The sequence below is a fragment of the Salarias fasciatus genome, chromosome 19 (assembly GCF_902148845.1).
Source record: "Salarias fasciatus chromosome 19, fSalaFa1.1, whole genome shotgun sequence".
NCBI classification, from domain to species: domain Eukaryota; kingdom Metazoa; phylum Chordata; class Actinopteri; order Blenniiformes; family Blenniidae; genus Salarias; species Salarias fasciatus.
This window is the reverse complement of record NC_043763.1, coordinates 18,438,328-18,577,974: the sequence shown is the minus strand read 5'-3', so window position 1 is coordinate 18,577,974 and position 139,647 is coordinate 18,438,328. Positions and strand designations below refer to the sequence as shown.

Below are 139,647 nucleotides of genomic sequence, written 5' to 3'. Positions count from 1 at the left end.
AGTGTAAAGTTCTGATCCTTCCAGCCTGCACTGCAAGCTTACAGCCCAGCGGAATGATAACCACGATTATCGTTTCATCTCGCTCAGACCTTCGTTGACCCCATGATATATAGCTCATGAAGAAGATCACCTGATCATCTAAACGCCAAAAGTTCTTCAACTGAAATCCTACATGCCTGTGATCGCGTCTCTAAATCAGCACTATTACATTGTGAGCAGAGAGACATTTTGTTCATGAGTTGTGATACGGTCGCCATGCAAGGATTTTCCCTTGTGTTTCCAAAAGACTGTATAATGAGACTTTCTTCCGATAGTTTTCTATCATACAATAACAATATGTAGACAGGGTAAGTGATGATACGACTACATGTGCTGGGGTGTGCTGTGGTAAGACTGAAGTGTGTGTGTGTGTGTGTGTGTGTGTGTGTGTGTGTGTGTGTGTGTGTGTGTGTGTGTGTGTGTGTGTTCTTGTATTTCTATCCTTGTCGGGGCCAAATGTCCCCACAAGGATAGCAAAACGTGGAACGACGTGCCTTGTGGGGACCTTTTTCCGGTCCTAAGTAGGAGAAACAGTGTTTTCTTGACCATGTTGTTGTTACTGAAAAAAGTAAAAGTGCAAAAACATTTCTTTAAGGTTAGGCTTTGTTGTGGTGTGGGTTAGGGTTAGGGTAAGGGTCAGGGTTAGGGGCTAGACATGAATGGGAGTCAATGGACGGTCCCCACAAGGATAGAAATACAAGACTGTGTGTGTGTGTGTGTGTGTGTGTGTGTGTGTGTGTGTGTGTGTGTGTGTGTGTGTGTGTGTGTGTGTGTGTGTGTGTTGGGGTGCTGGTGGGATCTTATTTGTTTTTTCGTTTGTTTAATTTCGTTTTGACATGTCAGCATTATTTTCATTTTTAAAATGTTCACATACAAAAAAGCCGGCAGAATCTTCCTCAAACGATTCATTTTAGGAAATCTTGCTTCTGTTTTGTTGGTTTTCAGATTTCTACTTTTCTTTTAATTTTCAGTTTCTTTTTTTTTTTTTTTTTTTTGCTGACTTTATTAGTTTTCATATTATTCACAGGTTGGGACGTGACCTTTCCCATGTTCCCAATAATCCTTCCACTTTTTTAAAGCAAATGTTCTATTGCTGATTTCTGCTTCTACTATGTCTCTCATCAGTTCACCTTCCAGTCCCACTTTCACGACCCCTATCAATTTCTTCTTTTATTTTCTTTGTTCAAAGCCACTGTGCCAATCAGTAATCAGTGTTAGATCATGTTCACTGTTGGCTGTGCCAAAACATGCCACAATCGATGCATTCACCGATGTTTTCCGATGTTGAGGCGCAGTTGTGTGCCTCAACCTTTTTCTCCGGCTATAATTGCAGAAGCGTTAGTGGAAGCTGCTCCATGGGTCGGGTCCGTCAAAGTAGCCTCGGTTCACATCAAGGTGAAGGACTGCCAGAAGCCGGTTTATGGTGCTAAAATGGTTCTGCGTGACTGCAGTGTTGACTTACCACTGATCCCAGTGCATAAGCTGGTTAATGTTTCAGTTTGTTTCCAGGATGAAGCTAAGGTGATTTGGGAATCAGCTGAGGATGCATGTTTTTCTGTGTTCAATGTCACATTGAAGGAGAAGGCGTTGCCGGAGGAGTTGTATTTGATCTGTGATGACCAAGCTTACAAGTGTGTGCCGGAGGATGTGGGAGCCAGGTTGTGCTACTTAGTCTATCTGATTCCGCTCATCAGGAAGGTAGATGCTGCTGAGATTGCTGGTCTGTATGCTCCGTTGCACAGAGAAAAGAGAACGATTTCGACTGCTGATGAGGTTTTCAGCGTCCTGTTGCCATGGTACGGTGTTTATGTGACTGAGGAGGAGACCAAGTCCTTATCCAATGTCGTGGAGAGACACATGAATCTGTCTACCAAAGCGGAGGCTGCGGTGAATGAGGAGTTGCAAGAGGTGAAAGGTGTAGCGTTGGGGAACAGGATGTCATTGGATTTGATTTTGGCTGCCCAAGGGGGTACCTGTAAGGTTATTGGTAGAGAATGCTGTACTTACATATCTGATGCTACTGCTCAGGTTTTGGATTTAGCTCATGACACCGAGCTTGGGGTTAAAGAACTTCACGTGAACCATGGGTTTGAACTACGCAACTCACGCCGTGAACCGCGGCCGCTACGCACACGGCGCTGCCCCGTGTCTCCTGTATGAACCGTCGGATAGGTTAACAGGGGCGCCGATCTGACAGTCGGTGCGCGGTGCTTCCCACTTCCGCGTCCTGTGTGAACCAGGCGTTTGTACCCTACTGTCGGCGGACCTGCCCAACTATGTGAAAGACCGCCCTATCTCTCAATGATAAAAAATCCTTGAAAAAATTCCTAGATCCAGACAGTGATCTGGCTCTTCACCAAGGGATACAGTCAGGTCGGCACCACTCCAAGTCGGCCCCGGCCAACTCGGCACCGCCCCGGGATACAGTCAACTCGGCAGCAAGCCAAGTCGGCCTCGCGGGCGGGGGGGCTCTCGAGTGGCCAAGTTGGACTTGACTGTAAGCTGCTTACCAACTCGGCCAAAAGCGTCTTTCTTTTTTTTTTAATCACGATGGTGGATAATGTACCTGGAGCTTCATGTTTGACGTCCGAGTAGCTTAGCTACGAGCGCGCAGCGCTTAGCGGCTGTCTGGTCATGTGACCGGTCCCAAGGCATTCTGGGAATCGTAGTGCAGCGATGCCGGCTGCGCAGCGACGATTTGCAGTTTTTTTCGTGCCGGCAGCGCCGCTTCTCCTCACGTAGCAGGCGGGGGACTGGAGGACAAACTGTGTGGTTATGGTGACTGACAGGTTAGAGGTGGAGAATGGACCTGCAGCTTCATGGTTGACGTCCTGTTTGAACCGAGTAGCTTAGCTACGAGCGCGCAGCGCGAGCGGCTGTCTGGTCATGTGACCAGATCATGTGACCGGCATGTGATCCGCCAACGCCGCATGATCAAACCAGTCGCCTGCATTATAATTTTATTGTAATGTTCTCCACCCCCGAAGTTTGGTCAGCCAGTACAATTAGATTTACACTTAGATCTCAAACATGTAGGGTCACCGACTTGGAGTGGTGCCGACCTGACTGTAAACCCTTCACCAAAATTTAATGGATTCTAAGTTAGCCCAAGACCCACCTTTCCACAAAGTTTCATTGCAATCCGTCTATTACTTTTTCCGGGATCTTGCTAACAAACCAACCAACCAACAAACGGATGTGATTCCATGACCCCCTGGCGGAGGTAATCAATTCTTGTCATGAAATTAGCTACACGCAGCTTGGCTGTCCTCTCTTGTTAGTGCCTGTGTGGCATGGTGGGGAGTTGCACTCCCCTCCACTAGAGGCAGTATGGCTTCTAATTACCGTACTGGGTGTCTAGAAATACCCCTGCTCCGCCCTTCCTCTTCCTCTTCCTCCCTCATGGGGCTGACAGACATGTGGCTGCTGTCCTGACAGCGTGTCAGTGCAGGATAGTGTTGAGTCGTCCACAAAGGTACGCATGTCCTGTTTCTCTTTAATCCACTTAGCAGCACCAGCATTGTATTAACCCCAGCCCTGCGCTTCACAGCAGTGTATATTGACTGGGAGCTGGACTGCCCTGGAGTCTGTGGGTGCGGTGTGTTTTTCTGCAGCCACCGCTGCTGAATTGGGCTGTGTGCACTCTCCTTCATGCTGCCAGGTGTGTCAATCCCTCCTCAGTAGGGAACGGTGATTTATTGTTTAGATTAAAGCTAGGGTTGGCGATTTGAATTAGATACATTTTTTTAAATACTGGTTAAAATGATCTTTATGACCCGATGGGAAGCGATTCATGGCGTGTTCTTAAAGTAGTTTGGAAAATATCCGCTATCTACCGCAGGAGTAAAACGGGAAAAACAGCAACCAATCGTCTTGACGGGACACCTTTTTTAAAACCAATCAAATCCCTTCGCCGTTGGACCTGCCCCCTGCGCGTACATGTCAATGGCGTGCACTGACCCTGGTTCAGTGCGCGCGTAGAAGGACGGAGCGTCGTTGTAGAATGGCGGAGAAGAATGTTTAGGGGTTTACTCACCGGTGAGTGCGCCATAACTTGGCATAGTGCAAGTAAAGAAAAACGAAGAAACGAAGCGCTGAGGACAGGTTATGCCAGGAACGCACTGAACGCGGAAGCGCCGCGCGCACCGCGCGTGCTGAACATCTCCGCGTCCCAACGGAGCTCCTCCAATGGGGTGGGAGCTGGGCGGAGCCTTGGGAGATGCTACATTCGTGCTACATGCTAGTTTTCCAAGATCGCCAACCCTAGCTTTAATTTCAATATTTTCAGGTATAATTTCATGATTTGTTTTACAGTTGTGCAGTCACCAGCTGTAGCTGCTCCTGGGCTGACTGCTGTTTTGGCTCCCCTTCTCTGGATGTGCTAGGCACCTAATCCTCATGCCTTGGGCTCCTCAGGAACCCTGCTGCCCTAGCGTCCTGATGGGCGGCCCAGGCTCTTGTGTTGCCCACCTGTATCAAGCCTAGGCGCTTGGTTATCTGCCGTGTCCTGGCATTTTTACCAAATGCAGACGCGCTGTTTCTTTTGAATTTCTTAACTTTTCCGTTTCTCCTGTGGGATTGAGTTTATTCGTGATTACTTTTGTTTCATTGTTTTCAATTCCTTTTTGAGTATTTCGTCATTATTTCTGTTTGTCATTTTGTATTAATTGCTTTGTTCTCATTTTTTTCCTGGAGTATTGTTTAGGTATTGGACTTTTTGGTGGGGTATGAGGGCTGCCATTATTGCCTGAGTTTAATTGTTGTTTTTCTTTTCTTTTGACAGGTGCTGGGGACTCCGGAGTGGCAGCGGTTCCCTGGTGGTGGTCCCTTTTTCACTTTTTGTTTGCGGTGTCACGGGTGCTGTGTGTTTTGGATTCCTCTCCCTTTCTGTTACCGCTGTCGTGGTAAGCCCCAGCCCTGTCTAGTTCAGTTTTCTTTGGCAGGCCTCAACCCTGCGCACCTCCGCTACGCTTCCGCATCCAGTGCTTTCCTGGAGTGAAGCGAAGCGGGCGCACTGCGGAGAGCGAGCTGCGGCACGCACGGTGCCCCCTGCACGTGGTGTGCGGGCATAGGTTAACATGGGAGGCGATGAGAAACTCCGTGCGCAGTGCTTCTGCGTCCAGTGCGTAGTTTCCCCCTCCTTTCCCCAGTGACTCGCACCACTGCTGGGATGCGTATACACCCCCCCAGGGGGGCGCCACACACACTTTGAGAAACACTGACTTAAAGCAACACTAAGGAACTTTCAGTTTTCGTTGATTTTGGTGGCGCCAGTGGACAAAAACGGTAGTGTTTTGCCTGAAGGAATACTACAGTTCCCATGAGGACTAGCGCGTGGCGTCGTAAATTGCTGCTCCCGGTGGCGTGCTGTCGGACTGAACTCGCCTTCATTTGTTTCCAGTGGCTGTGTGAAGGATGGATAGTGACGAGGTAATGAATCTAATTGAATCTAATGGTGGCTAAACAATGTTATATCGTGATGTGACGAATGCCGTAAAGCAGTCTGCACATCTGGAGTTTTTTAGTGTGCAGGGTTCCTACCACCCTCCTCACAGTTTCTTAGTCCAAGTGAAAGCAATACTGACGCCCTCAGCCCATGACAGAGGGGTCATTCAACTAGTTGAAAGTCGATGTATCATCACAAATGATAAAATGTTTTATTAAGGTTGAAAAGTTCCTTAGTGTAAGTTTAAGGCAACTTTACAAAATTTACCTCAGTGCTGCCGCAATTGGCGCTGTGGGTAAATGCAGCCACCAGCCAAGGCGGCACGGGAGCGCGCACAAACATTTTACAGAATGTCCGTCTTCACAGCACTGCACCAGGGATGCTCCTGCTGTTTACTACGTCGCGGTTTACTGCAAGACCACAGTGCACATTATGTGATTTTTGTCAGCATCCATTTTCACTCCCAAATGCAGCTGAACTTCCCTCCATGAATATCCAGTATTTATTCGGGTCCCTGCCCGGCTTCGGTTATTTATTTTTTGTTACTCACGAGATAACGTTGATAAAGTCCTTTTTTTCTTCGTGGTGTTTTTTTTTGGGCGAGCGGGGGTGGGCGGGGCTCATGCTTCGATTCACAGACCGGGAGCAAATATATAATATACCGGGAGAGCGGACAAATGAAACTACAAATAGAACTACAAATGAACTTTCTTCTGTTGATTCTTGGTTTGTCAGCAAGTGAGCAGCGGCGTATTTGCGCACGCGCGATTCATTTGAAGTGTGGACGCAGAGTGGTGTGGGTCTCCTCTCTGCTCTGACTGCAGCAGGGAGCGCTGCGTGAGACTGGCCGCCTGAGAGTGCTTTGGGACGGGGGAGGGGCTCACGCAGCACCCGTTGCTTGTTGAGGACAGCGGAGACATCTTGTCATGTCATTCTCCAGAGCACCAGAAAAAGTCGCTAAATTTGTCGCTAGTCATTTTTGACAAAAAAGTTGCCAAGAGGCTTTGGAAAGTCGCCAGATTTAGCGAGAAAGTCGCCAAGTTGGCAACACTGCCCGCCCCTGATCCCAGCAGTTTTTGAGTCCGTGTCCACGGCGGCCATGTTCTTCCTGTTCGGCAACGTGCATACAGCGTCAATTTACGTCACATCCCCACGACTGTGCGGGAAATTCGGACCCCGAACTGCAACAAATTCTGTGGCACACAGCCTGTATAAGGCAACAGACAGATTAGCGGATTGGCCTGTTATTTTACGTTTTTAATGCTTCACGGCCCATTAGCATTGAATAAACTGGAAATGCATGTGTAGTTTTTCACAAATCTTGCCTTAAGTCCCTTTAAAGTGATAGTTCGGGATTTTTGACATGAATCTGTATGGCCTCCCTGTCAGCAGTGTTGTTCATTGACACAGACTTACCCCTGACAGCATCCAGTGAGCGGAGATCCTGTCTGGTTTCCTTCCAGAGGAAAGTAGTCCGACAAGTTTGCTGGGCCTCGAAAATAAAGGGTTTTTCTTCTCAAACCAACCTGTGTTTGAAAGAGTGATATATTTGCATCACAAACCGTTTTCCACGAAAAAGTCAGACCTCGTTAACGCTTGGCACTATTTTCTCTCCATTCATATCACTCCACGCCGTCTCCAGCTGGCAGCCGCACTGGTTTCACTTTGTTTACCGCTGATAAAGTTACCGCCAGCTGGAGGCAGCTCGGAGTGATATGAACAGAGAGAAAATGGTGTCAAGCGTTTACGAGGTCTGACTTTTTTGTGGAAAATGACTATCATCAGCATAAAAATTGAATTTTTCATTCAGGACATTTCTGCCAAGTGTGTTTATTTAAAACACTGAACACGATTGGGCCCGAAACAGAGCCCTGGGGTGCACCAGAAAATACATTTAACAAAGTAGAAGTACAACCATCAACATACACATTACATTCTTTCTGACAAATGATTAGCAAACCAGCAAACTGCTTGATTTGACAGTAATGTGTGAAGCCTGTTTTGATTTCAGTTTAGTCTTCGTGTCAAATTGTCATTTTAGTTTTTAATATTTTTAGTCACGTTTATACCCTTTTTTGTCTCGTCAAGTTTTAGTCGGTTAAAAGTCTGAGCATTTTAGTCTTATTCTGACCCCTGGTCAGAATAACCAGGGCTATTTTCATCTAGCTTTAGTCAATTCAATCTGATGAAATTTTGGTCTACTTTTAGTCGGTTAAAATTGTCTTTTCCGCTCTTTTAGTAATGTAATTCTATTTAACCCAATCAATATAATTTCTTTGGGTTAGGGTTGGGGTTGGTATAATTTCCTAGTATAGACAAACCAAATTTTTTTCATTTATTGAAACCCATTTCACAAATCAAACATGGCTACTTTACTGTTGTGTCGTTGTTACCTTCAAAACTCCAGAATACACTTGTTTTAGACATGGAAGATTCTCTGGTCAACAATATCTATATTCTCTGGTTAACATTATTATTAGGTACACACAAAATAAAAACAACATCAAGGAATAAAGTATCATCACGACTGACAAGAAACAAAAGAATATATTCAAGTTCAACAGAGAAACCACGTGCATACATGCAATTCACAATATTAACGTAACTGTGTGTGTGTGTGTGTGTGTGTGTGTGTGTGTGTGTGTGTGTGTGTGTGTGTGTGTGTGTTTTAGGAGTGGGGTTTTGCTGTTTTGATTGTCAGCATTCTTTTCATTTTGAAAATGTTCACATGGAATAATGCTGACAGAATCTGCCTGAAACAGTCAGATTCATTTTTGGAAATCTTACTTCTGTTTTTGGATTTTCAGACTTCTACTTTTCTTGTCATTTGCAGTTTCAATTTATTTTGCTGGGCTGCACAATCCCTCTTCTTTTGACTATTTCAGTTTTTCATAGGAGTCACAGGTTGGGACGTGACCCTTCCCATGTTAACAATAATTCTTCTGCTTTTGTTTAACCAAATTTTCTGCTGCCGGTCCCTGCGTCTGCAATTTCAGTCGCCGGTTCACCATTCAGTCCCACTTTCACTACCCCTTTGGATACCATTATTTATTTTCCTTGTCCATAGCCGCTGTGTCAATCGAAAATAAGTAGATTGTGTTCTCTGATTTTATTTGTGGTAAAATTGGTGTATCTGGCTCTTTTGTGTCTTTCATGCCATTTTATTCCTCTTGGTTTGGTTTACCTCATTCATTTTAATGATTAAAGCAAATGGGTTCAACAATACAACGCCATTTTTGTTTGTTTGGATGAATGGGAGCAGAAGGAAGAATATAATTATCTCGTCTGCCCCTTTTTCCTGCATAGTCATATTTGCTAATGCAATCATTTGTTTGTAATCAACAAACAACAAACCGAAACATGCAAATAAAACATTTTGTTAAAGCTAGTCAACCTTTAACAAGATATTTATAAAATATGAGCTGCCTGCAGCCATTCTGTCTCTTAAAAGTTTTATTTCATATCGTGAGTCTCATTCTTTTGATTCATGATCTAGAATTTTCCATAATTGGACCCCTTGTATTCAAATGCAACGTTTCCTCACTTTGGTTCTAAATTCAGGTTTGATGAAGATTTCTGTTCATTTTAAGTTGTAGTTACTGTCTTTCTGTGAATCTGCTCTGAATATTGAAGGGTAAAGTTTTTTTAAGTGCTTCTTACATAATTTGTACTATATAATACTATATTCCACAGTTTCAACAATTTTAACTCGATAAAGAACAGCTTTGTTGGAACTCTGCATTTTTTCTAAGTAATTATTCTAATGGCTCTTTTTGTAGAACAAATACAGAGTGGATGTTGATCTTATCGGCTTTCCCCCCCAAACTGATTGACTGTTTTTTCTGAGTCAAGTTCATGTATATTGCAGTGAAAATTGTGATTGGCAGGTGATCACTTATATGTTTCATCAAGATTCCACTCTGTTCTTTCTGTCTATTGCATTTGTGAAGATATTGTCAACAACAGAAGCACTATGATGTGATTCTTGTTGGTCAGCAGCTGGGGGGCTGCTAGCCTGGGGCGGGTGGCCACCCGTGGGTGCCTGTTCTCCCGCGTGTGGTCATGGGTTAGGTTTATTGCAAGTCCATGGGCATGAAGTCCAGACACAGGAGACTGCAGGGCAACCAGGAGAACACAAGGAAGGGCACTGAGGGGCATGAAGATGGATGGATGGTGGCAAAAGTATCTTTGTCATGTAATAGAATTTGTGCCTGTTACTAATTATTTTAGGAGTAATAAGACTACATACAGAAACAAATGTGAAACAAAAACGTGAATTATCATTTCTTCACTTAATTATTGGACAAAAAGTCTTTTTGAAAGCTGAGGTATTCATGAACAACTGAAAGAAATCATCAAAATCTCAATGACTACTTCTGCAGAGCCTCAATGTGTCCACGTGAAAGCAGCAAATAATAATCTGTCTGAAGACGCAAGAAAAGAAATCACTGTCTCGTAAAACCATACTAATAACAGCAAAAGCAAAATCTAAATTGATTACATGACTGCTTACAAATTCCAGCTGGATAAAGACACAAAAGAAAAAGCAATAGTTGAAATCTGAATTTTATCTGGCTGTACGTTCTTAATATGATCACTAGAAATAAGTGAAGACTAATAATATACAAACATCATTATGACCAAATAATACAAATCAACCTCAGAAAAGACTCGAACAAAAGTAACATTTCAACAACAATTACAAGCGTAGATTGTCATTTATATTGTTTAAATCGATAATCCCTCCACATATCACATATAATAATAATCTGAAAATATCTGCTGATTATGCTGGTTCAGATCTTGAAATGATTGCCATCACATGCTTCAACATTAATTGCAAAAAGTACTGACATTTAACATACAAGAAAATTTAAAAAAAAAAAACATTGCTGTAATAAATGCATGACTCCATTGCATATATTGTGTATTTAACACATATTTAATCTGCTCAGAGGAACTTGAGTGCACCACTTTGAAATGTGTCACAGAATCACACCTCACTGGGTTTTTTTAACGGCCTTTTCAAACACTCTCTGAGCATCATCAGCGACGACGTTGAGGAAAAGTTTCAGAATCTTGTAAGTGGAAACACCAGAGAGGATCATTGATACTGGAATCCCAATAACAACAAAGAATCTGGATATTTCCTCTGCAGCTATTAATGCCAAAGCTATTGGACTTTGCTTCAGCAGCTTCTGGATGAGTTCATCGGTGATCGTTGTTGCTCCCAGTTGTGAAGTCATGACAGAAAGAAGCTCAGAGTACGGTACACCTGAGGAGTCAGAAAGCCTCTTCAGTGACTTCTCATCAAGCCCGAACCCGATCACATACTGCACAACAACTTTCTTCACTAAGGCCATATCAACATTAGAAAGCCCAGAGGTCAGTACAGCTGCTCCAAGTGAAGACACAGCAGAATAATACTTGATTTGTGCTTGGTAAGCATCCTTCTGCTTCTTGATGATCTCCTTGCTGATTTTAGGCAAAGCACACACAAAAGCGTGCCTCTTGTGTTCAGGAAGCTCTCTCTCTAATGTCTCCTCCAGCAAATGGAAATCAAACTGGTGGAGCTCTAAGCTGGACACCAGGAAGACCTGTGGAGCCTCAATGCCTTCATGACGAAGACCTGTGTGAAAGTCAAAAAAAAATTATCTTGTTAGAAAGGCTTTAACAGCAAAAACACTAAAACACAGAGAATTTTAAATGTTTTTATTCTCAGTTATATTGGCTCATGTCTGTATTTGAGAATCTTTTTTTTTCCATTCAAGTTACACCATCCATTGTCGATGCTGCTTCATCTAACTCAGGGTTGTTCAGCTCTAATCCCAGTTTACAGTGGACCAGTACACCAGTTCATCACTTCCAGGGCATTTCCCAGACAGTCTGGAGTCTCGGGTAAGAAACACCTTCTGGACTCACTCATAAAAGTGAAACTACATTCTTTGAACTGGTTCATGAACAGACAAAACTCCTGTGTGATAACATTAAATGAGTGAACTGAAAAAAAAACAACAAAAAAATGCTTGTGTGAATAATACTGACCACAATACACTACACTCAGTGTAAGAAGTGTATTTACCTTCAATGCAGTTTTCTCTGATGGCTTTGAGAGTCTCCTGTCTGTCAAAATTGATCTTACTTCTTTCCTCGTTGCTTATATCAAAGTCGATCTTGGAACGAAGAAAGTAGAATTTTTTCCCCATCCTCTTGATCTCCAGAGCGAGTCTCACATCATTTTCTTTGAATCGAGCAGCTGAGATGATGACGAAGAAGTCAAACTTCTCAAATCCAACCTTCTTCAAGTACCCATCAGCTGGGAAGTTGGGGGTTCCAACACCAGGAAGATCCCACAATGTGACATTGGGGAGGTTCGGATGAGGATACGCTTTGACCTCTGTGGTGGTTTCAACAACTCCAGTAGGGGCAGCTCCTTCATCGCTGTCATTAATGCCTCTGAAAGCATTAATGAAGGTGGATTTTCCAGAGCCACATTCTCCAGTGACGGCAATCTTTAGTGGAGTGTTGTTCTGCTCTTCTAAATACTCATTGATCTTTGCAACTCCTTCAGCAAGACTTTTCTCAATTGCTGTTTTAATGTGCATTTGCTGTTCACTTGTAATGAAGCTCCACTGATCTTCCATGGCCATCCTCGGAACTGAGAAAAGTAGAAATAACCATCATTTCCTTGATAAACAAAGATTTCAAGTTACAGGCTAGTCTTGGCATCAACAAGAAACAATTAGTGAACAGCTGAGCAGATTAATAGTTCATGTTTAGAGGTGCTGAGAAGTTCTGGGCAGAAATCTGCAGAAGATAATTATTTGCAACCAGCCACGACTCCACGGCGCTGCATGGTGCTGAGCTTTGTTTGATGTCAGCAGAGTAGACTGCTGACATATTGGAGTGACTTAAGTTCACCAGGGAGGCCAGATTTTTTTCTGTTCTTGTTTATTATGAAAGGTAACTGGGAGAAAAGTGTGGATGTTTGGTTTGTTCTGGAGCGCTCACTGTCACTTTAGATTTAAGTAGCTCTTGATTTGTTGTTCACTCACTGTTGTGAATGTTGTGAATGCTCTTTGAAAACATTTTGGTGTGACTGTTTTGCGTGGAGTGGAGGATGGCGTCACACACACACACACACACACACACACACACACACACACACACACACACACACACACACACACACACACACACACACACACACACACAGGGAAAGAAACTTTGATTCTTGAATGTAACTGCTTTTTTACCCATTTGTGCTTTTACATGGTTTTTTTTTTCTTTTCATTTGTATTTGATTTATTTTTTTTGCCAGTTGACATTGTGCTGTAGAGCCTGGTGGACAGTCGTCACATTTCACTGCAATACTGCATGTATCTGTATCTGACCAGTGAAAACCTTGTCTTCACACACTGACCTCAAAATTCAACCTCATTAGGAAGTGTTCTTCTATTTTTTAAAGAAATTTGTTCGATAAATTCAAAATGACATTAAATACTACTCACTTAGATCGTGTCTTCGACAGACCAGAAGCTGGAGACCCGGAGGACAGTGTGTTTGAGAGTGATTGGGTAAGAAGGGAAGCTGACCTTTATACCATAGAGTGAGGAGGAGGAGGCTTTACAGTAAAACCAAATTCTTAAAGATTGTCTCCCTTCAACAACCATTCTAAAACAGACTGTCCACTGGGTCTCAATCTTTAACGGTAACCTCAGTGATGTGCAGTCATGTGAGGAAAGAAAGGCAGAACCTCATGAAATGAATGAAACATATTAAAATAAATAAATAAATCTACACACATTAAATAGATACATTTATCTGAAATTCAAACCAATGGATATTTGTTCATAATCAGTCCATCCAGTCGGCACCATTTCTCAGATAATTCAAAGTTACCACAATCACTGAAAAGAAATGTAGTAGTTTTTAAATATTTAATACATAATTAAATATTAGATTTAATTATATTTTTCCTGTTCTTTGTACCTAGCTTGTGAGTCTTCTTAAAGCATTCTGGTCCAGGTGTCATTTGCCATTTTGTCCTAGTCTAAACTGTAGATATGCAAAACTGTTACCACACACACCAGTCTGATATTGACTGAAGTGGCAGCCAGCCTCCCAGGGAGTGCCGTAATGCAGAGGAGGTCAGAATCTCAAATCCAAGGGGTCAGTGAGCAAACCACAGTGAGGGAAGGTCAAGTGATGAGGGGCCTAAACCATTGAGAAAGCCCACCTTCTCCCAGAACGTCAATTAGGTCTCTGGATGTGGATGAGGCCTTGTCTCCTCCTCCTCTCTGTTTTCTCTCAATGTCCTCTGTTAGAGCAGTCTCAGACTCAGTGTGTTATAGCCAGTTGATTGATCCTATTGTTATTTCTCTGTCACCACCAGACAACAGAACTGTTCTCAAAATGTCAACGTGCAACATACCAGGTGTCCTTAGGACAATAATATCTCTTTGAATACAGGAACCTCCCCACAGTATATGAAAAACAACAAAATGTGTCTTTCCTATTCTTTCTTCCTCGTTTCATCAATCGGTAATTCATATTTCAGGGACCTATTTTTTTTTTTTATTGTTACGTATAATGAGTGTCTTTGTTACAAATAATTTCTAGTGTACTATGACCCCATACACACAAAGAAAAATGTGAATCAAAAATGTGTATTATTATTATTATTGCCTCAATTTATTTATTTATTTATTTATTTATTTATTTATTTATTTATTTATTTATTTATTCATTGATTTATTTATTCTTTATATAATACATTTTATTTAATACAACCTCTCATAGAGGACAGTAAACAAGAACAAAGCCTCAATTTATTAGTAGAGTGAAAATCCTTTTCGAAAGCTAAAGTATTCATTAACAACTGAGAGAAGTTATCAAAATCTGAATGATTACTGTTGTAGATCCTCAATGTTAGCCTTGTAAACCAGACCTGCCCACTCCTCATCCACATTTGGATTTAGAGTTGGGCTTGGAGTTGAACCCAACTCCAAAATCCAAATGCGGATGAGGAGTGGCCAAGGCTGGTTTACGTGGCAACCTCAATGCACCCACATGAAAGAAGCAAATAATATCAATCAATCTGAAGACCCAACAAAACACATCACTGTTTACTGAAACCAAACAACAAAAGAAAATTCTGAATTTGTTTCATGACTGCTTACAAATTTCAACTGGATACAGACAACAAAGAAAAAGGAATGATTGAAATCTGAATTGTATCTCGTTGTACATTCTCAATATGACCACTAGAGGTCAGTGAAGACTAATAATACAGTTTACACACATCATGAAGACCTGTTAATATCAATCAATTCCAGGAAAGAGTCAAACAAAACTAATAGAATCATAAGTGTAGATGTTTATTCATGTTGTTTTAATCTATAATCCCTCCACAGTACATCACACCATAACCTGAAAACATCTGTTGATTTTACTGGTTCAGGTGTTTGAATGATTATCATCAAGTGCTTCAACAGTCTTCGTAAAAAGTGCTGAAAAACAACATAACACTAATTCATAAATCATTGTTGTAATAAATGAGTATCCCTTATGATTGCATACAATCGATGTAGATAATCAGATAACACTCTTGTGTTACATTCATATATTGAGTGCACACTACTTTGAGATGTGTCACAGAATCACACTTCACTGGTTTTTTTAACAACCTTTTCAAAGAGTCTCTGAGCATCATCAGCGACCAGGTCGAGCAAAAAATTCAGAATTCTGTAAGTGGAATAACCAGAGAGGCACATTGATAATGGAATCCCAATAACAAGAAAGAATCTGGATATTTCCTCTGCAGCTATTACTGCTGATCCCATTGCAAGTTGGCTCAACAGATTCTGGATGAGTTGAGGGGTGATTGTTGTTGCTCCCAGCTGCGAAGTCATGACAGAAACAAGAATGGAGTACGGTACACCTGAGGAGTCAGCAAGCCTCTTCAGTGACTTCTCATCAAGCCCGAACCCGATCACATATTCCTTCAAAACTTTCTTCACCAAAACCAGATCAACAGCGACAGAAAGACCCGGGAGCGGTACAGCTGCTCCAAGAAAAGACACAACAGCATAATACTTGATTTGTGCTTGGTAAGCATCCTTCTTCTTCTTGATGATCTCCTTGCTGATATTGGGCAGAGCGTAGAGAAAAGCGTTCCTCTTGTGTGCAGGAAGCTCTCGCTCTAATATTTCTTCCAGCAGGTGGAAATCAAACTGGTGGAGTTCAAAGCTGGACACCAGGAAGACCTGTGGAGCCTCAATGCCTTGATGATGAAGACCTGGGTCAAAGAAACAGAAAACCATCTTGTTAGAAAGGCTTTAAAGCAAAACCACTAAGAGACTGACCACTACGAATTTAAAATGTATCTATTCGGTCTCCATATTTGCTCATGATCATATCTGTTTGGTAATTTTTACCTTTAAGTTCCACCATCCATCATTGATTCTGCTTCATCCAACTCAGGGTTGTTCAGCTCTAATCCCAGCTTACAGTGGTCAAAGTCATGGTGCAAAGTGGACAGGTCACCAGTTCATCACTGACGGGGGATTTTCTAGACACTCTTCAGTCTCACGTAAGAAACACCTTTTGTATCTTTGATTTTCAGGTGGTTATCAAAACTATACACGGCTAAAAATAATGCATTTGCTGATGACACAAGCCTATTTTGATCAGGTATATTTCAGATCTACTGAGAACAGTAACTGCTGAAAGGTGCAAATGAACAAAGTGGTGAACTGATTGTTGAAACGGTCTCACCTTACATGCAAAATAAAACGTAAGAAGACGCAGTTTGAAGTGTTTAAAAAGTAAGGCAATAAAGGAACTGTACACAACAGAGGTGAGAATGGCTCAGAAAGGAAGTTAACAAGCGTAAATGTGAGTAACTTATAGATGTATGTGGGTGTAAATAGTTTGTCTTTTCAAGCTCATACAATTATTCTGGATATATTGACATAACACGAGAGTCGATAAATTGCGCAGATTTTTAAAGAAATTCAGATTAAATAAATTTTGAAATTTAGAAGGCTTCAGAAATTTGTCAAAGTCAAGAACTATTTTGCATTGTAATTTAGTTTGAAGTAAGTTTATAGAAGGTGTGAGTTCTGAAAGGCAGTTCTCCAGTTGACATGTTTGAATTCTACTTTGCAATGATTGGAAGAGCCAACATCATTAGCAGTGAATTTAGCAATGAAATTAACAACTGAAATGTCAAAGACCAGTGACCCACAGTCCCTGAAAGGAATCATTCTTGTGATGATGTTGAAACTCATCGACAACAGTTGAGAGGCGGTAGAAGAGTCAGAACTCTCACAGAAAAGTGAAATGAACAGCAAGCTGAAAATGAAAAGGCTTCAGTGAAAGTTCAGTGGGGGACACAGATCAGGTCATTTGCGCTGAATCCCATTTCATCCCTTAGCCCTCCCCCTTGGCCCTACCCCTCCGTTTTGCGCGTTCACGTGGAGGGGTAGGAGTGTCCCGATTGTCATTATGATGTAGGGGTAGGGCCAAGGGGGAGGGCTATTCACCCCTCCAAACGGAGATTCTCCCGAGGCACACTTCAAATGGAGGGGTATGATCCAGTGGCGGCCGGTGGCGAGAGGCGGCGGCGGGAGCACCTGTTTTGTCCGCCTGCACCGCGATTGATGGGCGGGGTTAGTTCACTTCCGCATTGGCGGGAGCGCTCCTGCGTATTCCAGGCGCATTCCAAACACAACAGATAGACGATTATTTTCAATAAACTGGTTTCTTCAACACTGTCCGCCTGGAATGCGTGGGTGTGGAAAGGAGCCAATGCGGAAGTGAAGTAACCCCTTCCGTCACTCGCTGTGTAGGCGACCAAAACAAGCACTCCCGCCGCCGCCCCTCGCCACCGGCCGCCACTGGATGACAGATTTCCCAGAAAGCCTTGCAAGACCCAAGAAGTTCATAAATGTATTTTCCCAATGAGTAAAGTTTTAAAATGTCAGAAAAACATTCTTCTTCGGCAAACAATTGTCGCATCTGCCTACGTCATCAGCAGCGGCGACTACTGATGATGATTGTCGAAGGGGTGTCCCAATTCGGAGGGGTTTACTTTCGGCCCCACCCCTTAGCACTCCGTTTCAAAGGGGTAGGGGCAAGGGGTAGGGCTAAGGGGGAGGGCTAGAAAAAGAAATGGGATTGAGCCTTGATCTCTTTGTTACTTATTTTGGATTGTGGAATCCACCTCGTAGTTTGTGCATCGCCCTGAAATGTCATTCCGAGTTACCAGTTTTTCTCAAGCCACACTCCTATTAGGGATGAGATAAAAAAATAAATAAATGAATAAATCTCCTCCCATTCTGGACCGGTACAACAGGTGTTCAATTTAATTTTTTTTTCTTTAATTATTCCTGAAGCACTCAAATCATCCCGGGTTAACTGAATGACTGACAGCACCACACCGCACCCATAGCTTGTTTTACCTGTGCTGTTCCACACTGAGCCAAGAGTTTGAACACAATGACTCCAAAACGAAAATCCTATTGTGCAGAATACAAACTGCAGGTAGTAAATTGTGTAGCAGAAACAAAGTTTGGAGTGAGGGACAGGCAAAAAGCAGAGGCTAATCCAAGTTAAACCACAAACATAGAAGATTCTGTAGAACAAGAAGGGCCAAAAATCCTCCTGAACCAGGCTGCTGCAAAAAGAGCCGAGACGCGTTCGCTATTGGTGAACCATAGATTCTGAATATGGTAGTGAAATGCTTATCCATCTTCAGCTGTTAGCTTGATGTGACTCTGCAGAGTTGTTCAGAAGAATTTGATGGATTCAGTGGTGTGGAATGAGTTCGGGAGCTCAGTGAACTTGCTCTCTGGACTTTCCTGTTAGACTCGCTGGCGAACTACAATAATTTAGTCCAGTGAGAATCCCAGGAATGTTCTTTATGGAATTGTGTAGCTTAATAGTCATTATTGTTGCATTAACGTATCGGAAACCTGTCCAACCTGTTGCTCTCTGCGCTATTGTGCAGTTGTACAACTTGTCTTTCCAGACTGAATGTCTGTTCTTGGTCATTAATTTTGTGAAATAAAACTCTAAAATAAAATGCAATTTTTAGTGTGACTTATATATGTTTTTTTCCCCTCTTCAAAATGCAGTTTTTGACTAATTATTAGACTTGTGTTCTGGAGCAACTTAAATCACTTGTATCACTTTTTTGTTTTATTTTACTTTTTATATATTAAAAAAACAGTCATACAACTACTTTTTAATATAAGGAACCTTTCAAACCAACAAGGAAAGTTTTAAGTTCTGTTGTTGATATCAGTGTTATGGACCTCATGTGCCCCTTTCAGCCTCATGAGGAACTATAACTGCAAATTTACTGAACACCAGGTCAAAAACACTCCATGCAATGTTTATTGCACGTCTGTGCCTCAGCAGCAAAGTTTCATTGTGTTTTAATTTATTCACGTCATAGTCTGTTGATCCCTATTCACATAATGTTGATATTAAAGGCTTATTTGTCTGTGTTGAACGTACAATGGACCTGTAAAATATTATAGAATCAGCAGGTTTAGGAAATGGAAAAACACTAATTGAATGAGTTATAAACTCATTTTCTGGTGATTTGAATAGTGTATTTACCTTTAATGCAGTTTTCTTTGATGTCGTTGAGAGTCTTCTGTCTGTCAAAGTTTTTTTGGCTTCTTTCCTCGTTGTATAAATCACTGTCAATCTTCGAACGAAGAAAGTAGAACTTTTTCCCCATCCTCTTGATCTCCTGAGCGAGTTTCACATCGTTTTCTTTGAATCGAGCCGCTGCGATGATGATGAAGAAGTCAAATCTCTCAAATCCAACCTTCTCCAAGTACTCATCAGCTGGGAAGTTGGGGGTTCCAACACCAGGGAGATCCCATAATGTGACATTGGGGTGGTTCGGGTGAGGATACGGTTTGACCTCTGTGGTGGTTTCAACAGCTCCGGTTGGAGCGGCTCCTTCATCGCTGTTGTTTATGCCTCTGAAAGCATTAATGAAGGTGGATTTTCCAGAGCCAGATTCTCCAGTGATGGCGATGTTCAGTGGAGTGTTCTTCTGCTCTTCTAAATGCTCATTGATCTTTGCAACTCCTTCAGCAACACCTTTCTTCATTGCTTCTTGAATTTGGCTGTGAAATTCACTGGTCATTAAATCCTGTTGGTCTTCCATGGCTGTCCGAGAAACTGAGAAGTTAGGAAAAAAAACTTTATTTTCAGGTGAAACAAAGAAAAACTGAGTTTGTATTTCATCAGTTTGAAATCAAAAAGATTTTTGAAGAACATTAAAAGTATTTTCTCCAGATATAAATCATACCCTGCCTTCTATGAACTTCTGATTTGGTGTTGCAGTGAGCTACAACTGATCCCAGTTAAAAACAGACGAAATCCGTTGGATAAATTCAAAATGAGATTGAATATTACTCACTTTGATTTCCTGGAGCAGAAATGCTGTCCTGACTGACTGTTTATGCAGTTAGATGGAGACCTGGAGGACAGCTTTAGAATGATCAGGGATGAAAGAGAGATGATCTGTCTGTCACACAGATATGACTCTGCCCCTACCTGTAGTACCAGCTCCACCCAACCTCGTACTCACAGCTCCACCCCTACCTGCAGGCAATGAAGATAGAAGTATGCTCCCTAGTTTGGGTGTGAGACGAGAGAAGTAAGAGTTATATTATTCTATTTTAAACAACAAAGCTCCCCAAAATAAGCAGATATCTGTATTATTGATATAGAGGTTATTTCAGAGGTACTTTTTTTAAGTTGTCTTGACAGCTTCTGATTGAGTTTTGACTGCTGCAACCAGCTGTGAGGAAATAAAGCCAACAAAAACAGAATAGGATCCTTGATTTGGGCACAAGTGACCACAACAGCCACAAAGCTCACATCGCAAAAAATATTCTACTTTACTGAGACAAAAATCAATCAGAAAACTGATCCCAGGTTGTAGGACGGTGTAATGCAGCTGATTCCCATCGTCTGCATCCAGCAGCATGCTGACGATGTTTCAGCCTTGTAATGTGTGAGAGGAGTGTCATTTCATTGCGTTTCTCCGACAGTGTCCTTCAAGTATCAATAGCGGAAATTGAAGCGCAAACACTATTTCCTGAAATCAAACCCTGGATTTCTGGGACCTTTCAGACTCGACAAGGGAACCTGAGACATCCTGTAACAGTTATAGAGTCGAAGAAAACTTCAGGGTTTTCAAACCTGCAGCTCCCGTTTGTAAGTATTACATCAAACTTTAAATATTAGATGTTTTGGATCAACCCGTAGTTAGATGACAGTGTCTAGTTTTTCTTCACTTCACAGTTTTTCTTAACGTCATACACTAACTGCTCAGAACAGTGGCTGCTTCAAATGAACTTATTCCCCCTCTAATTTTCTTTCCCATCACAGTTCATGTTGTACTAAAATCTCTTTCCACCCCTGGATGACTGTGACAGAAAGACAGTATTTTTCCCTCTGAAGGCAAGATGGATGGAATCCAGAGGCAGTATGACTGGGCCACTCTTCCGTATGACTGAGTCGTTCTCCCTTTAGTCAGCTTGAGCAGCGTGAAGCAATGATGAGAAGTCATGAAGAGTTTGACATTTACAGTGAGAATCAATACATTAGTTCTGACTGCTCAGATGGTTTTTGGGCAAATTGAGGACAGATGTTTTGACATACGTAATTTGAGGCAGTGGCCGACACATTAAGACGCTGAAAAGTGTTTAGAGAAATAAATTTATAGTACTTAATTTAAAAAGTTATTTAAAAAACATTATAAGGCTAAAATAAATCTTTAATAAATTAATGCAGATGTCATGTAAGCTTAAAGATAAAAACTACTCATCACTACATACTGAAATAGGTCACGGAGTTCCACAAGGTTCAGTGTTAGGACCCATATTTTTTTTCCACTTTTTTTTTTTTTTTTTAAATCCCGTCGCTACACAAACAAACTGGAAATGCAGCCGAGCAGAAAGCGTTCATTTCAGCATGTTTATTTGATTACCAGAGCAGCGAGTTTATCAGACCAGTAGGTTCAGTGAAACAGCAGCGATTAGCGGAGCTATACGCCAAGAGAAACAACAGGTTTATCAGAACTGTGCACTCTGTGGAAGACGTTTAGCGGGGCAGCAATCGCAAAATGGCACATTTCAAATGTCTGCAGATAAAGGTCAGCAGAGAGACACATTTGGAAGATACGGTTCATGCATCAACATCTTCATTCTGGAAACCGGTTCAGGTTGGATCTGGACGTGACGCGCTTGTGCAGGAGGTCAGGAGGTCAGACAGAGTGGTGCCAGCAGTCCGGGGTTCCTGGATCAGCAGAGCGAACAGTTCTCAGAGAGGTCCGTAGCGAACAGGCTGCAGGTCAGCCTGAGGTCTGTTCAGCTTCACACCCAGAACGAAGGAATCGGCCTCATTTCAGCAGCAGTCACCAGGATTCCCTCATCCTCTTCGGTCCTCACAATCTGGATTCAACTGGGTCTTTTTCCACTTTTTTTATATTTTATTCTCACAGTTTTATTAGGAAGTGTTGCAATATTTGACATTACGGTATATATATAAACATTTCTTTTATTTTTTCTGTGAGGAACGTATATGGTGTATTTGAGCGGGGCATTTCTGTCAGGTTCTCTCAGATGTGTGACAATGAAATCAGGAGCACATTGGCTCAGGAAAATGATGAAAAGTTAGTCATTCTGTTTGACTTCAAGAATGAACTTTTGTAATTCCATATTATCAGGATTTCCCAATAAGTAATAAGTCTTTTAAAGGTCCCTGGTTGTTTCAAACTCTGGCAGAGTATAAGCATTAAAGAATCGACTCCTATATTGTTATCTTTTTCATTTAATGTCCAAAATAGGATTTAATTCAGTCTCAAAATGAACAATACTAGTATGTCTGACATAGATTAGTATCCTATATTATCCTAATTTGATCCATCAATTGAACATATACATTATTAGGAGCTACTGTGGCGCTGACAAATCCATATGTACGAGTAAGTGCCATTATTTTAGCTTATAAAGCTTAGGACACTACTGCTAACTGCAGTACCCCCATGAGCACAGAAAGCACCTCCATGTTCCTGCACAGGGAGTCTCCTGGCTGACCTTCACTACTAATGTGAACACAGGCATTGCTGATGGTGACTTTCAGTTGGATGGACAGAAGCAATGAACTAAATCCGAGTGCAACCCGGTGTGACTTTAAGCGTAAAGCAAAGACGAGCGAAGGAGGAAACGGAGCGGAAAAGGTGACCATGCCCCTCAGTGCTGATGTAAACATTTATTTAAGGGCTGAAGCCACAAGCTGCTTAGCAATTCCCTGACAGGTGCATTATAAATGTACAGCTGCCAGTGAGAATAATCTCACGATGGCTCACCACCAACCCAGCACAGTCCACGTATCCTTTGGCATCCTTTGGAGGGCAGCTCGGACATTTGGTTTTCATTGATCGGCACATTCTTATCTGTGGTAGGGAAAAAAATAGACACACCGCACGTACAAACTGTCAATGAAGGGGACTGCGGCAGTAAGTGGGGGGGTAAACGACAGCACGGTTCAGTGTATACATGTAAAACACAAACTGTTGTTAAAAATGATCAGTCAAATAAAGACCGTCCGTTAATTCCTCTGTTTAAAGACTTTCGATTCACGTCGTAGGATGAACTGTGCACTCAGCACCTGCTGAAGATTTTTATTGATTCTTGACCGAGTCACATTGATGCAGAAGTCATTACACTGATGACCCAGCACACAGCATTACCACTCGCGCCGGATTAAACATTTGAACGCACTTTGAAACTGAATACAACAGAGACATGACGATCGATAGCAGGACAGGACTCCAGCTGCAGCGTGGGAATGGACACCAAGGAAAGATTCAGAAATACATATCGCTGTGTCATCTCCGAGGTGGTTATGAACATAACAATGACTTGGTGCTTTAATAGACTCGCCGAATAAAGGAATAAAATGTTAGTTTAAACTCAAAGTAGTAGAATTCCTAGTCTGACAAGTCAATTTTAGATCCTGCGTGATTAAAAAAAACCCACCAAATTTCAGTAGAAACAAAGGTTTTGGTGGTGCGGTCTCGCTTTGTTTGGTACCACCAGCATGGTGGCTGATGTTTGCTGCCTTGACTACAGTGTCTCTCTCAGTGTTTAATCCAGTTGTCTTTGCAAATTTCTGCAGATCATGCACACATTCAACGATAAGATCTAAAGGTTGCTAAAGGTTGCTATCATCATCATTCATATCATCATCATATCATATCCATTTGATTCCATATCCTTGATATGAAACTACAGAAAGACTTGACAAAGCTCAAGAAGTGCAAAGTTTAAAAGGTTTAAAAGATGCTACTAGAGATTTTCATCTTGGAAATTGCTGTTCATAAGAAAGTTAAAGTATGTCAAACTTCCATTGCTGTTTATAATCGGAAATTGTCTGAAATTAGCAATTAAAATACAGTTACTGCCATGTAGACTGGCTTGTTAAAGCTATTTTGTCATACATGAAAAACCTTCCAAGCTGGTGTTTCTCTGTGTGATGAGCTAAAGGGCTGACTGTGAGAGACTGATGTTAAACATTAGTCCTGAAGCTGCACCATCAAAACAAAAACACCTGCATAACCAAGTAATTTCCGTGATGCTGTCAATCACAACGTCATATTTCATTGTATTAAGTACCTTATTAAAACTGACCACAAAAAAAGACACTAATGTCTAAAATGACATCTATCTTCCACAAAAAAAAAAAAAAAAAAAATCAGGCTACCACTTTGAAAATCTAATTTGGCTTGTGTCTAATGTGCAAACATGCCAGGGGCAGATCTTATGACCTATTTTAAAATCAGCCACCAGGGAGAGGGATAGTTTGAGTTCGCTGTGAAGAAGACGTTCATATCTATATAGTCCATGGAGCAAAACCGGTCCATCATAAACTTTACACTTCACAAAAAAAAAACAGTTATTCCTCAAGTATGAGGGAACACCAACATCAACAACAGTAATGTTGTAAATATGATTTATATTTCACAACAAGCTCCTTTTAAATCAGTTTGTTTGCAGTTTATTTGGCAGCTAATACAATTTCTGTGAACATTTTGTGTTGGAAGTCTTTATGTGTTCTGGTTTTGTTCTCGGACGAAGGTTTATTTTAAGGTTTGCTTGAGATCCAAGTGTCTTTGCTTCTGGTAAAACTTGGAGAACTTATTAAAGATGTTTGTGATGGGCAGCGCCACAATCAGCAACCCACAGATGATGCACACGGTTCCGATCAGCTTCCCGGCGAAAGTAACAGGAAAAGTGTCCCCGTAGCCCACCGTGGTCATGCTGATGGTGGCCCACCACCAGGCGATGGGGATAGTCTGCAGCTCCGACTCCTGAGATTCCTTCTCCACACAGTAAACCAGGGCGGAAAACATGGAGATGCCCACGGACAGGAACAGCACCAGGAGCCCCACCTCCCGGGTGCTGTGCCGCAGCGTGGCGCCGAGCGAGCGGAGACCCGCCGAGTGACGGGCCAGCTTGAAGATGCGAAACACTCGCATCAGCCTGAGGATCTGCACCACCTTGCCCACGTTCTCCAGCTCCGTGCTGTCGTCCTCCATCAACATATCACAGGTCATTGTGACGAAGAAGGGAACGATCGATAATAAGTCAATGATATTGAGGGGGCTGCACAAGAACCTTCGAGCTGACGGCGCTACAACCAAACGCAGAACAAATTCCACCGAGAAGAACAGGATGCAGAAGTACTCAAAGAAAGTCAGCACTGGATTCTCTATCTCCTTTTCATCGAGATCCACTTGATGGAAATCTGGCATGCTGTGAACACACATGGCCACGATAGAGGCGAGGACGACGCTCAGCGAGGCGACAGCCAGCACCTTGGCTGAGGTGGAGAAGCCCGGATTCTCCAGGCGAAGCCAAACGCTCCGGCGGGCGCTGGCGCACCAGGAGCCCTCAAACATTTCCTCGTCGTCCACCGAAGACGCCAGCTCCTCGAGAGAAGAGCCCAGGCTGTGAAGCTGCTGCCCGTCGTCGCTCCTCTGATCCCAGCGCTCGTCCTCAGCCATCTCCATCAGTTCGTGGAACCGGCCGCTGCAGCAGCAGTCCAGCTGGCCCTTCTTGATGCCCCAGTACTCGATCTCCTGGCAAAACGAGACCACGCACAGCCCGTCCACCAGGTGGATTTTTCCGGTGAGGTAGAAATTGAGGACGTAACAGAAAAAACGAGGGTTGCGGTCAAAGTAGTACTCCATTTCCGAGGGGCTGAAGTCGTCGCAGAGCTCCAGGATGGCCTCTTTGGAGCTGCAGCAGAGGAGGCGGCCGAGGCGGGTCTGCGGGAAGCGTTGCAGAACGGCGTGGCCCAGTCGTTGCTTGAAGCCTCCAACATTAACATTGATGAAGCAGTCGTGGGGTGGATGCAGTACCTGACCGTACACCATGATGAGGCCGTGGCGGGGCTGAGCGCTTACACCTGGTGGAAATCACAGAGGCGGCGCTGCCTGCACACAAACAGTGAAATTAGCACCCTTCACTGCTATCGCGTATCAGGTTGCATGTGGGTTTCTGTGACACCATGTAGGCTAATGAAAGGTGGAAGTGTCAACATTGCTTCCTGGTGATTACTTTAAATTAGGTGGAGGAGATGTCACCTTTGCAGCATGTGTGACATGAGCACATGTTTGGCTTGTATTTCTGCAACAAACTGCATGTGAACAGTACATACTTAATATATCTGCATACCATTATAAAGATTAACTTGGTAAATATCAGGCGCATGCACATGTAGTGCTCAAGCATGATGTAGTGAATGCTCTCCTGGGGAAAAAAGATCTTTCTGCATGTTTTTTTCCCAACTTATTCAAGAGTATTACATCAAATAATGATTAAATCAGAAAATAAAGAATGATTTTGTTAAAATAAAACACAGTGACCTCTTTTTCACATGTGAACCTGCTCCCAAAATGTCAGTCGACCTGATGATTATTTTGCACTGTTGCCCGTATTTTTATTAAATTCTGGATTTTAACTGTCAAAATCTGATGTCTGCTCTGTTTCTCATTCTAAAACGAGCAGCTGCGGCTTACTTTGGTTTCTGCTGCGCACTGTAATATAGCGTTTCAAACTACAGCCAGAGACGAGCCAAGGTCAGTTTTTAAACAATTTTGCAGCATTTTAACTGCTGTACACTCTCACAAAACAATTCCAAAGGAGAAATACTACTATTCATATAAATAAAGTAGCCGTTTACATAAAAGTGACAGAAAGGAGCGCCTGTCCCCGATATTTTGCAAACTAAACAATCACCCAGTAAAGTAAAACACGCCGTTGGCACCAAACGCAGGATGCGTGCAGCGGCTTACCTGGCCGTGCATGCGCTCCGCCGCTGTGTCCGGTCGCCTGCTGCTTGACTTTGCTCGGTCCGGAGCGCGCGCGCCCTGGCTGCAGCGCGCAGTCCCGCGCGGAGCTCCTGAAGGCGCGCGCGCGCCGGCCTGGGACCGTCCGTCAGGTGCGCAGGTTCATGCAAGTTGCGCTCGCGCTGTGTTTATCAGCGTAAATATTTCATCGCTCCCTGGGCTGAGAGCACACAGCAGTCTTTCCGGGTCTGATTGCGGTTTTAATTGGTTTTTTTCTTTAAAAAAAGAGAGCTGCAAAAGCAGTGAGCACAATACTAAAGCAGGTGGGAACATTGTGCAGGGATTGTATGAGGGAAGTTGATTAAATTTAGAGTGTCAAAGTACATTAAAAATATATTATTAATATTGTTATCATTTACTTATGCTGGGGAGATTTAATGAGGCAGAAAGGTCAAAACATGTTAATGTTTGAAAAGCTCTCACAAACTTCAACCAAATTTATTTATTTATTTATTTATTTATTTGTGATCCAAGACGTCTCTCACTTCATCAATAGTTGTTTCTTTTTTTAATGTCATGTTGGATGAAGGACAGACTAGAAAGTAGAGTTCCCATGTTTTGACATTTCCCAAGACAATTCCCAAAACTTTTCATTTGCAGTTTTCCCAGTAATGAAAGCAGAAAGTCCACATTACCACATCTGAGTCACAACAAACTATTTTTAGGAGAGGTTTTGGCAAATGTGTTGAATTTGCAACTTCTGTTATTTAGCATTGGAGACAGAGAAAAGCAGATCGATCAGTAGTGGATTGGACCATCTTCATCCTTGGTATCATTTAAGCAAATAATGGAAATATTCCTCAGGGAATTTGTTTTGCATTACGTTTTATAGGATCTAACCAAGCCCAGTTAAATATACAGTATATCAACCTTTGTTTTTATTGGCAAGCGCTGAGAAAAGTGCCTTTTAAAAACTAAATATATGCACTCATAAATTTTATAGTGTTATCTGGTGCTGCTGCGGGTGTTTTTATGCAAACCCTGAAACAATAAACGTCGTTCAGCAGGTTTGAGGTGAACTCCCAGCATCTCGCTCCCGGGTGAAGTGAGTTCTGTTTAAGTATTAAACCCACAATTAGAAAACAGTGACTCCGTTTTATCCACATCCTCATTAAGTACCAGACTGACCTCATGAGAGCTCTGAGTGAGGGATTTCATCCGAGCTGAGGGGCTTCGCCGCTCCTACAAATGGTCTACTTACTTGTTAGTCAATATTCCCAAGTAAAGTGATGCTCGCAGGAAACACTGCTGATGGTGCAGAGCATCGATCGCCACCTCCAAATGGACCCGTCGGTGAAAATGGGCTGAGAATCACACTGTCAGCTGTGTAGTAGTTGTTTTCTACATTAACTGGTCGATCTGAGACCCACAAAACAGCCACAAGTCAACACGCATTTAAAACCTTTTATTTTCTTTACAAAATTTAAAATAAGAGTCGTGTGTTTGATGAGTTGCTGCAGAAAATGTCTCGTGGAGGTGGAGGTTTCACCCCACAGGAGCGTGGCACAGCGGGCAGCAGTTGTACTTGCTGATCTCCTGCTCTGAGGCGCAGTGTTTGCACGTGCCGCACATCCAGAACTGGTACTCCTGGATCGGCAGGCCCGTCACGATGCACGTTGGTAGTTTTCCTTCAGGCCTAAAAGCAAAAATAAAAAAAAAAAATGGTTAAGGAGATTTTTTTTGAAGTAGAAAAGAAAAACAAAATCCAAATTTAAAGGTTAAAATCGCATCCAACTGGTCAAATATGCATTAAAAGTCCTTATGATTAAGTTTTCTGGTAAAAATGCATTAAAGAGCAGTGGAAACGATCCAGATTTCAGTTTTTACAGCAGAAGACTGCAAAAGCTGCATATGTGTCACAATGATGGAGAAAAGACACGCAAAGTTCTGTAAACATTTCTGCTGCAAAGGCAGAGCTGATCCAATTTTACTGAGAAAAAAAGAAGGGAATACCAAGAGACAACAGCAAAAATAATTTTTATAGCTTTAAAATGTTTGACGAACATATTTTTTCCATAATAATATACCCTGCCTACATTTTCTTTGCGATTCCGTGACAAATTTCCTCATAAAAAGTGATTCAATTTGCGGCACAATGAAGATAATATGCTTTTTATTTCTCTCTTTGTGATAGTTATCCAAAAAGATCATGTCACCACCTGCTGAATGAGAGGATGTCAGAGAGAGAATCCCTTCATTGTTCTTGAGTTCAAGTCAGACGATGTTTAGAATGTTTTGAGCCCTATGAAAGTATTCTGGTAAAACCGCTTCAAAGCGAGGGTGTGTTCCAGGTTTGACTGACACCTTCAGGAATCAATCCTCCACAAAGTGTGTCACACTCCTCATGAGTTTAAACACTGTCAGTACTTGAGGTGCGAGTCTGATTTCGGTGTCCTCACCCGTCCATGGAGCTCTCCAGCTGGAAGGCGCGGCTGTCCTTGGGGCTGTGTTTGGTGAAGATCTCCAGGGCCAGACCCTCGTAGAGCTGCCGCTGCTCCGGGCCCAGGCTCTCCAGGGACTCCAGCTTGATGAAGGCCTGGGAGCACGTGCCGAAGGCGCGGCTGGCCGTGGCGCAAACGGCCAGCAGGGAGTAGATCTCCACAGCCGGGATCACGTCCTCGTACTCCCGCAGGTGGAGCGCTTCGCCAAAACACAGATGGGAGAGAGCAGATTCAGGAGCAGCTATCCACAGGTCAAAGGGCAAAGAGAGACTCTGAGTGGGTGATGAAAGACAAACAGCCGTCCTTCTATAAAATAGGACAAAAGGAAGAGCAGCTTCTCGGATGTCAGCCAGCAGCAGCGCAGACTGAAGCCGAGGCGGCGGGTGTCGTATTCAGCGTGCAGCCATAACACGAGCGTGTTCGGAGCAGGATCTTGCTCAGGGAGATCAGGTGTGTCACAGAGGAAGGATACAGGGTAGACAACTTCACCACAATATGAAATAATGAGGAAGTTCTCAGCTGCTTCTTCTTTTGAGTCTTTACACTTAATAAAAAAAACTTTTGACACATATACTGAAACATCAAGAACCTTATACTAACATGAGAACCTCGAACTCCTGATGAATATCTGAGTTAGAAGATGAAAAGTGGTGAGGGCCTTGCATGCAGCGAGTGTTTCCTGTGCAGTAGCCTGCTCTGTCGTACCGGTGATGAACACTAGATGGCAGAAAAGTCCTGGAATGAAATTAACCTTTTCTTCTGTTCACACACTTGCATCAATAAGCTCTGGGTTTGGATCTCTTTAATACACAAAGATGCCACAAACTACTTAAACACAGACTGTCTGGATATGTGTCAAAATAAATCAGTGTGAAATAATCATGGGAAGAAATTAAATCTTGATTTTTTTTGTGTTTCATGAGCATCGCGTGGTAGAAAATATCTGAAAAGATCTGTTTGTAACACTAGATATCCAAAAGATCCATTAGTACAGCAGTTAATCAAATCTTTAAAGGCCCAATCAAAGAGTCATTTCCATTTTTCTAAAATAAAAACTAAATTACTTTGCTTATCATCTGACGGATTATTTGAAGCCGAGGTGTCCTGTGTGGGCAGGTACCTGTCCGCATGGCGTTCTCCGTGTAGCCGCCGTACAGCTGCCTCTGGGCCAGCAGGAAGAAGTGGTAGGCCTCCGCTCCACGCCAGGCGTTGTCCACGATCCGACTGTCTGCGGAGGACGCGTCTTCCTCCAGCAGCCCGGCGAGTGCAAATGTCGCCTATTTCAGCCAAAAGACACAAAAGACACGATTCATTTGATTTAAAGTGCAAGAAGAATACTCAACAATTTCATAAAGAGACAGAGTTTACAGCAAAATAGAGGAAATAGTGAGGAAACATCAGTTTCATTAACTATTTTTTTTTGTTGCAACATTTTGACAGTTAAGAAATATGCATTTATGGGATGTGCAGCAGGGCACAAACAACGACAGATTTGGGAAATATTTCATGGATGCAATATAAATACTCATCCTGCAAATGCATGTTTTTAACCAATATGGCCTCATTCTAAAGACAGAAACAGACTTTTCAACAGCATTACACATTATTCTCCATATACATAGCTACTTCCTGATTGTTCAGTGGTATATTTGCTTTTAGAGCACGGCCTGCATACGTATGTATGGAGTGAATGTGATACAATACATCACCTCAGACTTCTTTTCCTTGGCTTTGCTCTGCTGTGACATCTTCACCTGCTCGTGGTAATTTTCCACGAGGTGCGCCGCCAGCACGTAGAGCTTCTTCACCCTCAGGGGTCGGCTTCTTTTCTGCGCCTCCTCCTCTGCGATCTGCACACAGTAGTTAAAAGTTCACACTTCGCTGAACAGAGCAGTCACGCTCCCTCATTAATCGACACTCTGGAACCCATAATAACCACATCAGACCCGTGTTTGGAAACTATCGCAGAGTCGGTTAAATAAGGAGAAAGAAAAGAAATCTAATGATGCATTACTTTTTAACGCGGCAGAACACTTCGTTCTCACGGTTCGGGCTCGGTGGAGAGTTTGTGAAAGTACAATTTACTCCCATGTGGAAACTGCAGGTACCTCAAGACGAAAGTAAAAACATCCCACCTTAAACATGAGCTTGGCTGCGTCGAGGAAATGGTGAGCTTTCCGGTAAAGTTCAACCGCCTCCAAAATCTTGTTCTTCTCCAGAAGGTGTGACGCATATTTGGAAAGAAGAGATTTGATCTCCTTCATGTTGTGAGTCCTGGCAAGTTCCACCGCTTTATTCCACTGTAGAAAAAAAAATCAGTTAAGAACAAATAAATATAGCTGAAATCTGAAAACATTTTAGATTTTCTTGCAGCTTTGCTCATATCTCTGGTCTATTTGTCATGGGTGAAAATAAAATGTGCATTTAATATTTGTATTCTAATCAGTGCAGATCACCTCTATCTAGAAATATTTTAAACATGATAGCATATAAATAATGAAATTATGTAAAATACGCAAAAAGAAAAAAAGAAATTTAATCCATTTCTTTTTCAAGAGACGAATGTCGACATTCACGGCGGAGCAGCAGCAGCGTTCACACTGCAGAGCTAAATTTCTCTCAGGAAGAGGAAGACGGCGGGTGCCACGCTGGCTGCTGTGCATCTGGAGCAGCCAGGTCTGTGTGGAATCGGCAGATCGGTGAGGGCGATCGCCGTGCTTCATCACGGCGTCGCTCGGCGCCGCGGGGTCTTTCCCGTCTGCCTCTCACCTGGTTCAGGTGAACACACGTGTCCACGGCGGCTTTGGGCTGGTTGCACTTCAGATAGGCTTTCACTGCCTGTTCGCACATGCCGACTGTCGCAAACATCTGTCCGATATCCTAAAACATCCAAACAGACGACGACGTTAGTGAGGACACTGGAAGACTTCATTCAAGTTGCTGAACTGACATCTGAACTCTTTCCACGCAGGCTGAATGTGTTGCTCACCGGTAACAGTTTGTGGTTCTCCGGCAGCGTAGCGGTCAGCCTCTCCAGGCCGTCGTAGTCCTCTAACATGTAGTAGCTCTCTGCTAATCGCTCCTGGTTGCGACCCTGCAGGTAGTACTGCACTGCATTCACCCTGGAGGGAGAAGTGAGACGTTAGCTTGTAGCCGCCGTACCTGTGATGCGACAGTCGGGCACATAAAGACAGGAGAAACAGAGATTTGGTACCATTTCTGTCTATCAGCGAAGTAGTCTCCGATGGCGTTGTAAGCTTGTTCCAGCAGAGCATCGTCAGAGTCTCCAGAGCCGGTTTTCAGCAGGTGGAGCACCTTGAACCAGTCGCCCAGCTTGATCCTAAGGCTAATGGCGAGATCCCTGCGGAGAGATCAGGCCTGCTCGTCCATCGCGTTCCAAAAGAATCGACGCCCACACGCGACGGCGGCTCGTCATACCTGCGATCCATGTCCAAGTACATGCGGTCGGCTTCCTCAAACCTGCCGAAATAAGCCGCCACCTCCGCCTGCTTCATGGGCTCGCTCTGCAGGTTGCCCAGCCGCTTGACGAACTCGATGCCCTGGTAGTCGTTGCAGCGGACGAAGGCCTGCTCGGCCGTCTTCAGGTCCAGCTTCTCGAGGGCGGCCTCGGCCAGCAGACGCCTGCAGGAGAGGAAAACTGTCATCTCAGACTTACCAGTTTCCCCCAGATCATCTGGAGCAGGTTCACTCAACATCGAATCAGGCCTGAAGCACTTTTATGTTTACTGCATTGCTTCTATACATCTATGCTGTTGTTTTATCAGTGAAAAATTATACAGGTGAATAAACCTCCGTGAATGTTTGATATTTTAACTTTGTGAAGGTGGTGTAAAGATTGTCCTCGCGTCAAGCTCTCTGTAACCGACTGTTCGAATCAGAAGGACTGTTTTGTTGCTGTTGCCAGAGTTTGAAAGGATCTGCAAAAACTGACACATCCAGCCAGAGGACACACAAAAGCAACAGTGATCACGCTGCGGTTTTGAGACATAAATCTCAAGGACTCCTTCAGCATCCTCCCATATCGCCACTCTGTATGTCTGTACATACTCAGACAGAAAGCAAAGGCTTCCCGTTCATAAATGAACGTTTCTCTGGCTGCCGACAGCAAAACACAAACTCAGAGGACGAAACAGATCTGAGGAGGAGACTGAGGAGGTTTACCAGAGTCTTGGGTGAGGGTTGTCTTCGATGAACTGAGAAGCGTCTTCGATGCCCACTTTTTCGATCAGCGTGCGGCTGTCCCTCAGGGAGCGGATTTCAAAGTTGATGAGGTTGTCTTTGTTCGGCCTCTCGGGATCCTGAAAGGAAAACATGCAGCCGCTTCGTTTTATTCAGGCAGAGAGAAAAAAAAAAAAGGATGCATCTGAACTACAAGAGAAGAAAAAACGTACACGTTTCACTTCATTTTTACAACACATTAACGATGACCTAATCAAAGCACAAATATTCAATTTACTCTTCAATATTGAAAATGCAATTGTTCAACTTCAACAGCAACAACTTGGCAGAATTTGCAAAAACATACACTTTTTGCAAATGAACCTGTTGTAAAACAAAAGAAAAAAACAGAGGTGATATTTATTGATAATTGTAAAAAACAAAAATAGAAAGATTGTTAGAAAAATAAATATTTTAACTAGTAACCTGAAAACTCCATTAAAGCATAATGACACGAGAAAAACACTAAAGAGATAATAATCAATATGATCTGCTCTGACTGAAACTGATGAATGAGCATTTTACAAAAGTAACTGTAGACACTATGGTGTTAAAGATGTCTAAATTTAGACCTTCCAATCATGAAATGAAAATATTGAACCTTAAAGGTTTACCTTCATGATTTCATCCAGCAAGACAGATTTGATTTCCAGATCCTCGAAGTTGCAGATGTATCCAGATGTTTGGATGGGCTCCTGTTTAAAAGGAAAATAAACAATCTAAAATGAAGGTTGCATTTAAAATCTTCTATTTGGTCTGATTAAAACGAGCTTTGATGTGATCGCTGCATCAATGCGATCGATTTGTGGAAGTGGTAACATTCATAATCACTTACATAGTACTGTACGAAAATAAACAATACACCAGTGCAGCAAACTGTTGTTTTTAAAAATAATTCTGAGAACTATTTACAAATCCACTTAGAAATGTCCTGCATGCCATCCAGAGAAACCCTAAAGCTTTCTGTAACTGTATTCCACGCTCACCTCTGGATCCAGGTTTCTAAAGACGTACATCCTGGTCTTTTCCATCATAGCAAACAGATCCGGGTTGTCGTTCGCCCACTTCATGTCCCAGACGTCTTTGCGTTCGAACTTGGATGGATCTCCGGCAGAAGCCTGATTCCCCGAGCCGTCGTCCGAGGAGACGCTGACGTCCAAGTCCAGCAACGACAGGACGCCCGCGATGTTGATTATGGCCAGGCGGCTGGAAGGAGCAGAGATCACGTGAAGGGACACTGAAAAAATTGTGTTTAAATATCTGTTATTTCACTCTAACGATGAGCACCTGAGGTGCCGCTCACCTGGAGTTACAGTTCAAGGACAGATGATAAGCCCTGCTGTTCAGAGAGTACTTCTGGATGAGGACAACATTGGGAAGGCTGTATCTGTGGATTGTGCCCGACTCACGACCCTAAAGAAAAAAGAATTTATTCCAAACTGGATTCCACAATGTGTCTGGCCTCTCCTTTAAATGCCGGCGTGTACCTACCACTATCAGGGTCTTATCTGTTGCTGTGATGCTGCAGATGGGATCTCGAGTTGCCTGAAATAAATTAGAAAGAATTTTCTTTTTTTTTTGTAAAGAACGTTTTGAACAAAGAGGATGCAAATTGTGTTTTAAATGAATGTTTAATGATTATTAATTCTCACAGGGAAGGATTTTGCAAAGTCCGGACCGCTGTCGCTGGCTCCGGACGGGTTGCTGTCGATGTGGTAGACCCTGGAGGAGCAGGGAGCGGGAACACGTGAGACAGGAGCAGACAGACTCGCAGTAGCCAGCTTCCCTGAGATGACCTTGCGGTGCAGGTGCGAGGAAAGCCCTGGCAGAACATTAGGTCAGCCTGTCTGAAACCTCTCCGAGCTATTTGATTCAGATGAATAAATCCTTTTCACTGCGCCGTTAATACCAACACTTCACATTGTAGCAGTGAGGTAAGAAACCTGAGGTTCCGTCCACTGACTCACTGAATCCAGCGCTGTAGATTTAATCATCCGGTAACTTTCCACAAGCAGCTCGACGCCTCCTGGACGCTCTAACAGTGAAATACTGCTGTCAGACTCTCTTTAATGTGTAAAAACTCAAAGTAGAATCCTCACCTTTCCCTGCCCTCCTTTTTCGTTCTGGTCACTTGGTTGATCTCCAGCGCAGTCAGTTTCTTTGCCACTCTGTACTGCCACAGGTAGAAAGCTTCTTTGGATGCAGCGATCACGTGAGTCTTGGTCATGGTGACAAAGAGTGGATCTGCGCCAAAACACATGCAACACATTTCATTACACGGACAAGATCAACACCCGCAAAAATACACAATTCTGTGTCATTTGGGTCAAAATTATGGGTCAGGATGGATGGATGGACTCTACTCTGAACTGATTGTCACACAAGCACAAATATTGTTGCAACTATAATAGCCTCTTTATCAAGAGTGTAAACCACTACACCACCTCGTGGTCACTTTGGTGTGGTAAACTGTAAAAAATAGATATATTAATAAATAAACACATGCGTTATTTGTAGGAATAGGAAAGTGTCCATAGAGTTATGGTGTTTTATGATCTGAAGTTAAAATTCGGGTAAAAAATGGTCCCGAGAGTGAAAGACCTGGTCAGCATCCTGACATATAAATGCTTATTCATGAGATTTGCATCAGCCAAACCCTCAGTTAGATAAAGCAAGATATGGAAACATCTTGACCCGACTGACTCTGAAAAGTCTCATCTCTCTCAAGCAGAAGGCTGAATATCGGTGAGATATCAAAATGCCCACCGCTCGCAGGAACGGGAGGCAGCATGCCAGCTTCCATGTCTGTGTGATCTCTCACACGGGGCTGAAGGAATCCACCAACCCGACGCTCCTCCACAATCTGATCACTCCTGTTAGCACCAGGGTTAGCCCAGCCTGAAAATCCCATTTGGTAATAATGTTGTGATATTTAACTCACCAATGTCAATGTGTTTTGTGTCCAGTGGAGTCCCAATGGAGTTGCAGAGGATCAGGACGTACTGGAAAACACACACAGCAGAGGCGCGTTACTCCACAGGTTGACGCTTAGCTTTGTTTCAAGCAAGACAAATACTCGTAGTCCTCTTTTAGAATGAGTTTTTGAGTTGTACGTTACCCTCGAATGACTCCCAGACTCTACCTCAGCATCCTCCTTCGTTGCAACAAATTAAGAGAAACAGGCAAGACAGCAGAGAAACAATTGTGACGCTGTTCCTTTCATGCTACGTGGCAGAGTCAGATTCAGCACAGAGCTCCTCAGAGAACCACAAAAGACTTTTCCTTCTCTCACGCGGCAGAGCGTTTCAGCAGGAGGTGTTTGTACCTGGGGTTGTGTGTCGTCTGCCTTGCTGGCCAGAATACAGAAATCCCCAGAGGTCGTGATGGACATCAGGCTCTTGACATATTTGACGAACTTCTCGTTGTTCTTGGTGTCCCAGAACACCACGCAGTGCTCCTGGCGCTCCGGCTTTGTGTAGGCATAGACCACTGTGCTGCAGCAGTAGCCCCACTGTGAAGAGGCAGGTGAGACTGTTCAGGATGACCTTTTGACCTGATCTTAGCTTCAGCAACAGTGCTCCAGCAGTTGTTACTGGAGGAGCAGCAGCATCTGATAAACTGGAAATTTAACTTAGGAAGTATCCGGTTTTTTATTGGTAGACCTTAGCTTACATTTGCAGAAGCTCAAAGAGCAATTTCCCACATGTGTCTAACTATTTACCTGATAAAGATGTTGTTTAATCATGTTCAAGAGTTTGTCAGTGGAAAACAGTCTGCACTTCATGAGTCATGAATCACCTTGTAATCTGGTCTTATGTTGGCAAAGTAAATGTGGGAGTCCACGGCCAGACCGATCCGCAGCCCTCCTCCCTCCCAGGCCACTCCGGACATCTGCTTCCCGGGCACTTTCAGAGTCCTCAGATGCTGTGTGAACACCAAAGGGGTTTTTTTTTCTTACTTTAATGATTTCATTGGGTTTTAAAGTCAAACTAGGGCTCATGGGGGATTTGGGTATGAGGTGCGCAGCAGGAAGACCCTCACCTCCCCAAAAGGCGTGTAGAACTGCACCACATTGAATTCTTTCTCCACGTTGGAGGCTCGAAGACAGCCAGCCACGGCCAGCACGCTGCCACAGTGGTTCCACTGGATACTGACGACATTCATCATGGTGTCGATACACACTGGGTCTGCAGGGCAGTGACGAAGAACATGAGCAAATGTTTCATTGAGGCAAAAATATTTAAACACACTGATGTAGCTGAGAGGAGCTTTCATCGCTTACTTTCATCGTTCTCATAGCGCATGATCTGACATCTTCCATTGTCGAAGCAGATGGCCAGACACGGGCAGTCTGGCTCGACGTAGCCACCGGATCCGGCGTACCAGTGGATCCCGGCGATACTGACTGCTCCGGTCGCATTGGTGAGACAGCTGATGGTCATTTTCATCTGGAAAACATTTGGGCTATTTGAAACCTGCTGATCTGAAATCGAATCAGCTGAACTTTAATGAAGCTTGCACACTCACGATGAAGTTTCCTTGATTGTCGTAGATTTGTACATCCCCACTGGCCATACCGAAGAGTAGGATCTTACTGTCCGGTGACCACGCCACATGAGCAAGCTGGTTCCCCTTCAGCTCCTTCCCCCAGATCCTGTTACCTAAAAGATTATTTAAATCATTTTACTGCACACGTTGATTCCCATGTGAATTAAATACACCCATGTCAGTGTTTCATCACTATTTTCTCAGTGATCTCTCTCAGAAGCAGTTTACCATCTACAGATCCAACGATGACCGCCCCGTCTTCATACACAATGCAGATCTTTTGACCGTCGGCGTTCCAGCTCATGCTCCTCACCACTGACTTGTTCCTGTTGTTGATCATCTCCTCGTACCATGCACCTCAAGAAGGAAAACAACAACAAACCTTAAAAGACAGACTTCTGACAAAACACACGTTGTGTTTGTGTTCTTAGTCACCTTTGTAAAGCATCCAAACAATGATGAGTCCATTCTGGTCGCTGGTCGTCAGCTTTTCATACTGTTCGTTCCACGTGACCACCTGCACCGCACCTGCAGTGTGGCAGAACAAGTACAGAGGTACAGTGTGAAAAAGGTTCCTACTGCGATTTATTGCTTAGTTTGAATTATTTGTTGGATGGTATTTGAAGGAAAGCATAGAGCAAGCAAAGAAAGCATAGAAAAGGACTGATGGACAGTTCTTTTCATCTCGTCTTCACCTTGTATTTTACTGTAAACACCTAGCAATAGGAACATTAAAACACTAAATCCTTCAAGCTTTTTTCCGGACTTACAGACAACTTTTGTAAAGCCTAAATCCAACTTACCACTGTGTCCATCCAGAGTCTGGTTCATTGACAGATTATTCGGTGCAGCTAGACCTTTAAGCTTGGCATCATCTGTTGACAAATTAAAGGAGGAAAAACAATGCTTAAGTAAAACGTGTATTCTTTCTAATCATTTTTCTGTTTATTATATTGATCATCATATTCTTGACTAGAAAGTGTAAAAAAAAACCAAAAACAATATTTTTTCATGTGAATGCAATATGGTAATAAAGAATTGCAAATTGAATTGCTCAGAAAGGGAAGAGACTTTGTGGTCAATACCGATAATGTCTGTGACTATTTGCACTGAAGCCCACGTTGGTGAAATACAATAAACACAAAGTGAGGAAATCAGTGTGAGTTCCTGTTTTTCTTTGTAGTAACAATGCTTCATGGCAATAAATACTGTAGTTTTTTCTCTTCCAGTTGATTACTTGATTCACATTCATAAGGTGCACGCATTTGTGGTATGAGCAGCAGATTATTTGTTTTTTGTATGAAAACTGTTGTGAGCTGAAAAAAATGTGATTTCAGAGTCCCTGTAAGAGAGGTGGATGCACCTTACCTGTCTGAGTTTCGAGCTTAAGTACTTTAAGGAGGCCATCATCTCCCCCACAGGCTATAAAGCCCTGGTCTTTGTTCCAGGAGACACATTTTAGATGGATGTTGTTGGGTATGGCGATCTATCAGACACAGAATGACAACAACAGTCAGCAGTGCTCCGTCTCATCTGTGGGCGGGATGTGTGGGAAGCACTCACCTTCTTACTGAGGTAGATAAACATGATGCTGGTGTCAGAAGCTTACAGACGTCTGTCGATTCAAAATAACTTGATGGAAAACCTTCAATTAAATAACATCGAGAGCTAGACCTGCTTCAGCATGCTAATCAGTCACGAGCGGAGACTGTTAGCTTAGCTAGTTAGCATGTCACGTTAACCATGACTGATTCGTGATAAACGCGACAAAGACTGTACAAAATGAGAAACGCAAAAGCCGGAACTATATGAAGCAAATTATAGCGCTGACTAAAGAAACAGAAAAAATACTAAATTCAACGATGTGGAGACTGGGCTGGCAGGTCTCAGCACTCGGAGGCTGGAGCTTCCCTCCGTCTCCCGTGGTAACCGTAAACCGGAAGTCTGAAGAGGGGGCTTTGTGGGAATTGTAGTTTTCAAACATTGGTTCCGCTTTTAAATAGACTCACTTTTTCAGAGACAAGGGACTTTACCTTTAATAGTAAGGACAATTAGCGTAAATAAACACATACATTTCACAAATACAAAGCAACCAAGAAAAGATTTTGAAATGTAAGAATGAGGTTGAAATGTCCTTCACTATTTATTTGACTTTGTTCTCAAAATTATAAAATCTCACTGACGTTTTGGAGTTTAATGTAAAAATAATAACAAAAAAATAGCGTTCCTCCTTTGATGCGTCTAATATTTTACCATTTTAACTTTAATTAAATAAAATATAATCTAACTTTATTAAACCCAGAAGGACAGAATATATAGAAAAGAAAGTTGAAAAATAAGAACAAATAATTTTTAAAATAATATCAATACGTACAAGTCTTAATGATGACTAATATAAGGAGGAATGAAATTGACAGAAAAGCACAACAAATACTGGCTTCCTGGCCACAGGAATGATGGCTCTGCTGTGACTGTGCACTGCACTTTGGTGATGTGAGTCTGTTTCTGCTCCTGCTGCTGAGCAAAACATTATGTGGTGGTAAAAAAAACATTGTTCAGAATGAATCTCATTAGGATCTTCCTAAAAGAGACTGGGTTTTAATTTTCCATTTGTTTATGTGGAAAATTATATATTTAAATGTTATCAGTCTTGGTTTGGTAATTACAAACGCAAATACAAGATCACGTTTTTTGAAATCTTTATTTTCCAACTGCAGCAACAAAAAATATCCAACATTTTTTTTATATGACAAAAGCACCAAAATATTTAATACACACCTGCATGATTATAGAGGAGTGCGATACAGTACATAAGTTTTTTTGTGAAGAAAATATGGCGAGAGGTATCAAAATGTTGGCACAGAAAATTGGTCTCTGTGCTCAGAAAAGCTGCAAGAAAAACTAATATGAGATCTGCCTCCTGTGCAAAAAAAAAAAAAAAAAAAGCAATCCAGTCATCCTTGAATTCCAGATATATATATATATCTCCCTAAAACAGCTCTATATCTTTGGTATCAATCAATATAATGTCAATATAATGCATTAAAGTTACAAAAAGACTTTAGGTATCAAACTGTGTACACATTCAGCACTTCATTGTAATGTAACATGTCTTGAGCTGGTGGGGTTTGGGAATCTACTTATTAGACAGACCACAATTACACTTGTAGCAAAAGACCAGAGTTAATGGTTGTGCAAAAGAGGCCATCTATTTACATTATCTTGGTTAAAAATACCAAAAAGCCCTCATAATGAAAGGATAGAAAAACACTGACATTTCAGAGAGCCTATGTAGTAATACTTGTAAACATTTCTATAAATTCTACCTCACTTGAGAAAGGGATCCACAAACTAGGCTTACATTAGAAAGTGCTGTCAAGAATACAGTTAAAGAGATAATACCAAGTGCATTTTTACTCAAGCGTAGAGACATTTTCGAGGTTCCAGAAGAACAGCAACCAGCGAAGAAATGTAGACGCACTGATGGAAAATCCAGTGACCTGACTGTTCCTAATAGTGCTGAGGACTTCCAAACAGGTCCACTTTGTCCGAGAGCTCGTCGAGTGATCATACCGTCAAGGAAATAGAAAGTGCAAGGAACACATTCGAAACAGTACCTGTTCAAACTTTCATATAATACAGACAAATGATAAATATAACTACAGAATTAACCCTTATTATCATTTGTGTGCAGGGCCAGGAAAAGGATATGCTTTCTGCTCAGCTCCTGAATTGTTGACTGTACTTTTTTCTGGAACAAAATCTGAGCTTCACACATGCATGCATCTTGAGTTATTTCCCCTCTCATCTCCTCTGAAAGAAGAGGCAGAAATATGAAAACAGTCAAAGGATGTGGAGAGCGTTTTCAAAACGTGATTATTCACTCAAACATAGAAACGTTACTGATGAAAATGCACACAAAGGAGCACATTATATTAAAAACGCAATCGTCAATAAAATATCTTCTCATGGTCACAGTTAGATGCTTTCAATCTGAAATACAAAAGGTGGGACACGACTGTTGTTTAGGCAGCATTTCGGCAAAAACCCATCCTGCCATCCATCCGTCCAGCTCATACTTTATACCACTTTATACCACTTCAGTGTCAGTGGTGCTGCTCCCGGCTGACACCGCTTCACCCTGGACAGACTGCCAGTTCATCACAGTCAGAAAGTCACGTGCACTCACATTTGAAACCTACACGCATATTTAAAGTCACCAGTTCACTTTATACAGCACTGGAGCATTCAGTGCACTTCTTGCTGACCTTCCAGGTGGCAGGCCAGTCACAGCCCAGGAATGCAGAAGAAAAGCAGTTGTAACCCAGACTGAGAATTGTTCAAAGTAGTCATCGAGCAAAATATCTGGGAAAAATTCTTTCTTACGTGAGCAAGTTTTCTTGTCCACGTTCAGCACATATCCCGTCTGACATTTGCAGGTGTAAGATTTCCCTTTGCTGACACAAATGTGCTGACAGTCATGTCCCTGGGAGCACGGATCAGAGACTGGACCTGAAAAGCAAAGCTTCAGACTTAGTGACATTCAACACCAGTAGATCAGTTAGGTTATAAAGTCCCTTTAAGATGGACCCCACAGCGATCCCACCCTGTCTCCAATACCTCTTACACATACTGTCCAGTTTTCCACTCTTTAGTACAGTTAAGAGGAATTAAAAGCAAGTAGCGGAGATGATTTGTGACACTCCCCTGAGACAAAGCTTTTCCCACAATGCTGATGAATTTGTTTTTGGAAATGTTTTGAAATGATGAGTCACATCGCACCACAGACACCAAGAGCATTATTCTACACTGACACTTTAAAAAACTGACTGAATCTGACAGCACCCGTCCATATATATCCAAGACCCTGACAACTGAAGCTGGGACATCACTGTGAAGCCAACCACTGCTCCACCATTGTGTAGCAACTTAATCTCTGACCATGATGTCTTTTATTAAATGAGGTGCATCCAACGACTTGATGGCCACTGTTATATTGAGGCAAGAAAAAAAATGGAATAGCTGAACTGAAACCAGAATTTAAGCCAATGTTTGTTTGCTGTTTCATGGCTGAAGAATATTAGTACTGTCACTTATACCAGCAATGTGCTAAGACTAAATACAACCTCTATCAAACCACATGTGCACACATACTATCCACTAAAGAGCTCTAAATCAGGTGAATGTCATGAAGTTACGTAAATTAATCATCACGTTTCCTCCACTATGAAATTTGCACACAAAAAAACAAAGAAAAAGGAGAGAAAGACATAAAAATATCCAGATTCTTACGTGAAATATCCAGATTCTTATGTGAACACGTTTTCATATCTGGATTCAACACATATCCCACTTGACATTTGCAGTAGTGAGAGTTTCCACTGTTGACACATATGTGTTGGCAATCGTGTCCTTGGCCACACGAATCAGAACCTGAAAGGAAAGACTGTCACATCTACCTGGCTCAAAAACAAAGAGCTGGGTTCCTCCGTGGACATGTTTTGACAGTGCTCTTCAATAAAAGGGGCTCCAACACACATCTATAGAAAAGCTGCAAGTTCTTACGTGAGCAGGTTTTCCTATCGAGATTTAAAACAAATCCGTCTCGACATTTACAGATGTAGGAGTTTCCGCTGGTGACACATATGTGCTGGCACTCGTGTTTCTGGGAACATGCATCTAAACCAACAGGCGAACCTGAAAAAAACAGACTATAACAGCTACAAGGTCCAGTTTACATCAATTCTTACATGAACTTAATTCAAATAATAACCCAGAGCACATCTAAAATAAAGATCCAAGTTCTTACGAGAGCATGTTTTCTCATCCTGATTCAGCACATATCCCTCTCGACACTTGCAGGTGTAAGCGTTACCACTGTTGACACATATGTGCTGGCAATCGTTTCCACGTCCGCACGCATCTGAATCTGAATCTGAACCTGAAACTGAAACTGAAAAGCATAACCGCCGCATCTACCGAGCTCTGTTTATATCAAGCAGAAAACTCTCGATGAGTAACAGAACGTGATTAATCAGCGTAACACTTGGCATCATAGATTCAGAAGCAGAAGCACGTTATTTTTAAAAGAAAGGTCCGGACGCTTACGTGAACATGTTTTCTTATCTGGATTCAAAACAAATCCCTCTTGACAGTTACAGGTGTACGAGTCATCGCTCTTTACACAAATGTGCTGACAATCATGTCGAGAATCACATGGATCAGAACCTGGAAAGAAACAAGATGTGATGTAGTATCTCATATCATCAGTCAAGACGTTTTTGGACTCTTGATATGTCTTGCATTTTGTGTTTTCTTATCATTCTATTAACTTCTACGACAGTCATTTTCCTCGCTGGGTGTCTGATTTTAAAGAGATTTATAGAGCTTAAGAGATTTAAATTTAACTGCAGGCTCACCTCGACCTGTCCAAATCTATTTGCAAACATTAGTTGCATATAAGATTATTGAGGTTGCAATGTAATCATTAAAAAAAATACCACATGATATGAGCAAGTTATTGACACAAATCTGCTTACAGCTTCACAGTGTTTTTGATCACAGAGTTTGCAACCTGAAAAGCTTCGTATCAGTGTTGTCCAGAACAATGGTTGAGTCAACCGCAACCAACAAGGATCAACATATTTTTTTCTTTTTATCTACAATACTGATTGCATGTTGTCAAATCCACAGCGAGGACATAGCAGCGTTATTGAGCACATCAATAAAGGACATTTGTATGCTTACGTGAGCATGTTTTCTGATCTGAATTCAATGCGTATCCACTGTAACACCTGCAGATGTAAGAATCCCCATTTCTGACACAAATATGCTGGCAGTCATGCCCCTGAGCACATGAATCCAAATCTGAGAAGAGACATGTCGACATGTGAGCCGATGCCAAAAACTTGCTGTGGTAGAACTCTCAGGCCAGCTGAGAAATACAGTGCTTTTCCACAATGCAGTTCTTCCCAAATGTCTTTAAAAGGATGCTAAAAGTGAAAGAAACACCAGCTTTCAGATGAATGGTGCACACTTCAAGCCTACCAAAAATATCCAGGTTTTTACTTGAGCACGTTTTCAGATCTGCATTCAGAACGTATCCTGAGTGGCATTTGCAGATGTAGGAATCATCGGTGCTGACACAAATGTGTTGGCAGTCATGATCCTGTCCACATGCATTTGAACCTGAAAGAAAACCTTTGACACACACCCAGTAATGAGATACGAAAAGGACCTCCAAATTAAGAATTCTGTCATATTTGCATCTCAGATACATCTAAAAACCAAGGCTCAGATTCTTACGTGAGCATGTTTTCTTATCCGGATTCAAAACATATCCCTCCCGACACATGCAGTTGTACGAATCATCGCTGTTTATGCAAATGTGCTGGCATTCATGTCCTTGTTCACATGTACGTAAACCTGAACCTGAACCTGAAACTGAAAAGAGAAACTTCAAATAGTGAATTATATGGTAAACCTCCTGACATATCTGAAAAAAGATCCATATTCTTACGCGAGCAAGTTTTCCTATCTGGATTTAAAGCATATCCCTCGTGGCACATGCAGGCGTACGAGCCATCACTCTTCACACAAATGTGCTGGCAATCATGTTCCTGATCACAAGCACCTGAACCTGCAGCCAAAGCTGAAAAGAAAGACTTTCACTCTGATGTGACACAGTTTACATCAATAAGAGAACTCTTCATAGGGGAATAAATGAAGGAGTCTGATGTACGCATGTGGCACATGTGAAGGAAAGTTCTCGGCTTACGTGAACAAGTTTTCTTATCCGGATTCAACACAAATCCCTCTCGACACATGCAGTCGTACCAGTGTCCACTGTTGACACATATGTGCTGGCAATCGTTTCCCCGAGAACATGCATCTATACCTGAGCTGGAACCTGCAAAGAAAGACTTTTACATCTACCTGGATCAGAGAACACTGATAAGGAACATAACAGCCGATGGGTCATTATCATAGAGCGCTACAAGTAATGGAAGATTTCAGACATCTTAAAGAAACGTGCAGGTTCTTACGTGAACACGTTTTCTTATCTGGATTCAACACAAATCCCACTCGACATTTGCAAATGTACGAGTCATCAGTGTTTTCACAAAAGTGCTGGCAGTCATGTCCCTGGGAACAAGCACCTGAGGAGCCTGAACCTGCAGGTGAGAAAGCAAGATTTCCACATTCCACAGAGAACCCTCAGAGACTGCAGAATTTACATTAGTTATAATACTGAGCCTCCTCAAACGCTGGAATCTGCCAGGGTCTTACGTGAACATGTTTTCCTGTCAGGATTTAAAATATATCCCACTCGACATTTGCAGGTGTACGATTCTTCACTGTTTACACAAATGTGTTGGCAATCGTGTCCAGAGCCACAAGGGTCAGAGCCTGAAAACAAACCACATGTGATGTGACGTCTCAGTCCAGCCTGGCCCAGTGGAAAGTCAAGGTCTGTTTAGTGCTTCGAGGATCAGTCAGTCATTGGACATAAATTTGTGATGCCAAGGTTTAATCATTTATATTAAGAAGATTTGTCAACATTGCAAATTATGAATCTTTGGATTTGGCACTGACAACGGATGTAAACATAAGACAGCTGTCGAGATCCTTACGTGAGCATGTCTTCCTGTCCGGGTTCAACACGTAGCCTTGGCGGCACTGACAGGTGTAGGAGATGCCGCTGTTGACACAAATGTGCTGACAACTGTGTCCCTGGGCACATGGGTCCAAACCTATGAGAGAAACAGGCCAGTGTTTCATTAATGTAACTTTTCCAAATAGTTTTGTCTGTTATTTATATTTTAGCAGTTCGCTATTATGCAGAGTTGTCTGCCACATGCAGGTTAGTTTGCTTGATCTCTCTATTTCAGCTTCACTCACATTTATATTAGCTTTTTTTTTTTTTTTTTTTAATTTTTGCCTTGTTCCGGTCAGTTTCTGTAAATATGCTGTCAGGGTTTGCAAAAGCCCAAACTGTTTACCAGCTAAGCGTGCCATCAGGTAACTGAGCGAGGCAGGAGGCACAAATATGCGATGCAGAGCTTGCAGAGCGGCACGCTTCCTGTGAAAAGGATGAGCAGCACCATGGTGGGGGTCAACCACTTTAAAGTACTTCAGCTGAATTGAAACAAGAATCAACAGGTGATCAAATGGTTTGTCTTCTTATTTCAGATAGTTAGTGTTTAATGTTCACCACGTGCACCGGCGAAAAATATGTGAGCATTTTTAATACTTGGAAAATCCAAATGAGCAAGTGGCTGTAACTCATGTAACTCACTGGTTACTTTCCCCTGGGTTTTCAGAGCAAAACCAGGTCTTTAGAATGGAGACTTCTTCTATGGTGCTGCCCATGCCCTCACAGGCGGCTAAATAAAGGATGGCTCTGACGTACCGTTGTTTCCTTTATCGTCACTCTCATTATTTTTTCCGTTATCGTTCTTCCTGTCACCTAGGCCTAGTCCGTAATCATCTCCACTCCCACTCTCATCATCATCCTTACCACACAAGGTTTCCCTAAATTTGGAAGTGAGCTTCTCAATGACACCGTAGGTCTCCACGTAGAAGACGTGCTCGTCGTGCGGAGGACTGGCCATGAGCCGGAGGGACGACAGGTCGGCCCTGTCCACGCCCACGGCGTAGATCTCGATCCCGGACGCACGTGCCGCCGCCGACACATCCTCCACCCGGTCCTGTGGCCGTCCATCCGTCACGATGATGGCCACCTTGGCGATGTTCGTCGAGCCGCTTCGGGCCCCCGCCTCGGCGGTGAAGGCGCTCTCCATGGCGGTCTTGATGGCCAAGCCTGTCATGGTGCCTGAGGCCAGCGGCTCCACACGGGCCAGCGCCTCCTTCAGGGAGGACTTATCCACGTAGGTCTTGAGGAGGAACTCGATCTTCACTGTGCTGGCGTAATTGACGAGGCCGACTCGAGTGGCGTCGGAGCCGATCGCCAGACTGTCCACCGTGTCCTGCAGGAACTCCTTGGCCTTTTCAAACTCCGCAGGGCGGACACTGCGGGAGCTGTCGATGATGAAGACCAGGTCTATTGGCCGGTTTTTGCAGTTGGACGTTGTTGCTGTAGGAAATAGGTTCACAAAAGTATTCATGCTTTACATTTTGGATAAGGATAAAAATTGTCCATAAAGATGTACTTTTCTCTGGTATTCTTATCCAAAAACTGCATTGTATTGATATCCTTTATAATAAAAGTAGGACTGAAACTAGAAACATGTTAAAACCATATAGAGATACACCAACTATATACTCTCACCAGACAACAGAATAAATCATTACACAAATATTAAGGGATCACTGTAACAGAAAGGAACTTGTCAAAATCAAGACCAAATCAATGAGGGATTCTTTTACCACCCCAGTCAATGAAAGAGAAAATTCACTTTTGTTTCACAGTTTGATGTGGTCCCACACCTGTACTGTTTCTGATGGCTGATTCTGAGCCGCTTGAGCCCCAACTGGCCTGCCGGGAGCCCGATTGTTCAGCTTTGTGCCGTGGTGTGATAGGCTGGCTTCTTTGTGGCGGCTTCTGATGAGAGCCCTGAGAGCCGCGAGCCCTGGAGCCAGCAGCACCAGCTTCGTCAGGGGAGAGGGAGGAGAGAGAGACAGGAAGGGCAAAATGCATGAAAACAGTCATTTCTTTAGCTAAAGGAACAAACGATGTTCATCGAGAAGTGAGAGTCCTTGTTTGGCATTTGACTTGTTTCACCCCTTATTTGCATCTTAACCATCACCAGGTCCATTCTAAGTCTAAAAAGATCCCAGAAGCAACTGAAAATTAGAGTAGGCCTCTACTAAACTCTGCAATAATGTCAGAAAGGTTTGCAGCTTTAAAAATGCATCATTCTGTGTAAATTATTGACACAACTATTTCCAGATTTCATGATTATGTCATTTCTATAAATTACATTTGATGGAGTTTGTTGCTTGAGGGAGCCAGGCTGGTTCATGGTGATTGTTCTTTACAGTCAGATATCCAATCCTGGCACTGAAGAACCCCTGACCTGCACCTGCTAGGTCTACAACCCAATAAGGTGCTCATTATTGGGATTTCTTCTGAGCTGTGTAATACATAACCTTTAGATTTAGGCCTGTGTGTGTTCCATTATTTTATTCTGAATTTATTTCACTTTGATAAAACAGGTAATATATAAAAACTATTTTTGAGAGGCACTTGATCAAGAGGAAAATGGATATAATACAATAGAATAAGCAGGAAGAATCACATAGAAAAAAATACAATTAAGACAGCATTGAAACATTTAGTTTGCAAGCAGCAATCACACAAACGTTTCTAAGTTTGACTGAATTTGGTGAGTGATTTTCAGAGTTTTTGAATTCTCTCAGGGGGATCTATCAACCTGTTTGGGATGGGGGACATCCAAGTCATGCACAGGTCAGGGAGCCTCCAGGATCAGGATTGGAGACCACTACTCTATGAATACATTGAAGGCACCACCAGTTTGTGGAAAGCAATTGGAAAGAGCACAAACCTGAAGTGTCTCTCCTCTGTGTGTCCTGCAGCAGGTTGTCCCCTGGCCGGTCCCCAACCCGGTCCCCTCTTTGCTGCTGCTGCTGCTGCTGCGAGCCTCGGATGCTGTGATCATCGTGTTGCTCCCCCTGAAAATTCTCTGCGCTCCAGATCTCGTCTGAAATTTTCTCAGTAGATCCAAAATCGTCCAAGCGCCGGTTGACCCCGGACGGGTCCGGAGGGGTCATGGGGGCGTCCAGGGGCCGGGCTGAGTGGATGTGCCTGGGTCCGGCCTGCAGGAGGGATCCGGGAGATCCCTGCAGCAGGACGCCGGCGACACACAGCAGTCTCCACAGCACCGGGGTCATGTCTGCTGGTTTCACCCGACCGTCTCCTCCAACACTTCACTGCGTCCTTTATAAGGACGGCCTGAGAGGCGGAGAGCCGCAGGCCCAATCCACAGTCCAGAGGCTCTGGGAGGGAAATGAAGGGGTTTCACAACTGTAAGTGATGCGCTGAGATGTGTCCTCTGATCCCCGGAGCTGCGTTTTAAAAATTTAAACTAATACAAATGGTATAAGGTTTGAATCCAATCATGATATCGATAGTTGTTTTTTTTTTTGTTTGTTTGTTTACTTTTTTTTGGAGTTTTTATCATTCTGTTCCATTTTTGGACAATAAATTCAAAGGAAAAAAAAACATAAGGTTACGAAATATAATAAAATGAATGAAGGAATGCTAACTAGTCATAATTCAATACATAGAAAATAAAAACACCAAAAAGAAAAAAAAAACTGTCCACATTACCTGATTAACTAAGAAAATAAATACATTAAAGACAATAGATAACTTATACTCATCCTCTAAAATCGATGAGTAATGTAGAATTTGTACAACTTACAACCAAAAACAACAAATGCAAAACCAAAGAAAAAAATCTGAAGAAATATGTGAATAGTATGAAACAAGAATAACAGGATTCAGTAATTCATTTTTCTTCATCCTCAGTCTGAACTGTAGCCCTTAATTGTTTTCTATTTTGCAATAAATGAACTCTTATATTTCCCAAGGAAACTGTTATGTGTCCTGTTTGTTTTCAAAGCACCCGTCTAATCAAATATTTTCTCAAAAGTACTTTGGATTTGGTGGTTGAGAAAATCACACATTCAAAACAGATGTAATGAAACAATTGCATTTATGATTGTAATTTCCTTCAAAGTCTTCAGAGTACCATTATGAGCAGGGCATTGCCCTCTACTGGTTTATCCCTGCAAGACACAAGCTGAGGCCAGAAGTGGGATGTGACACCTTGGGTAAAACATCTTTGTGTGATGATTCCATCATCTGGTGATCATATCATCTGTCGGATTTAGTCCTTTCTACAAAGTTACTGTTCTGTAATGTTCCTGTGATACATCAGCTGAGCTGACAGTCTCATGATTGATTCCTCCATAACCATAACCTGCTGAAGTTACATTAGTTAGATGGAGGAAGATGCTCGAGCATCTGGATGTTAGAGCATTGAGAATTTAACAAGGACACTAAGCAACCTGAAACAAATATGCAAAAACACCAGGAAGAGGCATGCAGGACTGAAAAAATAAACAAAAACAAAGAGTAGTGTTTTTAAAATTATACATCCTCTTCAAGTGGCATTTTGTGTATTTATTTTGACCAGGCGCTGGAGCCACTGGCAGGACACAACAAAACAGTAATATTCCTAAATGCAGTCAAACAGACAAACCTGCATAAGATGAAAATGGTAGATCATAACATGTGATTATGGATGACTTCCTCTTTTATGAGAGATTCTCATCAATCTGTAGATTGTATCTTTGAATGCAAATGACACAACAAGGGGAAGTTTTATACAGACTGCTGACAGGGAACCAGTTAGACTCTGGGGAGATGAGCAAATGTATGCATCCATGCTGCAGCTGAGCACAGTAGCGATGTATGTGTTGTGGGTGTGTGTCAGCCTCCTCGGTGTGTTTCACACCTGTAGAGGAGTAAACCATCTGAGACGTGAAAATTCTCCCGGCAACATCATTATTGGAGGACTTTTCTCCATTCACTTAAAAACCAACAGAAGTAACGGACCCGGACCGCTCATCTGTCATGAGTAAGTACTCTGTGGACTGATTCCTGTCGGAGAAATTAACACAAACCGTCTCTAGAATGTCGTCTGTCGCCTCTTTGTAGCTTTGACATCCAGAGTTTCCTGCACTCTCAAGTGATGATTTACGCCATCGAGGAAATAAACCAACGCAGACTTCTGCCCAACTTCACCATCGGGTACGACATCTACGACACCTGTGCAGACGTCAGCCTCGCCATCAGAGCAACGCTCCAGCTGCTGAAAGCTGAGTCCGATCCCCTCATGTGTGGACTGACTGAGGATGCTCAGCCTCTTCCCGGAGACCCTGAGACAAAGGTGGTGATTGGCGAACAGTCTTCCGAGGTGTCCATAGCAGTGGCACGAATCATCTCTCTGTCATCAGTGGCTCAGGTTTGTCCCATTTCTCTGCTGACTCCAACTGTCTGTTAGATTATTTGCAGCGTACTACGTGGAACTGTTTTAATATACATGTATTCCTTCTTGCAACAGATTAGCTATGCAGCAACCTCCGAGCTGCTCAGCAGGAAATACAAGTTCCCCACTTTTGTTCGAACTGTATCGAGTGACAAACACCAGACACAGGGAATTGTTGAACTGGCGAACAAGTTCAACTGGAAAGCCGTGGCCATCGTGGGGAGTGATGATGAGTATGGGAGGTACGGCAGCGAACGTCTCAGTGATTACTTCTCAGTCAATGACATCTGCGTTGAATTCATGGAAATCCTACCTAGCTACTTCAACCAAAACATTTCAGAGAGCAGGAAACTGCTGGTTAAACTGGTGGGACTTATCAATGACTCCTCAGCAGAGGCGATTGTTTTGTTCACCAAGGACACCAATGTAGAAATAATCATGTTGGAGGCTATTGAACACAAACTCAACCGAACCTGGATTGCAAGCGACACGTGGTCCACCTCCACAAAGATATCCACACTGCCAGGCATTGAGTTGGCCGGGCAGGTCTTCGGATTCACCTTCAATGGACGGGAAGTGCCAGGTTTCAGACAATACCTCATGTCACAAGTCGACAGGACACACGGTGCCATGACGGCAGAAAGTCCGTTTTGCTTGGATGAGTCCAGCAAGAACACAGTGGAGGACTGCGTGCTACCAAACAGCCAACATCAGTCCAAACAGTGTCTGGACCCGGAGTGCTTGATAAAGTACATTGACAAGGACTACTCCTATAGCATCTACTTGGCTGTTGGGGTCATCGCTGACAGTCTGAGACGCCTGATGAAATGTAACAGCCAATGGTGTGAACGGACCTCGGATTTCACAGCCTTGGAGGTGCAGTAACCATATCTAATATAAATTGCATTAGTGCTGTATGACTTTAGCTTAGAATTACCTCAATTTTATGACCACAGAAATGCCAAAACAGTAAATATTATACATTTCCTGCTCAATGTAACTGCATTACTGTTTGTCTTGCAGCTTCTTGAGGAAATTAAAAAAGTCAACTGTACAGTGAACACCACGCACATATTCTTCGACGAGAATGGGGACCCCAGTTTAGGATATGCTATAGTGTACTGGAATCGATCTGATACCGAAATAAAAATCATTGGGGAGTACTGGCCAAACGGAACGATTAGAGTCCCGGATCATCTTGAGGAAGCCATGACTGCTGATGAGGTGAGGTGATAATGTCAAAATGCGGTTATTGGTCGAGATGGTCTATAAATTGTATGTTCTGATTCTGCTCTGTCCGTCAAAGGTGACTGCCTACAACTGCTATAAGACGTGCAAACCTGGTCTGGAGTTGAGAATGCCGGACAAGAGGAACAAGTGTTGTGGTTACTGTGCACCCTGTGCGGATGGGGATTTCTCCCCTGGGAATGGTGAGTGCTGTAGCTGGTTCAGCATAAGCGAATATTTTGTTATGTCCTAAAGGTCTGGACACTTCCCTTTTTTTATATATGTGCTGAATAATCTAATAATGTAGTTCTGGACAGGTTGTTAGCTCTTCCAGTAAAGACAGTAAAATAAATATCCACTGAGGGAAGTGAGCAAGTCTACAATGAACTTACTTCTCTCTGGGTATCTGCAACAGATGCAGGCAGAAAGAAGTCATGCTGGGAAAACATCCTCTCCACCCCTCTCTTTTCAGCATTCATAAAATGTCTTCTTTTTTTTTTAAATTAGATTCTATATTTAGACATATCTCACTCAGTTCCTGTGTAAGAGTTTCATGCATCGCATTTGGATTTCCCTGTCCAGGTACTGCGTGCCAGCACTGCGGTGAAAAGCAGTTTTCGATGGATGGCCAGAGAGACAAATGTTTCAACATCACTGAGGAGTACCTCAACTGGTCCAACCCCTTCTCCATCACTCTGAGCTGCTTGGCGGCCTTGGGGATAATCATTACCATCTCGTTCGCCGTTCACTTTGCGATCTATCAGGGCACTCCCATCGTGAAGGCCGTCGGAGGGTACCTGGTCTTCCTGGAGCTCCTTTCCCTGCTGGCCTGCTTCTGCCTCACGTTCAACTTTCAGGACAAACCCACTCGGGACTCCTGTCGCATCGGCCTGCCCCTCTTTGGCGTGGCGTTTTCCCTCTGCATATCATGCATCCTCGCTAACCTGCTTCAGATCCTGGTGTGTTTTGACTTTAACACGAAGGTGGCGTCCTGGATAAAGAGGATTGACCGAGTCGTCGTGGTGACCGTCGTCTCGGGGATCCAGCTGACCCTGTCGGTCGCGTGGATGTTGTTGGACCCGCCAGTCCCCGAGGAGACGGAAATCCACCCCCACAACGTGCACACGTGCACGCTGCAGTCAGTGGGGTTCTTTGCAGCCATGATAGCCTACCTCGCCTTCTGGGCCTTCGTTTGCTTCGTGTTTGCCTTTAAAGGCAAAAAGTTGCCAGATCTGTATAAAAATGCAGTTTTAATCAGCGTGAGCATGCTGCTGTTTCTGATCATATGGATCATCTTCGTCCCACTCTTCCTCGCTTTGAAAGGGAGGAACAAGGCAGCGGTGGAGATTGCGGCCATTCTCATTTCGAGCTACAGCGTCCTGGGCTTTCACTTGGCCCCAAAGTTTTACATCATGATCTTCAGAAAGGAGCTTAATAATGAGAACGCCATCACCGGGTACATCAAAAAGCATTATGAGCAGCAGGGAAGAGCAGTGATTGCATCCTGACGCAGTACACAAACAAAATGACAACACAAAGAGACGACAGTAAAGAAACAGATCGATCATAGTAACATAGATCTACACACAAAACAACCAAATACCTTCACAGAGAGAGGTGAAACAACCACAAAACTGAATATAATAACTAAGTGTGTTTATGATGCAAACGTTTCTGTTTCAGCCATTTCAAAACGTAAAAAAATGTAAAAAAAAAAAAAAAAAAAAAAGACAAAGGCACTGTCTCATTGTGTTTTTGTTTCTCTTTCTAGACTTCAGTCAATTACTGTTGAGTGAAAGAAAGGACAAAATGTAACTGAGGTCACTGCTACACACTGCACCATCGTTAATTCCTACTTGTTTCTATTTCTGTGTTACAATAATGCCTTTTAGTTTTACTTTTTGCTAAAACTTCTAAAGTACATGAAAAGGTGATTATATAACTTTTCAGAGGACACATAAGTTGCTTCTGAAGTGTGACATTTACCATCTAAAACGTGAATTTCATTCCTTTTTGTGAAAAATCTGTGTAATCTAAAGGCTTATCCTATTGTGAAAAACTAGAATATATGAAAATGAAATTTGCTTTGCAATGCATTGTTTTTGTAGAGTCCTTAAAATAAATTATCATTGTAGGTCTTTGGCTCATTTTTTCTCAAAATGTGGAGGGACGCCTCCCCAGGGGGCGCCAGAGAGCTTCAGAGGAGGTGATGAACTCTGTAGCTGCAGAAATCTGGAAGTCAGATTTCCTTCACACAGGATAACCTAACAAATTATTAACAAAACCAACCTGCAGCTGTGATTTAACTTGTCTGCTGCTGTATTTGCACAAAACACATGACAATAGTAACTCGGCCCTCATCAGACATTTTATTGATTAAAAAAAATACAAAAATTCAGAAATATTTCCATAGGAACGCAATGTGATTCTGCAATCCCGTCTCTTCCATATCCATTTTAAAATGCGATTAAACACTGTTGACTCGTATCGATAGCAGAGTTGCTACTTTTTACAAGTTACAAAACAAAACAAGAACAATACAACAGAGGAGAAGAGGAGAGGAGCAGTCTGCTTTTTGAGTCCCTGTGATTTGTGTTAACCTTTAAGAGTTGATTGCGGCGGCTCCTGCGAAATCATTAGGCGGCGGTAAGAAGTGGCGACGCTCTCCTGCAGCTGTACCAGCACAGACTGCAGGCCGAGCGCCGCGGTGCTCACTACGGTTTGAGTGCAACTTGTTTTGGGGTGCCAACAATTCTCATAATCAAAGACTAAAATATAGATTATTAATTTTGGCATGATGCGATCTTGATGATTAACACTTGAAGCGTTCTGTACTGAAGTGGAGACCATGGGAAAGATAAATATGAATATATAGCAGCCATCTTTGAGGAATGAAAATCAGCCTTCCAACTACTTCCTTGTGAGTTGTGAACTTGAGCTGTTTGAGCAGTTAGCTGGGTCTTGAAAAGGTGAGCAGGTGTAGCCACTGCCACGTTGTTGTTAGGAGTGATTCAAGCCCCTTGCGTCATGGCGTGTATTTGTTTTAATGTAACAGTTCGTCGCACTGCTCAAGTGCGAGCAGTCACTCTGAGGACGACTGCTGCAGCAACACACCCAAGCCCAGGGAGCGCCGAGACACCCCCGAAAGCCCACAAAGAAAATCGGAGTGTGATTTGGATTCATTCCGTTGAGGGTTTGATCCCCAGCCTCGGTACAGAACGCAGCAATATGTGCAACAACGTGTCCCTCTCGTTCTCCTGTCAAGTAACTGGCCTCAAAAGTTTCTTTTACATTAGCAGAAAAGAGAACCTGCTTCGACTACTTAAGATGCTAGGACCGGCCGCAGGCTGTTCAAACTACGTGGGTCTGGCACGGCTTGGGAGGCACGTCCAAGTTGCTCTCGCGGCCGCAGCAGGCTGGCATTTCGGGGGGGCAGGCCGCCTCCGGAGCAGCAGGCAAGTCCCCGCTGCTGATGTGCTGCAAATATTGCCTGGAGGAGGAAAGAGAGGAAAAAATACAAAACTCCATTTATATACTGGTTACATGCATATAAATCTTTTAAGGAGTTTACTACAGTTCCAATGCAAAACTGATAGAACTACAGTTTAAATGAGAAGCTACATTTATGCAGGTATACTCAATTCTTAAGAATTACACTAATATTTTTATTTTAAGTGTTTACAGTGTTGGTACATACAGCTCCATCCAGATTGCACCGTCAGTGTTGCTGACTCACCATGCGGGGCGGGACATGACGTAGCTGATCTCTGGCGCCTGGAAGCCGTTGAAAGTGGAGGACGCTGCCACAGTGTAGGCCCCCATGTTCTCAAACAGCAGCCAGTCGCCCACCTGCAGGTCTGGTAGTTTACACTGCTCCACAATGCGGTCCAGACCGTCGCACGTCGGACCCCAGATGCTGCTGGGGTACAAGACCTCATCCGGCTTTGGCTTCTGTTAAAATAAAAAAACAACAACTCTTAATTCATTTTCTAAGCAGCTTTTGCAGCCATTTCTGCCTTCGACTTTCTCTTACCTTGTGCAGTGTCGGTAAACAGTGAGCGTGGTCGAACAGTATACAGTTGAAGGATCCATACATTCCGTCGTTAATGTAGTACATCAGGGTCCGGTCAGCGGTCCCTTCGTCCTCCTCTGTGAGAGACAGACAAAAAAAAAACTGAGTTTGATGCAGAGGGACACTATGGATTTACTTTCAGAAAAGTTACGGTAAAGGCTCGTACCATCAGAGGCCGAGTCCTCATCCACAATGACCTTCTTGGCAATGATGTTCACCACCAGTGTGTAAGCAGAAGCCACATAGTAGCGTCCGGGCTCAGCAATGATGTTGATGCCAGAGTCAGCGGGGAAGTACTTGTCCAGGGCTGGATTGATCACCGCTACGATCTGAAACGAACGGGGCCGCTGGTCAACGTCAAATCCATATACAAGAATGAATAGAGCACAGCAGAGACACATCACGAGACATCATACCTCCTCGAATTTCAGTTCAACGTCATCCGAGCCAGGAAAGCCTCCTCCGATGTCGAGCAGATCCATGTTGTAGCCCAGTTCAGCCTACAGGTCATAAAGGTGAGTTTTACTGTACACTGCCGGGTGCAAGTCCCTTTACAATGTTTCAAGAGAATTCTCCTTTAACTCACCCCCAAATCGAAGACGTAGCGGGCGTCTGCGATGGCCTGGGTGAAGGCATTAGGATCAGTGCAGCCGCTGCCAACATGGAAGCTGACGCCAATCACATTCAGATCGAGTTTCTTGGCACGCTCCAGCAGACCCCGGCAGGCTTTGAGAGAGGCCCCAAACTTCATGCTCAGTCGACACACTGACTTGGAGTCGTCCGTGGCAATGCGCAGCACCAGCCTGAAAACCGTGACGAAGGAGAATGAGACCAAAATGCAAAAAAGAGAAATTACAGGCCTCTAAATGTTCTAATTATGGTTATCAAAGAAGTCTTACTTGGCATTGCTATGGAAGTTGGCCACTTTGACGAGTTCTGCCTCACTGTCAAAGGTCATGGTCTGAACCCCGTGGTTTGATGCATACTTTATCTGGGAGACTTGCTTGCAGGGGTTGGCATAGATGATTCTGCTTTGATCCACTCCCAAAGACTGAACGAGCTCAATCTCTACCTGGAGAGAGACGCGTCAGCGAGACGAGGATCCAATTAAACATGAGCTTCTGTTGCAACTTCAGTGAGTCATCAGTCTGCGTGCTTTGTCATTCCAGGAAACTTGAATGCTGATCAAAATATTTCAAAGCGAACCTTGCTTGCACAGTCGAAGCCGGTTCCCAGGGACGCGAGAGTAGCAACCACTTCGCGGCTGCTGTTGCACTTGACAGCGTAGAAAGGGGTGACGCGAGGCAGCAGCCGGACCCAGCGCAGGTGTTTCTTCAGTAGGTCCCCCAAGTCACACACAAAGAAGGCATCCCTGTCATCCTGTGAAAAGGAACACCAACTCCAGCTCTTATTACATGGATACACAGTAATCATTTCAACTATGTAATATGTGAGCCAGTATGAAAAGACGTCTTGCATAACAGAGTAACTTGAACATAGCAGAGAAATTGCCAATGTGTCAACACAGGTATCAAACAAACATGCTGCAGGTTAAACCTGCTTTGTGTTAAACTTAAAATGAAATGCAGTTTTGTTCAAAACAACTTTTCCACTGTAGCAGACAGAACACTGTGACTTTTGGTGAAAGGGGGCTGTCTTTGTCTTAGCATGACATGAAGCAACAGGGCTTCAGGTAACTGTTAAACCAGGTTTTCTTTAGAACAGCTCAAATGTTAACTTTTTTTCCAGAATGCATGTGTATCTCTTAGAACTGAAAATATGGGGAATATATTGCCATCGTTTCAAGGTCCTAATGCACTACTTGTTAAATATCTACTCTTAAATAAGCTACTGACATTTTAATATGTCACAGCGGTTGTAGTCATGCATGAAGGTGTTGCTACATCTCATCACTTGAAGAACTGGAGATTGAAATACTAAAACAAAACATCGGCTTGTTGACAGATTTAAACAAAACGAGTTCATTTGTACATCTTCTCAGTTCCAGGTCAAGATGCTTACCGTGATGGACGCCTCATTTATCTTCTGCTCAAGAATATCTCGAGCAGAGAAGCCCTCCTCCAGATAAGAGAACTCAGAGCTCTTGAGCACAGTTGTGTTCATGATGACAGGAGGTCTTTTTGACGAGTCACGAGTAAACTGGAGAAGACCAACAAAGAGGAGAGGATAATCAGGTTACATTCAAGGAATGGTGTACAATATCTTTAGTTTAATTCAATCTGATTTCTGACATATTGGAAGCAATTCTGACACTGTTCGGATACTGGTATCTGTAAGATTAGATAACACATCAGTGTTCAGTCAAGTTACAAACCACAGATGGTGAAGCACTTACATGGATATGAAAGAGATGGAATTTGGAGGAGCTGCTACTCAGGTGCAGAGAAGCCAAGGAGGTTCACCAGTGAAATTAAACCCTTTTAAATAAGACTCAAGGCCGGGACCTGCCGAGTAGCCAGTGTGCGATTTCCTAGAGTGTGATTTCTGGAAAGGAGATAAGAAGTTCATTGTACTCAACAAGGCAAATAATGGAAAACAGACGTCATGCTATAAAGTTGAAAGTATATTAAACATCTTGACTGTGAATGAGGCATTTTAAGCCTGAGCATACTGCACTAATGTAGCTAAAAACCTTTAAAGACTCGAGCTGGGCTGGAAAACGGGTGCGGGACCCCTGATCCCCCCCACGTTTCCCAATCCTGCTCCATTTCATAACTGTCATGACAACCCGACACCGACGGCACTCGTTCAAAGAATCGGGCGTCTACGCCCCGCCCACTCACGATTCAAGCCAATCACAAAGGGAAGTCGCCAGTTCACGTGTCTGAAGACTATCGGAACGGACCAATCGCAGACGCGGGAATAACGCCGACGTCCACACACCGGTTCCGCTCCGGGTTCCCTCACGCCATGCGGCGACTGAGCGTCTCATGTTACCGATAACGTGGTTTTAATCGAGCCAGATTCACTTCACTCTTTAAAGAATACAGTTAACACGACCACGGCGAGTCAGACTAACGCTACAAAGAAGGCTTTTGAAGTCAACAATGAAATAATTATTCACTGGTGTAAAACCGGACGAGTCTTAACGTACGGTTACACTCCACTTCCATTCAAATTTCCATTAACCAGAACTCGCAGTTCCGGTTAAATACAAAGACTGCCTGAAAACATAAAAACATCGCGTTTCTGTATAAATCCGCCATGAATGGAGCCGACCAGACAGCACACGTCTAAGCTGCGGTATAACGGTTTTACTACAAAGTCGCGGCAAGTCAGAGACGACAACGTACCTTAAAAAGCATTTACAAAGAGTTTGCCCATGAGACCCGAACTCTGGGGTGTTAAAAGTTAAGTTCTCCCTGACGATGGAGACTGCTGCTGGGGGAAGGCTGGCTGTCTGCGCCGGCACGACTTGGAGTGAGGCGGCGGAGGAGGATGGCTCGTTTTTATAGGGCGCGTGTTACCGCGGAAACGCAGCCAGCTGAAACCGGCCTCCCGTCCACGTACAAACCGGTTTAAACTTGTCGCGCGCGCACACACACACACACACACACACACGCAAGCAAGCATACACGCGCGCACGCCTATTTAGGGGCCTATATGATTTATCCAGACATTTTGGTCTAAGAAGCCCTCCTTCATTCTCCTTTCCCGCGGTCCTCCAGCTGAGAGTTGGATAAAACCTACTGAAAAATATTTAGCAAAATAAGTTCGCTCTGTGTTTCAAATCCAGCCAAAGAATCCTCATACACAAAAATCCAATTCCATTGTCACAGAGAGTATGATATTTGGAAAAGTTGTGATTAAAAATAAACCACCAAACAAACACTGCAGTAGAGGGACAGCTCCACTTTTTCACCCCCTCTCGAAATTGAATGATATTTGATTTATTAAAAAAAAGTTTTCATATTTGTGTTGCATTATATAAGCTATTTTTTAAAGGGTATTTTTAAAATTATTTTGTGATTTGCACATGGGAATTATGTTTTATAAACTTTAGTTACATGGTAGTACACAGTGTTGGAGATGTTTAACACTCAGTGTTTATTTTGCCTCCACAATAAATCTTTAAGCATTAAACACTCCAAATTTGGTGACAATACTAGAAATTGAAATAAAATCGTTAATGCAGCATGACTTTAAAATATGATGAGTTTCCTGCATCATTTTAGAGCTTTGTTATGCCTCCTAGCAGCAATTCCACAATTTCTAACAAAGTCTGTTATATTTTGACTTGTCCCTCATTCAAGGATATTACCTTCTGCCGCCCTGAATTTGAGTTAGGTTTTCCCGATGTGATACTGTAACAATGTCATAACAACAATAATAATAATAATAAAACCTCAGCCACTGACTATGGCTACTTTGTAACTTGTCTGCCATTGTGTTCTTAGTCATCTGAAAGGCATGCAAAAAAGAAACAATACATAACACCAAATGTTACATAAGCTCTGTATTGACACATCTGTTTAATCATGGATAAACTTGGATCGTCAATACAAAAAGAAAATATCAATACATACTATCATGTTGAAGATAAGCCCTTCCTTTGAAATCAGCAATTCATTGTTTTAGTCTATTTTCACTGATATCCAGTCCATCTGAGAGACTAAAGGACTAAAATAAGGAGCACATCTGTGCAGACTGAGATGACCCATAATCTCCATAATATGTCTGAGACCGACTGCATAGAGGTCAAAAAAAAAAAAAAAAAAAAGGTAAACAGGAAAATCAAGTAAACGTGGTGTAAAATACTGGAAATGCAGACCAATAGTACTTTAAAAGGAGCTATACTAAGGTTTATGGTTTAACTTCCCAACAGTCTCATCTATGAAAAAGAGAAAGTTCAATAATGAATGTAACCAATACTGCATGAAAATGAAACAAAATGTCTTTGCTGTTGACACATGCATTTGTGGCTGTGTACACACTCTGTGCAGGTAGAGGGAGAGCGGCGCTTCAAAAGCGCCTGCTTAGTTGACGTGTGGAATTCTTGGAACGGAACATGATATTGATATTTTCTGAATTGTACAACAGTACTTAAAGCTGTCCTTCAACTCCAACTTCAGCAAAGTCCTTAAACTGACTTAGGGTACTGTGAATCTGGAGTTAATGTTTAGACTTGCTCACAATGAGTAAAAGGCGGGGTACCACTACCCTGTGTACCACTAAAGTGTGCACAGAAAGGAGAATGGTTTGTTTTTCCCCAACGGTGTAGACCTGTTTCACTGGATGCAGCATTTTCAGGCTGTTCCACAGTTTGCTGCGATAAAGCAATCCTCAGCAATTATATCAGGCTGAGGTCTACTCGACTGTTCGGGCTTTAGTCATCACGTCTGCTTGACGGTTGAAACCTGCACTGTTTTAATCTGCAGTATGCTCACTCACGCTAGCAGACAGCAGCCGTCTGTTCGCGCTGACCCGATTGGCAGCCCTGTCTGGCTGATGTGACCTGGCGTTCACAGTGGTCTGCTTAGCGTTGCTCCCTCAGTTCCTGACCTACCTCAGTAGATTAAAGGAGCTCAGGGGTTGACTTACAAACGGCAAGAGGGCAGTGCAGGCACATATGTCACGTAGTGCCCCGAGTATCTTTTAAGCTGCTCCCGTTTACAGGGGTCATTACAACCTGCACAGAATGACTTAACTAGTTTCCTCGCAGGTGGCCTTCTTGAGGCAACTGGGATTCAAACGCAGTGAAGGGCGGCTGTCTCGCTATCCTTAACTGCTTTAAGGGCGCTGAAGATAATGACTTAACCCAACAGGTTACCAGGGGTTTTAAAATGTTACATGATGGCTGTAAATTTAAGCTTTGAAACTTTGTTTTTATATTCATGATACAAAAAAAAAACAAAATTTCATTTTTGAAGCGCGCCAATGGTGAATACAGCTACTTCCTCGATTGCAATACATTCACTTCAAACAAGTTTTCAGAAAGCTTATCTGATCATTACAACTTAAGCTGAGTGACCGATTAAACTTCAATAATCAGCATGATTAGAATTGGAGATAGGGTTCATTAAGCTTTCTGATATTGAATGTTGGTTATAAGATATGTAGAATTAAACAATTTTCATAGGATTTGGAAACCATCAAGTTCAAAGCCAGCAAGGCACTGCTATAGACAATATGCTTGAGGGGAGTTATATCTAACAAATCAAAAATCTTGAGGAGCATCCCTTCATAAGATGAGTGTTTTTTTCTGGTTAGATTGATTCCAAGATTGATAGATTCCAATCTAACCAGAATCCACCACTCTGTATCTGGTTACTGTTTCCTGTTTTCTCATGCCACTGGCGTAGCCTTGAGGACTTGACATGATCGATGGTGGTGCTTCCTGAATGACTGTAACTATCTGCAAATTGTTGAAAAAAAAAAAGTTAATCAAAAGAAGTTTTAAATCGATTTACTGAAAGTGAAAAACAGTTTTGGGAAAGCAAAATTTTGGGAAATCCTCCACTCTCTAACCCTGAGTAAACTGTGAAAACCAACCTTTCTGTTGTAAGAATTGTCCCTGCATCTGTATCGATCAGCTGTAACGACTGCGGAATCCAGAGTTCTGTTTGTGCTTCGCCAATACAGAGTGCATTTACTACACTATTGTCTGAATCACATGCAGACTTTTTTTTCCCCCTCATACACCAGACACTGAGCGGGCCAATACAGGGCTTGAATGTTCACGTCAGACTATTCTGTGCATGGACGCATGACTTCTGGTCTGTCAAAACTGCCTAGCTGGCTCCATCTCACATCCCCCGTCAAGCAGGAGGACAAAACCAGTTATTTGACAGAAAGGTGTTCCTCTCTGACTAACTTGAACAAAACCTCTTCACAACCGTGGATGGACAGTTGGGAAGCGCTGAGATGCATCGGGGTGTGTAAATATCTCCACTGGCTTAACATAGAGAAATGTTTGTTGCCTTCAGGAGTGTCTGGGACATTCCGGCTACAAACGCAAACTTTAAGTTTAATGTGTTTTTTTCCCATTAAAGTGCAAAGTCTGCAGTTCTTTAGATTTAAACAAGAATTGATTAAAATGTGGAGAAACCTGGTAAAATCTACTACAGAACCTAAGGAAGCCTAAAGAATGCTAAAAAAAGCTAAAAGAAATTTAAAGGAACCTAAAGTAACTTAACGATCCAAATTATTGCTAAATACGGTAATGTAAAGAAACACAAACAAATCCCAGACAACTAAAGAGACCTAAAGAACCGGAAAGCCAAAACTATATTATAGAATTCTAAAGGAATTCAAAGGGCTGAAGAAATCTGCAATAACGTGCATCTGGAACCTGAAATGTGATGACAATAAAAGAACAGAAAGAAAACTTGGACTGGTTCTTTGAGTGGAATCCTGTGTAACATCCCTGTGAAGGAAATGTTCTGTTCAAGTCCGGAGCAGAACAAAAATTCAGAGGAATGGACAGTTTCACCGAGGAAACCCAGAACCCACCAGTGTCGCCACATGAAAACCGTTAGCATTTCTGGTGTTTGAGTGTGTACAGCAGTCATTATCGAAAGGTTGACTGAACATAAAAGGCTTCTAAAACAAACAAACCTATTTGCAATTGTAGAGAGATCACGCAAACTCAAAGAAAATCCATGCATGGGCATGGAGAACATGCAAACTTCCCACAGCAAAGTTCTTACTGGAGTCAAACTGACAATATTCTAACCAAGCAGCCAAAGCCCAGCAATAAAATGCTTTTCCAACCGGATTCCAGAAGTTTTCCTCCTTAATGCAGAAGCTAATCAGCTCAAAGGTTGCCTTGGTGCACATCTGGTTTGCACACAGACATGACAAATTAGTGGAGAATGGAGAATTTGGTTAAAGTGACCCAATGGTACATGTGGAAATGTAGAAAAGGAATCAGTTTCAGGAGGCCAGCAGGAAGTTTCGGGGCTTCGGGAGGACCACATATCCGTGGGCTATGCATTAATATCTTTTCCAGGTCTTGAGGCCACAATCAGGCTGGCATTCTACTTTCTGCACAACAGGGTTTCCAGTGAAGTCATTGCTTTTCCAAGTGGTTTCCTCAAAAACGCAGAGGCACAATCATTTTTTGCCATGTAAGAGAGTTCAAATGAGCTCCAGCGACACTTGTCTGGTGATACAACCCCACAATTATATTCCTATGTGGCTGTTTTTCTTCATATTTCTGCCCCGAAGTTGAACTTGCAGCAGCCAAGCATGCTTCAGCTCCTTTGCAGAGCCATGCCTGTCAGGCAGGAAGTAAGCCGGCACTCGGAGGGCTAATTAATTTTCTGCAGATGTTTATCAGGTTTTCCACCATCACAAGATCAGAAAACATTAAAAATAATACATAATAGCAAATTTTCCCTCCTTGCTATGTTTCCTTTGACTGTTCTTTCACTGACTTTCTGTCTCTAGACTGTCCTTCGCCAAGCTCTATCGGCTCTTTTTGTAATGTCTGTCTCTCACTATGAGAGGAATTTCTGTTATCGTGGAACTGCGAACTATTGTGAGCAAACCCCCACATCCACAAGGTCTCACAAAATAAAACAAGGCTAGTGATTGTTGGTGGCCTCCCACATGATACAGTGCAGTGTTATGGGCTGTTGTGGCTGTGAGTGCATTGCTCCTTGCCTTTGGTAGCTCGTAATGCAGTTTGGCACAAACAAATATTACAGACGTCTTCTCCGTTTCTCGAAATTATGCATGTGTATTATATAGGTTTTTTTGTGTCACTGATATTCATATGTGTATTGAATGTTTCTTGTTCTACTGAGAATAGTGAGGCTATCTGACAGAGCCTACCTTCCCGTTCTGAATTCTGTTAAATGATGAATGAACTATTGGAGTCTATATCTACATGTCCCCATGTTTTACAAGATACGAGGAAACTCACTGATTTGAAAGTCACCTTTCAAGCAGAATTCAGCAGTTTGGCTCCTGAATGACACTTTTCTGGTTGATCCATGTGTGCCAAACTTCTTCACACAGTCCAAACACTGCCGCACGCAGGCCAGGATGCATCTGGCCTGGCTACGGTTGGTGACAGTCTACCAGCTGTCACTATTAGGGCGTGAATGGGTGAATAACTAACAATAAAAATAGCTCTCAGGGCTGCTAAAGCAATGGAAAAGCTCCATGTCATTGAACTCTGTTGACTATTCATCTGCCTTAAATAAGATCAGGCCCAGAGAAAACACTATTGTCAGTGGGACTTGATTATTATCTGGTTGTCCCTTTGTATGATGGAGTTTCTGAACGCTGAGTACAAAGTACGACTGAATAATGGCTTTAAGATGAACTAGTTTGTTGTGAGCTGTTTTGGGCATCAAAACCTATTGCAGATCCTCAGCAAGATTAGAAGCAAACTAATATATGCTGTATTTATCTCACATGACTTTGAGGCCTCTGTATTGGTACAGTGGCCAGCTGGGGTCATATCCAGCCCGAAGTCATCAAGGCAGGATTTAAAATGGACAGATGGATATTAAGATGTGCAAATAAAATGTTAAATCAAATCTGTATCCTATTCTCGAATAGTTATATTTAATTCCGTATCCTGAAAGACTAATTGGACTGAAAAGAAGTGACCCTGTGACCATGCGGCTGCCCCAGTTGCCCACTTGTCAGCTCTGTTTCTGGAGTGATGAGAGGAGAGTTGTTTAATCTGGCTCTGTGCTGACTCATCATATCTTCTTCTTTCAAGGTTGAGTTCCCCAGAGTTTGTCTGCTCGGCGGTGTGGAGACCACGGCCCGGGGAGGGAGGAAAAAAAAAAAAAAAAGAATGGGGGGAAAAAAAAAGTGATCGGATTTTCGCTGGAACTTCTTTGGTGCTTCCAGGGTTGGCCTGAAGCTCGGCGAACAAGCTGCATCAGCACATTTCACTCCTTTGATCCTTTTTGCACAAAAAAAAAGTCACAGACTGAAGAGAAGAGTTCACAGCTTTATACAGTCTAGGTGTCATGGTGCTGCCGTTTGCTCTAGGAAACTTTAAAGGACGACAGAAATAGAAGCAAAAGTTCAGATTTGGAAGAAAAGAATGGCCTGAGTGGCCTTCAGTGTTACAGGGGAGGTGCTTGCATGTGGGACAACTACTTGGTGACATTAACTTTTTAACTATTTGCGATATTAAAAAAAAAAAAAAAAAAAAGACTTACTGTTTTCTACGTTTGCAGTCTTTCTGACTTACATCCAAACCTCAAGTGAAAAAAAAACACCGTGAAACACTGTCCAGAGGCAAACATAGTGAGAACAGCCCTTAGTGATCAGGGATTCTGCACAAAAGATGGAAAATTCTAAACTGTAAGCACAGAGACCATAATACACAGATTGAAATGCTACTTTTTGAACCTCACTAAAACTGTTTCACAATTGCAAAACTGTCAAAAAAATAAATAAATAAATTGATTGCGTGCACTAGTTCCATTTCTGGATTATTTTCATGGTCATCACATGTGCTCTGCCTTCTCAGCAGTTAAATATAGATGTGCTCAAGGAGAAAATCAACAGTTTCTTTGCCACAGGCAACAAGAGATGTTCCCATGCTCAGTATATTATGATCATCTGAGGTAGATAAAAACCCTTGAAACCTCCAGTTTTAACTCTTGACTATTTTAATATTTGTTTATATGTATTTATAGGTACTGCCTGAGGTCAACAAGAAACTGGCTGTCAAGCTGATGGGGAAGCGGGGTGAGGGAGGACAGGAGCAAGATTACAGGACATGCTCCACAAAGCCACACACACCGTAGCTTTGAAGGTTATGTTGACGAGAAGGAACGAAAGCAGTTGCGTCATTTATATTCCAGCAAGGGGAGGATATTGTGTTCAGTGGTCACAATAACATAACATGTTTCAAATCACAAAAGTGTGGTTTATGTTAGTTGGACCGTTTAAAAAGGTCAGAGTTTCAGAGAGAAGGGGGAGGAAAAAAAGTGTTAACCTAACTTTCCTGGATTTACCCCTGATAGGGATTAATTGAAATACAAAAAAAGGTTATAACACTTTGTTTACAAAATGGCTTTAAGTGACCTTGTTTAGTTTGTAAATATGAACTGCTCATTCATGTAAAACTGACAATACAGATTTTAAATCGGCAACACCCTGCAATTCACTGCTGATAAAAGGCTGGTGGCTATGAAAAGATAATTTCTTTAGTAAAACATTAAATAAAGCAAGAGATATATTAAAGACAGACTTAAAAAAAACACAAAGAGCTATTCAAAACGTTTTATCCAGTGAAACTTAAAAAGAGCTTTTTTTTTTTTTTAAATAATTTAACTTTTGACAAAAATGGCATCATCTCTTTCTTTCCTTGATTCTAGGTATTATTTATTTTCATGAAGCTATTTTTGCAAGTAATACAGGGGTGGCAGATTGTTATAAGCATCCTAAAACTTTCTGAGTAGCCTCTTGATTTCAGTTTTGGTGCTGGAGAGATATGCTGTATTTTGTTATGTAACAATGTTCTGTCCATACAGAGGATCTGTATTTTGAATATACTATAATTATCAGCCATCTTTCAGTAAACTATTTGATTTTCTCTAAAGCTTTGCCACACTTATTATTATTAGTACCAGTTAATTTATGAAGTACTTTTGTGCAGTACTTTTAATTCTGAAACAGAAGTGACAGAAGAGTCCAAACAGGCCTATTTTTTCTTGGTCTGTTTAAAATAAATCAAAATGCTGCTTTGAGGACGCGTTTCCAACAGGGTGGCGATGAAGCTGAGTGCTGGAAATCCCAAGGCAACTGTTTGCTTTTGGTTTAAAGTTGTGATTTTCCTATCGGCACCTGATGGTGCGGCACAAACTTTGTTCTGTACACCATGTCTCGAAGTCACTGTTGCTTGTCGTTTTGTGACGTTAGAGCGCCTGCAAGGTAATAGTCGGATAATTATCATTATTGTTGTTTTCTAACTTTGATCTGTTCCCAACTTGGAAAAACACCCTGGTTCAGGAACTGACGTACAAAGATGTTATGTACCTATCATAGCTTATAACAGCGTTCTTGTAGCTCACTTGTTGTGGGAGTTGTTTTCTCAAAACTTCAGTTTTTCTCCATTTGTAATAGCAATGTACATTTAATACTTTATTTAGGGTATATATTTTGAATATTTAAAATGAGATCAATCATCACTTCTGATTTTCCAATTTCAGATTTGCACTGATTGTAGAAATTAGTATCTGGTAAGTGGTACTTCCCATCACGTGTCCAAATATGATTTCATAAACATCCACATGTGCTGGCACTTACAGAAAAAAATCCTTCTGTTGCTTTCCCGTGGACTCATGTCATCTTAAATTCAGCTCCATCTCTTATGCTTTGCACCAGCTTCAGCTGACCCACTTCCTGTGGCCTGGTTTTGGTTGTCATGGGGAAGCTGAAAGCCTTGTGAAGTTTTTTCTTTCTTCTTCTTCTTCTTCTTTTTGTTTTTTTTTTAAAAAAAGGGGGGTGTGGGGGGGCTTGATTTAACTGGAATCGTACCCAATGACATTTAGCTAAACAACTGTTATTTGTTGACGCAGGGAAACAGTGTCACTGGTTTTCCCCAAACACAAAGGAGTGAACTAGGCTGGAGCTTTGTCACCGAGGCTGAGTCAGACACTGTACTGATGAATATCTCAGCAAATCCTGCACCTCCTGTTCAAGGCTTTCTCACATCTTCTGTCCACTCCTGGGCAGACCTGTTCTTAAAGCGACAGGAATGAATGAGTGGAGAATTCCCTCCACCGCTTCCAAGACGTGTCACACACCGCATTCGGTCGGAGGTGCTGGAAGTGATTTGTCATCCTCCCCCCCCCAAAAAAAAAGAGAGCTGACATTCACTCCACATCATTAAGATCAGGAACGTCACTTATGCGAGTGACTGCAGAGCATCACATATCTAAAAAGCCACATTTTTAGATTACAACCAAGGGTAGGCTCGAGCCACAACTACAGATATCATGTTTATCTTTATTTTGATTTCAACATGTGCATCATACATATCGCAAAAGACTGGCTTAACCCTGATAAACTGTGTTTCCATGAACTCAATAACTCAATTTTGAAAAAGACGGAGATTCTAGGCTCCCTGTCTTTCCCTCCTGGAGTTTGATTGATATTTCAGTTCGGGGTAAGGTGTGCCGTTTGGTGAAATTCCCGAGCTTTGCTCTGAAACCCGACAGATGGGGTGGGTGGTGGAAAAAGGAAAAGAAAGCAGAATGGCATCAAATGAGTTCAAATGAACTTCGGGGGGCCGGGGTCAGCATGTTGGGTGGCGTTGGGGGGGGTGGTGGCGGTGAGGAGGTGACACGGCCTCCCTCTGCTTTTGAAAGCGGCCAATGCTGGAGCGGAGTGTACAATGCGGGGGTGGGCTGGCCGGGCATTCAGACTGACCTGTTTCTAAGAACTGCAGTTGTTGGCAGGGGAAACGTGTGGGGGGTTGCTATCCTGGCCTCCTCATCCACATTTTTTTTGTCCCTCTCAACTCTTGACCAGAGTTGGTACATTATCTGCTCCAAAGGACACCTGCTTGAGCTCCACCAAGATGCTGTGAAATTTAGACGAACACTCCGATTTCCAGCAGAGCTGTGAAGCTGCTAAAATAGTGACGTTATTGGGAGTAAAAAGTCTTGAGAGAGAGATAAGCAGGGGTGAAAGACTGTACAAGCAGTTGATTTAAGATGTGCGGTTCACTCCATGACAGGGCAAACAGAAACACACACCTTCCATCCTAACATTCACACATGGACAAGTTCACAGTCTCAAAATATTAAACTGTTAGAAAAGTATTGTTACTTTAGCGTGATTGTAGGTATCCAAATGATTACTTCAGTAAGATGTAAAGTGGGAAGTGGTTCTTCTAACCGGGTAGTGGTTCTTGACGCCGGGTCCACGCCGTCCGCAGCATCCGCTCTCACACAGCTGTGTTTAGTGTTACCGCCACAAGACCTCATAACCTCGTAAGAGCAGGTTGTGTTGTGCTGAGGGTTTTGTGGCCATTACTGGCAAGAAAAAAGGATTTTGCAATTTGCCTTCCATGTTTCAAAACTCTTTGAGTGTTGCACCTTTTAAGAGTGTCAATTGATCCTCACCTTTTAACCTGCAACCATGGTGATACTAGCACAATATTTCTTGTCAGTGAATGTCATATTTCATCAAGATCGTTACTAAACAGTGTTGCACCTGAATAAAGAACATTATGTTGCTAAAGTTGAATGCTGTGCTGTAATTAATGTGATAAAGTGTGTTTTGAAGCAAGATTCTACCTCAAAAGATGGGGACAAATGAATTATTAAGTAGGGTCTGACTGATATGGATCTTTAGAGGGAAAATTCCAACATTGGGGATTAAAATTCTGATTACAGTCGATTCCATTTTTCAGTACGAAAAGATGTAATGCCTGCTTTTGATGGCACAAATAGATTCACTTTTCAGATGCCTTTATTATTAGAAAATAATAAGACACCTGGCAGCTGCTGTGGCATCAACCCAGCTGTGTGCTGCAGGGTGTGACCAGTGAAACCCGGTCGTTGCCACTAAAGCAGAAAAACAGCAGCATTCGGCACAGCAGCAGATCACACACATTTTCACAAACGCAAAGTACAAAATAATGATCATTTTCACTCACCTTGTGCTGTTCCATTGAGGATATTATTTCCTCCTCGACCATGTAAGAACTGTGTCCAGTCTGTGATCGTCGGTCCACGTGTGGCTGCCCACCTGTTCCTCAGCAGCCCACCGAACAGGCCCCTTACAGGCACCCATACTTCTGACTTTAAAGTCACAATTCTGAGTTGAAAGTCAGAATTTAAGATTTCTTTTTTTCCCCCAGTGGCCCTAATCCTCTTCTGTAGATGAGAGCTGTTTTGGATAAATTAAAATGTCTGAGTAAACCTTGAGTATCAGTGAGATGCCTCAAACCTGAGTCACTTTCTTTGAAAATGAAAACGCTGCCACTCCTGCCATATCTTGTAAGAATGGATCTAAACCAATATTAAACCCAATGTGGGCGGCTGCAAGAGAAATGTTGATCCTCTTCTCTCCCAAACTCGCTTGAGGAGATTCTAGTGGCAGAGAAAACCAGATCAACTGGTTAGATCATGTCAGTGCAGAATCCTGTGAAGAGTTGATGTAATTAAGCGTGTGTCATGTAATTAAAGGTGTGAGTATCTGGTAAAAAGCTGAAAGCCAACACTGGATGTCTGATATCTGTCGCTCAGGTGGAGATAACTGAATGAAAGACTGTCTGTGGGCACTACTGTAAAGATGAAAACTCCATCCCAGAGAGACCACCACCACAAATTCTGTTACAATTGCAAAAAAAAAACAAAAAAAAACAAACAAAAAAAAAAAAAAAAGTAAGAAAAGTGGCCGATTTGCAGTATTTGTGAAAATGTATTCTTAATTTTCCAAATACTTCATCTCATATGCAAAACAGCTAAGATGGACGGGCATTGTAAGGTATGAAGGTATGAAATGTACCGTTCCAGTTTTTCTGGGATGGACCCGGTGATGTCCCCCAGTCCCCGGTCTTTGGTTTCTGCAGTCAGTTTGCAACACGAGCTAGGAAACACGGAGCAGGGATCCTCAAAGCAGGGCTCTGTCTTCTAGTCCTGACCCATTAAGGCAGGTGAGTCATCTGCAGGTTTGTTTCTCAAAAGGTTTTTTGTTGTTTTTTTTTTGTTTCTGATCCACCATCGCCCTGCTTGCTCACGGTGACAGGAGATGTTGTAATTGTATTGAAAACAATAACTAAATGGTGTACATGTATATGTTCCCACCTCACCTTTCCAACAATAAAGACGTTTAAAATACTACACACATTTTGCTTTTTAGAAATTGTACTTGCATGTTTTTTTTTTCTGGACTGTTAAAAAGAAAAAGGCTGTTTTGGATCAAATATAATATATTGTACAAATGTTATTAATACAGCATTTTCCTAACAATATACAGTTACACCAAATAAAAAATAAAACACGTCGCTGTTATGCAAATGTTAACAGAGATCATATAGAGTCCATTCAGCTCTTCACTGCCTTATATTTATATCACCCACTGTGTGAGTGGGAGAACCTACGAGGATCCGGCAGCTGTCGGAGTGCCGGGACAGGGACTCAGTGGCGGCCTCTTCCTCTTCCTCTTCCTCTGCCGGCCCAGCCTCTCCCGCGGCCGCGGCTGCTGCTCAGGTGTCCGGCTGAGCGCCGCAGCTTCTTCCTCTCCTCGTGGTGCTCTCGCTCGGCCTGCTGCTGCTTCCTCTGCTGCTCCGACTGCACAGGACGGCAAAAGGACATGATGCAATGACAGCGGATGATACAGGAAACCATTATGTCACAACATGCTTTATGATAAGATGCAAAATGATGCAACAAACTCCAACATGCTGATGATGATGAGAGAATTTGCAATAAGAAATGTCACTACAGGATGAAGCACTACAGGATTTCGTATGAAACGATATGAAAAACAATGACAGAGGAGGCTCAGGCTCCGGGAGGACACAAAACAATGCGACGGAAGACGCGGCGGTGTATTTTGGTTCACTGCTCCCACAAGAATAACTCCCATTATCTCTGAGCAAAAACATCTGTGGACAAATTCACAGAGAGGTTAAGTGATGCGGCACGGTTCCACAGGCGCACCTTCTTGAGCGTGAAGGTCAGCTGCTTGCTGCCCACCGCCGTGTCGGCCGTGCTGCTGGTTCCGGAGCGCTCCTCCACTTTCAGCCGGTCCTCCAGAGAGGCGCTGCGGGAACAAAGAGTGTCAGATGGCGTTTTAGGTGATCAGATCACACGTGGTGAGTGAAAAGAAATCACTGGCGAACGCCATCATGCCACGCTGTGAGGATGTCTCGGTCTCGCCACATGCGATATGATGCATATTGATGTCAGGTGGAAACTTCTGAGAACTAGTTGAAGGTTTGATTGACTCAAAACGGGCAAAAACACAGTATGAATTTTACACTCAGTACTTCCAAGCTCATTGCTGAGGACGTACTTCTGAAGCTTCTGCTTGCGGGCCATGTCGTTGAAGCTCCTGAACTCCTCTCCGGCTTTGATCTGATAGAACCGGGGCTGGATGGTCTTCTTGCCGTCGGCCGCGTCGGACGCCGCCTCGCCGCCGTTCGGCCGCTTCTCGAGCAGGACGGTGTTGCGGTCGGCCTCCTTCTTCTCCTGCCGCCGCCGCTCCTTGCCCTCCAGCCACAGCAGCCGGCGCTGCTCCCTCACCTCCTCCACCCAGCCCTTGTCGTCGTCGTCGGAGCTCTCTTCCTCGGAGCTGCCGCGGCCCTCGGGCTCCTCCTCGTCCTCCTCGGCCGCCTGGAACGGAAAAGCGAGACGGGCGGTTTGATGTGGCGCGCTTGCAGGGAGCCACTAAAATTTCACACGGAGGCAAGAGAGCACAGCGAAGCCGGCGGAGGCTTGAGAACAAGGGGAGAAACGCGTGACCGTGTCTGGAGGGAGCCGCAGCTAAAAAGAGGGCCCTCGTTCTAATATTAGCCGCGGCTTTGGAAAAGCCGCTGTTTGCCGAGGCTTCCCACCTCTGGCTCAAACCCACTTGAAAGACTTGACTATGGTCTGCGAGAGCGGCCGAAGCGGGGCCGTTTGGAGGCCGGGCTTCTGCAAATATTAGCGTTTGGAAAAGCAGGGAAACGGGAAAAGGTGAGACGACGGGACGGAGAGTCGACCTGCTGGGAGGCCTGCTGAGCCAGCAGGCGCAGCTTCTTCTTCCTCTTCTGGCCCACCCTGGAGATGATGGGGTTGAGCAGGCGGAAGTCCTCGCTCTGCTCGTCCACCTGGTAGTCGGGGTTTTCGAACATGACTTTGAAGCGGTCGTCTCCGAGGAGGCTGGGCAGCGCCTGCAGGGGTGAAACCGGCCGGACGGCGAAAATTCATAAGTGGATTCGACATTTAAATCTCAAACACTCTTGGTTTCATTTTTGCCACAATCCTCTGGCTTCATGAAAACTTCACGGTTAGTGCCAGTCTTGAAATTACTGTTACAACTTGTTCCTACATCAATGTGTAACGGAGTTTTTTTTTAAGCAATTCAAAAAATAATGGTATGATTTCTGTTTAACATATTTCTTTTTCTAACAATGTCTTTTCTTTATTTTTAAAAGTATGAACATGAATAGACACGCCCTCTCGAAATAACAAAAACAGCAAAAAAACATTTAGTGATTGATCAATCAAACGTTTAAATTTGTCCATTTCTCAATCCAATATCATTTACCTCAGTCATACTTTTCAACTCCAATTTGTTTGCTCCAATGTAGCTTCTAAACTGGAGATATTTGAAAAATTGCTTCTTATTAATGTTGTATTTATGCTTGAGTATCAAGACATCATATATTCTGAGTCTGCTGAAGACAGATCCTGAATTTTTCCTTTAGTTGATCGTTGTTTAAACACGTCATCCTGAAATCTCAGTTTCTCCAAACTCAGGTAAAATAACAGGTTCCTTCATACATCATACCACACTTTAACCATGTTCTTTATGACTGGATTATTTGTTTCTTAATCAAATCAGCTGAGGGACATTCTGTGTATTAGAATGATATCTTACAGGCCTGAGTTGAGACGCCCACTGATCTCTATGTGGACACTTTATTCCTCCCTTGTTACACGATAGATGAAGCAATTATAATCTAACCCTGGATTGTTTATTTTTCCATATAAAACTAAGAATAAGCTTTTTAAATTTACTAAACCAACGCGCAGGAAGCGTCAGGGGGGGATAAATGTTGACCCTGCCAATCTTCCATCTATTTCCTGTTACTTCTTAGGTTCGAGTTTTGTAAATATTTTCCCTGTGAACCACCGAGGGGAGAGTTCCCTGCTAATATTTTACCGAGCACCTTGAGATCAGACTCAGGGAAGCTTATCTGCCTCATATTCTCACGTTTATTACCTGGCATAATAAGATAATCGGTGCACGTGTGGTAGAGTTAGGGAGGCGACCATTACTAAATGATTCCTGCTACATTTAGATATGAATCAAATCAGAAACAGTCTTTTAGCTTTAGTGTTGAGCCTGGTCAGCCCCGGTTGATCACTGGATCTATAAAGCACTTCCAACCCTCTACAATTCCAAGAAGCACATTAAATTTTCCAGTTTTTGTATCATTCAGTCACCGTGTATAATAAAGCATGCTTGAACGTTTCTGAGAGCAAACGCATCAAAACACAAAACGCAATATTAAGAAGATCAGTGAACCACACCAGGAACAAACATGGTGGGGTTGATACTGAACTCTGTTACATAAATTTCAGAACTTATCAGTTATTTTATGGAGCAGTTCAGGGCAGAGCCTCACTTTATGGTGCCGCCACCGGAAGTTGCTTTTATTGCTTTTTTTTAAAATTCATTCCGTCACTTCAATAAAACATGACTGTTAAACATCATGTGACTTATGTCACTTTTATAAAAACTATTACTGCACATGAATGCAATTGAATGAGGTTTATATTTATGAGGTCTCATTAGCTTTTAACATATTTAACACAAGTTTTTTTTGTAGCAAAAATTCATTTTATTATTTTTCAATGCGTTTCCTATCCAGGGTAAACATGAGATCAGATTCATGATCAGATTCAGATTCATTCTGCGTAACAACCTTTCCAAATGTGGAGCACAGAGAAGAGTGTGACCGCCTTTATCTCGTCGTCAAGCTTTCTTACCTTGCCCTTCTTCTTCCTCGCAGCCTCTTCAGCCTCATCGTCGCCTTCTTCCATGAGCTTGAGAGCCAGTTCCTTGTTGACCTTAGGTAGAGCCTGTCTCAGGAGAAATTACACATCCATATCATCGACGTGTGACAGAATCTACATGCTCGTCTCACAGCCTGCATGTAAGCTTTGCTTTAAGAACACAGGGTTGCTTCTCTGAGGAGGGACTGACGTATCCGTACCTCACGTCAAGAAAGGATGAAAGTGCATGAAGTGGAACACGTTGTGGGGATTGCTCACCTTAACTTGCACTCTGTGGGTCCGGGACTCCTCGATCTTTTGGCGGATCTTGTCCTTCCGATACTCCTCATATGCGAAGGGATTGGCCATGGTTTTGACCTGCGGTTGTATCAAACAACAAAATGTTTCTGATGACGGTCCGAGAGATCCGCTTGAGAAGAGAGAGCTGCAGAAGGTAAAGTCAGTACCTTGTGATAAAGTCTTATGTCCATGAAGTATCCGTGCATGTAGGCCCGCAGGAGCGAAGAGCCCACCAGGTGAGACAGGCCTGGCATGAAGGACAAGAACACACAAGTGTGAAAAGAGACGACACTGAATTGGCTTCAGAAGTTCAACGTTTGAATTGCTGTAACATTACTGGTTATTCCACGTTTTCTCAAAGCATCAATCTGGGCCAAAGGAGAGCATTTATTTTAAATATTAACAGATTTGCTCACATGCAGCGTATTATTGTGATCACATAGCGATCCTCAGTTTACTTCCAATAGAATCACCATACATGATCCAAAAATATCAGAGCTTATGATCACTTTTTAACAAGCTAGTACAGCGTGAGACCAACGCAGGTTGAGATCAAAAGGTATTTCGTAATAAACCATAATGGCAGTTTCGCATAAATTCAGTAGTTTTATCCTTTTAAGAGAAGAAATTAAAGCACAGCTTCTCTTTGAGTCAAAAGCTGAAAAGCTGCTTCCATGGATGATAACAGACGTTTGCCCCTGTGCTAACCATTATGATGTGATGTTTCCAATCTGGCCTCATTGCTGTGGCTGTCTGACCTCAATTATTTTTTCTTTTTTTAATCTTTTCTATACTTATACAATTACAACTCCATAATTGAGTAGTTTAAATACAAACAACCCGCTACAGTTTCTGCTCCTCAGATGATTAATTAAACGCTGCAGCTGAGCTCCTAACCTTTAACTCCACCACCTCACACAGATCAAAGGTCGTAGCCGGTGAAACCGTAACATTTAGAACCCTGAGCTGCACAACTCAACACTTGAGTCATCGCTTCCTTACTTTTGTTTGGTGAAGACCGACTCATCACATCGAGACCATAACTGATCGGAACCATTTGTGCTCCAGACAGAATGCGAAGGGCCTTGAGCTGAACTCAGACATCCTGAACATTTCCAAAGAGCCTGGGGGGAGAGTTTGGTTCTTTCTAGAAATCATATCTGGCATGTTGAAGCCTGTAAAGCGTGGAGACGTAAGATTACGGGGGGAGCCAGTAGCTCTTCGCAGAGAAACCCCCGCCGAAGCGCTGAACCCGGGGAGCCTCGCTGTTATGTAACAGGGCCGCATTACGTGGCTCCTGTAAGTCAACACTGCTCGTCCCCTGCCTGCCCCCTTCGCTCCTTTTCTACTCCACGCCAGCCAATCGCTGCTCCGGGTCTTGTCACTTGATCTTTTTACTGCTGAGCCTGCATTCCTATGTTCATTCAACCCCTCTGGTGTCCACCCCCCTCCCCTCCGACCCCTCCCACACTACTTTTCTTACCTAAAGCCTCTCAATCATTCCCCAGGCCTCTACTTAGAAAGTCTCGGCGCCGTGGCTCACACTGATTCATGGTTTTGGGGAGAACTTGTGAGGCTCCGGATTAAAGAAGATATTGTCAAGGTGTTCCTGATCTCTTGAGCCCCGTTCTCTTTCATGCTCGCTCTGGGACGGGCCTCTCCTGGGAGCCACGGCGCAATTTTGAGGCGGCTTGTTCCACGAGGTTGAGGGGAAATCCGGCCAAGTCTCACTCACCCAGATTTTCCAAGTCTTTCCGAGTGACGAACTTGTAGTCATCATACACCGTGCTCTCCGGGCTTTCCTCCAGCTCCTCAGTCAGGCTGTCGAGGAAGGAGCACCACCGAGGCGCTGGGCCCAGAGCCTACACACAGTTTCCCTCAGCGTTAACTTGTGGGTTCGCTCGCTGACATAAAAGCATTTTCTTTAACACTGTCCCGTCCGTCATGATGGAAACAAGCCCCGCCCACACACACACAACAATATCGAGTTTCCAGCTGAGGACAGAAGAGAAATGATGCAGGGGATAAATTAAGATTGGAGTCAGAGAGAACTGCATGAAGGCGGTTCATCATGCAGCTTCGGTCTGATGACAGCGAGTTCTCTGACGCACACGACAACACAAATCCCAGAAGGCCTGGTGAACATGGCGGTGTGTTTATTCCAGAAGCTGCTCTGTGCTGCATTGTTAACGGTAATATTGGTAGAATTTCTGGCTTGATCGCTTAAAAAAAAACTAATATCTACACCACAGAAACCAGATCTGTCATAAAAGGAATGAACTCATTATTTCCTCTACATTCTGTATAATCATCCAAACATATTTTTCTGAGAAGTCACAAGTTAGGCTTGTAGAGGAGAAGAGGGAAGAAAAAAACCCAATTTTAAAATCTACAACAGGTTTTTTAGCTAGAGAGAAACCATAAGCTAACAACGTACCACTTAAAATGTGTGACCTAAAAGGCTCCAAGTCAAAACAACGATTAGATTCTGGATTTTTTTTATCTCAATTAATTAGAGGAAGTGTGAAATATTTCCCCAGTTTGATCAGTTCATCATGAAATCAGACAGTTTAGTGATAAGTGACAGTACAAGATGTGCTTGGAGTGCTCAGTTATGCTGCAACATTAAGTTTTATAACATACATGCACAGAAATATGTTATTTCATTTGTAAAATGCTTGTGTGAACTCACAGGAATGTAGAAAGTGTTCATCTTGGGGTCTTCGTTGGCAGTGAACAGCATACCTGGTCATGAGACAGATCGTCTATTAGTGTGTTTTATTCATGCTTGTGTGCGGCAAACCGAAACACCAAAACAAATCAAACCAGGGCGCACAATGAAGACGAACCGCAGAGGTCGTCCCAGACCAAACATCAGAGGCGTCCTGCAGCAGATCTGCTTATTCTAAGCTATTTATATTGTAGCTTTGTGACAAGTGCCCCCAGCATTTTGGTTCTAAAATGCTGTAGCGCGTGAAATGGCATGCAAATGTTGCAAAAAAAAAAAAAACACTCCTGTAATTGCAATAATAAACACAAATTTAACAAAATGCAGCACAGTTTGCATAGACCTGCAATTGTTTTGGTATAAACGGTAAATGAACATAATTGCAAAAGAAGAAAAAAAGCCTGCAAGATCCTGGAGGGACTGTTTTGGGAAAATGCCTGTGTGACTAAGAGTGATAAAGTAAACTGCACAGCTTAGCCAAACTTTACTTTCTCTCTTTTTTGTGCAAAACCAATCAGAGGGTTATCTCATGTGGGAGCATTGTGGAAAAAAAAGTTATTTAAAGCGATGTCTGATTAACAATTATGAACCTGTTTTTAATGGCTTTCAGACATGCTGGACAACAGAATTTATGAGATAAAGAATGCTAAAAAGTGGCTTCAAATGGCTTTTCCGATTAAATATGAGCATTAAATTACTTTAAATGGGAACTTCGGTATTTTATGAGCAAGTTTGTGTCTCTGTTGCTCTGACTGACACAAGAAAGGTGGAGAGATTCCGTGGAGAGACCTGGACTACAGTTGAAAACTGGTGTTATTTTCATCACATTTCAGTTAGAACTGCTTTGTGCTTGACGTGTTACTAGAAGTTCTTCCTATAAAAACATGTGTAACAATACTGGTTTCATAGATCCATCATTATGTGTCTAAATTAGGTGTTTTTGGTAAAATGAAGGAGCCTTCAGTCCCCTGTAAGTTGACTGTTGCTTTACTGTATGATGGCGCCGCCTAGTGGTAAAAAGAGGTGGACGCAGGTTTTATGTAAAATCAACATCAAATGTGTCTGTGTGCGAGCTGTGGGTGAAGAGATGAAGAACAGCAGTTATTCTTCATGTTTCTGTAAAAAGCGGATGCTGTGTTTCATCTTTCCTCGAGCTGTCCTCACCTGAATTGGGGTACATGCAGACATCGTTGAGGTTGGCCTGAGGCTCAATGGAGGAGAACAACTTGCCCTGTGGTGAAGACAAAGGACGATCAGGAAGAGCCTCCAAGGAAAAGGTGATGATGATGATTTCTGCCAACAGCTTTTTATTTCACACCCGAGGGGGACGACTCGTATTAAAACATCACGGGAACAGAATCGGTTGCTCACCGTGTCTTTGTTCCACATTTTTATGATCTTAGAATCGGAGGACACGACCAGGTTCAGAGGATCGTGGAAGTTGAGCGATTTGATTGGCAGGTTGTAAAAATGGTCTTTGACCAGAAGCGGCTGGTTGGATCGCAGGTCATAGAGCAGCACCTTCAGGTCCAGGAAGAGGAAGACAGAAGAGAGTGTCAATGGCCGCGGTGACACATTCACACTTTTTAAAATCTATGATCGATGGTGTGATAGTGAACAGAGAGAACATCAATTTGGTGTTTTTAAAGTCGTGATCTCGAGCTGGCATCGTCACCGGATTTTGTCTGAGTTGAGATGCTCCAGGTGAGCACGGTAAAGATGGCTTCACAGAGCCAGTAATCTCAAGTAAAGAGTAGTTTGAGCCGAGTTTCAGTGAAGTGTGAATCCAGAACTCTTGAAGATATGGACAAAGGGCTCTGTAAACCTCAAGCAGTGCATCTGAGCCCCATGAATACTCATCATTTCATATTTTAAAGATCTGTATGTCCACACAAAACTGCTGCCAGGCATGGTGTTGTATGTTTTCTTTTAATGGGTAGAGTCACAAGTTTCTATAACTACATTAAAGATCAGAAGTTCAGAACTTCATGGTGCTTCATTTTTGTTGAATAATTGAAGCTCTAATATTATCTCTCTGGGTCTTAAAAAGGTCAATAAACTTTTCAGAAAGCCTCTGCTCTGGCAGCATTACATTTAGCATAATGTTACACGTTTCTGAAATAATGACTGTAAACTCAAATAGGAGGATCAAAACCTGACTGATGAGGCTCACCTGTCCTGTGCTGGTGCCCACGGCCATACCGAGGGAGCCGTTGAACTTCAGCGCACTGATAGAAGGCAAACTCTGAACTCTGCAGGTAAAAAAAGAATAAAAAGGCAAATCAAAATGATCCGAGCTCCTTCTGCCACTGCGTGTCTGGACGACACACAGCGGGCGGATTGGTTTTTAGACACAGGCCGTGGAGGAAAGTGTCATGTGGGCATCGGGGCTGAGATCTGGTCTGGTACTTACTCTGCCCCTTCAGCGAGGCTGCTCAGGGCACAGTCCAGCTTTCCCACTCGGTTGCGGACCCGAGGGTCCCAGCATTCAACCCTGCCCTAGTTACAGCATAAAGGGGGGGAAACGTCAGCCACCCGGACAGCAGCAAATCAAATATAAAGGCAGCAAATCAAATAAAAGTGATTAAATTCAAACCGCTAACCCATTAAGGGGTTGGAAACGCCTCCTGTTTACTATCAAATTTCTATAACGGCCAGTTTGGATGCAAATACAAAACTGTCTGACAATCAGCCACACAAGCAATCGGGTTCACTGTGCCTCACGTCACACTGACCTCAGAGGATCCAGCCGCGAACAAGTGATGGACGGGGTTGATGTCACACACATTGTTCTCCCTGACCGGAAAATCAAGAAACAAATATGTCGGTGTGAACATCAGCTGAGATCAGACTAGATTTTCATAGTACGGCTGCAAAGGAGAACTTACACAGCGTCAGTCTGCAGGGAGTTCAGGAAGCGCCCCTGTTCCAGGTTCAGTCTGTACACCTCTGAACTGAGAGCGAAACAACACAAGCAAAAAGTTACAACTCATTCCATTAAATACAACTAATTAAAAATGGTGTTAGATGCGATCAGCTCCTCACCTTGTCCCCACGAAAAACAGGTCACATGAGGGGTAGTGGTAAGAAAAGTCCCGTCCAAACTTTGGAATGCGTGTCTTGTAGTAGTGTCCATGTTGAGAGTGGAACTCTACGTACCGATCGCAGTGCAGGAACACCAACTGCACAAACATAGAAAGGAGGGATCAAGAGATCAGAAACGAGAGTGGAGAACTCTGTTAACACATTTCTTAAGTGCTCTACCTCGTGCAGCTCTTTCATCAAAGAAAAAACAAACTAAATTTAATGCTGCCAACACGGAGCTGACCATTTCTACACGATAAAATATTCACATAAAAGTGTTTTCAATGACTTCACACAAAAGTTTTATTATTAATCCGTTGGGAAATGAACCGTTCAGAATCTCACCTTAGAATAGTCATCAGACAGGACATCAAACGCCACCACTGTGAGAGACACAAAAGAAAGTTGTTCGTTTCAGTCAGGCAGCTCATAGAGGCCAAGCAACAAGCGAGAGTCTGCATCTTTACCGTCTGAGTCCAGACAGCGCTCAAACTTGAGGGACAGCTGATAGGTGTCGTAACAACGAACTCTCGGTTTGTAAGTGCCTGGAAACAATGAAATGATGGTGAAACATGACGTGAACACGCTTTTGAAAGAGACAACATCGATAATCTTTCATAGGTAAGACTGCAGTTTTATCAACAGCTTCCACATTTGAGACAAGCCACAAAAGGTGATGGGGTAAGTGTTACTGTTCAGAGTGTGGGATCGAAGAAGACTCATGAGAAAGACTGGGGATGACCGCCATGTGATCTGCTGCTACTTTTTTCCAAAGCCATCATAATATCCACCAGGACATTTTAGAACATTTACTTCTACTTCCTGTCCCGAGATCTGCAGAGAATCTTTGGGCTGAAGCACAATGAGCTGCAGATGAGCTAAAAATGGCTCCTATTGAAGTAAGTGAGCTTCATAATATCTTGGCAGGTTCACATGCTGATGGCCTTCATGCCACAATGCACTGACATGGAAAGTCAAGTACAGAGAGCAGAATTGAATATATTTTTAATAACCTTTCTGTACCATTAGTCCATTCTTGGCATTTCTCATCAAATATTTAAACACTGCCAGAGGCTGTAAGGTAGAATGAGAAAAAGTATAACATAAAAAAAAGCCTAAGATATTTTTGTATAAATATATAATAACTTCAAAACTGTTGTAATTAAGAACTTTCTTTTGACATCGTTTGTGATATAATCTTTAGACATGTCATTAGCAATCTGGCCTAATAGTCAGAGGATCATGACTTCAAATACTGGCTAGGCCTTTTTATATGGAATTTGTTTGTCAATCCATCCATCCTCTATACCGCTTTATCCAGTTCAGGGTCACAGGGCGCTGAAGCCAATCCCACATAACTATGGATTTGGGCATTATACATCTTGGACAGATCACCATCCATCACAGGACAGAGAGAGAACCACACATGCATGTTAGTGACCCTAATATACCCCAAGGTGTACATGGGTGTGTGTGTGGTTGCCATTCTGTGTGTTTGCCCTGCGATGGACTTGTGACCTGACAAAGGTGTATTCAGCCCTGACCCATAGTTAGCTGGGACTGGCTCCAGTGCGCTGTGACTCTAAAAGGTCTGGGTCATGTAGAAGGTATGATACTTCAGACTTGGTAAGGCAGGCAGGAATATAGTGCAACATTGCTATTGGCATTTCGAAACTACACCATCATGCAGCCACTTGAAGCTCAGAAAGCTGGTCTCACCTGCAGCCAGGATGTACTGACCGTCCCTGGTCACTTTGATGGAGGTGCACACTGTGGGCATCTCGAAGTCCTGGATGAGCTCGATCCTGCGCTGGATGTCTGAGATGAAATGTCACAATGAACGTTCATGTTGTGGAGTCCAGTCTCCGATGCTGACTTTAGACATGACTTTAGACTCACCAACATCTTGCTTTTGGAGCTGCCTTTTCTTTCGATCTGACAACCACTGTAACGACACGAGCGATCAAAAACACCGCCTATATCACATATGCAATGTGATCTATATTACACGAGACTGAAACATTTGGTCAAACAAGCAAAGTTGAGTAAATGTTTGCTAGCTGGCTAGGCTAAAAGTGAGTAGCAACATTTGAATTTAGTACATTCAACTGTGTGTTCGGGACAAGCTGGACTTCGTACCTCCGGGAGAGACTTTCCGTGACTTAAGTTGTAAATCTTCACATCGTTCACACTGGATATCTGCATTTTGTAGAATGAAAAGCGCCACGGTCACACATAACACAGGTCCGACTCCCACACCGGCTGAAAACACGTTTCTGCCCGGAGTAACAACAGGAAGAATGTGTTCTGGCAAATAGGTCCGATTAGAAACAACTCCCGGGAAATAAAATAGTCCGGGTACAGGGAAAGCCCATACAGATTATCGGTATCAATTGAAATTACTTAGAAAAATCTACAAAAAGATCATTTTGACGCAGCTTTGGATGTACCATGTCAAATCAGGTTTTAATTTTTTTCCCTATTTGAAAATAATTTGGTTAAAAAATGTAATTGATAAAATATCTATAAGTGCAGAAAAAATTGAACTTCCTGCATGAATTCAAATAATTTCTGGTATAAAGGTCTGGTTCTATCTATCTATCTATCTATCTATCTATCTATCTGTCTATCTATCTATCTATCTATCTATCTATCTATCTATCTATCTTGATAAATGAGGGTTTTTTTTTTTGTTGTTTTGTTAAAAAGGAAGCAACCAACACTTAAATGTGACTCTCAACGTGCAGCATGGTTGAAGTGGTGTGTATTTGAAGCTGGGCATTTTGGTGTGTTTGTTTTACTCACCTGGTGTGACATAAGAGCTCCAGGTGACACAGGCCATAGGGCTAGATGTCAGTAAGTCAGTCCCCAGTGGAGCCACAGCTCATACTCTCTCCCAGAGGGACTGGCAGGCGGCAGATGATCCTGAGGATAACCTGGAGGTAAGCGCCTGATTTCAGAGGAGAGTCCTTATTTTTGATGTATCTCATATGCCCTAACTTGTTATACAGAATTGTCATCTAAGTATAGGAAAAATAATTTAAAAGGACATAGCTCAGCATTACACTTTTAATGATTTTACTGAAGATTATATTGTTATTTAATGCTTTTTTTTTTTTTTGGGGGGGGATCACAGACTGATGATTTTTTTGACTGATGGCCTCAGGGAGTCATGGCTGAGTTTTGGTTAATTTCTGTCCCCCTGGACAAGACCAGCTTAACTGGTGTGGAAAAACTCAAGCGCACTGCAGCCAAAACCAGCCTGGCCTCCTGTTGCAAGTTCTTCATTCCAGATCTCAAGGTGAGCTTGTGTATCATTTTTCCTACAGAGGTGAGAGTGAAGTAAATCATACTGAGCAAATATACTTGTGTCTGTACTTCACAAAGCCGCTGTCAAATAATGAGAAAGTGGACTGTATTTAGTTTGAGTTGATGTGTTTATAGCAGTACAGTCGGGTGTAGATGAGGAGAGTGATGGTGTTTGGTGTCCTTCTCTGGTGAAGGGATGAAGGCTCAGGTTGCTCGCTACAGTTTGAGGCAAAATTTCCATCTGACCCATTTCACTCAACGTGACCGATGCTTCCCCTGCTCACTGGTACTTGCTTTGTCACTTTTTCCAGCTTAAAAATGACACAACACAGCTACAACACGTTTGTAAGAGATTAAATATTTTGAAAAACTAAAAAAACACATTTAACATTTGGAGAGTTAAAGGATATTTCAACACTTTGAGACTTTGAAATCAGCTTGATGCTATTATATGTAATTCTAAATGTAACTCCAGTTCTACGAGTGAACGAGCGATTCCGCGCCTCGTAGGCAGCTACAAAAGTGCCCCCAACCTAGTGGGCAAGACGCTGGGAGGACAGCGGGGTTCCACGCCCCCTGGCTCTGAACCGCACAAACAGCTGGTCCATAGTGCAAAATCCAGCTGTACGCTCAACGTAGCAGCACAGAGCCCTGACCGGACACAGCAACCGAAGCCGAGGATTGTCCCCTGACGAGCCAGGCAGGGGGCCAAGTGCCCTGATCCGGATCACTCGCGACCGGAAGTCTGAAGTGATCACCTTGGGATGAAAGGCCGGGTTAGGCCAAAGATGCACCAGTCCTCCATCCTGACTGAACACCATGCAGGAGGGATGGACCGACAGGGCGCAGAGATCTCCAACTCTCTTGGCGGATGCCAGCGCCAACAGGAGGGCAGCTTTAAAGGAGAGAAAGCGGTCCTCAACCTGCTCCAAAGGCTCGAAGGGGGGTCCCTTCAGACCATCCAACACAGTGTGGAGGTCCCACGGGGAAACCACATATCTGGGGGGCGGCCGCAGCTGACACACCCCGCGCAGAAACCGCTTCATCAGCGGGTGACTGCGTGCAGAGAAACGGCCGAAGCCGCTGTGGCCCGCCGCAATGGCCGATGCAAACACCACGAGAGTGGATGCAGCGCGGCCGCTGTCCAGCAGAGCCTGCAGAAATTCCAGCACCCTGCCAATGGCACAGGAGACCGGGTCCAAGCCCTTTTCCGAGCACCACGACGCGAAGAGGTGCCACCGAGACCTGTAAGCCTTGACAGTGGAGGGGGCCCTGGCACTCTGGATGGTGGATACCACAGCCGGGGGGAGATCTAATCCCACTAGTCTCACCCTCTCAGCTTCCAGGCCAAGAGTCTCCTGCCCAGGACGGGGCGAGACCGGAGGGCGCCCCCTGCCTGTGACAGCACGTCGGGTCCGTCGGGAGTAGGTCACGGATCCAAGACTGCCAACTGAACCAGGTCCGGGAACCACCTGGCGCTGGGGGTGTCCAGGGCCACCACTATCACATGGAGGCCATGCACCCTCACCCTGCGCAGCAGTGGGGTCAAGAGGCGGGTCGGAGGAAACGCATACAGGAGACCCGGAGGCCAGACCCTGTGTGCGAAGGCGTCCACCCCGAGAGGGGGTCCGCCGGACGACCTGAGCGTCCGACGCAGTGGGCACTGTGCGTTCTCTGTACTGGCGAAAAGGTCTGCCACCGAGTGGCCGAACCTGCATTGCATTGCATTTTGGGAACAAAGCATGCTCAAAGGAGATTAATCCACCCAAATTGTTATCCATTTCCATCCTCACAATAAACAGGTGAGTGCCTCAATGGTTTATTAGTTAGAGTCAGCAACAACCACCGTTTACTAAGTCTGAGGTCATTTGTTAGATGAGCAGTTTGATATGATAATAACACCGGCTGGTGAGTAAATTATTTGCTAGCTAATATTTACCCGCTCTGAATAGATGCTGATGGGATTCCCCCCTCAAAATAATTTATTGCAATTTCAAAATTTGTGGTGTTCACAGCCTTGTGCATTAAGGGTTTTCGACTACTCGGCTCCGACTCGGATAGTTAGTCAATTTGAGACTCACACACACACACGTACCATTCCATGTTTTTTCATTTTGACCCGGTTTATTTTGTCCTTGCCATACTGTACTGTTTAACTTCTTTTAAAAATGCCATTCATAAAGTTATTTACAATTTAAACCCATTCAGGAATCTGCCACAGCAGCTGATGTGGAGAGAGCCCTCCCACTTCCCACAATGCCTGGCTGATACTTGTGTACGACATTTTCTTTTTCTTTTTATGTGTAGATGTGTGTTTTTCCGAACATTTCATGACTTCAAAACACATATAAACCTGATATTGTGTGAATCCTATTTCATCCTCTGACAGCATTATCATTGGACGGCTTTCCTCTTGCTTACATTCATATTACTATAGACAATTAAGGCAAATGATGTGAGAGCAGAAGGCATTTTGATTTTTGTGTCATCTTGTGTTGTTTCCGTTTTCATCTTTATACTGCTATGCAGCAGCCAAATCTAAGGTCTGAGTCCCTCACTTGTAGCCTTTTGAGTATTCTATCATTGATGGCTGCACTCTTGTTGTTTGCTTAAACAAGAGGTTGACTAACATTGTGGTTGCGGTGTTTTTTCTTTTTGTTGCCAAGTTTCAGGTGAAGCACCGTCACCCCACTCTCAGCCCACCAATCTCAAGTCTCCTAAGAAGACTGCTGGATTTTGACTGGGACTTTGTGTTGTCAGTTACACACTCACAGATACAGATGTACACACACAGTCTCAATAACATGCACACACAGTGGTTGATGTTCGCCTGTAACTGAGAAGTTTGTAAAACTAAATTTTTGATACTTACTGTTCGTGAATGTTCTTAGACAAACAGATTGCTGTTGTTAGGCCTAAACCACCTTTGTGTTTTATGTTGTTATTATAGTGTTGCTCTTCTTGATATAAGAAAGTCTGATGGTCCTAAGAACCATCAAACAGTAAACAGAGCAACAAATATTTGAACAAATTCAAGATTTGGCATATTTTTTTAAACTCAAAATGTTGACCTTTTTGCAGAATGTTTGTATGTTGAAATTCAATAAAGAAGCATGGTTTGAGAAGACACTTTGTTTTATTATTTGTCTTTATATTTTAAGTTGCAGTTGCTGTGTTTATTCATCACATTAAAACATGGTGTTTATAACACAACACTCAGTAAGTAGTTTTTCAAACCACTAAGTCTGGAGAAATAAAAATACTGTCAAATTTGCTAGAGGAACGCTAATTAACAGCAAGGTGTACAATTAACAGTAAAAACTGCAAATATACTGTACCTCTTCAGAAAAAGGTGTAAATAAACAGCAATAAACTGCTAATCTTCTCAACAGTTATTTCCTGTTAAGGTTTAAAATAACAGCTCTTTGCTGTATTTATAAGAACAGTAGGAAATTGTAAATTTTCAGCAACAGCAATATACTGTTAATTTTACAGTTACTTCCTGGCAGCCCTGCTGCCGGTTGCAGCGTGATGCTCAGGTTATCAGCGGTCAGATGCATCACAGTAATATTAACTGTCTGTGTTTCGACCTCAGGTGGGAATACTGGACCGTCTGCTCAGTGTGTCAGATCATCTCTCCAAGCTTGATACGCTCACGGAAAGGTAAACGTTCCCTTTCCAATAAAAATGCCCCAATCCAAGAGAGTGGAACGCATTGTTCTTGCTCTGCGTGTGTCAGTATGATTGTTGAGCATTTGCAGTCTAAAGTGCAGCTTTGTCTTCCTCTGAGACTCGGAGCTTGTGTGCGGTCAGTGTCATGATTAATTGATGGTCAGGGGCAACTGACGGTTGACCTTCCCGCCTGATTTTAAAGTCATTGTCATTTAGTCTAAGCTGGTCTTTAGTAAATAGAAATGTTCTTGTCTGTTCTGTCATGTCATGAAAATAATGTCTTGATTTAACAGATTTAACATCTCACCTTCATCACATCGATTGGTTCTATACATATTTCTGAGCTTGTCCCAGTAGAGACCAGTTTGTGCGCTGTCAAAGCGTATAAATAGTTTAAATACTCCTGGATGTTTTCTTTTCCCTCGTGGAATGCAGTGTGATCAAAAAAACATGTCAGTGTATGAAGGAGGTGATGGAGCCGTCCAGTGACAAAGTGCTGGAAAGCGCCTCAGCCAATGAAGGTGAGTCACAAACGGTGTTAATTACATTGTATAGAAACTCATTAAGTAAGTGGGCAGAAACCACAGACCACAAGCACAAAACACGCGCAGCCCTGATCCTTTTACAGCAGGAGAGAAGAACAGCTGGCCGACAGGACCCGGACTAAACCACTTCTCTGATCGCTTTCCTCCTTCAGATCACAGCGTGAATCAGAAAGACGTCCTGTCTCCACTGAAACCTCACCTCAAGTCTCTGAGGGGTACTTTAAATACTCGCAGTGTGTCATTTGTGCTGGAGTGCAGTGCAGTGTGACGTCTGTGTCGTGCACCTCTGCCTTTGCGAACAATTACGATGGCATTACTCATGGATGACGGTTTTCAACGTGTGTCTCTCTCAGAGGACCTGGTGAGCTACATGACCAAGTTTCAGTGGGACAAAGCCAAGTATCCCACCGCTCTGCCTCTCTCCAGCCTGGCAGGCAGCATAAATAAGGTAAAAATAAAACTGAGTAAATACTTTAGAGTTGCAGCATCATTTACATGTAATTTGACCCCAGCTTCATTGTCTTCCTTTGTGATTTTACCCCAATCTCATCCTGAAGAATGAAATGTCTTTTCTCACGTTACACAAATTCTGCAGCGTTAAAATGACATTAGATGTAAAGGCTTACAAGAACGTAGCACTTTCTCAGTGCAAAGCAGTAAGCTTGACAGCTTTTTCCAATCAAAAATGAGATTTTTCCCACTTCCCAGTTTCTCATAAAGGCGTCACTTACAAACAACAAACCTTTTTCCATGCTATGAACTACATCAGTATATTGTTCCAAAGTTTGTTTTTTAGATGAGTGTTGAGAGAAAAACACAAGATTCTGAGTTGGTTTTCAGGGTTTCACAGGTTTCACACTCGACTGAATCAGACATGATTGTTTTAGGGACATGAAAAGCCTTTTAACATCCACCGACAGAGGACTTTTCTCTGAATTTTTGACAAGCTGACATTAAAGTATTTTGCCATTTACTTCAGAAAGTGCATAGAAATACTTTATGATTACATGTGATTGAACAGACTCATTTTGTGTGCTGGTCACACATGAGTGCGTGTGTGTGTGTGTGTGTTCCAGGAAGTTTCCCAAGTGGAGACTGAATTGAAATCTCGTGCTGCAGCGTACAGCAGCGTGAAAGCAAACCTTCAAAGCCTCAAGCGCAAACTGGAGTGAGTGACAACAGTTACACATGAAGTAAATGCACAGAATTACAGGTGCTGTCCACTTCATCAGACACACTTCAGCCAACCAGTGTGAGCTCTGAATTACTGGCTTCAGTCTGGCTGGAAAATACTTATTGCACTGCTTTTTCCTGTCTCTCTTGTTTTTTTCTCCAAGATACGAAAAAAAAAAAAACCTTTCATGTCAGGAAAATGAAGTTAAATGAAGACTAAATGAGGATTAATTCTCCTCTATTAAAATAGAGGTTTATGAAATTTCAACAATGACACAAAAGCTTCAGTCGACAGTTGTTTCAAAAGCTAACTGAAACTTCACCAAGTGCATCACTGACATCTCAGCAGCCTCAAGTGTCCGTACTGAAGTGGCCAGTGAGTGTCAATACACCCTATGTAAATATATTAATAAATCCTTTTTTTCTTTCCAGTGGAAGTTTGCAAACTCGCAGTCTGAATGACTTTGTGAAGCGAGAGGACCTGGTGGTGTCGGAGTACCTCACCACCCTGCTGGTAGTGGTGACCAGGTGAGCGGCATCACCGTCACCCTCCATTCGCACGGCCGACTTCATTGTTTTCCGTCTCGCAGAGGGAGCTACTCGCAGTGGGAGAACACCTACGAGTCCCTGACGGAGTTTGTGGTTCCGCGCTCGAGCAGGTGAGTCATCTCGGTGCGATCTGGGCCGTGAGACGAGTCGACCCGAGCAGGAGAGAGCGGGTTCAGCCCAGAGCGCCCGATCTCCACATCCGGAAAGGTCAGGCTAAGTAACCGCAGGTGTTCCATTACCAGCAGAAAGCGAAAGCGAGGGTGGATCAGTGGCAGACACAAACCCTGTCTGGTAGATAGCAGCTTTTTAATATTTCAATGTTTTATGACATTGGGCTGAAACGCAAAGCAGGAGCAGAGCGCTGCGCATGGAAACGTCAAACACTTTGTGACAACCCAACAATGCAGACTTTAAAGTGTTTATAAGATGTTTCAAAGAAGTAGAACCATTTGGAAGAAAAAGAAAAAAGCTGCACTTTCACCAACTGACTGTTCATTCACTTCAGATACTGGTAGTGTGACAGCGTTAGAGCGATGTGTGTGTGTGTGTGTGTGTGTGTGTGTGTGTGTGTGTGTGTGTCTGTGTGTGTGTGTGTGTGTGTGTGTGTTTGTGCTTCTTTAAAAGCTTTTGGTCTCTGATGTTTTCCACCAGCTGAATCTTGTGTCATTCAGGCCAAGATTTCCTGACAGCCGACAGTGTTCAGAAACGAGTTTGTGTTTCGTTCTGTGTGTTCATGAGTGCTTGAAACAAAGATCCGCTCTCTTTTCATGTGGTTGGACCACATAGTGTAAAACTTTAGTTTGTCAGTGTTGGGTGATGTGTGTCATTGTGTTAGTGTGGTGTGAAGAAAGCATGGAGGTCACTGCGGATGGCGTCTGTGTCTGGTTGGTTAAGCAGCAGCTGTTTGTCCTTGTGAAGTGTGAAATCTCTCAGGAGATGATCCTGCTGCTCATGAGCCCCACTGGGACCTGCAGACCTTTGCCGCTGATGTTATTTTCCCTTGTTTGGGCAAAATATTACAAATCTTGCACATTTGTAAAGGCTACGATACAACTGACTTAGTGGTAAAAGCAGTAGAGACTGGGGACAGTTGTAACACCTGAAATGGCTCCAATAAGGAGCAGGAATGACTCAGGACGTGCTTGAAGTTACGGCTTCCAGCTCTTACTCACAGAGTGTGACACTTCACACATTTCAATGTAAACTCAAGCTCTCATGCCATCCATGAATTTCTTTGGTATTTTAAGCTCAGTGTTGAATTTCACGTGGTTATTGTAATGCTGTTGGTTTTAATCGCATTAGTCACGATCATAATTGAACTTAAAGTGAATTTATTTGTAACAGAGGGACTGGCCTTCCCTCAACTTTAAAATGTTGGATAGTTTAAATTCCACATTTGTGTGTTTTCTGACGTGACTCTGCTCCACTTCAGTTAAAAGATTCAGATAAAGCCATTCTCATGTATTAGACTGATGATTTTATGTGTTGATTTCATGTTCACAAATGATGCCATTATGTCACGATAAATTGTGGTTGGAGTTGTGATTAATAAGTTCAATAATTTCAATCGACTGACAGCACTAATTTGTTCATAAAAAAATAGGATTTGACTACTATTCATAAGTATGTAAAAGCACATTTAAAAACGCTGACAGGCAAAGACATGAATGAAGCGATGAATCTGTCTATCGACTCTGTGCCCGTCAGGAAGCTGTACGAAGACAGAGAGGGCGGAGTCTTCTCCGTGACGCTCTTCAAAAGGGCCGTGTGCGAGTTCAAAGCCAAGGCGCAGGAGAGCAAGTAAGCAGGACGGACTGGCAGAAAGCGGAAGGTCGAGTCAGATGTGGGTTGTTCTGTGTGGATTACCAGGGTGTAGCCTGTGATCCTACAGGTTTGTGGTGCGTGAGTACAGCTTCGACGTGGAGGAGAAGCAGCAGCGGGAGATGAAGCGGCTGACTGCTCACAAAAAGGAGCAATACGTGAGCAGGACATTATGCATGCTCTCTGTAGCAATTCTGGCATGCATGTGAGTTTGTTCTGCATGCCTCCTCCTCCTACGTTTCCTCTGCAGGGAGTCTTTGCTCGCTGGCTGAAGGTGAATCTCAGTGAGGTGTTTATTGCCTGGATTCATGTCAAAGTGCTGAGGGTGTTTGTGGAATCTGTCCTCAGGTAATTCGGACTTACGTCAGCAGCTTCACCTCATTTTCTCTCCACATTAACACAAAGATGATTGATCTGGGACATCCTGAGTGTCAGTTGAGTCATGGTGATGTCTCCCTGTCAGATACGGATTACCGGTCGGTTACCAGGTGCTTCTGCTGCAGACTGACAAGAAGCATTCAAAGAGGCTGAGAGAAGAACTGGCCTCGCTGTTCATCCATCTGGATCCCACGGCCAGCATGAAAGATGTAAGAACATGCGAACTCCACACAGACAGATGCCAGCTTGTAACTTTAACCAGGGCTTTACTGCAGCACACAACTCTGAGGAAGTTCCACAGTCATGCTTATTTTTCTTTTTCCAAATAATTTATGGCCAGTAAACATAAAAACAGAACATGCATTCTATTTTCGGCTAAAGCATTTCAAAATTGAGGCTAAAGTAGGTTTCCTGACAGCATTTTGAAAGGAAAGGTTTATGATTAAGAATTTAATTTCACGTCTACTAACATTGCAAGAAGCGTAAAGGAAGCTTCTTCATTTAGCCAGCTGTTCTGATGCAATGTTTAAGCAGATCACATATACCGAAGCCTTTAATATGAAGGCTGAGGCAAAGAAATGCAATAAAAAAAAAAAAAAACAAAAAAACTCTCAACAGTTAATTTATACATTTTACAAAGACAGTCCAGCAAATGGAGTGTTTGTTCAGATTCCATGCTGGTGTCTGAGTAAAAAGAAACAATGTGAACCATCTGCTGTCCAGCCCACATGAAATGACATCTGCTTCATGCAAATTCATCCATGGTCTTTCCATACCACAGTGCAAGAAACCCCTGAAATCTGGGCTTTCTCTACTGCAGGGAGCACATTCCCTGCATGCAAACAAACAGTGGTAACATAGCCGTGATGCACACTGTGGTGCTGTACGTACACCACTGCTCTGTGTCTTTTTCTGCCAAACAGGTGAGCTGTGACATCCCGGGACTCAGCCAGCAGGAGTACTTCTCCTACGTCTGCTTCCACATCAGCACCAGCATGCTGGAGATCAGCTAGCTGTCTGCGGCGTGATTGTCAAAGCTGAGAGGGCTGTGACACGCATGCTGCCTCCGAACTGACCAGGCAGAGCCAGAAACAGACCCTCCGCTCTAAAATAAAACACCTCTACCAGTGAAATATGTCCTTGAATATTTGGGCCCTCGAGATGTGTCTTGAGCCAGAGAGAGTTGACTCTTTTTTTTTTTAACAAGCCTGGCATTAATAATTCTGACAGTGAGTCGATTTGAGATGCTGGCAAAGTGAAATGATGGATCCATTTAGTGTTTTTCAGCAGATGGTGAACGCTTCAGTGTAAATATGATTGTAAAGCCCGTTCCATGCTTAATGAAGGAAACCCATATCATGACTCTGTAAATACTTTAACATTTATAAACCTTTGAGACCACAAACAGGAACAGTAATTCACTATTACAAACCTTTATCAATCTTGACTGTCTGAGCTCCTTGTACAATAACATTTTTCATTGTTTGTCTAGTCAGTGTTTTTTAGGGAGATCCATTAAATGTATTCAGTCCACATTATCAGTGTGGACTGTACATTTCTGTACCTGCAATCATCACTTGTACAAATGTTGTAAAATCATGAATAAAAGTGTTGTCAATAGTCTGGTTCAAATCGAGCTGCTCTTACAATGACTTGTGTTTGGGAGGAGTCAGGGCGACCACACTGTGAAAAAGGCGGCGTGAAAATTCTTTGTAGTTTTATAGTTGTGTTCTCAGCAAATCGCCAATAGTCCGAGAGTTCATAAACAGGCCGCACGACACACAGTATGAGATACAAGCAGGGAGTTCACTTTGTGGGTAATGTATTCAGGCCTTAGGGGAGGAAATGCATTATTGGGCAATTGCTTAAACTCATATCTGCGAGGCAGGGCAAGTCTGCATGATGTTAAAATGATGCAAAACACCTGAAAATGCTCCGTATGCTTTTTGAATTCTGTGGTTTCATTGCTGAGAATCATTAAACATGTATGAGGAGTTTTAACATCATTGTTGGGTAAAGAGAAATAAGCACATATAAAATGTGTGGATTTGTTTTCTGTTTTCTTCAATCTTTTTGGTGAAAATATCAGGATGTCCATAACTACTAATGTTGTTTTGAACCTCGTGCTGTGTTCAGTGTTCATAAGTCCCAGTGAGACAGAATCCTAATTTTAGTTTAATCCAGAACGATTCTGCTGTCTCGTGAGCATTTAGTAGAAAATCTGAGCACGAGATAGAAAGGCTCAAATAAACAAAGTGCCAATCCAGCTTGTTTTCAGAACCATGTGCTTGTTCATCTTTGAGGTGATTTAGCTACAGGTCAGGTACAGGACACACACAACTGCTTTGTAACGAGAAAACAGTGACTGTGTGGCAGCTCATCCTTCAGAAATGAAGAGAACCACAAAGGGGTCTACACCCTGGTCTGTGTTTTTACTGTTTTCTTAAATGTGGATAATGCATTTAAATCATAGTTGAACACTGTATTTATTTTATGAAACTTTGAATGGAAGTTTCAATACCTGCAATTTCTGTAAAAAAAAAAAAAAAAAAAAAAAAATTAAAACTTTTTTTTTTTTTTTGGCATTATTCACTGACTGCAACTCATAAAATGTCAGTACTTTTATCCAGGCGCGCGAGAAGGTGTTCTAAGTGGAGGGGGCCTGGCAGCTGAATGAATGATGGAGTGACGTCATTGCATATGATACACTTCAAATAAACATTAAGAAGTTCTAACAAATTCACATTTTATTACATTTTTTTCTCTGTAAAGGAGGTCGGCAGCAATTCACCATATGACAAGAACAGAAGAGAACAAAAACACTTCCACAGCAGTAAACCGCCGCCATTTTAAACGCTGTCCATGGTGCTGAAGGTGCAAAGAAACAGTTCGATAAAAGTTTTATCAATTTCCCTGCAGAATGCCGCTCAGCTCCCGGTCGTCAGAGAGCTCTTTGCAGTTTCAGTGAACTTATCATGTTTTAAGAGATCATCTTTTGAACATTAGCACTGAATTATTTCTGTCTATGATGCAGACTGTTGTCTTCACTTGTTACAAACTTGTAAATCAAAGTTAAAGTTTGGTTTTTACGGAAAATGCAGGAATCCAGGAAGAGAGGGAGAGAGAGAGAGAGAGAGAGAGAGAGAGAGAGAGAGAGAGAGAGAGAGAGAGAGAGAGAGAGAGAGAGAGAGAGAGAGAGAGAGAGAAGAAAAGCTGGACGCTCAGGCTGTACTATTCAATACTCCAGACAGTCTGGAGAAGAAACATTTTACGCACCAAAGTCACCATGGGCTTTAAATCTCACTAGAGTATGACACTTCCACTTATTTAGATTTAATATTTCTCCGAGTCACAATTAATATAAAATGTGGACAGTTCCGAAGCCAAACTACAGGGGTGGCTTGTGCGCAGACGGGGAGATCGCGGTGAACATCGGCGGAGTCCGAGTGGTGCTTTTCGGGGACGTTCTGAACAGATACCCGGACAGCAGGCTGGCGGAGTTGGTGAACTGCTCCACCCAGAACGCCGAAGTGATCTCCGCGCTGTGCGATGACTTCGACCCGGGCAGAAAGGAGTTTTACTTCGACAGGGACCCCGACGCGTTCAGGTGCATCATCGACGTCTACTACTTTGACGAAATCCACATCAAGCGCGGGATTTGCCCCATCTGCTTCATCAAGGAGATGGAGTTCTGGAAAATCGACCAGAGCGTTTTGGACGAATGCTGCAAAAGTTACCTAAGTGAGAAAGAGGACGAGCTGAAGGAGATCGCCAACAAAGTGAAGCTGATCTTGGAGGATCTGGACGTGGAGCGGTGCAGCACGCGCGCCCAGCGGTGCCAGAGGTTTCTGTGGAGGCTGATGGAGAAGCCGGGCTCCTCTCTGCCGGCGCGCGTCATCGCCATCGCGTCCTTCCTCTCCATCCTGGTCTCGGCCGTGGTGATGTGCGTGGGGACCATCCCCGAGCTGCAGGTGGCAGACGCCGAGGGCAAACTGGTGGAGCACCCCACGCTGGAGGCGATCGAGACCGCCTGCATGATGTGGTTCACCGCGGAGTTCCTGCTGCGCCTCGCCTCCTCCCCCAACAAGCTGCACTTCGCGCTCTCCATCATGAACATCATAGACTTCATGGCCATCATGCCTTTCTACGTGGTCCTGTCCCTCACCTACCTCGGCACCAAGTCCATGATGGAGCTGGCGAACGTGCAGCAGGCTGTGCAGGCGCTGCGCATCATGCGCATCGCGCGCGTCTTCAAGCTGGCGCGCCACTCGTCGGGGCTGCAGACCCTCACCTACGCGCTGAAGCGGAGCCTGAAGGAGCTGGGGCTGCTCCTCATGTACATGGGCGTGGGGATATTCGTGTTCTCGGCGCTGGCATACACGATGGAGCAAAGCCACCCGGAGACGCTGTTCAGGAGCATCCCGCAGTCCTTCTGGTGGGCCATCATCACCATGACCACGGTGGGCTACGGCGACATCTACCCCAAAACCACCCTGGGCAAGTGCAACGCGGCCGTCAGCTTCCTGTGCGGCGTGATCGCCATCGCTCTGCCCATCCACCCCATCATCAATAACTTTGTGGTCTTCTACAACAAGCAGAAAGTGCTGGAGACCGCAGCCAAACACGAGGTGGAGCTGATGGAGCTCAAGTCCGACAGAGAGGAGCGCAGGGGAAGTACGGACGAGGCTTTCCCAAAACCCTCAAACCCTGCAAAAACTATTGAGTGACGGTGGCACAAAAAAAAAGAAAGAAAAAAAAAAGTTAAAACACACACTGACATGAATAAAAGACAAAAATAAAATTTAACAGCATCCAAAACGAGTGTTGGACTTTAAAGGGACATTCAGGCACACATTTTGTTTGACTCAGTTGCAGTTTGTCTGTGGTTGTTGGTCCTCTGATCTTGTCATCGTATTTCATTGTGACGACTGACTATAGAAATAAGTTGCATGAAAAATAATATATAAAATAAATAATTCAAGGTACATTCAAAAGAGTGTACGTCGATTCCTGGGGTCTTTTTTTTTTAAAGCTGTTTAGAAAATAAGTATTTTATTTAAAAAAAATACATTATTAAAAAAAGAACAAAGCACTAATAATGTGCTTGTAATGACTCATTTGAAGCTATTAAATCTTAGTGATTGATCTACTGGCTCTGTTCTTTGCTCCCTCATGGTTTCAGCTCCTAAACTGCACTTTACAGAAAAAACATCAAACTCAAGAATTTACAGGAAATGCCTTGAAATTGTTTAGGTAAATAAGCTTTTTCAAACTTCAGCACAAAGGTGAAATATTGAGTTTAATTGTTTCCATCTTGTAAAAGAAAAAGGAACAGAAGCCTTTAAAAGGTGATTTAATAAGATGACGAGTTCAAGTGACTTGTGTTTTATTGTTTGTACAACGGAAAATATCAATGCTCTCTTTATTGTTGGTTTAAGTTGCTGCTTTGTGGTGCTGAATTATGTTTGTACTACTTGAAATATCTTGTTGGTACCATTAAAGTCACATTATTAAAGTTTGAGGTTCATCCCTCTTATTTGGTCACTTTGTCATCTCAACATGTCATTTTCACTTTTGGGTAAAATAAAACGTGTAAATCTCTTGAGTGAAACACAGTGGTGTTGGGGGGTGCACTGTCATTTATTTATTTATTTATTAAATATTGCAGAACACTACTCATCTGTGCCTCTTTTTTCTTTTGAGGAATCAAACTTCAGTTTGAATACACAGCTTTAAATACAACTTTTCCTTCTCTGTCATAGAAGATACATGACTCTAGTAATTGTGTTTTGTTGCCACCCAATCACACAGGGAGAAAAAGATGGCTAATTTTCTTGTGTTATCCTATATTAAAATATTTTTTGATTAATCAACAAGTATCTCTGCATGGGCCTGAACTCCTCTGTGGTCGTGAGATGGTTTTTCAGACACTTTAACTGCGGTGTTTCCCCTCTAAGCTTTCAGGATCCACAATGGTATGCAGAACATCGTCCATCACTGAGAAGAAGTTCAGCAGACTGAGGACGAATCTGCAGTCTGAGCAGCAGTCAGGTTCAATCTGAGGTTTCCTGCAGAGCCATAAGCAATGGATTGGACCCATTAAACAGCATGAAACTTAAAAAGAACTGCGCAAAGAAAAGTTTGACACTTATTTAATGTTTTGTCATTTCGCAAGCAAGGGAAGCACATCATTCGAAATGGAAAAACAGTTTAATCCAATACAACTATAAAATCACTCATAACAGCAACAACATGTGGTTGACAGTTGGATGTGATCTTTATGTGTCATTTAGGTTGTTAATGCTGCAGGAGCTGTAAATACCGTTTCTTACAAATTAATTAGTTGTTCTGCCTTCATTAAACAGACGAATGAAAAGAGGACTGTCATTGATTAAAAAAAAAAACTTCCCAGTCTCTCAACAAGACAGAGCAAAAAGCAACTGGGCAAAAAGTAACTGTTATAATCACTGGGAATTCAATAAAAATAACAATCTTATTCCAAACATGGTGACGTCAAGGCTGCTCAGTTTTTTCAACCTCAAAGCTAAACATTTATGCAAACAGCTGCCTTGAGGATGCTGCAGATAAATTTCTTTGTAGATGTGTTGTAAAGAAGTAAAGTGATGAAAGCCTTTGGGGTCAGAGGTGAACCAGTTTGTAAATGGGCGGAGGATATGTGCAGACATTGGCGAGCGTTTTTCTGTAAATGAATGACACTGTTGATCCTGTGAGCGATGTGTGTGTGTGTGTGTGTGTGTGTGTGTGTGTGTGTGTGTGTGTGTGTGTGTGTGTGTGTATGTGTGTGTGTGTGTGTATGTGTGTCTACATCTTCATCCCCGTGTTGCCTGTATAAGTTTCTGTGCTTATCCGTCCTTGCCCCGATCCGAGGCAGTGGTCTGTGAGAAGCTGCCATCCCCAGCAGGAAAACACACTTCAAAGCACGGCTATACACACACCCACGCACCGCTCGGCGTTGAAAAACACACCGCCCCACCCGCTGCTTCTGCTCCTCGCTCCCGCTTCCCGCCTCCGCCTCCTCATCCTCCCCACCTCGGATGATGATCTGTCAGCCTCGGCGGCTCGGGGAGCGATCAGACGCAGTGATACGTTAAAGCCTTAAGTTTCTGGGGCCCTGCTGCTGCTGCTGCTGCTCTCTGAAGGAGAAAATGGACAGAATAAATGTTTTACTGCTCAAACGTCCAGTGCGAAACATTTGCGTAGAGATGAAGGGGAAAATCGCTGTAATTTAGCTGACAGTGGCTTCAGCTGAATATAGCAGTCCATATGATATGCATCAGCAACCATTAACAGATGACTCAGTCTCACTGCGACTGTATGGACACACACACACACACACACACACACACACACACACACACACACACAGGGTGAGACTGTAAGCTGTTGACCGCAGGCCGGAACGACCTTTAAACACGGAAAACGCACACAAGTTCAAGATGTGCATTATTCTGCTGACGCGATTGATCAACTTCAACCTGTAAACAAAGTGATCAAAGACGATGGGTCCTCCTTATCAATGCCTGCTCTTCCCCTGGGGCACTTTGATGCTCCGTAGAAGGGATTTCCCATGATCCTTCCTTCCAACAGGTGTGACTGCTTTTGATTGAAGACTGGTTTAATACTGACAACCCGTCATTTTTAATTGGTTCCCACTAGGGATGTTGATCACTTCAGGTTCGAGCCGCTGTACTTTCAATCGTTCCCAGGCACCGAAACTGTTTGGTTCGACTTTAGCTGACTTTAATACTTTTAGCATCGTGAACATTCCTATGGAACAAATTTTGGAGGGTTCAACCAGTAGATTACTGTAAATCCATAAGTTTTGATAGCTTTTTAAATTTTAGAATGTTAAAAAGCTATAAAAGTGCTTTTAGGTGTTTAAATTTCAGTTTCCCTGTGGGAGGCCCAGACCGTGATTTCCACATATGATTTGTCTCAAAAACAACTTTCTCAAAACTACATCTGAACATCCAATCAGACTCGCTGTGTGAATGAAGTCTCTGTCCTCCTCCAAATGTGGACTTTCTAACTCGGTTTTGCTGAAATGTTACATTATGTAAATTTCTCTTATATTTTCAAGATATCTAATATACGCACACAGGCTGGTGTGAAAGCACACTTGGTCCTTCTCATTATAGTTCCATTCACCAGTGACATCTTTTTCTCTTGTTTTAGTGCAGACACTCAAGAGTGGCTCACAAAACTAATTTTGTACTGAAAAGTAACAATTCAAGACCTTAATTTCCACTAACTTGTAAGTGGCTGGATTTTTTTCTTTTGGAATACTTTAAAGCACAGATGACTGTACACTTTTTCTGTTTGACCTAAGGCTCCATATTCATTTTGGCTTCTTGTTACAGAAACAACAAAGAAACACAATGCAGCCACCTCTCAGAACCCAGATCGTCTCACCAGAACGACAACGAGACACCTGAAGCACGGCTCTCGTCTGTCAGATTCAAGCAGTAAAGTCACTTCCACATGATCAGCGTTTGCTTTGTGATATCAGACAAAAAATATCTAGTGAGAAAAACAGCATTAGGTAGAAATGGCGGTGCTTTCTTCATATCCTCACAAACATGTGAGCACAAAACCAACCATGGTGTGTCAGATGTCATTCGGAACATTATTACATCGAAAACTCTTAATTCTGTCTTTCAGAAAATAAAAAGCACTACTAATGTTCCTTGCCAGCAGTGGTCTTCTGTTGTCATGGCTCCAGTCTTTAAATAACAGTCTCGCTCTCATTATTCTGCCTCGATGAACCCTTTTCCTTCCACACTGGACTCCCACATTCAATGCACTCTGCAGTAGTAGACTTAATAGAGCAGCACCGTCGGGTTTTTTCCCCGATGTAGCGCACGTCAGAGGAATGAATCATTTCAGATATTTTGAGGTGTTGCTCAGTCTGACATGGAAATAGGAGTGGAGTCTTATTTCTTGAAATCTGACCAGGCCACCAAGTAATAAGACTCCTTCCATTTATTGGCATATTGGCATCACATGTGGTGCAGATTACCACCAAGGGAATAAGAATATGAACTTGAATAAAGGTTTCAACAAGTTTTATTTAGCGATTTTTAATTCTGCACTCTTAATTTCACAGTTAGTTTCAGGATGTTGTGTCTTTTTAACTCGCTCAGAAGTTTGCTGCTTCAGAAGCACTTCAGCTCAAACTCCTCTCTTTGAACCGCGTCAACAATATTCTCAGTTTCAACATCTTTGTCGGCCCGTTAATAGCTCCCTCTGCCGTACTCTGATCAGTGACGCTCCAGAATCACGGCACATGGAGCTGATTGTGCAGCAGATCGTTGTTCACGACCGACTTGACATCTGATTATTATAGTTTCTGCTGCTTTCAGGGTCTTTTAGTACGCATTTAATGAGGGAAGTAAAAGAGTCGCGGCTGAACCAATAACTGCACATTCGGTCTCTGTTGTGGTGACGGTGATTCAGCGTGACTCTCTTTGGAAACAGATCCGCTCCTCAATGCTGAGTCCACAGTATTTCTGGTTGCCATGTTTTCTCATTCATGTCTCACACTTGTTGCACTTCTGGTCTCATCTGTGTTTTACTTTGTCTGTTTATGATTCTTACCAAATTTTGGGATAAATATTCTACCTGCTGATTTGAATATTTCTGCTATTCTGAGTGATCCCTGTGGATCAAAACTTACTTGTTTGAGTGGTGATTCGACAGTGATTCTGTCACAGGACCGAAAAGACATGCAAAATCATAAAAGAATGTCACAAATGGCAACAAAAAGACACAAATGAATAACCCAAGCTTGTATTTGTGGTACTTGTGTGCCAGTCAGACTCACACTGGCGCCACTGGGGACGACAGCTCCACGTTAGATTCGACTGGAGACAACGGAAGGAGACTCTGTGCTGACAGATAACTTGTAGTGTGACTCAAGCTGGTAATGTATTTCTGGCAGGGGCTTTCTGGAAAAAAAAAGAGTAAGAAACCCCAGAATCTTCTCTCTGTCTGTGGAGATGTGAAATGCTGTTGCTGTTTTCTATCTCTATCAGGGTCAACAGACGTATGACTTGAACAGATCTGTAGGAAACCCTTCAGCGTCCGTGCTTCTGATTCTATAGTCCTTGTGAAACATTGATCTTTAGAGGGAATCTGTGAAAGCAGCAGGATGTTGACCTTTCAGACACCAGCCTTTCTTTCCTTCGGTCCGCAGCTCCTCAGTCGAGCGAGCACTCAGCCTTGCCCACTCAGTGATTGCTTTGTGTTTGTCATCGGCCCCTGCTCGCTCGCAGCTGGTCACTCCTTTTAAGACTTGTACATTTCTTTAGTTTTTCGTTCGTCAATAAAGAATGTTCTCTCAGCTAAAGGCTGGAGGTTTATAATATGGTCTGACTTGCTCTTGGAGTTTCTAATCTGGAGACAATGGTAACTCAGTGACGGTGATCTGGTCGGACTTGAAGAGCACTTGACTGATGAACACATTGATTCATTTGTGGATTGGGTTTGTTGTTGGTGTAAAGCAAACAATTCAAATACATCAAAATGTAGCAATTCAGCAGCAAATAACCTATGAAATAGCACTCTCATGTCACGGTGAAATGATCACTGTGCAATCCTGAACTCAGGGTTGTCCTTCTTGGTGGAGTTTCCATGTTCTTTAGTATTTTATCTTCAGGTTTTCAAATCTCTTCAATCAAAAGAGGTGTGTATTCGGTGAACCCTGGATTCCTGCACGGGCTGCAGGTGTCGCTTTGTGTTAGCCCTGAGACGAACGGGTGAGCTGACCAGCTTGTATTGACCAAAATTCAGTGTCACCTTGATCTTATGAAACACACCGTATGGCTACAGTTAGGTGAGGGGATAGAAGGAAAGAACAGGACAGGACTGACCGAGTGTGGAGAGGGAGTCAAACTCAGGCCGGGTCTCGTTGTCGTGAGGCAAAAACACGAACCACACGGTTCCTCCTCCTTTTGGTCTCTCTAGTGTTTGTTTCAATGTGTTTGACTAATAATCTTAAAATAAATATGACAGTTTATAAGCTGGAGGGCTCCATTTGTTACTTATCCTAGGATAAACTTGCTCACATGAAAAACTTGTAACAGACAGAAGCCATCTGAGGATAATCTCCTCTAATTTCCACTGTTCACAGCCGTGTGCTCGCCTAAAGATCATCGCGGACACGGGGAAAACTCAATCACATGGTTGAGCTAGCTTCTTATCCACGTCCACTTCTTGTAAATTGCTCCCCAAAATGTCACGACTGCAGAACTGCTGCACAAACGCACAGTTTTTCTTGAGGTTGAAAATAGGTGTTTAGGTGTTCTCGCTGCACTGTACGCAGGAAGCTGCTTTCCCAGCAGCCTGAACGCCCCGGGGGGACGGAGAAAAGTAAATGTAACCGAGAACGAGCTTGTTTGAGCTGCCCGGGCTGTACATTTTCCTTCAGCTCCTCATTCTAACATCACTGAGCATATTTTGAGGTCGTAAACAAAAGAAGTGAATTCTGCCATGTTCATTTATCGTCGCTGTGTACCGCCGCTCTAATGTGAAAGCCGGGGCTAATGTCGGACTCCTCGGCGCCTGAACCTGCGTGGAGCAAATTAGTGGCAAATTTGACGGTCTGATGCGTCCCAGCAGGAAAAGCACAGGTGCAGAGTAGTGTCATTCATTTAGCGGCACTGGATTTTGTCGTCTCGCTGTCACTGTGTCATGGGAAACACCTGTGCTCTGCCTCCTCTGGATTTCACATGAAAACTCAAAATGCAGGATGAAATGTGAACACCTTTCTCAGCTATCCACACTCGAAGGATCTTTACAGTTCATCATTTATGTATGTGAGACTGTTGCTGAGCACATGACACGACGGAGCAAGTGCACAGATCAATCATCGATCACATTATGACATCCTGCTAGATATCACTCAGCCTGCGAAGCGTGAATTCTGCCTCACCTCATCTGGCAAACGACACCCAAACATCGGGTTTTGATTAGAACTTAAACACCTCGGCTCAGATGATTTAAAACTGATGTGAAATAATCTGTCCTGATGCTGTGAGTGGCAGAAAAGCCAAGAAGTTACTGAATGAAGTTTAGAGTCAAAAGTTAACTTTGCATTAGTTTCAAGAAAGCATCTTGCGCTGAAGAAATTTCTTGCTGGTATTTCATACAACGGCATTATGCTTTTAGATTTTCCTTCAACAGAAATTTGGCAGGCAGATGTGAAACGACCGTTTTCCCAGCATCCATTAGCACCGCTGAACTGCTGAGGCTCGGCGATTTCAAATTCCTGTCAGTCACAGCATTTTCATCACTCTCAAGTTATCAGACGTTTCTATTTTCACTCGTTATTTATTCATTTGTCCTGCAATAACCGCGCGGCTCCCACAAGTGACACAGTGTTGTGATGAAATCTCACTTTTGCAATCAGCTCCAGAGGAAGAGAGAGAGAGAGAGAGAGAGAGAGAGAGAAAGAGAGAGAGAGGGAGAGAGAGAGAGGGGTTAAGTGGGTGCGGGTCCAAATTGTGTTCAGCGATGAACCGGGAGGACCGAGCTAAATTATTCACATGCTGACTACCTTTTCATTAATCTCTGAGATCTAAAAAGTGCTCCACCTCTGCATGAGTTAATAATAGTCCCTGGAAAGTGAAGACGCAAAATGGTGGAGAGTTAAGAGAGTGAAGCGGTCGAGTACTCTGCAAGAACAGACAAATGTGTTTTTTTGAAGTGGCAACAATAATATAAAGTTAGTTCTGATCAAGACGTTTTATAGCTCACATGAAACTAAATGCAGACACCAAATGACTCTGTTGTACATGTGATAAATAGAAGTCCTGTCTTCTAAAAACACACACAGATAAAAATCACAATCCGTGTGTGAGTGTGCACTGCGGCGTTCAGTGTGCAGGGCGCTGGAAAATCAGGCCGTTAATCGTGTCTTTTCCTGGCTTTAATTGCAGCCTTGCTGCACTCAGGTATTCGCGACTGTAAACCAAATAAAATGCCAAACCAGTTATCCAATCAGAGATAAGAAGGAGAGATATGGAAAATTACTGGTGTTCACTGAAGCCAATATCAGGCAGATTTTTCCTAGCAAAGGGAAGTTTGTAATGGACTTCACTTATATCACGCATTTTGCATCCTAGTAAATAAATCTACTTGCAGTTGGTGTTGTGGGATTGCTTAATGTCTTAACCACTCCACTGCCTGGGAAACCAATTATGCAATCAATGGGCGCAATCAATATGCGTCTGCAGCACAGAACCACCAGAAAACCTCTGAGTCCCGCCCCGCTGTCGTCGCTGGATGTTCAAAGTTATTTAGCGGTTGCCCTCCTCTCGTCTGAACATCTGCATGTCCCCGCGTCTTGGCGGCGGTCTCCTGTGGCGAACACCCACTCTGGCAAGGGATTGATAAACGGCTCGAGGATTAACTTCAGAGGCTCGCTGCAAGTGCCCACAGTCCCCGGAAGTCAGTGCAGAACAATGGCGAGTCCCCAAAGAAGGCCGGGAGTCAAACAGGCATGGCTCTGGAGGATATTGATTACTGTTTGGAGTTCATCCTTCCTTTACTGTACTTGGCAGCGCGGTCTCCCAGTGTGCAGTGAGCTAATAGTCTTGAACAGAGATGTGTAATAGAAAGGTCAAAAATATATACTGCAAACAGGCAGGCAGCGGACAATATGGTAGCGTATATAACTGCACTTTATCATCAAAATCATGTCTGAAATGCACAGCACAAGACGGACCACTCAAGGTTTTGAATGTTTCATTGGCTTGAGGTCAACTCAATCTCAGTAGATTTTTACATTTTAAACTCCAATATCCCTCAGTAAATTCCCCACGCCTGATCTGTAAAGCTCATGAGAGTTTAAAAGTTTCTCCAGACATGTCCACCCATCTGAATCATTTTAGAATTCCAAGAACAAGTGTGCTCTCGTTTTCTGCTTTTTAAATTTGAGGCAACAGCAAAAACTGGCAAAATGATTTCTACGACACTAAAGTGAAAAGAAAACAACCCGAGAGTCAAAGAAAGGCAGACATACAGTATTTTAAAGTAGTCCTTGCTGGTGACCTTGAGAGAATGTGAAATCATTATCCTACAGATGACCGTGCTCTTTTAAAGACCAAGTGTCAGAATGAAAAAAATTTTAAAGAAAAATAGATTAAAAATGCAATCATTTTAGTACAAGACAGAGAATAAAGAGATAAGAAAAGTTAGATGATTGGACTCAAACAGCAATATAAGACATCTATCTGTAGGATACTGCAGCATGGAGACGACCAGTGAATGAGTTTTATCTCAAAGCACAATTGTTCCAGAGACATTACAGCAACGCTGCTGGAAGGCATTATTATGAAAGTCACCTTCTACACCAGTAAATCTCTGCAATGCCGTTTCTATCATGCATCGCAGACGCAATTGTAGACATATCTCTCCATCTGTGTGTGTATTTCCAAGGGCAGTGCGTTGTTCTTACCGGTGGTCCCAGTGCCCTTGGCATGTACCGGCGTTTACGCCGTTCCTCAAAGAGATAATATTAGTATACATCACTTCAGTAGTGGGTTTCATTTCCTGACCTATACTCAGCACAACTCCCATTGTGGAAATTTACTATAGATTTTTGCATCAATATGGATGAAAATGTGATATTGCCCAATCAGAGAATACGACTATCTATTGAGGATACCATCTGGCAGAAACAGCACGCACACAAAGAGTTCAGTTCATTTGCTTTCATGAAAATGCAATATTGGGAGGACTTTATGCAAACAGAATAATGTGCAACCTAAAATGTGATTCATATCTGAAAAGGCTGGCTTTCTTTATAATTTTGTCTGTCTTTTACATTTTTTTACACGTTTGAAAAATGCGATGCAGAGATGATGTTTGACACCATGTTTATTATAAATGCACAATATTCCGCTTGTTTATCACAGGAAAAGAAACTCAAAATCCATCTTTCTCTGAACACATTGCCAAGATAACTGGGGCGGTGAATCTTTTCTCTAACTTTCCCTGAGTCATTCATCCATCTTTTTTTTACATTTCCACCTTCATCTAATTTAGACTCGCAGAGTGGAGGAGTGTGTCCCGGCCGACTGTGCAGGACTGTCAGGTTACACACCGGACAGCTCGCCAGTCCTCTGACGGACTAACGCGAAGAGACAGCCATCACACCTAATTTAAAGTCACACATCAAAGAGACTTCTCTCTGAATTGTGGGTGGAAGCTGAAGTGCCGGGATGAGTCTCACCCCCAAGCAGCCACAGCGAGAACCTGAACATCCTCAGAGTTCAATGCCTGGATTCACAACTGTGCCACATCCCACAAAAAAAGCCATGTTAGATCTTACTGAATCATATAATTAAAAAAAAAAAATGCTAATAACTTTGAAAGCACCTTGAAACTGTAATCATGTATACATTTTCTGAGTTGCATGCAGCTGCTCATCATTCATGAAATTCTCCGGTTGCACCATTAAGCGACTAATTCTCCACATCCTTGACTGGCATCCAGCGTGACACATGCGCCGGGGCTCTGGCGCCGCCTCAGGGAGCAGGAAGGACGCCCAGCTCCTCCCACCATGGAGGCAAAACATCACGGAGGCTCCATGCTTTACTAATGGCAAAATGCTGATGACTAATAACCAGATAGCCTCATAGACCTGCGCCACCTGCTTTCCAAGCAAGGCTCATTCATGCCAGCAGCACAATGAGTGTGTGATGCACGAACAAATGTAAATGACACCCTGAAGATCTGTCCGCGTTTAGAATTCATTGCCATTCACAGTTCAGGGGGCTGCTGAATAAATCTGAAGTTCAATTTTCGAGGTGATGTTGAGAGCATACTGTAAGATACTGAAGCACTGGATACTATCCTGAAGAGCTGGTCGAGTGAAGCATTGATCCATCCAGCCATCTTCTCTTTATCTAGGTTCAGGAGACTTGGGAAAAATCAAGAAAAGATTCATGCTGGATCACGTGATGTCTTTGGGATCTGAGAATGGATTGTCTCTCTTTACTTTTATTATAACAGAAACATTTTGCTTTGAAATTAAAAATTCAAGTTCCAGGTCTGATGAAACCTCATTTTAAATAAAATCACTTAAAAAAATAGAACTGTACCTGGTGGCTGCTTAGGTGAGAACAATCCTTCAGACGGACTCAGAGAGCCTCATCTTTAATTCACAACATAAACCAAACATGCTCCAGACTGCTTGCCTAATCCTTGATGGCAATCACAGAAAATTGGGCTGTTTTATTATTATTTTATTTATTTTTTACATCTGGCTTCTCATACTTCTCAAGAACAGGGTAGATTACACTGCTTTCTTTCAGGTTGCTAAACTGATGGACAAGATGAATACTTTTAACATATTTTTACTTGGAAAAGCAACTCCACAGGTAAGCTATTGAAGTGAGACGCCGCTTATTGTGGGCTGTATGCAAATACACATTCGCTCTGATTTGATAGTAAATCACACCCACACAAACTCGGCGAGAGTTGCTGCTGGATGAGAGTGGGAAGTGAGCCTATCATTTAAGAAATCTCTTTTTATGCTCTGCACTTTCCTTAAATACCTTGGTGTAATTGGTGGGTCATGACAGGATAATTACCACCGTCACTCCAACCATTCAGAGTGAGTAGCAGGCCTGCAGACTATACACTTCTAAACTGTCCCTATGCTGCTAAATAAAGCTTTTAGTATCAATTATGAGAAAATGAGAGTCACAGTCAGAATAATTTATCTTTGTGCTCGACCTCTGCTGAAGCTGTTCCTGTGCTTGTTTTGAGTATAAATTACGCATTACGCTGTTTTCCATTCACAGGAACACCACAGCTTCGCAGCAGCTGTGACAGAGCTGCATGGGAGTCAGTCCAAAGGTCACAAAGTAAAACCTCTGGGTGCATAAAAACAAAATGTTCAACATTCTGATTTGTGAAGAAACCAGAGAGGGGATTTTCTGATGGCTGGAGGTTGTTTTCAGGATGTCTGATTCATTAAAATTTCAGTACTCAAGTTTAAAAAAAGATTGCAAGGAGTTTGAGGCTTTCTCAAACTGAATGGAAACTTAAGGTCTGTAATTAGCTTGTGTTTATTAATATTTTTAGTTGCCAATGAATCCCTGCTTACTTTGAACAAAAAGCTTTCTTAGTAAAACTGTTAAAAAGACTGGCATCAACCAATTTTTCCCCCGATGATAACACTGATTCAGTATAAGTGCAGATCTGTCGACCTCCACCGTCTAACATTTTGCTGCACCTTGATTACATGTCACCTGGCAGGAAGATTTAATGAAATCTTAACCCGAGTCTGAAGCTTTCCAGGTTTGACCTTGGAATTCAATCTTTAATATTCCAAAAAAACAAAACAAAACAAAACTGCTGAAATTCAGAATTTCCACTTTTACAGATTGCTGTGCCCCAATTCTCAATGGGGTGAAAACTATCGTCCAAAATCTCACAAGTGTTACTATTCACAGATTCAAAATGTCTCTGAACTGAATAAAACACCACAGAGTCACAGAAACATCACAGAAAGTGACCGGCCACTCTGTTGTTGGGAAATATGTCCAAACACAATTTTAAAAGAATTATGAATCTATGAAGATTGAAGAAGGGTCCAATACTTCATAGCTCTCCTTTAACAATCTTTAAAATAATTTCCCTCTTAGATTATTGAAGTATTTCTCTTCAGTTCTATTCTATTCTGACCTTGGTCGACAGTTGTCCTTGCTCATGCACTCTTCTGGACCTCAGCACCACCATCCGTGTGTCAGACTCTAAATGGATTCGACAAGTTTCAAATCCAGTCAGGTACTGATTCAGTAAAGAGGCATTTCAGGGTCTCCTTATCACTGAGAGGGTGAAAAAAGCTCATACGGCCATAATAGGAGCTACAAGTCCAGAATAACACTTTCTGTCCATTTCAGACTGACTGGAAATAAAAGAGATGCAAAGTCAGACACCAAAACAACAACAAAAAAGAAATCTTCTAAAATCTTTCTGCAGCTTTAATGTATGATGCTGCTGGCAGATTTGGGAAACAAAGTGAAAACGTTGGATTCAGTGTTGTTTACAAGTAAATTCTTTATGGTGATTTTATCCCTGGCAAGCACAATAACGCAGTTACGTAGCATCATGGCGACAATCTGCATGCATTACAAATGCAGTGTGTTAAAGCTGCATTTGTTATGTGATTGCTAAGGGGGTAGATCAGCTCTGTATGCGCTCATGACAACAGCTGTTACATCCGCCGCATTCATATGTCTGACTGGAAGAAATTCAAACACAGTGAATGGGATGGAATGAAAAAGAGAGGGAGAAAAGAAACGTAGAAAGTAAATTGTGCTAGAAATTACATAGGCTGAAAAAACTAGCATGCTTAACAGGATTCATGGTTTGGCTGTGATTTCATGGTCCTTTGCGCGGCTGAAGTGCTCCGTGGATTTGGATTCATTTCAGGTGCTAAAAGGAGAATAATGACAGGCAACAGAAACCTGCAGGAGGCCCTGCTGATGGAGACAGAAGTGCGAAAAGGACTTTTTAAAATGAAACGGACTGACAGTTTTTCAGTTACAGTTAAAGTCACTTTGCTGTGTGCAAAAAAAAAAAAAAAAAGTGATAAAACAATGCAAAATTAATTTACAGTATTCAGATATCGGGACATTTGTTCAATTGCTCCCAAAATGTTAGTGTGGTGGAAGTGTGATCAGCCAGTAAAGACATTTTTATTGCAAATGAAAGTGTCAAGTGCCAGTGACAGTTCATCCAGAAACAAGTTAGAGCAATGTCATTCTTTAAGCAGTAACACACGAACTATTCACCTGAATACTGTTGACTCATTACAATTATCATGCATAAAAACTGTTGCAGAGCTGCAGGCCTGCAGCCGTTTTCTCTCTTGTTCACTAAATGTATTTGCTTTAGCCCTCAGTAGGACTGTAGTCTTAACAGTCAGTATTTCAACAAACTCTTAGTTGTTGACGTTTGAAGAAATCTCAGCTTGTAAAACCTTTTTGCATGTTGTTTCTGTATCGGTGTGATTCCAGGCTTCTTTCCAGGCAGTCTAGTCTGTGACCACAGTGCAGAAAAAAGCATTATGTGCATGCATGCATGGATTTTGCATAAGTTAAAGCTGTGGTCCTGTTCAGACTGAAACTGAAAAAAAAATGATAATAATAGTTTGATGATTGGCCCATTGCTCAGTGCTGATTAAGCCCTGTGACCCATGCGGGCCCTCTGCTGCTCAACCCTGAATCTCACCTCGATACATAATGACCCATGACTTTCATTTCCAAATGATATTTCAAGAAAATCACCCAGATGAACGGTGGGTTCGACGCACCGAGCCACTGAGAACACTTTTCAGTTCAGTGCTGAGAGAAGGATAAAGTGGTTGTTATGACACTGTGAAAAGCAGACAGGTCAGTTTGTACTATAAATCATGTTTGTGGATGTTTGAGATTTCTTTCATTTTTATGGTAAAACACAACTTTGAGATCTCACTCTGTCTCACTTTTCTAAAGAAATAAATGTTTCCAAGTGGTGCATATTGTAAGAACAGACGTACTGGCAGGATGGAACTCAGCAGGGGTGAAACAGAAATATACCTGAGCGATAAACGGCTTTATCAAGTGTCTGCATTCGAACACAATGGCCCTCATTAGCAAACACTAAGGAGTCTGCCAATCCAACAGTTGGTTGTTGTTATTTATAGTTTAAGGCAAGAGGTATTATTTGCACAGATATGGTCTTGATTGGCATCGCTGTATTTCAGAGGTTACCACTGTTGCTTCACAGCAAGAACACTCCCAGTTTACATCTGATGGATGTATTTTCTGCTCTGCTTGTTGACTCTAAATTAGATCTGTGGCTGCATGTCTCTCTGTGTTAGGGCACACAGTGGATAAAGTCAGCCTCAATATTTTAATGTGTTGTTTAGTATCACGATATTTACAAATAAGACCTTAATGTAGATATATTACAGACTGTCAGTGCATGTGGGAGTCAGGGTAATTAGTCTGGGAGCTGCTCCAACAGCAAAGTGTCCTTATGTAATTTTAATACAAACAAACAAAACTAACCAATTTGTATGGTGTGCTCAAGTTTTTATTTATTTATTTATTTATTTTTTATGTGGCTCAAGTTTTAGTCTTGAATGGCCTATGAAGGTAATTTAACCAAGTTTTCTTTTTTTTTTCCAAGAAGCCTTGTGAAGGCTTCTTGTGAAGTCCTTCAACACGTTATTATACTGCCATCTAGAGGACAATTAGGAGAATAACATCTTCCATCAGAGGATTTCAGCATGTTGCAGGAAGGCAGAACAAACAGCTATGCACTGTGAATTCTTTGGCTTTTTGTTTTATGTTTTTAAATGGCCTTTTCATGATCACCTCGAGAGTAATTCGTGATCCAAACATATATTAAACATTCTGAAACGTGCATTATTTTTCAGTTTTCAATAAGCTCAACTTTTTTTTTAACCTTTGGTGGTTCACCACTTTCCTTTGTATCATTTCACGCTATCCATTAGACGTGAACAACTCGAGTAATCGGAAAAATTGGGGCGCTCTAAATTCTTTGTCTGATAGTGTGTAATGTACATTCTAGACATTGACTCAAGAGAGAAAGAAAGAAAAATACACATACAAATTATAATTGTAAACTTAAAAAAAACATTGCTTCATAAAATCAGCACCTTTCATCATGTCATGTTCAGCGCTTCTTAACAGTGTCAGAATAAATATTAAATATATAAGAAAGAACAGCTGATTAATAAAATGCATATTTGAACCTGTAGGGGCTTAAGTGCAAAAATACTGTAGGTTAACTAACTGTAAAATTTAATAGAAAAATGCTAAATTTAACCAAAAAATATAACTTATTAGCCTCCCAAGTATCATCCCTCGCCTGGAGTATCGTGTTGATGATATTCTAATGTGTTAAAGCAATGTTGAAATAATAAATGTTGTACATTAATACAACATTAAGAAGTCTGTGACATATAGGGAAGCTAGAATCACTGAATATCACTTTCACGGAGACTCTGCACTGTTTTCAATGTTTTTCAGCTCAGTTCAAACCTGCTGGAGCGTCTGCATTATTTAGACTACATTACCCAGAATGCAACAGTTACGTTCGCTGTCAGGTTGCGTCTCGCCGCCGTGACGTCACGCTCCTCTCCGCTCCCAGCGCTGACCTGACCCGTTTTACCGCAGAGCAGCACTCTAGCAGCCCCCCTCCCGCAGCTGCCGCACACTCCGGAGCTGTCATAAAGTAACAAACATGGCTCATCCTGCTCTCAGTTACTGCCGCCTGCTCGGCCGACGTGACGGTTTGGCGCATTTCAGGAAACTCTGGGTGGACGGGAGCAGCTCGCGGACGTACAGCGGCGCGACGACGCACAGGGAGAATGAAGTTGAACTTGGAGAGTCGACTTTAGGCGCTCCCAACTTCTCCGCATCTCTGAAAAACAGCTCCCGAAAGGTAATGCTGACTTAAACAGACAGGAGGTGAACGTATTCGCCCCCGGTCACCGGGTGCCCACATGCTATCTGCTGGAGTTAGTTAGCGAATGCACGAGCACGCGGCAGGAGAATGTTTACTACCAGTTAACTAGAGGCCACAAGCTAGAAGTGCCAGGGGCTTAATGATAAACCCACACGTGCATAACTGCAAGAGTGGAGCTGAGAATGAGATCATCAGATTTGTGTTCGATGTTTACTTATTTAAAGCTGAAAGTTTTTGTTTGTCAGCGTGATTGAGCCAAAGGAGCCCGGGGGGCCAGCTCACCTCAACCGGCCCCTCTGGACCTGCAGCACTTCACTTCCTAGAAGGAGCTGTAAAGTTTCCTGGCTGGGAAACACACAATGCTATCTCATGTCAAGGTTCAAAAGGTCATGTCATGCAAGCGAACGAGACCATTTATTGATCAACCCGGATGGACGCCAGGTTTTTCTGAGGGTTTTTGGTTTAATTGGAGACACTGATGTTACATAACGTTTATAAAGATTGCTCTCTGAAACTACAACTTGCAGGTTCACAAATGAATGAACAGAACAGTACAGAACAGTCTCCAAAATCCATTCTTGGTTAAATCTATTCCTTATTGTGAACACAAACACACACACAATGGATGCTAATAACAATCTAACCACTTTGATTGCTTGTAACTAAGTAATAAATAGTAAACAACACAAGTTGATGATCACAACAGATGATGATGTGTTAAATCTTTCACAAAACCTATTGATATGAGATAGTGGTGTTAAAGTGATTTTAAAGCTGTAATGAATCATATCAGGAATATCTGTACATAAATCATTTTCAGTATGTCAGTTTAATGCTGTAATATGGATTTTTAAGGTATTTAATCAAAAAAAATTTAAAAAAGTTGTCATTGTCTGTGCTTGCACCAGCTGATCGCCACAGCACCACTGCCACAGTGTTTTCTTGAGTGGCTTTGCCAGTTTGAGTCTGTGTAGCCACAGCAGCGCTGTCATTTTTTTGGGAAAATGAACAAAATGCCAAATTCCAATTTTTTTCATAAACACTTGATATTGGAAGAACAACAAAATGCACCTCCACTACTGAAGATAACTGCCAGAAATGTAGCCACCTGAATGCTTACGATTATTAAATATGCACTGGGGTCATGACCTCAACTCAACCAAGCAGAAAAAGACGTTCCTATTATACCGCCTAAAACCCAGGAACGAAGTGTGACAAGGAAAGGCATCCTTTTCCTCTCCATCTCTTTAACAAAAAAGGGGTAGAAAAAAAATAACATTAATCCAGGAAAGATGTGGCTCAACAGTTTATGGCTGTGCCTTATAATTTCCTTTTGCAAGCACAAAGCGCGTCTGTCAGCAATACACGTGAGTGGTCTGTTTGTCCCTTGTACTGATAACTTGTGATATAACAGTGGCCCACTGGTGACGGTCAAAGGTCACGGTGTGTGACTGATCCACGTGCTCCTCTCTCACCGTGACTGACCGACCCAATCCGTTTGATATGCCCCCGCTTTTATTCTAATATGTCTAATATGCCAAATGATCTCGTGGTTTCTACACACAGAGTCAGGTGACTGGACCTCATAGCTTATGAAGAACCTGTTTTTTTTAAATTCATTTCAGGGCTCTGACTTTCTTCAGTTTTACAGAAATTACATTTAGTCTCTTTTGTTGAGTTTGATGAAAAGTAATCCAGTTTGAACAGACACAGCGGAGCCGCATTGCCCCCTTCTTGATTTCACAGTTTCTTTCCTGTGCTCTTCATCCCCAGGAGAGGCTCGCAGACAGCAGCGTACTTCCCTTTTCAGCCTTCTTGACTGACAACTTTGGCCGTAGGCACAGCTACCTGCGCATCTCCCTGACTGAGAAATGCAACCTCCGCTGTGAGTACATGCCATACGGCCCAGTCGGCCTTGCTTGATTTCCCCTGATTCGCATTCGGCTATTTGAAGAACCTATTTTCAGCAGCGACGACTCTGCTACTCGAAAACATGACCTCCACGTCCCTCGCTGGCAGTATTAGATCCTCAATCCCTCTGCGAGGATCAGACTAAGATATAAAAATCAGTCATATGCTAAAGCAGTTTGTTTGGCAGAGATGCTGCTTTACCACCAAAGAAGAGGAAATAATTGTTCAATAGCATTAAAGCATGAAAACATCTCAGCTGGAATCACACGTTGATAGAAATGTGGAGACTGTTGAGTAATGACGGGTGAAGTCAGGGCGTGTCTGATGTGTCCTGGGTCCAGGTCAGTACTGCATGCCGGAGGAAGGGGTGAAGCTGACGCCGCGGGGCCAGCTGCTGTCCACCTCAGAGCTCCTCACCCTGGCTCGCCTCTTTGTTCGAGAGGGAGTGGACAAAATCCGGCTGACCGGAGGAGAACCCCTCATCAGACCTGATGTGCTGGATATCATCAGTAAGGCCCTATACGAAAAAATCCATTATTAATAAATAATTACTTCACTATATACGGTATTGTTATAAAATTGTTTGAAGCTTTTCGCTCGTCTTATGGCAGATACAAGCTTTCTCTCTAAGTGGACAGAGTAAGAATGTTTTTAGATAACTCTTGGCCATATGTGATATCAGATAAAAGACGAGGACGGAGGAAGAAAGCTGATTTTCCTTGCATGCTCTCAAGTTAAGGTGAAAATGATCTGTCACACCTGATTTGTTAAATAAGTTAGTGCAAATTTGACCAGTTGTAAAAATACTATATTGATTTATGTCATGCATTTTGGTAATTTCACAGCAATTTTATGAGACAAATAGATCTTTGCAGGAAGTGAACCCAATAAGCATCTAGTCCTTCACGTTAAGATAAACAATCAGTGCTGGTGTCATGTGACTGTTGTCACCGCAGCCTCACATGACCTTCATCAAAGTCAGGAAAAGGAAATAATCTACAGATTTTACGCTACTGTGTTTTCAGGGATAAAGACACAAGAAGTAATCTTTTCTGAATTAACTTCTACTTTTGATCTGTTTTGTCAGCGTTTGTTATTTTTTTGTTATCCCATCGCAAACTGGACATTACAGACGTCACGTCACGGTTTTTCTGCCTCACTCTCTCTTTACGTTTTCTGTTCCCACGCTTGTCGTTGCGCAGCTGAACTGAGGAAACTGGAGGGTTTGAAGACGATCGCCGTGACGACCAACGGCATCAACCTGGCCAGACTTTCACCGAAACTCAAAGACGCCGGTTTGGACCTGATCAACGTCAGCTTGGACTCACTGGTTCCCGCCAAGTTCGAGTTTATTGTGAGGCGGAAAGGTATGGTAATAACAGCAGGAAATCATTCTTAATGTTACAGCAACCAGAGAGCTCAGGGACCGTTAATGACGCAGTGTCTGTTAGATTAAGGTTACATATCGAGCTCACTGCAGCTGATAAATATGTGTCAGCGTGTTATCAGGACTTTCCGCATCGCTGTGTTACTCTGGTTCTCTCTTCCTGGTCCCAAACCGTGAGCTGCTGACAGACTGAATCACTGCAGCTTGTGCTGTGGGTCGGTTCCACCGGGCTCCAGAGGGAGGCGTTCCGTGTAGGGGACAGCAGGCCAGAGCTCTGGGAGTTTGGCTCGTAGAGGGCACGCACAGATGGACTCGCAGAGATTAGTAGCAAAGTGTCTTCTGAGCCAGTCCTGTTGGACCACACTTACTTTGCTCGGCTTGTTTCAGCGTCAGGTTTAAGGTGGAGGCTGAAAGGCGTCTTGTTTCTTCGTCCTGATGTAAAGTTGTGGTAGATTCAGCAGGTTTTCAATCGCCCACCATCAACATGTAGATTTTAACTTCCTGTCACTGAACTCAGTGACAGGAAGGTAAGATGACTGTGCCAATGCTGAACTCTGAGATCAATTAAATTTAGTTTTATTTATATGAGAAAGACAACTATTCCACATGAGGAAGCATAAGTGACTATGGAAAGGAAATCCAGTCTTTTACTTTGCAGGATTGCAGATTGAGGCTCTTAGCGGCTTTCTGCTGAACTATTAGGAGAGAGAAAGATAGAACAGAGATGGAGATCAGTAAACAAACAAATTGACAGGAGACAGCAAACTAATCCACCAATCACTTTTTTAAATTATTGCAGCTCGTGTCTGTGGAAACCCAGAGAGTTGAACTGATCTATGTTAACCAGGCCTTTTGTCTTTATTTATTTTATTCCTGAATCTCTTATCCATGTATTTAACCATCTCTCTCAAACACCATTAGAACATTTTAATGATTTTTTTTCCTTCTATTGTTTATTTTTCCTTCCCTGTATTGATCTCAGTTCCTCATTTTATTATTTTAACACTGTGTTTAGCCACTTTTTCATTTTGCCTACTTTATTGATGCTTGAAAAGCAGAGAGACAGAATCTTGGTGACATGTTACAGTAGCATATGAATGTATCTGGTTTCCATAACATCTCCATGTGTTTTTTCAGGGTTTCACAAAGTGATGGAGGGGATTGATAAGGCTATCGAGTTGGGTTACAATCCAGTCAAGGTAAGCTTTCCAAGCTTCGTTTTACATGAAACTCTTCTCCACCATAACAAGCTAAACTTCGAATGCAAGACGTTGGCAGCAGACTTGATTCAATGCATGAGTTTTATTTTTGTCTAATTTTAGGAAATGTGCAAAATAAATAGCAAATCATGACATTACTATTTTTGCAATCCATCTTAAAACTTCCAACCATTAGGAGTAGTACAACTTCAAGAAAGGAAACAAACCAGTTGCCTTCATCATAGAAGAGGAAAAATCGATCCTTCTTTTAGCCACCAGATGGCAGTGTTGTAATTTATCTGAGCAAAGTTCAGATCAACAGGAAGTCCAGGCAGGCATCAGAATCAATACACAGTTGAAAATTTTTTTTTTATTATTTTGGAATTAAATTGCATACAATTTTTTGACACCTATATAATACACAAAATGAGGCAGGTGTGAAATTACCAGTGCATGTTGGCAGGCTGAAGAAAGATCTCATCTTAAATAGAGAAACAGGAGGAAGACAGAGCGTTCTGACGCCTGGTGATAATTACAGGTGTTTTTAACCAGCGTTTAATGATGACAGCCGGAAAACTGCAGATCCAAAGTGTTTTAAAAACAGCGCAGCGGGAGTCCTTCAGTCTGGCGTTTCAATAGATACACGAGTTATTTTCATTGAAACCTGTTTTCCTGCTGTGAAGCACATTCAGAGTAGAATCCAGGAATGGGTTTTACTTTGAGTCAGACATCTTTCTGCTGAAGGGCGACGGCAGCAGCAGGCCAGTTGACTTGATGGCACCGTGTGTGGATTTCCCAGAATCCTGATCAGTTCCCGTCTCTATTGGAGAGGACAAATAGCACCATACTTAATTCTTATGCGTTTTTATCCAGTTCTAAAGATAACAAGACGACAGCTTGTACTTATGGCTTCATTTTGTCTGCACAGGACTTAATGTAATCCCACCGTATGTTGAAATTATGGAAATGAGTCTCTCGTTGTTGTCTTGCTGCCCTCTGCAGATCAACTGCGTGGTCATGCGAGGCCTCAACGAGGACGAGCTGCTGGACTTCGTGGCGCTGACTGAGGAGAAGCCGGTGGAGGTGCGATTCATCGAATACATGCCTTTTGACGGTGAGCGCTCGCTTCCCCTCGCTTCTCAAAACACGGCCACACAGAAGCACCACAGTCGTTTAATCGCCAGTCAGTTATTTCGCCGTATTAATGGAGGCGTCTCCTACCTGCAGGTAACAAGTGGAACTTTAAGAAGATGGTGAGCTACCAGGAGATGCTGGACCGCATCAGGCAGCGGTGGCCCAACCTGGAAACACTTCAAGCTGCACAGGCGGACACTGCCAAGGTCAGCGTTAGGGTTAGGGTGAGGAGGGTTAGTGTTAGGGTGTCTCTACTATTCTGATTGTAACTTGTACGTTTTCTATCCTCTGTGAATTTGTTTGTTTACTCAGAGAAAGATCACTCTGCATTCTCAATTTGTTTCTGAAGGATTGAACGCTGTTGTGGCAAACTTGTGGCAATTCCTATTTACAATGAAATCTCTTCCCCCCCCCCCCCCCCCCCCCCCCCCCCCCCCCCCCGTGTCTCGATGCAGATGTTTAAAGTGCCGGGCTTCAGCGGTCAGGTGGGCTTCATCACCTCCATGTCCGATCACTTCTGTGGCTCCTGCAACCGTCTACGGATCACTGCAGACGGAAACCTGAAGGTGAAGCCACCCAGAGTTCTGCTCTTTACTGTACAAACACCATGTGGGTTTTTAAACGACCGTTCTCCCGTGTGGTTTCTCTCCCAGGTGTGTCTGTTCGGTAACTCTGAGGTGTCCCTCAGAGACGTGCTGCGCTCTGGAGCCTCCGAAGACGAGCTGCTGCAAATCATCGGAGCCGCGGTGGGCAGGAAGAAGAAGCAGCACGCAGGTAAAAGTCACAACCACACTCAGCGGTTCATCAGTTTACTTTTACACCTCATGTAGGACATGTGCCTGCTCGTCAGCCAATTACTTTTTGAAACTAAAGCATTAAGAAGGGCCATGCTGTGGCAGCAATTCATTGTCTTCCAGATGGTCTTACTGTGACTTTACTAAAGAATAAACGTCAGTAATCAGGATGCCTACATATGAAGACAACAACGCTGCATAAAAGCTTTTGTGTGCATTTCTCTCTTCAGGGATGTTCAGTATCTCTCAGATGAAGAACAGGCCGATGGTCCTCATTGGTGGGTGATCCAGCTGTACGTACAGACTCCGCACATTGCTGTTGTGTCTAGATTACACATGATTCATCAACACATTGAACAACTTGAATTTTAAAGTCATTTTCTTTTTTGCTTCATACAAATGCATTCTGCTCTCTACCAGGCACGACGTCCCAGGGCGTTCTGAAGAAGCCACAGGACCGTCAGGGGGCCTCCTCCGTCGTTCCCAGCCTTACAAACGATGTAGTCCTTAACCCAACAGCCGCTCGCCACGCGCGCTGCTCCGGCAGCGGGAGAGTTCTGAGGAGAGAGAGTTTGTTGTGCCTTTCAGATCGCGCTGATTTACCCCACGCAGCCCTTATTAGCAGCTGGAAGACTTTCCTGGGTGAGGGGGAACCCATTAGGATACGTCACCATGAAGAACTCCCTCATCTGGCGGAGAACATTCTCAATGTAGCGTCCTTTCACTCACTGTGTAACAATCAGTTTTTTAACACTAGACCTACTCGTTTCAGCACACGCACAAGTGCTCTGAGGGACATGAATGAAGGCCTCGGGCATGCACGAACCAGGGGTCCCTCTGCTCTGCGGAGCAGCACACTGAGGACCCCAGGCGCTTTTTGCACACTACTAATGAATGCCAAATCAACCGCTGCACAGCACAATGTCAGATTCTACCACAGCAAAGACTCCAGTTTCGCACCAAGTAAATCTACAAGTTGCCAAACGGGCGAGCCCGCCGCCGCCGCCGCCGCCCAGCTGACCCACACAGACGCCCAGGGCCGAGCCGCCATGGTGGACGTCGGGGGGAAGGCCGCCACGGCCCGAACCGCCTCGGCGTGCGCCACCGTCCTCCTGGGACCCGCCGCCTTCCGTCTGCTGCGAGAGAACCAGCTGGCCAAAGGCGACGCCATGGCGGTGGCGCAGCTCGCCGGCATCATGGCCTCCAAGCAGACCGCCGCCCTCATCCCCCTCTGCCACCCGCTCCCGCTGGACCACGCCGCCGTCGCCCTCCGCCTGGACGAGCCGCGCCGCGCCGTCGTCGTCACGGCGACGTGCCGCACGACCGGCAGGACCGGGGTGGAGATGGAGGCCCTGACGGCGGCGGCCGTGGCGGCGCTCACCGTCTACGACATGTGCAAGGCGGTGAGCCACGACATCGTCATCACGGACGTCAAACTTCTCAGCAAGACCGGCGGGAAGAGGGACTTCCACCGTGATCTGAGCCAGACTGACTGAAAGGAGGAGTCTCTCTCTTAACCTTCAGCGAGTTTCCACTTCGGGTTGTTTTGTACCTTCCTGACACGATGCAGGGTCAAAGTCTTTGCTGGTTTTAGAACCGCACATGTTTTTGATTTTTGTATTTTTTGTTTTTTTGCTCGCCCAGGATTGTTTGAATCTGTGTTCCGGTCTTAAAATGAAATGGGCTCCAGGAGCACCGAAGCCAAGTTTGCTTTCCTGTAGCAACATCAAAGCTTTTGCACCAACGGCCAACTAACGATAAGTCCATGCTGCTGTGTTTTCTTGGTGTTTTATAGACACAAAGTCTAAAAAAAACCAAGTGAACTCATTTGACTTTTTCTGTGATTGTTTCATTCTCAAGTGGAATCAGACACTTTGATGATCAACAAGTCAATAAATCTAAGTTTATATTGGTGGGTTTTCTGTTCGGACTCCAGTTTCCTCCCAAAGTCCAAAAACATGCACGTGAGGTTGATGACACTCTTGAGTATTTTGAAGCGTCAAACATCAAAATAATGAAGAGATTAACTACGTCTGAACCTTAAACTGGATTTTATAGAAAGATCATTGCGGGTTAAAGGTGAAAAAAATAGACTTTCTGTTGCCTACATGCCTGCATGCTGTGACTTACAGATGATTCTCTTTAGATCATTTTAGATATCTGTCATTCCCAACCTCCCTTAATAACATATCCACTGTCACTTTTACCACATAGTGTGAATCCTGGAACTCAACTAGTGTTTTACATGTAATTTGAGTGAAATAGCAGAGCTGCCTGTTGATCTATAAAGGAGAAGAAGCTGAGGACCGGCTAATACACACTAATCCTATCTGATGACAATAAAAAAATTAATCACACCAGTTACTTTTACTACCTTTTTTTTTTTTGACTCTCACTGCCAATGTGAGTTTCCGGGTTTTACTGGAGTAATTTACTTTTTTTAACTGGAAAATGATTAACTTTAAAATGTTTTGGAGATAAAGCGAAATTATTTGTGAAAAATATTTTTCCTGTTCCAATTTATAAAATTGTGACATGAGAAGAGGATTCACTGTTGTCGTTCCTTCATTTCACATTAAATACTACTGAAAGTTTTAGATTATATATTATATATACTTATCACATTTGGTTGATAAGGTCCCGGATGTCAACATCCAAAGAGAGGTGTGAAATGAGTGAGCTCAGCATTTGAAGGATCTTTGCCTCCACAATAATCAACAGGCTCATCAAAGTCCCTGATCCACGTTTCTTTCTGAGGTGAAGGATGCTGACAATTCAGGGGGTAATAGAATCCAGAAAACTACCAGAATTTGACGCCTATGGAGCACAGACAGCTGCTAATCCTCAACAGTCCATCAACGTGGCTGCACTAATCCACTATTAAACCATGACAGTGTCATCAAACGGCCTAATTTAGGAATTCAGAAGTGATTTTTTGTATTTGCTTCAGATACACTTTACACTAAATATTTTCACAGTTCATTCATATTCAAACTAAAATAAACCAAGGAACTGAATGCACTAATCAGAAAAAAAACATTATCCCCAAATTATTGAAAAAACATGAGTGCAATAAAAATCTGTAATGAGTTCCGAAAACATAAGCTGCCTTCACACTCAAACCAGTGTCTGACACATTATCTATCTTTCTCCAAATAACTAAACTTCACCTCAATTTCATAACTAGAGCACAGGAACACTGCAGAAACAGAGGCTGACAAGACAAGTCTATTATATACCGCAGCCACCAAGCGACGACAATCACACACTCAAGCACAGGTGAGAGAAATCAGGCCAGGGAACAGCGATCAGAAACGAGGAGGGGAAACCAAGGACTCTAGTAAACAGGAATTTAATCTAATAGTTCCTGATTTGACAAAGATTTCTGGTTAATTCTACTGAGAAACACCAAAGTGCAGCAAAAATGAAGTAATTGGAATAGGTAACTAATATTAATTTATGTGTTTTCCCTACCTCATTGCATTTTGCTGACAGTTTCTGTGTGGTTTTTTTTTCTTATGCTTAAAATAAATAAAATAATAGCCACAACTGTTGGCTTTTCGTTAACACATCCCTACATTATTTCCACCATAGAAAGACTTCATTATCTGTGATTGACCTCTGCCTCCTCAGTGTTGTGAAAATAACATGTTATGGCTGCTGCAGTTCCACTACTGACCGCTGGATGGCAGCAGAGGCTCATTAGTTCATGTGAATCCACTTTGTCCACTTCAACACACTGCTGGATGAAAAAATGAGGAAGAAACATCATATTGCACCTTTATCGCCTGGAGATGGTAGGAAGTCTCCCCTTTTTCCGGGTTAAACACACTTTATTTGTAAATTAAGCCATTTAATTGTCCATTGCTGCAATTCACTCAACACAGAGTAAATTTTTGGCGTTTATTCTAAATGCTATGTGGAGAGTAGGCTGTGTGTTAATGTTTTCTATTTGACCAAAACAGACGTTTAATAGACTGCAATTATGTCTTAATATTAAGTTTACAACTATAGACTTATTAGTTTATAGTTCTTTAACCTGTTACCAAGACTATGGTTTAAAAATGTCAACCAAATCATTTTCATTTTCACCACTTGCAGCACAGATTTGTGATGGCTTGTGTGTGTAAATACATATTAGACATACCATCCCCCCAGCAGATGTTTAAAATGTCTCTAATCTGCTGAAACAAAACCTTAAATAAATATTAACAAATAGGAAACGGAGTCCAAAACAGAAGAATTTGTGTCTTCTCAGATTTATTTTTTTAATCCAAACAGGAGACAAAATGTTATCCCAATATTTTCAGCACAAGTTTGTGCCAGCTCTTGCTGAATAAATTGTCTGGGTTTTTTTTTTTTCTTTTTTTTTTTTTTCTCCACCTGACTCTCAAGTAGCTCTCTGGTCTTCTGCTCTCCTCCTCTTGGCTGATTGCAGTGTCTTTTTCTCAGTCAGGTATTTCCCACGCATTTTTTAGATATCTGACATTATTATGAGGACATATCCATCCTTGTTACTGACAACTCTTGAAAATGCCCATATACAGTATTTCATGGGAAATCATTCAAACAGAAAGTCCTGTGTGCTGAGAAAACCACTAAAACTCTAACAAATTGATAAATATAAATAAACAAACCACAATTTGAAAGTTCAAAATCATTTTTTTATTATTATTATTATTCTTTTAAATTAACAAACACTGCTATACATATTGCTGTTTTTTATTAATTTTGAATCATTTTCAACAGTTAAAGCATTTGGAAAAAGAAGTAATAGTAGTTGAAAACAGGCGACAGACAGTCGATGACATGTACAGTAGAAGATCTACAGTCAATGGCTTTCCTATGTGTGTCCAGGGGCTCCCGAATGGTTCAACGTACAGATATGTTTTTGGTTATCATTTTGTCTCTTCAAAAAAAAATCCAACATGGCAGAGAGAATTTAACAGCCTACACGTTCTATACAAACCAGTAGCAGGTAGCAGCTTGTGTTGGACTCTCTGTGTTTTTTTTTTTTTTTTTTGACGGCGTGCAGTGCCCCAAAAGCCATCCAACTTTTGAATCGATGCGTTGGACGGCAGATGGCGTCCTCCTGTAAGTAACCCCTGACATTATGTTCATTAGGAATGTCTGAAGTAAACCAAAAAAAAAAAACAAGCCTCAGATGTTGCTGTTCTGTCCTTCTCAGTGCAAGATATTTAAAAACCCTCGTCCCTTTAAGATACACGTTTAAAAAAAAAAATAAATCACAGAACTTTAAGGTGTCCGCTCTTTCTCGTCAGGCCAGCTGGGGAGAGAGTCTTCTGATCCCTTTTCCTCATTGTCGTGACGCGGGCCGCCGCGTCTGGCGCTCGTCCGAAGCCACTACAACCTTCTAAGTACCTCGATGTTTGGCGCACGTTGGTCCACCCGTGTATCAGCACATCTGAGTTGAATTTGAACATAATTCCTTTACTTAAAAGTGACAGATTTACAAACACAGTATAAACAGGGTTGACATCATTGGCAGCTGGCGACAGTCTAGACCACAGTGGCTTTTTCCAGATTCGAGCAAAATTCCTCCTTTTTAGACGAAAGACGGACGAATTACAGGGTTACATGTGTCATACAGACCTTTTTTGGCTTTTTTTATATATATATATATAAACCTGACCCACCCTCTGAGAGGCAGTGTTAAAAAACCCAAACAGAACAAAAAAAAAGTAAGACCTTTTTGTTCAGAATCCAGCGGCGGGAGGGTTTTGTTCAAACTTTTCGTTTTAGAAACGTTGGAGCGGAAAAGACTCTCGATGAGACACACGGATTTGATGATCGTCCCTTCACACGTAGAACCACCTCCACAGCTCTGAGACCGTACAGCAGCCAGCTCGTCCTGCAAACGCTCGTCCACCATGACTCGGGGTGGGTGGGTGGGGGTCGGGAAAGGGACTACATATGAGCGATATCCCTGACATCGATGTAAATCACATACACTTTGTCAAAAAACAATGTTGTAAAGTTCAGGTACAGAATCACTGAGGAAAAAGCACACTAATACTACTGCAAAGTCAAGCCACTATGGCAAAATAGAAAGTAGAGAGTACTGAGGAACTAGTCATTGATTGAAAGTTGGCTCGTATCCTTTGCGACGCTGAGGAGTGCTTGGGCCGCCCGGCGGGCGACGGCGCTGCTTTTTCTACAGGCAGGTTAAAAAGGAGAGGACGATATCTCAACAAAAACACTGTCAAATCCAATCAGCACAGGCCATAAATACAATTAAAGAGATGGGAATAACATCGGAAATGTGTGTACGCACTCTTTCGAAGTTAGCCTGAATCGAGTTCCAAGTTTTACGAGAAAAAAAAAAAAAAAAAAAAAAAAAACCAGGACAAACTGTAAACGGAAAAGAAGACAAGAGGAGGTCGTTTTGCTCGTTGTCTCTTTCCCTCCTCGGGATTTCCAGTAGAGTGCTGACCTCGCTTTGTGATTTATTGATAGATTCATCTTGGCAGAGTGCAAGTGCGGGCCCACATGGCTTTTTAATCATTTTCAAAAACAAAAAAATATATATATATATTTATATGTATGTATATATATTAAGAACGCGCTCTCTTGGTCGATGTCACGTCAACTCATGAGATTGTAGGCATGTCTCTCTTCAGACGGAGTCTGCCCGGTAAACAAGTCGACGCTCTGGAGTTGAAATGACGAAGGGATGATGATGATGTTCTATCAAGGGTCGGTCACACACGGACAAATAATTCTTTTTTTTTTGTTGTTGTTGTTTTTTGTTTTTTGTTTTTTTTACACTGAAGCAGAACAAGAAGAAACAGGCGGCGGCGTAGCCCTTGTGGGGGTCTCCCTCCGGACGGCGGCGGGGGAGACGGCTCACACGGTCAGCTTGGTCTGGACTTTTTCAATGTGCTCTTGAGTCTTTAAAGACACTAGAATAAGAAAGGAATCGGGTGAGGGGGAGGGAGGGCGTGCAGTCAATCCTCGTGTTTGCTTTCAACCACAGTGTTTTGTTTTTTTTGTTTTTTTCCCGAGCCACGCCGATTGACGAGCCCCTCCGCCTCAGAGGGCCAGCAGGGTCGGGGAGTTGAGGGAGTCCGAGGACTGGTCGCCGCTGCTGCTGCTGCGCCGGTGGGCCTTGGAGCAGGACTCGGAGGAGGGCGACGGGCTGTCGGGCTCCAGCATGTTGGGGTAGGTGAATATGAGGCTGGGCGCGTTGGGCGTGGCGGCCGGGGTGGACGCCGCCACCACCGGCGTGTTCAGGCTGTCTCCCTCCGGGCAGTACATCCCGCCGCCGCCGCCCAGGCAAATGGGCTTGATGACGGAGCGCTGGGTCTTGCCCACCGCGTCCTCCAAGTCCTCGGGCTCCTGCTTCACCACCACCTGGTTGATGGGAGCCCGCATGGCCATGCTGGGGCGCATGGTGAGCGGCAGCGGGGTGCACTGCTGCTGCTGCTGCTGCTGCTGATGCTGCTGCTGCTGGTGCTGGTGCTGGTGCATCGACTGCTGGTGGCGCTCCTCCATCGGAAGCTTGCACACAGGGTTATGGGCGACCAGCATGAACTCCAGCTTGTCTTTCTCCTTCTGGAGGCTCTCGATCTCCTTCTGCAAGTCTGCTTTCTCATCCTCCAGTTTCTCCGTCTCCTGCGGAGACAAAAAAGGAAACAAGTTTTAGCTTTTTTTTGTCTTTATTTTACTGCAACGACACAGAATTTGCATAGAAACATGGAAAGACTGGCTTCAAAACTCTCCAAACGTCAAATCGCAGGAGTGCTTCTCTGAAATCCCAACAGAGGGCAGTATTTGTTTGTTTGTTTCCTTCGAAGGCAACAGTCAAGACTAAACCAAGACTTCATCATGAGCCTCTTGGACCAATAACACTTAATCTCAAAGCCTTCTGTGTGATTTTCCGGCGTCTCATAATGACTGTGTCTTGTTTGTGTCTCAGCAAGATGAGTGTGTCAACAGTGTGTCACACCAGAGACCGAGGCGGATCCCTCGGAGACGCGATCATCGCTCGCAGACATCAGACTGATCAAGATAAGCTGACATGCTGTCTGAGAACTTTGACTCACGGGCAAAGGTATGAGGAAGTTCCACACGGAGAGCCACGACCGAGCGGCTCATCTACATTACCTCCGCTTACATGAAGCAAATTAAAGCAGAACATTTTAAGAGATATTATTAACTCACTATCTCAAATATTTCCTGTTTCCTTGAGTTTTTTTCAAAAACTTTTAAAGCACTCGAACTCCTCTGGGTTACATCAGCTCCACTTGATGATGTTATTCTGTCGTGCTTGTTTTTATTATTTCAACATGTCTGCCCGTCTCTCATCACCAGCAGTGACGGTGTGTGTATTGAGTTGTGTGTCACACTGTCAAACATTTCAAACTCATTAAGTTAAATCAGCCTAGTTTTAAAAGAAGCTAAACGGGTTCAGTCAGCGAGGGATTCTTCTCACCTTGACTGAAAAGAAAACAATATTTATATGTTGTACGAAATATATTGTTTCTAAACTTTTTTCTATTGTTTCAAAACTGATTAATATTCGATAAACTGAATAATTATGCTGTTCTCAATTCATTTATAAGAAAAGTTCAACAAGCATTAATATTTTGTTTGTCCAGCATTTCCAAACGTTGTTCTGACACACATTTGAGTGGCATAAAAAGAAAACTACAAATATTTTGAGGTGCTGTGAGGTTTTCTTTTTTTTATTATTTGTTGCAGAGCACAATATTTCTATATGAATAAATCACTGAACAAGTTAACTCAGTAACAGTTACACAATTTTTTAAACATCACTGAATATTTATTATTTGCATCAGAAACAACACATTCTCAGAAGGCACTGCCACTCTGCGTTTGCATTCATAAACTCCGGACAGCAAACAGAAATCTCAAACTATTTTTATGTAAGAGAATTAAATGTAAATCCTCAGAACTGTTCCGTTAAATGAAATAAACTCACTCGAATGTCAGCAAATCAGACACTGTATGTCTTCCAAATCAATATTTAAAATAGTTTTAGGATTATTTCATTAAATTCAACAAGCTGAAATATTAAAGCTCCTGTGAAATTGTCAGGAAAACTAACAAAGTTTTGCAGCTTTTGTGATTTCCCCCCCCCCATTTTGTTGTACTTCAGTGCATTACTTTTGAAATAGTTGATCTTTTCACTTTGTTAGGCCATCAACAGTTAAATATTCATCTACAACATGACTGACTGAAATTTCTAAACACCTTATAAACCTTATTAACTTCATACACAAACGATCACAAGATTGCTATTAAAAAAATCCAGTTTAATTGAATGTTTTTTAGTTGGTGTGATGTACATTTTCTTCAGAATATATTTGATTACATTCACTGATAGCACTTCAAGACTGATTTTTTTTTTTTGTATTTATTTAAATGTGAGCGGATCATTTTGTAGCAGTGTGTGTCAGGTGGAAAAAAGAGAAACATGTGTCTGCTCTGTGTGAACACTCCCTGGCAAATGATCACAAAAATCCTCAATCATTTCTCCAGTCAGCCAAAGGAAAATGATTTTTCAGGGAAAAAATATGCTAAATCATTTTTTTCACATTGGTGGATTAACTGATCATTTTTTCAACTTCAGCTTTTCTTCAGATGGAGTTGAGAATAATGTTCGAGTTATTTCATAGAATTTGAAATATGATTTGGGTTTAACTTGGATTACTTCACCCAGTAAATCTGTAGCAGTTATTTGTTCAGTTTCAGAGTTTATTCTCATTTCAACATCATTTTTTGAGTTGGGGGTAGAGAGAGGGTGGGCGAGTGTGTCACTGTTAATCTATACATTAAAATTTGGAAAATAACTTCTAATTTCATTGTTTTTGCAGCCTTATTTCAACAGTTATGCTTATAACAGACACTCAAAGTGAAGAAATGGCACAAAAATCATTTCACTGTGGAAAAAAAAAACGCTTAAAAAACAGGTGTTTGAACAAGATTTTATTCTCTGGAAGCATTGCTCGTGTGCATCTTGTGTGTGTGTGTGTATGTGTGTGTGTGTGCATGTCACCATGTGAGATTGCGAGACAAGCAATTTGCCCCTTTTACAAAATGTCCTGCATTCATAGAGACAGCTGCCTACAGCAAATTCCATTCCTGGGTTTCTTTTTCTTTTTTTTTTTTCTTCTTTTTTTAAAGGTCTGACAAGCTCAACCTCACTGTAATTCGGCTAATTAGTCCATTTAGATGCCGTTTACTGTCTGGCAGGCTGGAGCGGTGAGACAGCCCTACCTCTGTCTGCAGCCGCCTGAAACAAAAAGCTTTTCATCGCCCTGTCATCTCTTCACTCAGACCTTGCACTCAGAGCCGCAGCCGGAGTCAAACCAGTAAGGCCGGGTTGTAAAATTTAGGCGTGGAGTTCAATCACTCATCAGAAATCTGGACTCCTGCCAGACTTCTGAACTAACCTGACTTATTTTATTTTTTTTTATTTCCTTCTGTGCATTGTGTGTTTGCATAAGGTAGATTTTAGCATGAGTAAATAAAAAAAAAAAGTCCAAATAAAAAAGAAGAGGAGGCAAGAGCGGAGATGTGGGATCAGAAACGGGGCCGCCGGTTCTTCTACTCACCCCCTGGAGCATCTCCGTCAGCTCTCGCCTGCGGTTGCGGCACTTGGCCGCGGCTAACTTATTCCTCTCACGCCTCACCCTCCGCTTCTCCTCTTCCTCCGGGGTGAGCTGGGGGCAAACGAGGAGAGAGAGAGAGAGAGAGCGGGGCAGGTGAAGTAAGGCGCTTGACGGACAACGCGCAATCAATACGAAGCAGGGAGGATGAACAGGAGCCGTGAGCGGAATAGCCACGGCGTGGATCCTCACCTGCTCGTCTCTTTTGCGCCGCCCCCTGGCGTCCCCGATGGAGCGGATGACCCCGGGCCGGGCCAGCGCGTTGTGGCCCAGCAGGCCCGGCCCGTTGGTCAGGTGATGGCCGTACGGGTGGGAGCGCGAGTACGGGTTGGACATGGAGGTAATGACGGTGGGCTGCACCATCCACTGCAGGTCTTGGCTGGTCGTGATTGCATTGATCGTTGGAATAAAGGCACTGTTGGAGCCGGGCATGTCAACCCTGTACTTCTGCGAACAAGAGAGAGGGGAGAAAATAAATACGGGAAAAATGGGAGGAAAACATGTTCGCTTGCAGAATCTAACCAGAATTAAAGTTTCCTCATGAAGCTAAACTCTGAAACGTCCATGTATTTGGTTCTAATGTCTCAGATTCAGGATTGATGCTTTCGGCTGGATGTAGGATTCTAAAATTCTCTTCTATGTAGGCGACCGACTTTCAGGACATCCGTCCTCAGTCCTGCAGATCCCTGCTGGTTTAACACTCTACCCCCAAATGGGACTCCAGTCCTTCAGCATCTAAGGCTTTTTTTTTTTCCTTTCTTTTTTTTTTAAATTTCTGACAGCATCGCCACCCACCATTATCAAATTCACACATTTTCCACGTTTCCAGCTTATAGTAAATGATTCAATTCACATCGGCAAAAAGCGTGTGTTTGTAACCCCCGGAGTGGAGCAGCGTGACACATTCAGTGATTCATGAGGGGGAAGCCCAAGGTGTCCTGCAACAACAACCGGGGGACAAACTCAGAGAACACTGTGTGTTGGACAAGTTAGATGCTCTTTTGAAGGAGAAGATCCAAGAGATAATGGGGTTTTTCTTCTGTTTTTGTTTCAGTCAGTGAGAATTTGGATTCATTCCTCTTGAAAATCTCATGTTTTTGACACCATTGCAGTCCAACAAAGAAAATAAAAAAGCACAAAGAGGCAATAGTCGTTTGGATACCTGCATCCCTGAGCAGGACCTGCGCGCACATCACCAGCGTGAAAGGTGACGGCCGTGCATCCTCCTACACCAGGAAGGCTTGGCCGCCTGCGCGCATGATTTACGCACGTCCCCGTAACTCTGTGCACCCCCCCCCCCCCCCCCCCCCCCTCCCCCTTTCCACTTTCCGTCGGATATCCCGGCAGTCTACTGGAACTTTGTTTATCTGGTGAGTCATTGTGTATGGATTTGTTAAGCACATGTGAAACGCGGTCAGTTCCAGTAAGGAGAGGAAGCAGCCAGCTGGAACGAGCCAGACGTGTTATCCAGAATTACGTGCGCGCATTTTTTTTTCTCCTTCTTCTTCTCCCACTTCTTTTTGGACGAGTTCAACTCCAGAATAAACGCAATCTCCGTTGAATATATTAAAAAAAAAAAAAAAAAAGTCCACAGAGGACTTCACTTTGCACCGGTGACACGGCAGTAAATAAAGACGAGCTGGTCTCGTAAAAGACATTGTATTGGTCTCATAAAAGGAGGGGAAAAAATGCCCTGTTTTCATGTCTCAATAAAGCAAGAGGTCGTGTTCCAGCCCGCTGTAATGGGAACCAGACAGCCAATGTGTGATTACAGGGAATCACGGCAATGATACGGGCCAAAAGTCGTTTACCGTAAGGTTGCGTGATCCCGACGCCGCTTTTTCCACAGAAGTGCACCGAGCAGAACCAGGGTGTGGGTAAACAACCCCGGCTGTTCCCGGATTTCAAATCCCTTCCCTATTATTTTTAATACACGGACACGGTGTTCTCGTGGCTGCGCACCGGCACACCTACACAAGAGTCGCTCTCACGCTGCGTGCACGACAGCGCAACATCTCCATGATGAAATCCTACCGATGGCGCGCGGTTTTTCTTTTTTCTTCCTTCTTTAAAACTGTCGATCATTCCTTTCTTTAAGGAAGCCCGGGCTGAAAGGCTGCAGCCTCCCGGTGCGTGTCGCGCTTCCCGCTGGAGGAAACGTGCCATGTGCAGCGCGAGAGACGTCTGATCGTATCAGCGCGCACTCCCGTCTCCTTCACCACGGAGCCTATCCACGCGTGAATAATCACCGTAATAATAATGATAAATCTCAGATGTCGACTGAACTTGAGGATCACACTCCGCCACACCTGATGCTCTCGGTGGGTATCCAAAACGACAAGTCGTAACCCAGATACTTACATGCGCGTACATGCCTGTTGCATCAAGTGCCTCAGCCTTATCTCGAGCCTGTTTATTGCACCGCAAAGAGTGGAGAGCTCAGGCTGTGATATGTGCCTGCTATTCGAAGGCTTTTACCGCCCTTGCATTTACTGTATGTGCGTGAAAGCCTTAAAATACACACATATATTTCATTTTTTTACAAACTGATTTCCGAATCAGACAGCATGTAAATCCATATCTCTACTTATTACCACCAGCTTATAGGTTAGTATAAACCTGACAAGTGTTTTGCTTCATAACAGGTCATTACTTAAGGACAGGTGTTCAGAATTTAAGCAGAAAAATCACGCGCCCTGGCAGCTCACAGTGCGCGTCGGGCAGCGCGTAAAATGGCTATTTGATCCAAGCGTCTCAATCGCTTCTGGCAAAAAAATAAATAAATAAATAAAAACCGAGTCTGCCGGAGAAACAGTCAGATGACGGTAGTATAGATGAAATGTTGGTGACATTTCGAGGTGAAGCGGTCATGTGCGGATCAGTTCGCAGCGTCTCCGTTGCGTTACCTGGTAGCTTGAGGTAGAGATCGGACTTCCGATCGTGCTGCTGCCGCTTGTGAAGGACTCTGGCTGGGCCGGAGAGGTGCTGCTGCCGCGGGACGACGTGTCGTAGGTCCCGGCGTAGTCCTGGTACATGATCCAGGAAAGAGGGAGATTTCAGCAGACTGTTCTGAGCTTCTGAAACTCTCCTCCTTTTATTTAAATCCCCGCCGTGGAAAAAAAGGCACCAGGAGAGAAAAAAAAAATCCTCTGACTCGAGTCGTTGTTAAATTTAAGATATCCAGAGAAGAGTTGGTAAAAACAAAGTGCAATTTTGCTCCTCTAAACTAAGCTGTTTTTTTTAATTAAAAGAAAAAAATTTAACAGATATTGCAGGTTGAGATAAAAAGTCTGGATTTGCTTGTCTGTCTTATTGCGTGTTTTTTTTTTAATTCCAGGTCCTCTCAGGTGCGCAAACTTCAAGTTAAAGTCAGCAGCGCACCTTCAGCAGTGAGCTCCAGCAGTCAACCTGTAGTTACACAGTGACTCACGCAGGTTCACATTCGCTTTAAAAACCCTGCTGCCTTGCCTTTAACCTGCCGAAGATTTTCCGCCGCCTTTGCCTACCGACGCCGCTTCTCGAGCTCTCTGCTGTTCACGGAACAGTTCTAACTTTTTTTTTCTCTCTCTCTCTCTCTCTTCTTCTTCTTCTTCCTCTTTTCCTTTTTACCACACTTCCTAGAGATGACTCACTTCAATGGCACTATGAAGAACTGCAACGGCTTTTCAACACCAACGAAACGACCCACGTCACGCCTGGGCGTTCCAACACGGGGCCAAGGGAGGGGTCGAGTCTGGATAAGGCAGCGACGAGAGAAGAGATCCGCCGCGGCCATACCGGCTCCCGGCGGGCACCGGGGATCGAACCGGGAAGCCCGAATGCGGTTAACGTGTCCAAAAAAAAAAACCAAAAAAAAGACGCGTTTTGTTTTCCAGACATTTCTTATTTTTTTGGCGACGGACGTCAGCGCCCGAAGCGGACTTCACTCTTCTCTCCGACTTGCTTTTGGTCCATTGACGCACGTTTCCTAAAATGGGCAGTTGCGTCAGAGCGCGCATGTGGGTTTCCTTGGTAAAGGAAGCGTCAGACACTGGAGGGATTCCCTCCCCTCCGCGGACTGCAATCCGGAGTCGGAGCTCTCTGCGAGCTTCGGGTCCCGGTCCGGGACGAGGAGCGATGCGCGTGAAATTAGTCGGATTTGAAGTTTTGACCGCGTAAAAAGAAAAAGAAAATGCAGCGACTATTAAAAAGAAACGCATGCGCACGCGGTCGAGACAGGAGTCCGTTCTGATTAAAGCGCCTCCTGGAAGTTCTCCTCTTGCAGAAATGAACACGAAAACTAAAATAAATGGAAAGCAGAGGGGACCGAGCAGTCAGAACGATTGGACACGCGGCGGTTTACATGCGTGAATTTGTGCGTAATTTGGAGAGGTGGCACAAAACGTGGCGCGGACGGTCAGATTAAAATGCTTTCCCACTCGGATGGGGGCAACACAACGGTGCAAAAAAGCAGGGTTCGCTTCAAAGGAACCTCTCTGAAATGTGGGCTAATTGTAATTCGGACGCACCTCATAAACAAGGGCACGGCGCCCAGAATGTGACACGTTACGCGATATAAAACGCCGCATTAAATCTAATCCAATCCGCCACGGTTCCCATTTAATCTGTATCGCCATAAACTGGTTGTGCTGAGCTCTCTTCAAGCTGTTTTGCCGCGCGCGTCTTTGCCAGAAAGAGTCGCTCCCGTCAAAGATTAAAAAAAAAAAAAAAAAAAGAAGAAGAAGAAGAAAAAAGTTTGGGCTGTCTGGGGGAAGTTGTGAGGAAGGAAAGTAATCTGGAGCAGGGATGAGGGAAGGGGGGGGGGGGGGGGGGTGCTTTTAAGGTGACCACTGGTGTTTACGTGCTCGCGCATGAAGCGAACACGTGGAAAAAAAAAAACACAGCACCAGTCCTGTCACCCTAATTCACAGTCACCAGGTGTCATTTTCATTCCCCTCTGGAAACACACAGCGGCCACAGAATGCACGCAGATGTTCAATACTTTTTTTTAAATATTTGAATGCTATTAATTAATGATTAATGTTAATAATCTGCCAGCGGCGCCGCTTTTGAACGGCAACAGTGTTGCTAAGCGACGCCGTTACCGCAAAAATTACCCCGGAGGGAAAAATCTAATCTGCCATAGTCCTATAATTAATGCTGTAATAATAATTGGAGATGCACCCATCGGCATCAATTTGGATGAAGCAAGGTATGGCACCGTGACAGGTCCCGTTCCCATAGCAGGCCCCATTTTTTGATCTTTAAGTACTTAATGAGATCGCTAGTAAAAATAAAAAATGGGAAACACAACAAACAGGGTTATGTGACGCCTGTCAGTCAGATCTTACGGTTTCCCCGGTTTGTTATTAGTGGCATGGATGTTAAACGGCAGAGAGAAAACAGACGTGAGCGTGCAGGCCTGCAGCGCGGCGGCGGCGCACCGGCCCGGAGACAATAAGGTCAGGTCAGGTCAGGTCAGGTCAGGTGACAGTGGTCAGCGTGCGCACGCCGGCCGCCTGATCCGCGGGACGCGTGCGCCACCGGGGCGTCGACACCTCGCCACCATCCATAAGGAATCAGACGGGCATGGAGAACATCCCCGTCCAAGCCTGGACTCCACGCAGGAATTACGTCCAGCCTGACTGCGAGGCAAGAGGCTTACCGGTCCGCAGCTACGCCGGTGCTGCTGCTCTTGACGTAAGAGGGGCTGATGCTAAATAATGCTGCCTTCAGGCACCGCCTGCTAAATCTATAAGAGCAGAGGGTGCAAGTAAAGGGCGGATGAAGATTTGAATCAATGCAATATCAAAAAATCTTTAGTTTGGATGCCTGACCTTCGCTGACTCCCAGTCGCACTTTTGTGCTAAATATCAATGCAGAGGCTGTGAAATTTACAGCATGCGGCAGAATTTCTTGGTTGAGTTCAGACAAACACTTGCAAATAATTATTGACTCAAATCTCCCATGTTTTGCCATTACAAGTTTTCTTCTTTAGCCTGGCGCATCACTCAGTCACAACATCAGCCGTTTGCAGGCTCACGAGTTGCACTTTTCAAAGAAACAATCCTGATTCCACCTTCTTACTGCTTCCATGAACAGTTTTTTGCTGCGAAGAGAAAACTCTCACCACAGGCCAAGTTTGTGAGACAGGATGTACTGTACGTCTGTTGATTATACTGCAAGTAGTGTGGTCAAAAGCAACACATCTGACTGTCCAAGACCACAAGATGACTCTGAGAACATTAGAAATTGAAAGTGCACATCACAATATAAAGTCAAACAGTGCACAAAAAAAAAAAAAAAAACTAAGCGAGGCAGAAGAATCTTCCACCTCGATTGAA

General features: G+C 43.1%; 12 protein-coding genes across 14 annotated transcripts; 4 read left to right on the top strand and 8 right to left on the bottom strand.

Annotated features, from left to right (window-relative positions):
• Window positions 1–9,981: 9,981 nt before the first annotated feature.
• Window positions 9,982–13,022, bottom strand: LOC115407085 (interferon-inducible GTPase 5-like). Its single transcript, XM_030117446.1, has 3 exons — window positions 12,997–13,022; window positions 11,568–12,143; window positions 9,982–11,114 (listed from the first exon to the last, which is right to left on the bottom strand). Exons 2-3 carry the CDS (start codon window positions 12,133–12,135, stop codon window positions 10,486–10,488), a joined length of 1,197 nt encoding a protein of 398 aa, XP_029973306.1. The 5' UTR covers window positions 12,136–12,143; window positions 12,997–13,022; the 3' UTR covers window positions 9,982–10,485.
• A 2,125-nt stretch (window positions 13,023–15,147) lies between these two features.
• Window positions 15,148–19,679, bottom strand: LOC115407151 (interferon-inducible GTPase 5-like). Its single transcript, XM_030117513.1, has 2 exons — window positions 19,118–19,679; window positions 15,148–15,785 (listed from the first exon to the last, which is right to left on the bottom strand). The coding sequence occupies exons 1-2, from the start codon at window positions 19,677–19,679 to the stop codon at window positions 15,148–15,150; spliced, it is 1,200 nt and encodes a 399-aa protein (XP_029973373.1).
• A 4,986-nt stretch (window positions 19,680–24,665) lies between these two features.
• Window positions 24,666–25,964, bottom strand: kcns3a (potassium voltage-gated channel, delayed-rectifier, subfamily S, member 3a). Its single transcript, XM_030117512.1, has one exon. It carries the CDS (start codon window positions 25,962–25,964, stop codon window positions 24,666–24,668), a length of 1,299 nt encoding a protein of 432 aa, XP_029973372.1.
• Window positions 25,965–28,381: 2,417 nt separating this feature from the next.
• On the bottom strand, window positions 28,382–40,055 carry wdr35 (WD repeat domain 35). Of its 2 annotated transcripts, XM_030117207.1 has the most exons (28): window positions 39,731–39,754; window positions 39,536–39,653; window positions 38,971–39,042; window positions 38,603–38,695; window positions 38,396–38,524; window positions 38,147–38,280; window positions 37,902–38,067; window positions 37,661–37,806; window positions 37,418–37,543; window positions 36,945–37,130; window positions 36,738–36,773; window positions 36,561–36,621; window positions 35,719–35,863; window positions 35,272–35,341; window positions 35,111–35,164; window positions 34,923–35,032; window positions 34,606–34,825; window positions 34,234–34,314; window positions 33,563–33,699; window positions 32,819–33,022; window positions 32,595–32,741; window positions 32,370–32,502; window positions 32,150–32,260; window positions 31,516–31,680; window positions 31,090–31,230; window positions 30,501–30,657; window positions 29,339–29,579; window positions 28,382–28,575 (listed from the first exon to the last, which is right to left on the bottom strand). In XM_030117207.1, exons 1-28 carry the CDS (start codon window positions 39,752–39,754, stop codon window positions 28,425–28,427), a joined length of 3,558 nt encoding a protein of 1,185 aa, XP_029973067.1. In that variant the 3' UTR covers window positions 28,382–28,424. The 2 variants fall into 2 exon arrangements, with proteins under 2 accessions (XP_029973067.1, XP_029973068.1); XM_030117208.1 differs by lacking the exon at window positions 36,738–36,773 and having other exon boundaries at window positions 28,425–28,575; window positions 39,731–40,055.
• Window positions 40,056–41,834: 1,779 nt separating this feature from the next.
• On the bottom strand, window positions 41,835–50,041 carry LOC115407149 (matrilin-3-like). Its single transcript, XM_030117509.1, has 8 exons — window positions 49,696–50,041; window positions 48,617–48,778; window positions 47,688–48,263; window positions 46,801–46,920; window positions 46,457–46,576; window positions 45,473–45,598; window positions 42,554–42,679; window positions 41,835–41,980 (listed from the first exon to the last, which is right to left on the bottom strand). Exons 1-8 carry the CDS (start codon window positions 50,039–50,041, stop codon window positions 41,835–41,837), a joined length of 1,722 nt encoding a protein of 573 aa, XP_029973369.1.
• Window positions 50,042–51,590: 1,549 nt separating this feature from the next.
• LOC115406867 (G-protein coupled receptor family C group 6 member A-like) lies at window positions 51,591–55,223 on the top strand. Its single transcript, XM_030117125.1, has 6 exons — window positions 51,591–51,795; window positions 51,876–52,182; window positions 52,282–53,082; window positions 53,230–53,430; window positions 53,513–53,636; window positions 54,016–55,223. Exons 1-6 carry the CDS (start codon window positions 51,602–51,604, stop codon window positions 54,939–54,941), a joined length of 2,553 nt encoding a protein of 850 aa, XP_029972985.1. The 5' UTR covers window positions 51,591–51,601; the 3' UTR covers window positions 54,942–55,223.
• A 715-nt stretch (window positions 55,224–55,938) lies between these two features.
• Window positions 55,939–64,158, bottom strand: odc1 (ornithine decarboxylase 1). Its single transcript, XM_030117303.1, has 12 exons — window positions 64,148–64,158; window positions 60,820–60,918; window positions 59,862–60,010; window positions 59,528–59,665; window positions 58,712–58,885; window positions 58,405–58,577; window positions 58,092–58,308; window positions 57,922–58,005; window positions 57,672–57,834; window positions 57,467–57,582; window positions 57,170–57,384; window positions 55,939–56,923 (listed from the first exon to the last, which is right to left on the bottom strand). The coding sequence occupies exons 4-12, from the start codon at window positions 59,627–59,629 to the stop codon at window positions 56,785–56,787; spliced, it is 1,383 nt and encodes a 460-aa protein (XP_029973163.1). The 5' UTR covers window positions 59,630–59,665; window positions 59,862–60,010; window positions 60,820–60,918; window positions 64,148–64,158; the 3' UTR covers window positions 55,939–56,784.
• An 8,826-nt stretch (window positions 64,159–72,984) lies between these two features.
• nol10 (nucleolar protein 10) lies at window positions 72,985–85,559 on the bottom strand. Its single transcript, XM_030116749.1, has 21 exons — window positions 85,421–85,559; window positions 85,181–85,226; window positions 85,001–85,099; window positions 83,749–83,826; window positions 83,627–83,664; window positions 83,243–83,379; window positions 83,086–83,151; window positions 82,933–82,993; window positions 82,611–82,696; window positions 82,371–82,449; window positions 81,569–81,718; window positions 81,362–81,428; window positions 80,162–80,214; window positions 79,205–79,331; window positions 77,637–77,716; window positions 77,449–77,547; window positions 77,164–77,256; window positions 75,168–75,338; window positions 74,480–74,799; window positions 74,125–74,227; window positions 72,985–73,752 (listed from the first exon to the last, which is right to left on the bottom strand). The coding sequence occupies exons 1-21, from the start codon at window positions 85,484–85,486 to the stop codon at window positions 73,600–73,602; spliced, it is 2,172 nt and encodes a 723-aa protein (XP_029972609.1). The 5' UTR covers window positions 85,487–85,559; the 3' UTR covers window positions 72,985–73,599.
• Window positions 85,560–86,453: 894 nt separating this feature from the next.
• On the top strand, window positions 86,454–95,741 carry atp6v1c2 (ATPase H+ transporting V1 subunit C2). Its single transcript, XM_030117212.1, has 13 exons — window positions 86,454–86,582; window positions 90,186–90,253; window positions 90,698–90,783; window positions 90,960–91,022; window positions 91,161–91,255; window positions 91,884–91,975; window positions 92,413–92,508; window positions 92,571–92,639; window positions 94,237–94,329; window positions 94,421–94,508; window positions 94,601–94,698; window positions 94,814–94,937; window positions 95,652–95,741. The coding sequence occupies exons 1-13, from the start codon at window positions 86,454–86,456 to the stop codon at window positions 95,739–95,741; spliced, it is 1,191 nt and encodes a 396-aa protein (XP_029973072.1).
• A 2,248-nt stretch (window positions 95,742–97,989) lies between these two features.
• On the top strand, window positions 97,990–99,455 carry kcnf1b (potassium voltage-gated channel, subfamily F, member 1b). Its single transcript, XM_030117508.1, has one exon. The coding sequence runs from the start codon at window positions 98,094–98,096 to the stop codon at window positions 99,453–99,455; it is 1,362 nt and encodes a 453-aa protein (XP_029973368.1). The 5' UTR covers window positions 97,990–98,093.
• Window positions 99,456–115,933: 16,478 nt separating this feature from the next.
• Window positions 115,934–125,016, top strand: mocs1 (molybdenum cofactor synthesis 1). 2 transcript variants are annotated; one of them, XM_030116498.1, is made up of 11 exons: window positions 115,934–116,220; window positions 118,018–118,129; window positions 118,497–118,664; window positions 119,358–119,522; window positions 120,680–120,741; window positions 121,744–121,855; window positions 121,969–122,081; window positions 122,331–122,441; window positions 122,529–122,649; window positions 122,900–122,947; window positions 123,090–125,016. In XM_030116498.1, the coding sequence occupies exons 1-11, from the start codon at window positions 116,020–116,022 to the stop codon at window positions 124,163–124,165; spliced, it is 2,289 nt and encodes a 762-aa protein (XP_029972358.1). In that variant the 5' UTR covers window positions 115,934–116,019; the 3' UTR covers window positions 124,166–125,016. The 2 variants fall into 2 exon arrangements, with proteins under 2 accessions (XP_029972358.1, XP_029972359.1); XM_030116499.1 differs by having other exon boundaries at window positions 122,900–122,962; window positions 123,090–123,231.
• Window positions 125,017–127,603: 2,587 nt separating this feature from the next.
• fosl2 (FOS like 2, AP-1 transcription factor subunit) lies at window positions 127,604–137,031 on the bottom strand. Its single transcript, XM_030116500.1, has 4 exons — window positions 136,231–137,031; window positions 133,517–133,771; window positions 133,271–133,378; window positions 127,604–130,304 (listed from the first exon to the last, which is right to left on the bottom strand). The coding sequence occupies exons 1-4, from the start codon at window positions 136,357–136,359 to the stop codon at window positions 129,723–129,725; spliced, it is 1,074 nt and encodes a 357-aa protein (XP_029972360.1). The 5' UTR covers window positions 136,360–137,031; the 3' UTR covers window positions 127,604–129,722.
• Window positions 137,032–139,647: the final 2,616 nt, after the last annotated feature.

What these genes read in the sequence shown, in the direction of transcription:
- kcnf1b (XM_030117508.1), top strand. Translation starts at nt 98,094, where the DNA reads ATGTGGACAGTTCCGAAGCCAAACTACAGGGGTGGCTTGTGCGCAGAC.
- LOC115407085 (XM_030117446.1), bottom strand. Translation starts at nt 12,135, where the DNA reads ATGGCCATGGAAGATCAGTGGAGCTTCATTACAAGTGAACAGCAAATG. An exon ending in CAGAGAAAACTGCATTGAAG is followed by an intron (nt 11,115 to 11,567) that starts GTAAATACACTT and finishes ACTTTCACACAG; the next exon opens with GTCTTCGTCATGAAGGCATT.
- LOC115407149 (XM_030117509.1), bottom strand. Translation starts at nt 50,041, where the DNA reads ATGACCCCGGTGCTGTGGAGACTGCTGTGTGTCGCCGGCGTCCTGCTG. An exon ending in ACAGAGGAGAGACACTTCAG is followed by an intron (nt 48,779 to 49,695) that starts GTTTGTGCTCTT and finishes CCCCTGACGAAG; the next exon opens with CTGGTGCTGCTGGCTCCAGG. An exon ending in AGCCATCAGAAACAGTACAG is followed by an intron (nt 48,264 to 48,616) that starts GTGTGGGACCAC and finishes TATTTCCTACAG; the next exon opens with CAACAACGTCCAACTGCAAA.
- mocs1 (XM_030116498.1), top strand. Translation starts at nt 116,020, where the DNA reads ATGGCTCATCCTGCTCTCAGTTACTGCCGCCTGCTCGGCCGACGTGAC. An exon ending in TGATGTGCTGGATATCATCA is followed by an intron (nt 118,665 to 119,357) that starts GTAAGGCCCTAT and finishes GTCGTTGCGCAG; the next exon opens with CTGAACTGAGGAAACTGGAG. An exon ending in TGGGTTACAATCCAGTCAAG is followed by an intron (nt 120,742 to 121,743) that starts GTAAGCTTTCCA and finishes TGCCCTCTGCAG; the next exon opens with ATCAACTGCGTGGTCATGCG.
- nol10 (XM_030116749.1), bottom strand. Translation starts at nt 85,486, where the DNA reads ATGCAGATATCCAGTGTGAACGATGTGAAGATTTACAACTTAAGTCAC. An exon ending in GCGCTGTCTGGACTCAGACG is followed by an intron (nt 83,665 to 83,748) that starts GTAAAGATGCAG and finishes TGTCTCTCACAG; the next exon opens with TGGTGGCGTTTGATGTCCTG. An exon ending in CTGTTTTTCGTGGGGACAAG is followed by an intron (nt 83,152 to 83,242) that starts GTGAGGAGCTGA and finishes TTTCGCTCTCAG; the next exon opens with TTCAGAGGTGTACAGACTGA.
- fosl2 (XM_030116500.1), bottom strand. Translation starts at nt 136,359, where the DNA reads ATGTACCAGGACTACGCCGGGACCTACGACACGTCGTCCCGCGGCAGC. An exon ending in GGCGCAAAAGAGACGAGCAG is followed by an intron (nt 133,379 to 133,516) that starts GTGAGGATCCAC and finishes GTTTGCCCCCAG; the next exon opens with CTCACCCCGGAGGAAGAGGA. An exon ending in TGACGGAGATGCTCCAGGGG is followed by an intron (nt 130,305 to 133,270) that starts GTGAGTAGAAGA and finishes TTGTCTCCGCAG; the next exon opens with GAGACGGAGAAACTGGAGGA.
- LOC115406867 (XM_030117125.1), top strand. Translation starts at nt 51,602, where the DNA reads ATGCTGCAGCTGAGCACAGTAGCGATGTATGTGTTGTGGGTGTGTGTC. An exon ending in GGACCGCTCATCTGTCATGA is followed by an intron (nt 51,796 to 51,875) that starts GTAAGTACTCTG and finishes GCCTCTTTGTAG; the next exon opens with CTTTGACATCCAGAGTTTCC. An exon ending in GGATTTCTCCCCTGGGAATG is followed by an intron (nt 53,637 to 54,015) that starts GTGAGTGCTGTA and finishes TTCCCTGTCCAG; the next exon opens with GTACTGCGTGCCAGCACTGC.
- odc1 (XM_030117303.1), bottom strand. Translation starts at nt 59,629, where the DNA reads ATGAACACAACTGTGCTCAAGAGCTCTGAGTTCTCTTATCTGGAGGAG. An exon ending in TTGAACTGAAATTCGAGGAG is followed by an intron (nt 57,835 to 57,921) that starts GTATGATGTCTC and finishes CGTTCGTTTCAG; the next exon opens with ATCGTAGCGGTGATCAATCC. An exon ending in GTTTACCGACACTGCACAAG is followed by an intron (nt 57,385 to 57,466) that starts GTAAGAGAAAGT and finishes TTATTTTAACAG; the next exon opens with AAGCCAAAGCCGGATGAGGT.
- kcns3a (XM_030117512.1), bottom strand. Translation starts at nt 25,964, where the DNA reads ATGGTGTACGGTCAGGTACTGCATCCACCCCACGACTGCTTCATCAAT.
- atp6v1c2 (XM_030117212.1), top strand. Translation starts at nt 86,454, where the DNA reads ATGGCTGAGTTTTGGTTAATTTCTGTCCCCCTGGACAAGACCAGCTTA. An exon ending in AAGCGCCTCAGCCAATGAAG is followed by an intron (nt 90,784 to 90,959) that starts GTGAGTCACAAA and finishes TTCCTCCTTCAG; the next exon opens with ATCACAGCGTGAATCAGAAA. An exon ending in GCCAAGGCGCAGGAGAGCAA is followed by an intron (nt 94,330 to 94,420) that starts GTAAGCAGGACG and finishes GTGATCCTACAG; the next exon opens with GTTTGTGGTGCGTGAGTACA.
- LOC115407151 (XM_030117513.1), bottom strand. Translation starts at nt 19,679, where the DNA reads ATGGAAGACCAACAGGATTTAATGACCAGTGAATTTCACAGCCAAATT. An exon ending in CAAAGAAAACTGCATTAAAG is followed by an intron (nt 15,786 to 19,117) that starts GTAAATACACTA and finishes TCTTTGACCCAG; the next exon opens with GTCTTCATCATCAAGGCATT.
- wdr35 (XM_030117207.1), bottom strand. Translation starts at nt 39,754, where the DNA reads ATGTTTATCTACCTCAGTAAGAAG. An exon ending in GCGCTATGAGAACGATGAAA is followed by an intron (nt 37,807 to 37,901) that starts GTAAGCGATGAA and finishes ACTGCCCTGCAG; the next exon opens with ACCCAGTGTGTATCGACACC. An exon ending in AGAACCACAAACTGTTACCG is followed by an intron (nt 32,261 to 32,369) that starts GTGAGCAACACA and finishes TGGATGTTTTAG; the next exon opens with GATATCGGACAGATGTTTGC.